At 37.2% G+C, this 144,179-nt stretch overlaps 1 protein-coding gene and 1 non-coding gene across 2 annotated transcripts; one reads left to right on the forward strand and one right to left on the reverse strand.

The window, feature by feature from the left end:
- The first annotated feature begins 14,189 nt into the window (after positions 1-14,189).
- ZPLD1 (zona pellucida like domain containing 1) lies at positions 14,190-51,553 on the forward strand. Its single transcript, XM_016209426.2, has 10 exons — positions 14,190-14,298; positions 28,873-29,093; positions 32,024-32,205; positions 33,650-33,722; positions 37,918-38,015; positions 39,382-39,462; positions 43,843-44,014; positions 45,207-45,315; positions 50,801-50,830; positions 51,378-51,553. Exons 1-10 carry the CDS (start codon positions 14,193-14,195, stop codon positions 51,551-51,553), a joined length of 1,248 nt encoding a protein of 415 aa, XP_016064912.1. The 5' UTR covers positions 14,190-14,192.
- A 76,888-nt stretch (positions 51,554-128,441) lies between these two features.
- Positions 128,442-128,604, reverse strand: LOC148092873 (U1 spliceosomal RNA). Its single transcript, XR_015714734.1, has one exon. It is a non-coding gene; the product is annotated as a U1 spliceosomal RNA (small nuclear RNA).
- Between the last annotated feature and the right edge of the window lie 15,575 nt (positions 128,605-144,179).

The raw sequence follows: 144,179 nt of genomic DNA on the forward strand, positions 1-144,179 counted from the left end.
ATTCTTGTAAAAATTAACTAAAATTGTCAGCCCTAACCCTCTGTTTATTCAACAAATAGTTGTTATCTGTTTTGTGAAAGGGAATAAACTTTTTTTTCATCTATCAGGAAACAGGAAGGAGGTTCAGTCTTCATTCCTATGGGTTGTTTATAACTGTACCTAAAGTGAACAAAAGAGAAAACACTATTGTTATAAATTGTCTTTTCCTCAGCTTCTTGGATATTTTCGTTTGCATTTCTCTTCTCTGCCATCAGTGTTCCCTTTGTGAAAAAAATTCCTTCTTAATTTTCTCCCTCAATTCACAAACTTCTTAAACATGTATCTATTGCTTCTACTTCCTTAATATAAATTTATAACAAACATCCTCCCAAGGCATAAATAAATAATCAATTCGACTGTAATGCAACTTTGAGTCATTGCTCAGAACATTAGAAATATATTTCCCCTCAACATTATTCTTGTAGGCAGTTCAGCGTGAGAATGCTATGTTCCTTTTACTTGCTTCCTCTGTGAGGCCAATCAAAACATGTTTGTGGGGCGAGCCCATGGATATCATGCTGCTCCCATGTTCTAAACCAAGTAGGTTTCACATTTTTCTACTACAACTCACAGTCTGATACTTCACATTGTGTTCCAGTATAGATATACCCATATATACATACACAGCATTTTTACATTTTACAAAAATATTCCATTCCATTCCAACCTATGATATACCACCATCCTATTCTATTTCATGAGAAGTGTTATTCTTGACTTACTAAACTAATATCCTATCACAATAATTATTTAAAAAATTATTTTAAATAATTTTCGTGATTTTCAGCAGGGCCTATGGGGTGTAGCATCTTTCTGAGGGGCTCAGTAAAACTCTCAAGGGTTTGCAGATAGTTTGAAAACAAAACTGTTCTTTATTCCATTGCTTTGATTTGTGTTTAGTAAAGAGAGATCATTTATTTAGATTTTCAAATATCTTATATAGGAGGAAATGAGATTATTTTATGATTTTCAAGTCCCATTTGTATTTTTTTCATGGAGTCATCCAAGGAATGAACCAGACTAAACACCCACTGAAATTCACTTAGCAGTTAATTATGTATTGCTGGGTAACACCTTTTGTGTAAGTCTTTGGGTCAGAGACTTTTTTTTTTTTTTTTTTTTTTGCTCATGATAAGCCTTGGTTTTATACTGTTCTTTCTAGTTTATTATTTTTTTACTTAAAAAATTAATGTTCTAATACTGCAGGTATCCCCTTCCCCTTTGCCTACCTCCATTTACCCTTACTTCCCTTCCCTTGGTCTTCACCAAACTATTGTCTGTGTCCATAAGGTACGCATATGTGTTCTTTAGCTACTCTCTTCACCTTCTTTAACCAGTCACCCCCACACCCTTACCAAAATAAAATAAAATAAAATAAACTCTCCAGAAGAAGTGGGATTCCCCAGTGCCTATAAAGATTAATGTTAAAATTTTCCAAAGGCCCTGGTTGACTAGTTATGATATAGTGTTGTGTGCAATCTCACCCACAATAATATGTTCTACTCACCTCCTTCCCTGCTCACCCCCTTTCCTGTCATTTACCTTTGACTGAGATCCACTGTAAGGCAGCTTACCCTGCCTACTATGGCCCACAGTCATCTCTAGAGCTTGCCTGGTGCTTTGGATCCCAGAGACTATTTGGTTTATGAGACAGGAGCTGAAAAGTTGTGTCTAGAGTTACATTTTATATTCTAAACTCTGGCTATTGCAGGGTTATGACTTTGTTAGAATTATGTTCATCTTACCCAAGCCATAAAAGCTCATAAGCTATCTTCTAAAAAGTGGTAACTTTCCTCCCCTTCATAACTCTCATTCTCCAATGTCTTGAACCATTGACTTTGATCCTATGAATAAGTCAGGCTAATTTCTGCCTCTGTTCCCTAACTTTACTAGACAAAGGATGAAATGTCCTTTAAAAAGTTTCTACAAGCAGGTTAATTTGTTACAGTTATTTAGTCACTTAGATCATTTAGGTTCTTACTTTATAGATAACAAGAGCATCTTAGAGAGGCAAAGTGAGTTATTTAAGATACTAGTTAGAATAAGTTACCTATAAGTCACTTGATTTTGAGATTTTATTATAATAAATTTCAAATATTTTATACAAGAGATTAAAACAATAACATAATCTTTAATATTTTGCCATAGTTTCTACACATACATACATACACATACACACTTTTTTGATGAGTTATTTTAAAACAGAAATATTGCTGCTGTTTGAAAGTCAAGATTAATATTTAATTCTTTTCTTTTAATTACTGATTTTCAGAGTAAGAATTTGATGTAATTGTCACCTCCAGTGATCTACGAATGGTCATTTTAACTCATAAAATAGAAGTAATAATTATAGTGTTTAACTAGAAGTATTTAAATTTTAGATTCCCCCTAATTTGAATATCAGTTTTTAAGTCATGCATTTGTATTTATGCTACTTGACCTGACTGGCTAAAACTTTTGTGGAGCTGATTTCATCATGCCCAAAGTATTGTATTTTATGGATGCAATTTTGTTGTTAAACAACAGCTAAGATGGCAATATTAGAAATTATTATTTTAGGACCTGCTTTTAGTTGTCTTCTTAAGTATTATCTATAATAAGTTTGCACTGACTGGGAACATATTTAGTCACTTGGAATCAATTCCCACATCTAAAAGCAAAGATAGCTTTGTTGGTTTCAGTGTATCTCTCAGAGTGATGCCATGAAGGTTAATATAACATCCCCTAAACAGCTCAACAAATAATAAAAAATAATCATGAACATTAATGAAAACAGGGTTGAAAACGTATTTGAGGCAGAACAAAGTGCTGTTTTAAATTACCAGCAGCCTATTTTATTTTGTGATTATTGTTTCCCGAAGGCCTTTGAGACATTTGAGAAATAAACAAAAATGTAGATGCAAGGGGGGAAATGTATAAAACCAACAGCAACTTGCTTATGTTTCTTTCATGTAATTTTAATTTTGCCTTTCTCGTATGTGCAAGGACAAAGCCATCCGAAAGTGGAAGGATTACAGCTTTCTTTAACACCACTGAGATTAGGCTGTGGGACCGCTTGCTGATTTTATTTCTTATTAAATGACAAGAGACGGATATGCGGGTGTTCCAGATGCACCATTTGCCAGCTCATCGGTTGTCAAGGATAGGGCAAGAAAACGGCAGAAGATCTCTAAAACCTGCTGATATAGTGAAGCTGAAAATCTGATATGGAGGTGATTTTAGAAAGAAGACCTCGGGGAATTTATCACTATTTTCCCCTGCAGTTATTAAAACGTCATGGTTTCATTGGCTCTTTATAGCTGGAAGTCATCTTAGTCATCTCCTAGTCAAACACTTCATTTCACACATGAGGTAACCAAGAGTAAGGCACATTGTGTGATTTCCCCAAGACCACTCAGGTAATTCATGATGGTAGGAGAACCAGAGCCCAAGCCTATGGTTTTATTTATTCAAGGATATACTAGTTTACATTGCATAAATGTCATGTTCTATGATTAATAGACATCATGAAAACAAAAATATCTCAGTGAGTCTCTAGGAAGGTGTTGGGAGGCCCAGCTTAAAGTTTATGATGATAAAGAAATATTTTTTTCCTGAGAAGCCTTTCGATACCCCAAGGTCATAAAGGTACTCCGATACACTAACTTCAAAAAGTTTTAATTTAGATCTAATGTAGTTATTATGAAGCTGTTAATGTAGTTATTATGAAGCTAAAGTGTTTCCCTTTTGATTAAAAACTCTTTAAAGACAGAAACTCATATTCAGAAATGCATATTCTGTGCACTTAGTGGAGTCACACCAAACTGACATTTATCATCAAAAATTCAACTATATAATCTTGGGGGGTAAAGAGAAATGCAATTAATTAAATAATATGTCTGGTGTTCCTGCTATTCCAGTGAATGAATTTATTTATGTTTCTGTGTAAGTGTGAAATAGATCACATCAAACCAACATCCTTCAGTTGATCTTAGTTCCCCTATAACTTGCTGAGTGTGAGCATCTCAACCCATGGTAGGTGATTTTAGTGTTTACAGATGTGAATTTTATGACTAACTTCGCCTCTGAAGCATAACAACCATATATTTTGTGATTAATGTGAGCTTTTCTTGATGCTCTATATTGAATCATTGAAAAATACACTGTAAAGTTTTTAAGGATTAATATTCAATCAAAGCTGTAAACAACCAAAGGTAGCTATTCTTAAAGATCTTAAGTTTAAATTCTGACTTTTTGCCTGTAAGTCTAGTAAACTTCAACAATTATTTTTGGTGGGTCTTTGAATAATATTTGATTTTATATGCAAAAGTAGTTAATGTATTGAAAAGGAAATCAAATATAGTAAATTTTTATTAAAGGAAGTTTAATATGTTCAAACGAATTTAATTATCTGTTATAACAAGCCATCTCAAGTATTTAATGCTTACAAATGAAAAACAGATTTTAAATTAGTTTAATCTATATTTTTGTAAATGTCTCAATATTATATGTAATCTTGGTGGCATGTCAGTTTCTCAGATTCTGAGAATGTAACCCTGATACTATAGATCTCATCTCTGAAGATAGTAATGTATTCAACTGTGAAAAGAAAAACTAGCTATGAAGAGCTCATGGTTCACTGTGTGTCTCTGTGACACATAAAATTCATTTGTATCATGGATACATCCAAATGAAGTTTTTGCTATTTCTCATTAAGTGAATTCAAATTACACAAGAGACTGCTTTTTGCCCATGGCAGGAAACATCTAATCTTGCCATTTCAATATAATTCTGGTTTAGAATTTAGTTACTGCTTGTTTAAAATTTAATTTCTTTGGGGTTAACTATTTAGCCATAGTCAAAATTCACCTTTCCCCCTTCTTCTAAGCGCCTCATGTTTCACTTGCGGAAAGGGAGTGTAGGGAGATAGTACAGTGCAGGTTTAAGAGCACAGACTCTGGAGCCAGGTTACCTGGGTTCAGATGTTATTATCTCTACCACTCAGTCGGTGAGTGGCATAGAGTGAGCTACTTAACCTTTCTGTGTTTCAATCTTCTCACCTGTGAAATAGGGACATTACAGCACCTATCTCATAAGGTTGCAGTGATAATTAAAGGGTAATATTGTTAAATATTATTTAATGGTTATCAATAATACTTCCACGAATAATAAATTATAAAACGTATGCAAATAAAATAAATGGTACTAATTATAGTATACATTAGCTACTTAAAAAAATTGATTGTCCTGGCTTTGGTGTGGATATTTGGTTCATTTATCATATTGTGGTCCTAACTGGGCTTAATGGACAACTCTTGTCTATTTGGTCTTTAGGTATCACCATTGCCCTTGCGCTGTCTCCTATGGCTGGCACAACTTATGATTTCGTTTCTAAAGATGATGAAGGCACAGGGGTTTATTTTCTCTCCTACCAGTGACTATACCTCTTCCTCTATGTAATCTCTCACTGCTGCTGTGGGACTCAGACACATTCCCCAGCTGTCCCTGGCTTTGGGCCATCCATCTTGCTGCTCTCCACAACCAACTGGCTTCCCAGCAAAACACAACACATCTTGATTTTTAATTATCTTCTCTATCTATCTGGAAGGGTTCTGAAAGCTTTTTTGATATCTCCAAGCCAGCCTGGAGACTGTATGGGAAGCTATTTCAAGCCTTCTCTTTGTCTAGATCTGTTCCATCACCATAGCTACTCAATTCTGACTTTCTAATGTTGGCACAGACACTCTGACAGACACTTTCCACCAGATTGCAGACAAAAAGCCAGGCATGTGTTCCTTTTGCTTATAGATTCCATGAATCTGCCTGGATATTTTTATCTAAATTAGGGAGCAGAAAGAACACCCCATATCAGAATCTAAACACTGTTGCTTTCCCACTTCTCTCCAAGTGCCTTCCTGTGGATCCAAGCATTTCATTTATTACATATCCTATCTCACATCTCCTCTGAGGGTTTTAGTGCAAACTCAGTGCTCAGATCTCCAAGCCTGGTTCTTCAAGTGAAAGCCCAGATATTGGAGAGCCAAAAATATCCTTTGTCTCTCACAGGGAAAAACCATGATTTTTTATGGCTATTTTCTCGACTTCAACTTTAAAATAAGGAGATTTGGAAGTCAGACTTAGGCAATATTTTCCTTTTCATATAAGTTCTGTTCCTGTCTTCCTCAAAGGGTGGGGGGGGGGCAGAAATGATCAGGGGGAAACTTACTGAAAACATTTTTCTATTACTCAGGAATCTTACATAAAGATAGGGCAGTTAAGAAATTTGAGGGGTAATTTTGACTACATGAGGTAGCTATAGATCCTAATTACTCAATAAGATGCTATTCCTTGGACTGTGTTAGAAACATTCTTCTGTCAGTACATATTATATTTATATTTACCCTCCATGATAAGCAGCAGAGGCTTGCCCTTGCAACTTAAAACAAGATTGCTATACTGACTCTTGCTATGTGTTTCATCTTTTATAATATTTCACTTTCTGTACAGAAAAATTAAACCCCATTCCATTTGGCCCTAGTCCGCTGATATCTTGGTTTCTTCTCAATCCTGCCCCATACCAGTAGGTACCTCCCCCCAATTTTTCCACCTCAGTATATGTACTGCTGTTTACCTGGCTGACCAAGACAACCTTGAGAGGCACCCTTGACTCCTTTCTCTTGCTCACTCTGGACTCAGAATTCAACACCGAGTCTCGTTATTTTCTGTTAAATTATTAAATTTGTTTCCTTTACCTCACTCAGGACATTATAACCCTAGTCCTCAACTTAAAGTCCTCAATTTACTTCCCATTCCATTTAGGGAACGTGGTGCACATTGGCTTCCTTTCCTCCTTGTTTTGCATCATGGACCTTCTTTCAAACTTCACCAAAAAAATTAACTGTTTTTACATTTTGGGACCCATGGTTATGCAGTGAGCTCTACCTGGAGTGCTAATTTCCAGACTTCATCTGACTCAAATTGATCCTTTAACTCTTGTCAACTGTGGCACTTCTCAGAAAGTCTTTCTTGACACCTCCCATCTAAATTAGGTTGCACGGTTTACTTTCTTGAAGCACTGTTTACTTTTCTTTCATAGCACTTAGCAACTATGTTTTGTAAGTATATTTTTATGTGTGCAATTACTAGTTTAATGACCATTTCCCTCTCTAGTTTGTAAACTCAGTAAGAGTAAGGATCATGTTTGTTTTGCTCACCACTGGATTCCCAGTGCCCTGAGTCTGACACATAGAAACTGCTCAGTAAAAATTATGGAATGAATAAATAATTGAATGAATTAACAAAAGAATATAAAAGAGTGGAGTATTAATAGATAGGTGCTCTTTTATTCTTAAGCAAGAGTCACCAAGACATGAACTTAAGTTTCCATTATCATTATTGGTACCCATACAAATACCCTTTATGTTTTGGAAAAAGGTTGATATCCAGCCAGAACAGATCAGCATGGTATCCCTTCTGATTGCCAATTCCTGTGCTGCGGTGGCTCATAAATATTTTGTATATCATCTCTATTGAGAAAGAAATATTTTCATTCTGAAATAATCATAGTAATAGTTAACTGTTAAATTAATGAAAAGGAAATGGGCATTTAAGATAAACAGTTAAATTATTAATTTGTTATTAATTTTTTATTGTATTTCAGGAAGTCAACATACTAACATCTTCAAAGCTGCTTCAGAAGGATGAAATATACATGTATCTTGAAAATGAACCTGGTGAATTATTATAAAAAAGCTTTCCGAGTGACTTAGTTCAATTTCTTAGTACCCCAAATGCTAAGGTGCTAGAATCAGTGTTCTACACTAAACACTGTCGATCATTTAAATGCTGTAGATTACCCAAGAAAACCCTGAACAGAAAGACAAGTGAGAAAGGCAGGCAAACAGAAATAAATGAACACTCACTTCGTGTCAGAGAAAATTGGAGTAGGCTTTTCTCTCAGGAGCAACCTTTAGCATTCATATTTCCTTTTGGCGTACGTCAGCATCTTTAGAGTTATAAAATTCCTGAATGTCTTCTTGATGTCTAAACAAATTTCCTTCTTTGTTTGAGGCAATATTCTGAAAAGTACAGGTATCTAGCAAGACAAGGACATGCTCTGTTAAAGGATGTATATGTACATAATAATGGATGTTTCTGCTGAAAGTTTTATGTTTTCATTTTCCTTTGAATATATATGTTGCCTCTAATGTTCAAGGGCAACAGGGACATAAAGAACATAGAGCTTCAGTGTAAATACCCCATCAGAAAACATGTTTCTTCATTAAACAGTCAGGGTTTGCAGCTCTTTAAAACTGGTGATTGTGGCCTGGCCAAGAGGGGCTCAGCCACTGAGCGTTGGCCCAGGATCCAGGAGGTTGAGGTTCGATTCCCAGGGCACATGCCTGGGTTGCAGGTTCAATCCCCAGTTGAGGGTGTGCAGGATGCAGCTGATCAATGACTCTCTCATCATTAATGTTTCTCTCTCCCTCTCCCTTCCTCTCTCTGAAATGAATAAAGATATATATTTTAAAAAGTAAATAAATAAATAAATAAGTAAAACTCGTGATTGTGTAGGGTGAGCGAATATGTTTTTTTTTCTAGAGGCAAGACTGTGCAATACCATGAGACTTAACTAAGCAAGACAGTTACCTACCAGTATAACACCGTTTTGCCCCAGATCCTACCTGGGCCCTGTTGGTTGTTTTGAAAGCTTGAGGACAGCTTTATTCCTTTAATGTAAACTTTGATCTCTGTTAAAATACACACATTTTTTCACCTTCCCCTCCCTGGGAACTTTTAAAACTACTTTTAGTCTTTTAAAGCCTAATGGACGTTTCTGATCTTTTCTGAGGACCAGGCTTGGGTGGGTGATACAGAAGCACCAGAAATGAGGTTATGCCCCTTGTAGGGCAAGCAAGGCTGTGTCAAGTAGCTAGCTGGTCAGTAAATGCAGAGAAAGGTTGAGAGTGAGGGGATTGGGGCCATCACCAATGCCAAACAGTCCATTTCATATTTTTGTGAATCTGCATGACAAAACAAGCAGATTTAGTTTAGTGGAAAAATGCATATCTCTTAGACTGATGATCAGACATTTGAAGAAATGCTGTTTGGGTTGAGTGTTCAATTTTTCTTCCCAACTAGAACAGTGTGTACAGTCTGGCCTATATGAAGCCAATAAAATTAAAGGAGTATGAAACTTTGATAAATTGTTGAGCCCATTTGTTTTTGCAAAAGTTATTTCTCAAGAGTAGATAAAGGCACTTTTGAACATGTTCACTTGTTTTTTCCTCAGGTCACAGGGGTGCTATTTAATGAATTACTTTTTTGGGACACTAAGAGCCACCCTTATTCATTTGAAAAGGTTAATGTAGCTGTTCAAAGTGTCCAAGATAGTCCTAGAGAATAATTTATGCACTAAAAGTCTATTTATTTGGGAAATGTCTAAATAGAAAAAAAGTGAAGTACAAATTAAGGACAAGTCAGTATGATAGTTCATAACTTGTTTTTTTCTCTCCTTGAGCTTAATTTATATGGATTGATTTATATCCCTGGCCATCTCATTTAAAATTTCAATATTTCCTCCCCTTTACCCTAGAACTTCCTATCATTCTTTTTAGTTTATTTTTCTCCATAGTTCTTAAATTAAATATACTCTGTATTTTACTTACAGAGTTTGTTTTCTTCTGACTTCCTTCACTAGAAGTCAAGTTCTATGCAGATAAACACTTTCTAATGGCTGTTTCTCAGCTTCCTTGGACAGTACCAGGCACATGTAAACATTTAATAATAATTGATAAATGTGCCTGGCACATAGCAGATCTCAATAAAAGGCAGGTTAAAAAATATCAAATATATAAAATCTAGAGAACCATATTTGTGACAGAACTATATCATTTTATGTACAATTGAGTAAGAATGGAAAGTGAAATTATATTTATCTGGTTCCATGTTCAATCTTAAGCAAATAAATTATAAATTCATATTTTGGAAGAAGATATTTTAAAAAGAAAATTTAATATGAAAAATATTGACATATTTGACAGCAAATTACTTGATATTGCTAAGTATAAAACACAGAGCCTATTAGTACCAGTTTAAGAGATTCACATGCCTTTTTTTAAAACCAACACTTCTGAATTCCTCCACCCCTATCCTCATCAATTTAAATTTATGAAAGTACTAAGTTAAGAAATGTACAAACACTTCATGCACACATATCTTTAAGCTCATTATTATCCAATGATCTATTATCTAATTATGTACTATTAATATTTTGTAATTTGGCTGTGTTAAGCAGTCCTGTACACCATTGTTACAAAGTAAGGGTGTTGGTCCCTGCACTTAGTTACTGTGGAAAAGTAGGAAATGCTTCTGCTCCAGTTCTCTAACCAGAGTTTGCCTGAACCACAAGGGGACAGCAGGCACCTCAGGTCACCCCACAGTGGACCACAGAAATCAGATTCTACCTTGTGATACGAAGCTCAGCTATGTTTTTTGAGCCAGATCAGGGCTGAATGACACATGTTTAAAACTGCACTCACCCAGCAGCTAAGGAGTCCAAGCAAACAAGACATTACGCTTTGATGAATGTAAAGAGTCTCAATATAGTCTCCAAACCCCAAGTGATCTTATTTCAGAAAAGAACTTTAGGAACTGTGGCAAGGTAGCATCCCCAAGTTTGCTACTGTGAGTTGATGCTCAAATTTTCTATGTGCAGACAGGATTGGGAACAGGAAGCCTGCAAGTTAATAGTTCACCATTTTGTTTTAGCTTGTAGATGGACTATAAAGAGCCTCCCAAAGTCTTAGAAATGCCATAAACAATGCCAATGTTATAAGGGACCCAAATGTGGACACTGCCTACACAAGATATGTGGGTGTCCTTTAAAAATGCCCTGTTTGATGTATCCTTTTATTTTTAATACTCACCCAAGGATATGCTTATTGATTTTAGAGAGAAGGGAAGGGAGAAAGAGAGAGAAGGAGGAAGAGAGAGGGAAACATCCATGTGAGAGAGAACAGCAATTGGTTTCCTTCAGTATGTGCCCCAGTTGGGGATCAAACCCGCAAGCTGGGTATGCGCCCTCACTGGGAATCGAACCCCAAACTTTTTTGGTGTATGAGACCACACTCTAACCAACTTAGTCACACTGGCCAGGGCTCAGTGTATTTTAATACTAAAACACAGACCAGTATGGAAAACATTATAAATATAATAATGTGATTAAACTAATGAGAACTGCCCCCAGTCCGTGGGACTCCTTTGTGTGCGGCGGTCTAGCCCCAGAGTGCGTGGCTTTGCCAAAGGAGCCCGGGCTCCGTCAGCATCTCTCTCCACTGGATGCCCTTGGCAGGGTGCAACTCGCACATCAATGTGTGGTGGCCCTGAAACTAATATCCTAATACCTGCTGTATGTCCAGACTATGCTGTGTTCTGATCAGCATCTTGATCTTTAAATGACAAGTCTAGAGATTGACTGAAGGAGGATTTGAAGTCTTATGTGCTGATATAAAAATCATTGTATTTTCTGTTAAAGCAAACTGCCTTCTACTGCTACCTTCTTTTCTTTAAAAATATTTATTAAGGGTTTTAATACCCATGGCAGCGCTGGAGGCCCTGTTCACAGTGTGAGGGGGAGGGCAGAGGCATGCCTCTTTTGGACAGCCTCTGATCGGCTCTAAAGTGGTAAAGCTAAGGCTTGCTATTACCGTCGGTAGGTTCTTTCACATAGCTTGAGTTTCTCATCCATTTTTGGTAAACACAGACGTGTCCAGTTTAGTCTACAGTGATAATTTTCACTCTTTTCACAATAAGGGCTTACTTTCCCTTTTAAAAAACATAATTTTCTCCCCCTTCTGTTCATATTATAAAATATATCTATTAAACATACTAGATTCACTACATAAGAATTTGTTTATTCATTTTAGGTGGAAAAGATCTATTAAAGATTACATCATTAAAATATCTAAAGAAAACAACTGATGATAAATGGCAACCATAGAAAAAGCAACAACCCATTGAATTTATTTACTAAAAGATATATAGGTAATCTGTGTAGCAAACTGTTGTCAGAAAGACCTGAAGTTGAATTCTAGTTTCTCTATTTGTTTTTCATGTCACTTAAACTTCCTAAGACTGATTTTTCTTTCTCTGTACCTGGACTAATAATTCCAATATCATCCAATTATGATAAGGAATATGTATGAGAGACTATAGGTAAATGGTCTGGCACACAGTGCCCTCTGTGCACAGTATGTTATTTTTCTGTTATGAGAGAATATAAAATCTAGAAAGCATTTTGGAATAATAAAATAACTCACCGTTGAAAATTTCTGACTGTATGAATCCCTAGGGGTGGGAGACATCTCTGGAGTGAAGGCAACAGTGTGGGTCTAGAGCCGCAGGGACACCCGCCGTGAGAAGGGAGTGGCAGGGCTGAGACAGGTGTGCGTGAGGTGGAACGTGCCCTTGGGAGACAAGTTGCTCTTTTTCCCAGCAGTCTTCTAAAGGCTCCGAAAGAGCAGGGCTGACTTTACCTGAAGTGTCTTGAGGGGCTAGACAGTGAAGGTGTAGGTGCGGCCCAGGGAGCCCAGGCTGGGGTCAGCCCTTTGTGTGAGCCTTTTGTTTAGGCTCTGTCCTGGGGGAGCAGAACTAACCTGACATGTGGTTTTTCTCACCAAAGTCATAAGGTTTGTGCCTGAGCAGTATGTTATAATGCTGAAGAAAGGAGGCTCCTATTGAGTTAATATTTTTTCATACTATTTTTGAGCATAAAGTCATGCCTTCCTTTCCCACATCCTCACCAAGTGATGTCGTTCACCATGAACTTGTTATACTGAAATGATTCAAAAGCAAGATGTATTTCCTTCCTTTTGCTAAAGACGATTCATCATCCGAGGGCAGATCTTTAAGGACATCTAAAACATCATTTTCTTCCCCAAACCTCAAGCTTTTAAAGTGCACTAAATTATTTGAGCCAATCATTTATAATTGTATTTTATTTTTGCTTTTTATGCATAAACCAAAACCACCAACCCAAAAGATTTTTTTTTTTTTTTTTTTTTTTTAGTGAACAGACTACATTTTAAGAATAAGTTGGACACTCCTAGAAGATACTTTAACTTTATCAGGCCAGTAAAAAGGCATTGAGGGGGGAAAAAATTGAACACCAGACTGACTGGTGTTTAAGTATTCAAGTGAATTTATATTTGTTTATTCAACCCACATTGACAACTTAAAAAATCACCTTCCATTACTTTTTTCTAAGAATTCAAGGTTTTCCTATGTCTATAGCAGTCCTGTTACCCACCAATGAGCAGTCGCTGGAGGGACATGGTGTGTTCCTCACACGGTGCTTTCCTGCTCCCCCTTTCGCTTTAGTCCTGTTCATGACAAAGTGATATGCAAACCACTGGTTTGGAGAAATAGTCTGGAATTTCTTTGTTGGGGGGAAATTTTCCTGACATTATTTGGTAATCAAGAGCATTAGAATTCTCTGAGAATCAAGTCCTGAGTGTTAAATTCCTCCGCCTTGATGTTTATTGGTATTTTTGAGTGCAGAGTTGTCCAAATTGGTCAGTCTGCCTAACTCTGCTTCTCTAATCTGCCAAATACCTGGTTTCAGTTCTTCCTATTTGTAATAAAGAATTTTTCTTTACAAATCTTATAACTCATACCTTAGTTCTTCCGCTACAAAAGCCTGGCTTTGTCACCCTTAGCAAAATAAAGCCAAAGAATGAAAATAATTTTTTAAAATAAATCTCTTTATTGATTTCAGAGAGAGGAAAGGAGAGGGAGAGAGAGAGAGAAACATCAATGATGACAGAGAGTCATTGATCGGCTGCCCCCTGCACGCCTCTTACTGGGGATAGAGCCAGCAACCCGGGCATGTGCCCTGACCAGGAATCGAACCACGATCTTCTGGTTCTTAGGTCAATGCTCAACCGCTGAGCCACGCCTGCCAGGCAGGAGTGAAAATAATTTTGAAGTATTGTAACCAAAATCTCTGCCTCTTTGCTAATAACTTTTTCTGATAATCCTTGGGCCTTTAATGAGTTTTGACTGCATGAACGTAGACTGCTTGCCTATCCAACTGTGAGCCTCAGTCTTCCCAGAGAGTAAGAGTGAAGGCTGGTGATGTTCACATGATAAGTAACTCTTTTCTAGGTTTTGCAATGGAACGGATATGGTTGCTGTTGCTTCTAACAATTAGAGTGCTTCCCGGGGCTGCTCAGTTCAATGGCTACAACTGTGATGCCAACCTCCACAGTAGATTTCCTGGTAAGTCTGAGCCTAATCTTTCTCTAATTATATCTGGAAAGAGTGATTATGTTTGAAAAGTAAGTCATTTAAATACATATGAAAAATGAGGTGAGTACCCCTCTGTATTAAGTGGATATTAACAAATGGCAAATGACAAAAGACAATTTTTTCTGGAGCTGTAAATTATAACCACATTAACATACAAAGTGTTCATCATAGTTAATATCATTATAATGGCTGTTCACAGATGTGAAAAATATTGGGAGAGGCTAACTTCATTCAAAATTTGCCTAATTTATGCCTTTTCCCCCTCATAACTTAACTCAGACTCTCAAAAATGCTCACATATGCTAATTGACTTATTAGGAAAAACACTTAAGAAAATGATTGTGAAATATTATGCAATACTCAAAAAATACTATTTCAATAAAATGTTGGTCACCACTAAAGTACAAGGCCAGCTTCAGAGTACATTTTTTAGCAACCCATCAGTATGGTGACAGATATGATATTTTGACCATAGTAATAGACATGTCTCTCAGGTTCCTAAAATCTGCACTCAAAGACAAGTAAATCCAACAATTCATTTAGGTATTCATCATTTCATGTCTGATAAAGTTATAGAACCACAGTTCAACATTTTCAAAATAAAAGTTAGACAACCTGAAACTGCTTTTTCAAGTCTCCCCTGCAAACTGAAATACCTTCTGTCACATTTTACATTCTCTAAACCTGACAGTACTCTTATGTCTGGAGCAGGCCAAGGCGACACACTTGCACAGAGCAATCAGTAGTTGTTAAGTAGTTGATGAGAGATTTCTAGTTTATCTGCAGAGAGGTAATCTGGCTCGTTCCAGAGTAAAGACCAAAGTGTGTAGGAATGTCTGCATGAGCCCAGACCGAGGATGCAGGTGCTCCGCAGGCCAAGTAAAATATGGAGGTCAGGAGAGGGACTGGCTAAAGGTAATTCCAGAAAGTTATGCAAAGGCAGGTTGTCAAAGGTTTTGAATACCAGGAATGATGGTGTTTTGGGCTAGTGTCTTACATTTTTTTTATTATGGAAAATTTCAAACCTATACAAAAGTAGAGAGTAATAAAAAGAGTACTTATATTGATTATCAGTTTCATCAATTATCAAAATTTATAAATTTTGTTTTATCTTTCTTGTTCTTATTACCACCCCATCTCTGGAATATTTTAAAATAAATTCATATGGAATATTTTACAATAAATTCATAATCATGCATATATATATATATATATATATAATATATAATGAAAAAAATTAAAAATCATTACCTCCATGTGCACATCTAATAAACAATTCCTTAATATCATTTAATATTCAGCCATTTTGCTTCTAAAACACCCACATTTGTTAATATGCGTCTTAAGTCTATTTTAATTTATAACAGTTCCTCTCTGTCCTTTGGTTTTCTAAAACACTATCTATCTCTTTAAGTAATCTGGTCATTTGTTTTGTAGAACTCTGACACTCTGATCTGGTTGACTGCGACTCTGACATATCATTTAACATTCTCCTGTAAACTAATTAGAGCTAGAGGTTTGAGTAAATTTGGGTTCAATTGTTTGGACAAGAATACTTGGTGCTATTTGTGTAATAAAAAGCGTTTTGTCTTTATTTTATAAGCAATAAAGAGCCACTGAGTCTTTTTAAACATACCCTTTTGAGGGTTTGGCCAGGTGATGTTTTGTTTTAGAAAGCAGGCAGCGGGAAAAGTAGAGAATGGCATCTGGAGGGACTAGCTGCAGAGAGAAACATCAGGAGTCGGTGGCGGGGCGAGAGCAGGGGGAGCTGTTCTGAGAAACAACGCGGTGGGCTCTCCAGCGCCTGAGGACTCATGCGATTTGGGAGGTGAGAGAAAGAGAGGACTGGAGGATGTTTTGAACTTGGACAACTGGATGTTGATACTGTTAATGGACAGCAAAAGTATAGGGCACTTGCATATTTTGGAAAGAAAGTTGGGTTTGGAAAAAATGAATCTGAGATGCTTATAGAACCTAGGGTGGCAACCTCTGTCCAGTGGTAGGAAATATGCACTGGGCCTGAGGACAGAGGTTGAAACTGAGAATCGCTGTGTGAGAGCTGAATCCCTGTGCAGTAAGCGAGCAAGAAATGGAGGGACAGGAAAATGAAAGGTATGAAAATAGACTACTAGCCAGATAGCTTTGGTGGGAAAGGAAAGGAAGGAGCAACCTGACTCAGCTATTTAAATGAAAAGGAAGAATTTTAGGATTAGAGGTCTAGAGACAACTGAGTATACAGGAGTAAAGGGGAAGTATTCAGAGATTTGGAATGCTAATAATGAAATAATTGAGGTAATGAGGAAGTAAAATATGGAAGAGATTTAAGGTATACTTGGAGGAGTTAACTTTGAAAAAGAGATAGCTGTTTCTTTGATTTAGGAAAGAACGAAAAATAAAAGACACAGGCAGAGAAGCTGAGAGATGCTAATTGTCTTTATCTCTGCAGTGAGGCGGGAGGCAGAGGCTCTCCTGAGAGTGAGGGGCCCGAGCCTTGAGAAGGGTGGCCCAGTCCTACTCTGTTATGGATGGGAAAGGAAGCCCAAATGTAAACAGACTGCTTAGCAGAGAGGATCTAGTTGCTGCTGCAGTTATATATTTGTAAAGGTAAATAAAATATGTACATGAACCAGGGAGGGATTAGCAAAAGAATTTTTCATAAGGTAAATTTAAAAACTTATGTTAAAATATCTAATTACAGTGGTGCCCACTGACCACTTCCATCAAAACCACCTGGGCTAGTTGTTAAGATGTGAACTCTACTACTTCACCCCAACTATATAGTGGCAGAATCTCAGAGTATGGTTCTGGGAATCTGTTTTAAATCCTCCAGATGAGTCAAATATACACTTATGGTTAAGAACAACTGGCAGAGTATATTCTATTATTCTCTTGAGTCCATTATTCCTGATAAAAGCTCCGTCATGGTTGGGGAAACGATTAAAAACAAAATCTCTCAATCCAGAAATCCTCTCCACAAAGACAGTAGAGATGAAAACACTTTTATCATTCAATAAGCATTAAACCAGAATGCGGTGCTCATCACAGGCAATCCACTAAGAGGTTGCAAAGACAGAAAGAAATCTCCCCCTTTTATATAGCCAAGCAGATGCAAACCATTATGGATATGTTTTCAAGATAAACAATAACTAGTCTTGAAGTAAGAGAACTTGACAGCACCATTTGTCACATAGAGTTTATCCTAAAATTACGTGGTAATTGTGTTAGCCTATTGGCTTTATCCAGAGGAAAAATAAAATTCTCATATCTTTATGAAAGGAGGTACGTTTGCAATCGGCAGCAAGGATCCCGCTGAAGCTGGGCTCCCACCCTCCCAGCCTCCCACTGGGGTGCTTTCTTCCTTGATGTTTACATTTCCAAGAGATGCTTCCCAGGTTGTTGAAAAAGACATTTCTAGGTCATAGAGCTGACAAAAGACCTGTCTAATTGTCTACAAGATAAATACACATTTCAAGGAGAGAAGAAAGGACTTACAATTACAAATTTTCTGATGTAAATGATCTAAAAAAGGGAGGGAGAAGTCATTTCTTTTTTTTCAACAGAGAGCACTAAGCCTCTTATTTTGAATTTGTATTTGTCTTTGTATAACTTAGCACTTTTAGTACTATCCAGCTTAGACAGCAAATGTCCAACTTTTCTAAACTTACACACACACACACACACACATGTTGTAATTTAAAATTTATATTTAAAAAATATGAAATCCAGATAAATCAGAAGTTCCATGAGAGGCTTTTAGTTTACATGGGTATTATTTTTAATTAAATCTACTTTTGTAGGTAGCTTGCAAAAGACCAGAGTGAGCAAACCAAGCCTAGAGGTTAATTGCTCACTCCCCTAGTGACTCACTCTCCTCTTCCATATCAGGGTCACCCTTGATGTCATCAGGAGCTTCACAAGCTGCTCATCTGCTGAGCAGTGGGCTAGAATGAGATCAGTCTGGCAAAGGAGAGGGGCTATCTAAATGCAAAGTAATGTTAATAATGATGAGAGTAATCATCTCACCCTATCTGACCTTTGTGTTTCATGATATTAGAACTATTTTCTTTAATTTCCATGGCATTTATCTTCGAGCCAAGGGAAACACCACGGTCTAATTTATTTCAAATTTTAAGAGATAACATTTAATTTTAAGGTGGTTAACTCTTGACTTTCCAAGCTAATAGCAGGGAATAGACACATGCCGCACTAACATTATGGTTGTGTTCTTCCTAGAATAAAACTCAAACCACAGTTGACTTTGAGGGTACCAAGGAATTATCTGGCCAGAGTGAAACATATAGGTACATGCATTTGACCTCTGTGACTGATGGGTACCTCCTGGAACTAGCACCATTTGGGGGGAAAATGATAGTTTCTAGGGTTAACCTAAACTTTCAGACCTCAAATAAGCCTTTAATGATAAATGCACAATCAAGGCGAGATTAGGTTTATGGCACCAGAACTTTTGTGACACTGTTTTATGGTGACTAACCAGTCATGGGAAACTGAATGTAAGTCAGTGTTATATAACTTATCATTAGCAGGAAGAAAGCAATAGGTTCTACATGCTGAATCAGAGGAAAGCAAAATCATTTTTAATTCTTATTTTATGATGAGAGAATTGAAGAACAGAATTTATCTAATACAACAAAGTTAGCAGTTGACAGATTAAAACAAACAAACAAACAAACAAAAAACCAAAAAATCTAGGACTCTTTCCATCAAACCACAATGCCTAAAAGTGAATTTTGAATGCCAAGTTTAAACAATTATATATATAAACAACCAAATAATCCAATTAAAAATTGGCCAAAAACCTGAATAGATAATTTTTTTTCCCCAAAGAAGACATACAGATGGTGAACAGGTATGTGAAAATATGTTGAACATCATTAATCATCAAGGAAATGCAAATCAAAACCACAGTGAAATATCATTTTACAATTGTTAGTATGGTTATCACCAAAAAGACAAGAGATAGCAAATGCTGACAAGGATGTAGAGGAAAGAGAACCCTTGGGCACTGTTGGTGGGAATGTAAATTGGTGCAGCTGCTATGGAAAACAGCATAGAGTTCCTCAAAAAATTAAAAATAGAACCACCATATTGTGTAGCAATTCTGCTCCTGGGTATATATTTGAAAGAAACAAAATCACTATGTGAAAGAGATATCTGCACCCCCAAGTTCACTGCAGCATTATTTAAAATAACCAAGACGTGGAAACAACCTAAGTGAGCATCAACAGATGATGAATGGACAAAGAAGTCTAGAGATGTATGAAATACTATTCAGCTATAAAAAAGAAGAAAATCCTGCCATTTGTGACAACATGGATGAACCTTGAGGGCATTGTGCTAAGTGAAATAAGTCAGACAGAGAAAGACAAACAGAAAAATACTATATGATTTCACTTATGTCTGGAATCTTAAAACCAAACAAACAAGCAAGCAAAAAAATAAAACAAAAAACCCAATCTCATAGAAAAAGAGACCAGATTTGTGGTTATGAGAGGTGGGAGTGGAGGTTGAGAGAATTAGATGAAAGTGATGAAAAGGTACAAACTTCCAGTTATACAATAAATAAGTAGTGGGGATGTAATGTACAACGTGGTGATGTACGTAAGAACTGTCGAGAGTAAATCCTAAAAGTTCTCATCACAAGGAAAAAAACATTTAAATGAACACTAGTGTTCCACAGGAAATAAAATAGAGAATCACCTATATAATCAATATAATTCATGGGTTGGTCAAGCAAAATGAACGGTCTGATTTTGTGTTAGGCTTTGCTTAACCTTTGCATTGTTCTGTGCCCAAAGACAAAGGGCGGATAATGGAATAATTACCCTAGGGACTATGTTCTGGCCCTCTGTGTAGACAAGGCCAGCTCTCCTGCCTCCCCCCTTCTGGTAGTGTTTTGGTCTCTGGTTGAGGAGAGGATGCCTGCTTCCCGCTTTGCAGCTGTGACTGCAATTACCGCACCTGATGAGGCAGAAGAACTGATCCAGGCAGCGATTGCTGATCACATCCTGATTAATCTACAGTGATAAAGTGCAGTGGAGAGAAGAGCAATTAGTCAGCAAGTTCAGTGACTGAATAATTCAGAGTCCCTACCCTTCTTTACTTCAATAACTAAGTTCTTTACTGAATGAACTTTTCACTTCCTCTGCTCCTAGAAATAAAACCCATGCGCTTTTCCCTTCCTGAAAAAAGATGACCGAACTCCTCTGGTTTGGAGCAGCCAGTGTGAGTATAAGTCTGCAGAGCTTGCCTCAGTGTTGCTACAGCACCGAAAACAACAGCTTGCATTTGCTAACGAGACACAGATGTGGGAAACTAAGGTGGCAAGAAACCTGTTCCACATAGAGAGGAAACTTGAATTTCGAATCCACTTTAAATTCTTCATCTGCGGCTGGCATTTCCTGTAGATGAAATATAAGTACCCCTTCAGGACTTCTCCCTCATTTAGCAACAAAATCTCAATCTGTATACAAACTTAAGAGGAATAGTAACTTTAAAAAATGAGTAAAAGTAGCAGATACAGCAGTTGTTCTCTAAGCAATTCTGTTTCCGTGATGCCAAATATTACTGCTCCCCCTTTACAGAGAGAGAAACGGAAATGGTATATAAATTACTCTTATAATCTGCTTAAATGGTATAAATTAGTTTTGGAATATCTACCAGGAAGTAAATGATTTCCAAGTGAGGTTTCTATGGCAATAGGAAGCAGTGCACTCCTCAGCATACAGAAAAGCTCCCTCCTATTATAGTGAAGGGATTTTGGTTCGTACTGTCCATTTTAAACCATTGCTACCCTGAAGGTATGAACCATGGACACAGGTGCAGCCACAGTCATGGGGACACCTTATGTGAAGGGCCCAGAGCCTCCATTTATTCACAGCAGACTCACCCCTCCTTCCCCCTTGTCTCTTTCCACAGTCGCAGCGAGTGCCCGGGGGCAGCTGCCATCTGAGGCCGGCCGACCGTCTTGTTCCTTCGGCTATTAAACTGCTATGGTTTGTGGAATGGGGTCGGGGTGGGGTAGGAGATGAATCCTATTCCCAATTTAGTTTCACACATTGCCCCCTGAGCACTAGAATAGACTTATTTGGGCTCAGTCTCAGAAAGCTTTCCAAATTCGCTGAGATTTAAACCAGTTCGTTCCTCAGACCGGGGAGGAAGTCAGATGACACACATCCATCTGCTCCGTGATTCTCTCTCTCCCGCCCTGTCCCGTATTCATACAGATTTGTCCTTCTTGTGAGCACGTGAATCATACAAGCAGATATTTGGTGGGAGTGTTTAATCCCACCAGACAGAATCTACCTAAGGCTTAGCTTCTGCCCAGTCAAAATATATAGCTGTGCTTAAGGAACTCAGCTGGTTAAGTGAGAGACTCGCAGCATTGGCATCACTGGGAGCCCACGAGGGATGCACAGTCGAGGGCCCACGCAGAGCTACTGAGTCAGGATCTGCATTTTCACCAGGCTCTCTGGTAACACATGCGCACAGTAACGTATAAACAGTGCTGGTTGGACATAGTACTCCTGATGATTTGCTGGCTCTGTGTTACTGCCCAGCCACAGTGCTTCTGCCAACCTCGGCGGCTGTCACGCACTTGCTTGCTATTAATTAATGACAATAGGGATTAGCAAATCTATCACTATTAAGGATAAATGCTTTTTTTTTTTAAAAAAAAACTCATTAATAATGAGGGAAGATAATTAGTCTCTAAGACGAATGCATTAAAAAAGGTTAAGTACCCAAACAAATAGTGAAAATCCATTATATTCATATTATTTAATGGGTTGAATTTTCTTAATTAGAAGTCAGAAAATACCTGACATTAAGGATTTGAATTTTCATCTAAAACTTTGAAAACAGGAATCATCTCAGGAAGTTGGCAGGGTACAGATAGGAAATACGAGTTCTGGGTGAACAGCGCAGACAAATTCCTATTAATTGTGCACATAATTTTTTTGTCTGTGAATCTTGGGACTTAATATTAAAAAGTTAGAAACCATGCATGCTGTTTGCGAAAGAATTGAATCAAGTATATTTTAATAAACATTTGCTGAGTATTTCTTAGGCACTCTGGGAAAACCTGGAGCTTTCAATGAGTTCATAATTTAGTGGGAAAATAAATATCCATCCCAGATATAATGTAAGCAATATAGTAGACTCACAGCTAAAGTGAGGTGGAGAGTTATTATATTCCATCAGGGAAATGAGGGAGAGCCTCATTAAAGGACAGTGTAGATATTATTTTTTTGTTCTTAGCCTATTTCTTTTCTTATCTGAATGCTCTCAGGGGTAGTTCATCTATTATTATTGCTTATGAATGGCATGTTGAGTATTTGGTGATTCTTAATTTTATATTTTTTACTCTTTTCTATCTTCCAAATATTAATCTCATATTTCCTACTACCTGCTGTATATTTCTGCTTGAATGTCCCATATGTACCCCAGCCTCTCAAAAACTGAGCTTATCTTTTTCCTTTCTTACTTCTTATTTCAGGGAATAATTCATTGGGTCATGAAAGCTAGAAACCTGAGTATCAGTGGGACATCTCTTTCTCTTCATGCCAGTCCTTACTCAATTTCTTATAAAATTTAGCCAGTTAAAACTATTTTTTTCCTCAACAATTCTTTCCAAATGCCTCTGCCCTACCAAGACATGGTTATATATAACATGGTATAGAGACCTCTGTTATAGCATTATGAGGCTGCATTATAATTGTCTGGTTTTCTTCTGTCTCCTCTACTGAACCATAAGTTCCTTGAGCAAAGGAGTCCTGTTCATGTCTATCTCCAGAGTCTAGCACAGAGACTGATTATCACTGTATTGTGATAATATGTACGCAGTACACACTTTGCTTGAATTTGTTGTTGACATGAAGCAGGATATAGTTTAGATTTTGAAATAAATAAATAGCTTCTAGCTTGTATGAAAGTGATGGCATTGATTTTATGTTTTCAACTCCTGTTCCTGTGCACCCCATGTTTTGTTTTTTTGCACTATACACTGACCCCCAGAATTGCTTTTCATACAGATTTTTACTTTTTATATCATTGGTGAAGGGACATTTTGAACACTGCTTTGCAGTGCTAAGTAAAGCTGACAGCCCGGTTTGGGGGTGTCGCCCTGCTTGTTTGTATAGCACAATATGGCTGTGCAAATTATTTGAATAACTGCATTGATCTGGGCCCTTATTATTCCAAGCAACACTAAAAAATGTTAAAATAAGTATTCTGACACTAGTGAAAGGAAATGTTCTTAAACTTAACAGTATTAACATGAAATGAAAATCACTGGGTCACCAGCTAGGAATACTTACCATCATCTAGATGCTGTTAGTTTTATCCAGTTGAATATGCAATTGTTGAGAAAAAGAACAAAGTTAGACATAAATTTGTTGGATATGTTAATAATATGCTGCCAATGTATTGTCAGTAATTATGTCTAAAAGGACAAGTGTAATTAGGTGTCTAGGAATGGAACTTTATTGTGGGTAAAGAAGCAGAGTGATATTTTTAAGAATTAGAAGGCCTGGGGCAGGGTAGAAGGGGTCAAGGGAGAGAAAAGGGGACATCTGTAATGCTTTCAACAATAAAGATAAATTTTAAAAAAGAACTGGATCCACCCCCTCTTGACTCCCAGCATTTACATGGTAACCATATCTTAGGAACCCTAAATCACAACACAATTTTATACATAGATGGTAGACAGTATGACAGGATATTTAAAATTTGATAATTTTAGAAAATCTGAGACAAACTCATTGCTCAAATGATAGGTGAGAGGAGTGCAGAGCATTTCTTTATTTTAACCTGAATTCTATTGAATACTGTAATTTTTAAATTTCTATGAAAGGGTTGGCTTGGTTAAATATCAAGGGAAAAATTGTCATTTTGGCAACCTAATGGCACATCACCTCTAAACAGGACTGAGATCTTAAACATAATATTTTTAAACACAAACACTAAACATGCAACATCTAAAGGCATTTACTTGTTGGTTTTTGTTGTTGTTATTTATTGGGTTGCTTAATATTTGAGTATAGTCCCAAGGGATATTACAATTCAGGCAGGGATTGAAGTCTCAAAACACTTAGTTATTAAGAGCAACTGTTATTCAGTATCTCTAAAAAAAATTAAAAAATTCTACCTTTGTCAGAAATTGCCCATTGGCAACTTGAAGCAACATTTCCCCCCCCTCAGAGCCTCACAAATGGAAAAATTGTGCTGAATGGATGTCTTTAGTATCTACAACCAGGAAAAAAATGTGTTCCTTGAAAGGGACAGTGAGAAGTCTTTAGAAAACTAGGTTAGGATGGATTTGAACAGATCTCTTTTCTTACACTGCAAAAAACCTTTAGTTTGTTGTCATATCTCCAAGGGGGATCAGCCTGTAGCAAATTCAGTTCCATTGCAGGGGTTACAAGTCTTCAGTGATAAAGCAGAAAGGAGAAGGGAGCTCTCCATCTGGACAAAGCAATCAGCGCCGTTTGTAAAGCTGTTGTAAACACCAGCGAGCTCCTCTCAGACAGAACTGAGGAAGCTGGAGTCCCCGGTGGGTCCAGGTTAAGAATGATGTTTCTTTTTTGTAACATATTTAATGGGGTATATTCACTTCGATATATTTATGACATGCCAAAGAGAGTTCTTTTTTTTTTTTTTTTTTAAATATATCTTTATTGATTTCAGAGGGAGGAAGTGAGAGGGAGAGAGAGAGATAGAAACATCAATGATGAGTCATTGATCGAGCCCTCAACCCAGGCATGTGCCCTGACCGGGAATCGAACCCCGATCGCCTGGATCCTAGGTCGACGCTCAACCGCTGAGCCACGCCCGGCCGGGCCCAGAGAGAGTTCTTAGTGAGCTCTCCAGTAGCTGAGAATTGGACGCCTACACGCAGGTAGGCATTTTGTCACTTTACAGAGACCGTTTCATTCATAAAGTTTCCCTGTGACCTTGCCTCTGTCCTTGCCACTTGCTTTCATTCCCTGCCATTTCTTCCTTTGCATTTTAAATCCTAATGAAAACTGAACTGTCCAGCTCCCAGCCAGCCCGAGCATATTTCACACTGGGGTCATTCTTGACGCTGTCCCCTCCATGTTATACATTTTTCGCTGTAGCTAACTCCTGTCGATACGTCAGAATTCAGCTCAAAGCCATCTTCTGTAGGAAGCTGTTCCTAAGCAGCGGGTCTGGGCGAGGCTCACTTCCTACGCCCCCATATCCCTGCCCAATCCTCCTGCTGCTGGGGGCCACCTCTCCCCTCATGGACAGCGATCTGCTTGACAACAAAGACCACTACGTTGGGAATCCTCAGTGTATGTGATTAATTAATTAATTAAGCGCCCACCGGAGTGTATTGATGACTATCAAAACTTCCTGCTTTCCAGGGCTTTCAGTTTAATGAAAAGACGAATATACAAAAACATAGATAATCCTAAGGCAGTATGACAGCTTGTGACAGAATGGCCTAATTTGGATTGGAAATCATGGAAGTCTCTGGGGGAAGGACAATGAAATCTGAGACCTGCAGGAAGATCAGGAGTTTCTCGGACAAAGCCTGGGTGGGAGAGAATCCCGAGCAGAGGGAAGGGCGCTGGCTGAAGACCTGGGTGCGAAACCTGCAGTAGGCTTTTAAAAGGCTCGCTGTAGTGTACGGAGGAATACTTTACCCACTTTGCGATACGACGCAGCAGTGTTCAGGGCACATCTTGAGGTTGTAACACACACATCCACTCATGAAATCGCTACACAGACCTAGATAGAGAACAGTTTTATCACCCCTTAAATTTTTCCTGTTTCTTCTGTTCTGGACAGTTCCACCCCAGGAGGCACCCGCTATTATGGCTTCTATGAGGGTGACGGCTTTTAAAGAACAGAAAGAAGTTCAGTGAAACAAGTGTAGGGAGCAAGGGGGTAGGGCAGAGAGAGGAGATGCAGAGGCAGGCAGGCGGCGGATCACAGAGAGGCCTGGGGAGCAGATTCAAGATTTGGACTTTGGGCCCAAGTGCGTAGCTATTAAAGATCTGAGCAAAGAGGTGACATGATTAGATTCATGTATTAATGGCCCTGCTAATGAGAGAGGTTAAGAGGAGAAATAAAGAAACCCATTAGGGAATTAATGTAATATTCCAGGGGAAAAGGTAATGGTACCACGAGCCAAGGAATAGCACCAGGAGAGAGAAAAATCAATAGATTTCAGAAGCATTTTGAGGTTGGTAGGCACTCAATAAACCTTTGTTAAAATGAACTCCGTTCTTTTAAGAAAGAGCATCATTTAAAAGTCTTGGTTGCATTTAAACAGTTAACGTTGCTGAAGACGGGTAGATGCTCTCTCAGCTGACAGTGGTATTTATTATTTTCTATATTAGTAAAGTGTACTTCATAATGAACTCATTTTATTGTTCTACCTACAAGGGGAATATTGCTTGGACTTTTCCATAATAACTAGCCCAGCCCTGGCCAGTTTGGCTCAGTGGTTAGAGCATCAGCCTGCGAACTGAAGGGTCCCAGGTTCAATTCCATCCAAGGGCACATACCTCAGTTGCAGGCTCTGATCAGGTTGTGTGCGGGAGGTAACCAAATGATGTGTCTCTCTCACATCAGTGTCTCTCTCTGTCTTCCTCTTTTTCCCTTCCACTATGTCTGAAAAGCAATGGAAAAAATATCCTTGGTGAGGATTAAAAAGAAATAAATTTTAAAAAATAGCCTAATATTGCCTTTTGGCCATGAAAAAGTTTTCTTTGTTTTGTAATGAGTTTAAAATCATAATCAAACATAGAAGTTTCCATACTGACTTATTCAGATACTCAAAATATGATTCACTTTGCCAGCAACCCCCCCCCCAAAAAACCCCCAAAAACAAAAACAAAAAACTGTGCAGAGAACAAATAGTCCAAAGAAATATGCTATTGAACACCTCTATCCTTAGAAAATTAATTATATGCCAAAAAGCCCTGAATAACATTTACATTTACTTAGGTGAATATCCTATTATTTACCAAAAATATGTTTTATTTTTCCTCCCTCCCTCCCGCCCTCCCTCCCTCCCTCCTTTCCCTTCCTTCCTTCCCTTCCTTCTTTCTTTCTTACTTTTTAAACAATCAAGTGCATTTTTCCAAATAGCCTATTCAAATTTTGTTTGTGTCCACAGTCCAAAAAGCTCATGCGTGTTTTGGATTCTTTATCAAAGTGGTGAAACAGAGTGTTAAAAAGTGGCAAGGTTACTGCATTAATTTCCTAGGGCTGCCATCATGAAGTGCCACAAGTGAGGTAATTTTAATCATTGGCAATTTATTGTCTCACAATTCTGGAAGTCAGAAGTCCAAAATCAAGGTGTTAGCCAGCTATGCTATGCTCCCTCTGGGTAAATCCCTCCTCGCCTCTCCCAGCTTTGCTGGCAATCTTTGGCGCTCCTTGGGTTATTGATGCCTCACTCCAATTCTCTGTCTTCACTGGGCTTTCTCTCTGTGTTTCTCTCTTCACATGGCATTCCTTAGGGCACCAGTCATTGGATTAGAGACCCACCCTACTCCAGTATGACCTCAGCTAAACTAATTACATCTGAATTGCTGGGTTTCCAAATAAAGTCACAACCTGAGGTCCTGGCACTTTGTACATCATTGCTCCTTATTTTTTTCTTGGAGGGAGGGCACAATTCAACTTTTAACAGGTACCAATAAAAGTAAATGCTTTTGCCTCTGGTGAATTAGCTGGTAGGCAACCTCTCTATTTTCTACACATATTTTCTTCATTACATGTAAAAAAATAACTAACTAGAGATATGAAAACTGTGTGTGTGTGTATGTGTGTGCGCTTACCTCTACAGGCCTAGAATGGACCCCATCACTATTAACTTACAGTCATGGCAAACCATGCTGTGTTTAGCATTTCCATACCTAGCTCCTTTTACTGAGGCATAGTGACTGGCAAACTTTTCTTAGAGTAGGCTATGCAATTTTTTTGCCATATCAGCACACTATTTTTCATTTTCTTTCTCTAGGGTGATTTAATATAGGTAAAAATAAAATAGAATTCTAATGGATGGCTTTTGTTTCTATGTCCTGGATAAGATAAGTTACAAAATAGCAAAGTGCTCAACAATTTTGGCTTAGGGTGGATTTTAACTGTTTCTTCCTTACACTGGGAACAGGCATCATTTGTGGTGAGCCTCACGACTCCAGACAGGAGATCTGAATAATTCAGTTACTTCAGTTCTGAATTTCCTCAGTAACCTGATTTTTTTCTGCTCAATTCTCTAACCGTTTGATAATACTCGACCAACATGTAATGCACATCTACTATATAGGGAAACAGAGATGGACTCTAATTTCTATACCTAAAGATCACTCCCTAAGTAACTAAACTGAAGACTGTTTTTTCTAGCTACTTTTCTTAATACCTTTCACATCGGATCGTGGTGTATTCAAATACGGGAACGAGCTCAACAGATTGAGAGGGCAAATGAATGTATCTTCCACTGTGCTTTTGTGACTTATATTTGTTTGTTTTTATGTATTTTTACTTCAGCTGAAAGAGATATCAGCGTCTACTGTGGGGTGCAGGCCATTACGATGAAGATTAATTTTTGCACAGTACTTTTCTCCGGTTATTCTGAAACAGATCTTGCCCTGAACGGAAGGCATGGGGATTCCCACTGCAGGGGGTTCATCAATAACAACACCTTCCCCGCGGTGGTGATTTTCATCATCAATCTCAGCACCTTGGAGGGCTGCGGCAATAACTTGGTGGTAAGATTCCTGTGAAATAGTGTGCTGGGCTTGAGGTCATAACTAAAAAAAACCTCCCCATTTCATGAAATAATCAGAAGTTCAATCTATCTTTCAAGAAAAAAATTCCAATAAAACTGAACAAATCACTTTCCTTTGCCTGCTAGAGGCTTCTGCTCCCAAACATACAATTTTATTTTTCCAAAAATGGTTTTCTTTATTGTAGCTGGGCAGTTGAGGGGCCTGAGATGGGCCTTGCTACACTAGGCAACATTATTTTGTGTGAGCGACATTGATGAATATTTCTCTACAGTTTGTCATTAGCTACGTTCCTCACGCTTTTTATGGAAGCATCTTATCATACAGAAATTGTTTGTTCCAGTGAGTTTGGCAATGAATCACTTGGCCTATTGCTTCTTAGTGACCTCATTCAGAAAGAAAGATGAAATATAGAAGGGGAAACTTAGAACTGTCTAGGTTTTATGTTTAACATTGAATAATTCACACCAGTGTTTTGTAAAAGAGGGCTGTCAGCATATCTGGTGTGAAATTCTTCATTGTGTGGGACTGTCCTTTGAATTTCAAAATGCTTATCATTCCCAATCTTACCCATGAAATTCCAGCAGCACTCTCTCTAGTCATTGAGAATATCAAAACATCACTTCAAATATCTCCTCTTGAAATGAGAACTACAAATCTACGCCATTCATTTACTTATTCATGCATTGAACACCAAAAGTAGAATTGAATAAGCCATTGACTCTCCTGGGAATTACATTTAATTGAAGTAAAAATGTTATGATCTGGGAGTGTTGCACTGAAATTCATTTATTACTATTTTTCATTTTGCTTGTTTAAATAAAATCTTGTTGATAAATCCTAGCAAAGACAAAACGGAGCTGCAGTGAGCATGACCACTTAGCCTAGTGAAGGAAGAGAAATTGGCTTTTCCTCTTCATAAATTATTGTTTGGATTAAGGGGAAGGCTTGCTTATTCTAAGGGCAGAGATTTTAAGACTTGGTGAGAAAGGGGCAACAGAAAAAAGACATTTCTTTATCTCTTCCTAGGGGTCAGTTAGAATATTGTGCCCGTGACCTTCCCAAGCCTGCAGCTTGAGCATTGCTGACTCTCTATTATAAATGTTTATTCATCTCTCTGAGTTGTGTGCAGAGAGGTTATGAAGTAGCCTCAGGGGTAGTGATGCAGACTGATTATTACATGTTTGTTCCCTGGTGGGGGGAGTCCCTGTGGTAAGTGGCAGCCTTTCCTCTCCTCCCACCATACCCTAAGGACTTTCATTCACTAAGCTTTTGTCTCTGGATTTAATTAAGTTTTGCCCTGCTGCCTACAAAACAATTCAGGTAGAATGCCCAGCAAAGTGTGTGTGTGTGTGTGTGTGTGTGTGTGTGTGTGTGTGTGTGTTTCACAGACAGAACTGGTGTGTTTAGCTAGCAGTCAGGTCAGTGGTGAGAGGAGAGAAAGATCTATTTTCTGTTTTTGTCTTAGATGTCACCAGCGTTGGAATCTGTTCCAAGGACAATCCTACATGGGAAAAATTAAGTAGACTACTAAATTACTTGAATTTGAATCAAAATGTTTTCATTCATAATGATTCTGGCTCTGTTCATGAATTAGCTAGATAATTACCTCAGCTTTGCCCATGTGCTCCTAGATTCATGCATAAAGTGTATTCTGTTTTACAAAATTAAGCATTACAAGTCCCCATAATATATGCTGAAAATATTTATTAGGTGTTCTATGCATATTTGACACAGTGAAAGAGGCTGTATTCCTCTATGGTATTATGAAGTCAAGAACATTATTGATTATTCCTAAAATGGTCGTTCTTAAATTTTAGTGGGATTAGAAAATATAGTGAAAGCTCATCAGTCCCAGGAAAATACACACATGGACAATACTTTTTTTATAACTTCTGAGAGTTCATGATCCCCCTGAAACCCACATATGAACTGTTGCCCTGGAAGAAAATGGGAATCTCCATGTACCACAGAGGCCGACCTGGCTGAGAAGATCGACTCTTAGAAAATGTGTGACCTTAAATCATTTCTCCAGAATTATCTTGGGGGCCCCAAGATGCTGGCCTCACTGTGCTCTGCTGAAGATGCAATGAACAAGGGAAGGGGGTCTGACTATGGCTGAGGGGCCTGCTGAGTCAGGAGGCTGCTCATGCCCTTGGCCACTGCTGTGACGGAGACAGGCACTGCTTGGGGGGTGCGGGGAGTCAGAATTTCCTAGGGAAATGAGACCCAGGGGAGGAGTAGGATATGTCTTGGTGAAGTGGGGAAAGGGGAGGCAGAAGGAGTCTGCACAAAGTCCAGACCAATAAAGGCAATAAAGGCCTTGGGGCTGGAACATCATTAACCAACAGTGGGAGCCTGGAGATATGAAGCTGAAGCGGAAAACAAAAAAGCATTAACAGAGGTTTTTATAAACCGTGGACATAGACAACAGGAAGGCCTGGGGGTGGGGTGGGCAGATTCAGGGTGGAGGGCATCAATGGGGGGAAAAAGGAGGACATCTGTGATACTTGCAACAATAAAGATAAATTTAAAAAATTAAAAACAGGAAAAATAAGTGGATTAGAGTTACAAAAGAAAAAAAAAAAAAAAGAATAGGGGTCTTTTAAACCATGCCACAAAATTTGGAATTGTCATGAACATTTTCAGTTACTTGTTATAGCACTCTGAATATATATTTCTCCTTTTTTATTTATGAACTGTCTTTGGCAAATATAAAGTTTCATTTAGTTGCTTAAAGTAATTACACATATAATTACTTAAATATAGCATTATGTTTGTTTAATCTTGAAATCATGATATGTTATAGCCGAAGCAGACCCTAGAAATGATCTGGTCTAATGTTTTATTTTGCATATGAAACGCAGTGATTTATATAAAGCTATTTAACCACTGATCTACCATTCCGACAGGTATCCACAGTGCCTGGAGTCAGCGCTTATGGAAACGCAACTTCAGTACAAATAGGAAACATTTCAGGATATATTGACACTCCCGATCCACCAACAATCATCAGCTATCTACCTGGGCTTCTTTACAAATTTAGTTGTAGTTATCCTTTGGAATATCTGGTTAATAATACACAGCTTGCTTCGTAAGTTCAACATTTCCTTCCTGCTGTCTTGTATTGTCTTTATGTTTGAGTCATTTTTTATCCTTAGAGGCCTTAAAAAGATGTATAGGGATTTATTTAGGAGCATTTATTGAGAGTAGCCAAACCAATGTAATGGAAACCCGATTAAGTCTTATCTATCTATCATCTACCTAAATTGTTATGACTCATATAAATAGCTCAAAAGATATAATAGGTATTATGTTTTTTATATATTTATTATATATATTTTCCTCCAAAATTAAACCTGACTCAAAGTAATCAAGTGTCTGCCTTGGCTTCTCCTCACAACCCTTCGGAACGGCCCAGGGACCCAAGAACTCTGGGTGCTCGTGCCGTCCAGAAGGGCCCGTCGCGGTTGCAGCGTGTAGAACACGCAGGCGCTGCATTGCTGGGGCCTGCTGGGCTTCCGTCTCTCCCGTAGGCTGCTGCAGAACCTGGGGTCTCTATGCCTCCTGCTGAGGTGTTACCTGCCCAGGTGGCATCACCCAGAGCCAAAGAGCTCCAGACATAGACTGAGGTCATAATCTTTGGTAACAGTTATATTCATTCATTATTCCCAAAGCACATATTCCAAGACAGGGTTGTATCCACATCACAACGTAAACATCGGGGTTTGTCAAATATTTTTTACAAAATGGGCTGATCTAGAGAAAACTTCCCCTTTCCAATTCCAAGGTTTGCTGTCACAAAGGTGTAGTTGTTGTTTAATCTTATTTACAAGGGAATGTGAAGAACACATTTTGCTTTAGATAAAAATATTCATAGCTGATTTAAATGGCACAATGATGATAAACATGTTGGTCAAAAGCACATTTTTAATGTAGAAAACAAGACAAGAAAGGCCTTGAGTCTAAGAGGTACAGGTGTAGAGGAAAGCAGGTCATTAGGCTGTGACAGTCTCTTACTCTGTCCACCCCTTGTCTCCCCACTAAATACATACCTGAGCTCCACTGTGCATGGACATTCATTCAATCATTGAATAAATATTTATTACACACCTATATATATGATGCAATGTTCAAGTAGTGCACAAAGTAAAACAAAATCCCTGATCTCATGAAACTTCTACTCTAATAGAATTGATGAAAACAAATTTATTGAGAGTAGCCAAACTAATGTATCAGATTCAAATTCTTTCAGAATGACGTTTTTCTGCAAAAAGTCTCACATAGGTAACACAAAATGGGGGGGGAAAGATGCTTTTATATGTAAAATCATAAAGCACAGTTTGTCTTTACTTGGCTGCTCTTGTTTTTTCTGTCTGCAGTGATTTAAACCCATGCCCACTCCAGCCAGGCTTACTTAAAAGTATGTCAGGCTTATTTACAAATTTTAGTGCCTTAAATCTAACATTGAGGTAGAGCTGAAACTTTTAGTTTGAAATCTCATCTGTGCTTTTTATTTTTTCCTAACTTTGTTCTAGGTCTTCAGCTGCTATTTCTGTGAGAGAAAACAACGGTACATTTGTCAGCACCTTGAACCTGCTCCTTTACAACGTAAGCTGATGGGTGAAGGATGTTATTTTCTCTCTCACGATTCCGAGGGGCCATTTATGCCAATGGCTTTTATATAAAAACCCACTGAAAGCCACGTTAACCTTGATATACTTCAGTAACATCCATCTTTCCTACCATTTTCATATTTCTTAGTGATAAAGGTGTAATAAAAACTTTATTATTTCCCAAAAGCTGATAAATGACTTAAATTTATTTCATAAATGTGATTCTGCACAGTTATCCCAAGTGTCTATCTACTTTGAAATGTATATGTTTATTTGTGTGTGTGTGTGTGTGTGTGTGTGTGTGTGGCCATAAGGTCAAGATTTGGGGAATAATAATTTTGTGATATAAAAATAGGAAACATCCAAACTGCTTCTCTTGAAGGCATGTTTGGTGATGAATGTGTTAATACCTTTAATATGGCTTCTGATTGATGTCAGTTCTGTCACATTTAAAATAATTTGCGTTGACTACATAGTACTGTCTAAACTTTCATCATGTAAATATCAACAGTGGCAGCAAAATGTGAAAAATACATGGACTTCTATTTATAACTCTAACATTAATCCTCTAAATGATATTTTCATGTTGATTAAAAATTTTTATTCATACATTTTAAATGCCTGATTTAAATATCAATTTTTCAATCTATCAACCAACATTTTTGTAAATTATGAATCTGATTTTTACATTATTATTCATGTCATCATCGCACTGAGTTATAATTCACGCAGCTGATTTAAAAGTCAGTGCTTTATACTTTGAATATAATGAGCTATAAATATTGTAGTGGGACATTTTCCAAAGGCATTTAAAAAAACCATGTTTATAAGTTTGTCGTCTGACACCGCAGAGTTCTAAACAACAAATTAAAATGTGTTGGAATGAAGATTGTTTTTGTTGGTATGATTTTCTGTCATTTCTAAACTTTCTTACGTAAGAAGTTGCCAAGTTACTTGGTTCTACAACCTCAGCAAATATGCGCCAGTATCCACTCCCAATACGACCAGGTGTTTATTATTGTTGTAAACAATATTTTTAAATTGAAAAATTTCTGTTTGTTGATTTACCTATGTAAGCTCCTTCAGTCAAGGTGACTGGTGTGCATTCACTATTATTTACTATAATTGAGTGAAACAAGAATGACAATTCCTGATCTTAAAAAAAGTGAAATATATACCCACATGGCATTTAATGATATAATTATTTTCTGTGAAATTAAACTATTCTCTCACTGGAAAAGCAGAATATCAAAATTTAGAAACGAGAATTTGAGGAGAACTTTGCTGTTAAGGTCTTTCCTTTATTATTAGAAATAATGTAATAGTCTTGTTGCTTACTAGACATAATTCTTCCAAGAGTTTCTGGAATCTTAATGCTAAACAAAAGCCTATAATTTAATGATAATCTTAAGATTTTAATGGTAAAAGGTAACTGGTTGTTGGATATTGAACTATCAATGAAATAAGTAGTGCCAAAATACTTCTACTTTTTAATCAGTTTGCAATAAAAGTATTACTAATGGTTGAATGAAAATTAAATTGAATTTTAAAACTCATTTGCTAACCAGTTATTTCATAGAATTCAACCATTTCCCCACAAACTATTTTTTTTTAAATGAATAGACTTTATTTTTAGAGCAGTTTTAGGTTTACAGAAAAAGCGATCTACAAGTACAGAGACTTCCCAATTTCTGCCTTAACCCAATTTCTTCTATTATTATCATCTGTAAACTTGTTACAGATGATAAACCAATATTGATATATTATTAACTGAAGTCCTTCGTTTACATTTAGGTTCACTCTTAACGTTCTAAATTCTGTGGATTTTGACAAATGTCTATTACAGAAGAGTTTCACTGCCCCAAACTATTTTTTTAAAGTTTTCCTTTAAAAAAAATTTTTTTTTAAAATATGTTTTTATTGATTTCAGAGAGAGGAAGGGAGAGGAAGGGAGAGAAAGAGGGAGAGAGAAGCATCGATGATGAGAGTCATTGATCAGCTGCCTCCTGCACGCCCCCTACTGGGGATTGAGCCCACAACCCTGGCAGGGAATGCGCCCTGACTGGGAATTGAACCGTGACCTCCTGGTTCATAGATCAACACTCAACCACTGAACCGAGCTGGCCAGGGGCCCAAACTATTTTTTTAAACATGCTACAGTCATAGTATTTTGCCATGTTACAAGGCATTACAAAGGTAGTAATTTATAACAGGAAAAAATTGTAGTATACTTTCACTAATTGACCCAAAATCATATTTGTTTGAAACACTAACATTTAGCTACCCAAATGTAATTTTATTGTGGTATTTCAAATTAAATATTATTTTACAACCATAAGGGGCCATGCAGCTTCTGATTTCTAACCTTTAAGAATAATGAAAGTTATATTACATACCTACTACTCCTATTCTCTGGTTAGTCATTTGGAGAGGAAAGTTGTACCTGTGCAATTTGGATTCAATGCAATTGTTTATTTCTATGTCTTATGAGATTTAGTAAATGTACTTAGGAAAATTTATTTATAAGAAGTAATGTCTGTATAGACTATGCTATTTCCATATGTGTGGCTTACTTTGAGTAGGACTCTGGTCTTATTTCTGTGAAATATACATATATCAGTTTTCTGCTCTGCAGAAAAGGAAAGTGAGGATGACCTTGTGAATTTAAATTGTACCTAAATACCAACGTCTTCTGAACAGATACAAAAACGGTAAATCTGAAATAAGGTTATGATAATTATGAATGTTTTTAAAAGTTGAAGAAAAATATAAAATAAGTGTAGTTTATTTTAGAGACAATATTGTACTAAAAAGAGTAAAGGAAACTACTAAAAGTCAGAGAATTACCTTTTAGAAACAATTTTAGGACAAATTTGATGAGTCTTGGTTAAACAACAGCTGAGTCACATCATTTGCAAATGACTCAGCAGTATGATACTTGTAAGGGAGGAAGTTTCTTCTGCACAATATCAATGCAAGTATAAGAGGAAAGTGCTGTATAGTTAATGAAGTGCAGTTTCCTTGAAGAAGTTGGAAAAGGGAGCCAGAAAGATAATTAAATAAGAATACTACCTGTCAGAAATGGCTAGAGGAACTATTATTATTTATCACAGAAATAAAGGAAATAAGTACAGCATATAACCCCTCATTTATCTGGCTTATTGAGAACAAAATATTCCACATGACTGCATCTTTTTCAAAAGTGAAGCATACAAACTATTTTGTTTTAATTTAAAAAATTCAAAATCTGTTGCCTTCTTTCCAGCCTTCTGAAACATATGCTCTGTATTTTGCCTCGCTTGATGACTTTGAGACTTCATAACAAACATTAAAAATGTTCCTTTGCTGAAAAATAGCAATATCTTCAGAGTTACTGAATTTTGGGGAAACAATCTGCCTCCAGACTAAATGATTTGACAGCTTACATTTTTAGGAGATTTTTTTTTTTTTGCATTCCACAATGTTTTTTCCTTTTTTTCCTTTATTAACAAGTTAAAGAGATAACTTCTCAATTGTTAATCTGCTGCTTTAATTTATGGTACATTGGGGAGTGATAGATAAGCTCTCTAGGATTAGTCTCAAATAAGGGTAAAAAAGTAGAATCAAGTCCTGAGGTGTCCATCTGTAAGCAACCACCAAGGAATTTGGTTCAGGAACTCCATGGCATGCATTTTGGCAACTTGGAGAACATGTTGGTCTCTTTTTTGGTTTTCTATTAAATTTGGTAATTTCAAATTGCCAGAGAAGTGATTTGGGGTAAATATTTTCAAGTGTATTAAAGACATTCAACTCCTGAGGCAAAGGGCCTAAACTAAAGCAGATATAATTTAGATAAACTTTCTAAATAAACGGACTATTAATTTAAGTAAACTGAATATTGACAATTTAATATTAAACAAACAAAATATTAACCATTGACTATTCACGGTTGAGTATAATTTAAATGCACTGATCATTTACCATCATATTTGGTAAACTGGGGGAAAAAGATTTATGTGTGGAAATGAATTTGTTTCTTGGATGGTTTAGGGCACTTTCGACAAGAACTGGAAGATTAACTGGTCCTTTTTGGAGTTGGTTTGGTAGGTTTACACTGATTTGTCCCTCTGTTTTATGGCATTGCTGTTTTAAGTGATAAGGATGCTGTTGTTGGGAAGGCAATGATGCATTCTTTCTTTTTTCATTACCAGGATTCAACCTACAGTCAGCAGTTAATCATCCCGAGTATAGGATTACCTTTAAAAACCAAAGTATTTGCAGCTGTCCAAGCCACTAATCTGGATGGCAGGTACTTTCAAACTCTTCTGTTTCGTTAAAACCTTGTGGCTGCCTAGAGCCTCATGAATCAGAAAGTTAGCTCATTCATTTTTAATTTCAAAAATACTGCCATTGCCACAGCATTTAATCATGCTAATAAACAGAAATAACAAATTACAAAGATTAAGGGGTGACACTCATTTCAGGTCATTAATTGGAAAATAATTATATAAATCTTCCGATAAAGACTTACAAGGAAGGAGGAGTAGTGACTGGAAGAGGGCATGGGAAATCTTCTGGGATGCCAGAAAGTTCTGTTTTTTCTTTGGAAAGATGACTAATCAGTCATTTTGTGAACACTTATGATTTGTGAGCTTTTCTATCTGTAGGTTGCTGTTCAATAAAAAGTTTATTTAAAAAACAAAGAACTCTATACATAAAAACCTGGGCAAAATTAATATAAAACAATCCCCAGAAACATCTGCAAAAAACCAAAATCATTCCATTTTTATATGATACTTAGAAAATTCAGAATGATCAGAATAGAAAAGGAATTCAATAGCTAAAGATTCAAGCCAGACCTATAAAAAATTATAACATGTAAATGGCTTATTTTGAGTTTCTCACATATTATTACTTAAACTTTGTATCCTGAAGAGATTATAATACTCTAGAAATTTGGTTCTACTTTAGCTTCTCCCTCTCTGTCTTCTTGGTAGTTCTATTCTTGGATATGTGTGATTTTTAAAAACAGTCTCACTGAATTCAGGGTGTTTTTCCCCCATTTTATTGGCATTCAATTCCCATGCACTAGTAATTTTTATAATACCAGAGTTGGAATGAAGTAATGTATAAATGTAGGCACTATGTGGCCTGTGGAGGAAGCCTGTGTCTCTGCCTCCTGGCTTTCTTCTACCTAACAATGTCTATATGAACTCCCACCTCCACTGATTCTGGCAGAATTTAGAGTGTGTACTTTATACACCAAACTCCTTTGCCGCATGTGTTATTTTAATATCCTTTGTCATCTGTTAGAGGCAGTAACTTCTGGAAACAGAAGGCCATTGTTCACAGTGAACCTAGAAGCATCTATGCAGCTCACTTTTGGGTTTTGTTTCCTCAGGCTTTGACCATTCATTTGCCTTGCACGCAATTTGTGTGTCTGTATAGTATTGTATTAGCCTTAACCCCATTTGATGTAGGATGGCAATTTATTGCAGATTTTAAAACGCCTTTGAGTTTAGGAGAATGTTTTAATCAATAAGAATCCTCTGCAAATAACTAATAAAAATTATATTCCATGGGGTAAGACATTGGTCAATATTTACTTGCCTTAGATTAGTAACTAATACCCAAAAGGAGTTCTGACTCTAGATTATGCCTGCCTCTTCCTGCAGATGGAATGTCTTAATGGATTATTGTTACACGACCCCATCAGGGAACCCAAATGATGATATTCGGTATGATCTCTTCCTTAGGTAGGTGTCTAAATCTTGAATTAAGAGCTAAGATTGAATTGCAGATAATTGAATTGGAAAATATAAGCCAGAGAAACAAATTATAGGGTACTTTTATAGTTTTTATATGTAAAGTTTTACATTTTGAACTTTTCATCCTTTTATAAAGCTGTAAGTATAAGAGCTGAGAACAGTTTTCAACACCAAATGCTGATAAGGCTATTGTTGAGTGAGAGTTGCAAGTAAGTTAGGTTCATCAAAGATGTTTTATTCATGTCTAGGACATATGAGAATATTTCACTGTCTTAGCAAAAGCATGGCTAGTCTATTATTGTCAATAAGAGAAAGGCAGTGGGAGGGTAGTATTTATCCACAGCTCAACGGACTCATCGCAAGTCAAAAGGACAGTAAAATTAAAGTAATGGTCTAGATAATTTAGACCCCAAAATGCTTTTCTTCATTTATCAGTATTTAATATGAAAGTATAAAATAGCCTACCACTCCTTTTTTATTAGAGCCAATAACTTCAACTTCATTCCCCCACAGACAGTGATGGAGTGGATGTAATCTACATTTGAGGAAAGGGGACATTGATCACAAAAACATTCAATCATCTCAGTTCCCTTTCAGCATTTTTATCCGACAGCAGAACAGACTTGAGAGCCAAGCAATGGCTTCTAATCATGCTTATAAAATGCAGTTGGCTCAGATCACCTCTGTTTATTGACACATGATGAGAGTAAAATGATGGGAAACCTAAAGAATATGTTTTATTGGCTAATCAAGGTTAAGATGATGTTCAGAGGGTCTGGTCAAAGCGATATTCATATCATATGGCTGGAAGTGTTAATTTGGGCAACATTTTTGAGAACATCTATCCAAAGCCTTAAAATATTTCATTCTCTTTGATTGTATATTTATAAATTAGGAAGCATATTCTAAAATATTTATAATCTTTTGGCCTGTCAGTGCTATTTCAAATAGTAAAACATGGGAACAAACTGGATATTCAGCAATAAGGAAATGGCTAGGGGAATTATGGAGAACCAGTAAACTGAGACCTCACACAGGCACTGCAATCATGTAATTATTTATAAAATAGGGAAAAAAAAGTTTGGTTCTATTTTATTTTCTCCCTTCCTGTCTTCTCAGTGTTTCTATACTTAAAAATATGTAGTTCTTAAATTTCAAATGTATTAAATGTGAGGTGAAATAATCAGCATATATAATTTCATGTACAATTGAACTCATTTATGTTGTATATGATAGACAAGAATGTAAGGAAATACATAAAAAGGTTCACAGCAGTTATTTATGCATGATGAAATTGTGGATACCTTTGTTTTGACATTTTTTTCTTTTCCCAAAATGCCTATAATAATCACAGATTGATAAGGTGGAATACAATTATCAGACTTCTATCTGGTATGACTGTGGCTTCAGCTTAGTTCTTAATCTTTTCAGTTTTCTTGTTGGAAACTCTAGAAGAGTGAAATGCATAACTAAAAGAAGTCCCTCGAATGCCATTTTCAGTAAAAATAGGAAGAAAGAAAGCCCACAGAAAGTCCAAAATATGTGTAGTGTTGATAAAAGCAGTTAAGATTGAGAGAAAATGGTGGAACAGGCTTGTGAATAAACCTGAGAAGCACAGGGCTGACACCCTCGAGAGTATAAACTTAGAGAGGCGGAGAAGACTCAGCTGAACAATGACATCATTTTCAAAGAAAACGCCTGTCCCTGGAAAACATGAGGGAGCCCAGGAATTGAGGACACCCTTGAGGAAGGTCGTTAACATTCCTCATTGCCCTAGGAGGCCCTGGAAAAACAGGCCTAGGGAGATGCAGCTCTTTCAGATGGTCAATGAATGAGGCCATTTCTGTCCGTGTTCTTATGCACTACAAGAAAACTGTGAAAAACGGTAGGAAAAAATGTTTAAAGATGAATTAAACTCGCTGGAAAAATGTTGCCGTGGAACAGGAACAGATAGATTTGTAATTAAACACTCGGACAATGACTTTGTTTTACAATTTAAAAAGTAATTATAGTTATGAAGATACAATTATAAGAACTCAGGTAGGAAAGGACAGTAAAGGTTAAGGCCCTGAGAATGTGAGAAGGGAATTGGGAGAATTTTAGATGAACTAGAAAACAACAAATTATTACAGAATGGTGGACATAATTGAAGATGTACCAGGGAGAACAGACACAGCAGCAAGCACAGTGTGGGACGGGGGGTGAAGATAAGAAATGCAATTAAAGAGAAACAGATATAATGGGGAAGATAAAAATAATTAGAGTAGAAACAATAGAAATAAAAGGTGACAGAAGGAATCGAATACATGTATAATATGCATAATCAGGGTGTCCCAAAAGAAACCAAAATAGTAGAAAATAACAAATATTTAAAAAACATAATCCAGGAACATTCTCCTAAATTAAAAGAAATTTATACCAGCTTAATGAAAAGATACCTTGGATAATATCGAAGCTTTCATAAAGAGGGGAACTATATAAAGACATAGAAATATAATAAAAATGAAAGACTAATTACCCTCTCTCAGGAAACTTAGGTCTGGTGGCCAACAATTAAGTAAGGATATAGAAGGTTTAAGAGACATAATAAATAAGCTATATATTGATAGCTAGCAATTTAAAACAATACCAGGAAACAGAAAGTCGCCACCACTTGGAAGTTTAAAACTCTTAAATAACACTTGGATCAGAAATTGAAATATGACTCAACATTTTGCAAAAAATAAAGATCAACTAATTCCTTTGAAAAAACATAAAATAGAGAAGTGCAAGCTACTCAAATCAAGAATAAAGGGATAAAGGACAATGCCATAAAAACAACAACAAAACATGGAAATGAGGAAGGGATGGCTGTACCAGTACTATAGTTAATAAAAGCTCTAAAATTATTAAATTAATGTGATATTATGCAAGACTAGACACACAGACAAAAATTTAGATTAGTAAACTGAGAAACAGATCCAAAACATGTGGGAATTTATTTATGTGGTAGACTGTGATATCACAGGTGAGTGGGATAAACAGATATGTTTTTAAATAGTGCCAGATAATGGATTATAAGAAAATATAGCACTGGACCCATACGTCAGTCAATACACCATAATAAACTTTACACAGATTATTATTAAGTGTAAAAACTACAGCTTTAAAAGTGGTAGAAGAAAGCATATTAACATAAGAAATATTTTTAAAACTTTGGAGTAAAGAAAATCTGTCTTCAGTTCAAATACTAGACACCATAAAATAAAATATTGAAAACATAACATAAAAATAAAATTATGTGTATGTGAGCACACGCGCGCACGCACACACACACACACACACTGTGAAGGACGTCCAAATCCAAACAACAAAGTAAAACAATATGCGACTTATATAAAAAGCAAGGTTCCCCTCTTGTAGGAATCAGAAAGGAAAGGCCAACAATAGAAATTTGGGTGAAGGACATAACAGTTTTCAAATTAAGAAACATCAAGTGGCTCAACTGTATATGAAAAATGTAAAATAATTTAGATGGTGATATTTTATTTTTCTGTCAAATAGGGAGCAATCCAGACATTTTCCCATAGGTGTAGTTGATGTAGCTCTGGGGGAAAAACAAAGATTTTTTTCATATATTTGCTGAGGAAGTACAAAAATTAACAATATTTATAGAGGGCAATGTTGGAAACTTTATCAAAAGATCTCACAGATATATATTGTATAGATACCCTGCGCATGTTCAAAATGTGGTATCATAAAGCTATCTATTATTTACTTTATTTGTAAAAAGCAAAATATTCAAGGACACATAATTAGGGAACTAAATAAACTCTGGGCCATGTGCCCAATGGAGTCCTCTACAGCTGTGGATAAAGAATGAAGGGGCTCGCTTGGTATTGATATGGAAAGATCGCTACGATACACTGCTAAATTTGCAAAAGGCAAGGTACAAAAAATCCAGAATGTGCTGTGGTTTGCTTAAGGAGGAGGGAGCAGTAAGAATACGTTGCTTGGGCTTCCGTTTGCACACCCCCTGCGGGTGCTGGGCAGGGAGAGGCCTCTGGCAGGTCTGGGTGTGCGTGTGGGACGGCGTGGACAGGGTCGAAGGCGCGATGAGGCTTCACTATATATACTTACACTTTTTGGATTTTTACCATGTGAAATAGCCTCTAAAATTTGACAGTAATATTGTAATCAGAAACTGATCTACTTATGTTTTATGATCTAGGTTGTTCTTGTCATATCCGTAGAGTTAATTTATTGCCTTATCCAATGTCTGTAACAGGGCATGATTTTGTTAGCTTTTAATGTAGTGGGATTCCCACAGTTCCCAGTGAGCTGGTAATTTTCGGTGTTTACCCTGTCTTCCCATTCCCTCAACTACAGCTGTGACAAGGACCCTCAGACCACCGTCATCGAAAACGGCCGGAGCCAGCAGGGCCGGTTCTCCTTCGAAGTGTTCCGCTTTGTGAAGCACAAGAATCAGAAAATGTCCACGGTCTTCCTGCACTGCGTCACCAAGCTCTGCAGGGCTGATGACTGCCCCTTCCTCATGCCAGTATGTTTCCGAGCCTTTACCCTGAAGGGTCATATCTAAGCTCAAGGCTATCGAGGGCTAGGCTCCAATTTTTATTGCAAGAGTGGATGTGCGTCAGGCCAAACTGCTTGAAGTCGGATTTATTCGTTCACCCAGTAGAGAGCTATGGAAGGCCTGCTTTGTGCCAAGCGTGGCACGGGGAGGGTAGAGATGCACGCGTGGATTCTGACTGCAAGGAACTTACCTTTCGGGCAGGAAACTCATGGAATGAAACCAGACAAAATGTTAGGGCACCAATGCAAACACAGATATGGGCTGTAGTGAGAGGCAGTGCTGATCATTGTGGAGAGATGAAGCTTGAGCTGTGCCTGAAGATGGATATACCCCAAAGGGACAAAATCAGGAGTGTGAGAGACATTCCATGCCAAAGGACGGTCAAAGTCACAGAGGCTCAAACAGAGCAACCAGGGAACCTCCAGTCCTTCAGTAAGGCCATGGAGCAGAGCGGAAGATAGTGGGAAACCCGAGGAGGAGGCAGGGCTGGCACTAGAGAAGGAGGTTGGGGTCAGATGGCCTGGGAATTCTTTGGATAAAAAATTAAAAGCTATAAAAGATGTGACTCTGAAGTGCTTGAAGCCATCATATATAATATAGAACCATTTATTAGTGAGTAAAAAAATTATATCTCCGACAGACCTTCTAGGGTCACATCAATATTAACCTGAGCAAAATGCAGGCACGTTTTATAATTTGAAATGGCTTTAGTATGTTTATATTTATGTTCAAATTCATGCATTTCTTTATAGTTATTGACTAGTTTAGTTCTAACTGGCTATATCAGATGGGGTTAAATGGAGAGTCCACATTACCTTGACTCTGTGCTGACCAACATTTCAGGGTAAGATTTATTAAAGGCTTGAGAGAAATAAAAGGAGAAGTTTGATAAACACAGCTCTTTTTCAGGAGAGCCACTGAGCTATGTAAATTTATGAGGCAATGCACTATTATAACGGGAAGAAATAAGAAATGGGGCCCAAGCCAGGATAAGAAACACTGTAGCGGTTATATGTAAGGTAATTAAATAAATGCACGGAAGTAAATGAATAAAATTAAACATGTGGTATCTCTTCCAAAAGAATCTGCTTTCCAAATGGCCATAAAGAAACAATTTTGTGCTGGTGTGGAATTTCATTTGTTTTCATTAACTCCTCAGATTTGCAGCCATAGAGAAAGGAGAGATGCGGGGAGAAGGACCACGTGGAGCCCCCAGAGCACTTCTGGAAATGCCATCCTCTCTGCGGGGCCCATCATTACGCGGAGTGGTAAGAGTGCCCCTCCTTTGGTGTGTAGTAACAGACAGTTCCAAAACGGCTTGTTACTTGGCTTCTAAGGAGAACACAAAGTAGTTCCTAAAGAGCACTAATTAACTGTGAGACAAGATAAACTGCTGAACAACTTTCATTTCACAGTAGTTTCCTGTTTACTCAACTTACACAAAGGGCAATATTGTCTTTACCACATTTCCCTTTTTACACACACACACACACACACACACACACACACACACACACACAAAGGATACAGCCCTGGACAGTTTCATTTGCCCCTCCCGACCCACTCTACCTTTCTTTCCCTCCCCTGCTCTCCGCCCCTGAAGACTGGCCTTTGTGAACTTGGCCCACAGGCGGCCTGGCCGGCTAGCCTCGGGCTGGGCTTGGCCGGTAGGTGGCGCTGTGAGAGACTGGGAGCGAAGTCCGCACGCTTCTGCCAGGCAGCTCTCCGCAGAGCTGGGCTCTCAGTCCTGCAGACCCTCTCCTTCACCAGGTAACTTTATTTTCTCTTGTGAATTCCCGGCATCTTTCTTTTCTTTTCTTTTTCTTTTTTGTTCTCACTCAAGGAGTGAAGATATTTTTTCCATTGATTTTTAGAGAGAGTGGGAAGGAGTGGGGGGAGAGGGAGAGAGAGAGAGAGACATCAAAGTGGCCCACATGGATTGGTTGCCTCCTGCTCACACCCAGAGTGGGGGTGGGGAATGAATCTGCAACCCAGGTACATACCCTTGACCAGGAATCAAACCTGAGACCCTCAGGTGCACAAGTAGGTGCTCCAACCACTGAGCAACTGAGCCAGAGCCCTACATTTCTATTAATAGTTCTATTAAACTTCCCTTAAATTGTCCAGTTTGAGTACCATTTGTTTCCTCCCAGGATCCTGAATATTACATATTCCCATCTAGTGTACTCATTCATACTCATGAACCTAATGGACACAACGTACACATATATTCTTAAGTATACAAATACAGCATTTGTGCATGCATGTTCTCTCTCTCTTTCTCTCAAGCGATATTGCTTTATATCAGCATGAAACCAGAGGCATTCAGAATAGAACAGACATGCAGTGTAAACAACATAAATTAAATTTTAAAAAACTGGGCAGTTTCAGCTTTTGTCCTAACAAGCTCTGTGACTAGATTTTACTTCACTTCTCTGGGCAAAAGTTTCTTCATTTTTAAAATAAAGGTTTTGATTCTTTCTAACCCTATAATTCTAAATTTGTCTTAAAAAGCAGAATTCTGATTTGAATTATAGTCCAAAATTTTTTTCTCTACTTTATATTAGCCACAAGTCTGTTGTTGTGTTTCAATTAGATTGTCTTTACCTTTTCTTTTATGACTTACATCCCACAGTGAAAAGTTTTGACTGAAATAGGTAATTAAACAAAAAAGTGGTTTAGCCTGAAAAACCCAGACAATTGTTTTAATTATTCACTCCTCTGTGTTTGTATAGACACAGCATTGTATAAAAACAAACTAATTGGCCTTTTAAGTAATACAGAAATTTATTAAATATAAAATTTTAAACTTAGTTCACTCCCTGAGGGTTTGGTATGTGTTTTGAATGGTTAGAAAATGACTGGTTTGTGGTTTGTAAGAGGCCTGGATCTTATCACTATCTAGCTGTCTGAAATAGCTTATCGAGTCACAATGCATGGAAACTCAGCTCCTGTTGCCAGTTATTAGGAATGCTTTGGGGTAGGCACAATAAAAATATTTTGATTTCTATGGAGCATGTCTAGCATCAGTTTGCTGTAAAAAAAAAAAAGCAAAAAAAAAAAAAAGCACCTTGAAAGGGACATCTCTCTATTCATGTTGAGTAGATTGCTTTTCCTCTTTACTAACTTCCTTGCCTCCTTTTTTACCTGGACCAAATTGAATATATTTATTTTTTATTTTTTTATTTTTGAATTTAAATATTACACATTTTAAATAATTTGCTAGTGTAAGATAATTTTTAAAAAGATCAAAATGTCTTAGACCCCACCCCCCAAATCCTAATAAAGACTACCAAGTAGAAGTTTCTAAATAGCTAACCAGCTCTCCAGGTCTGCAGGTTTCACCCACATCATATCTAGTTGCCCAAAATATCTGTTAAAGGCTCAAGGAGCTAATGCATTTATTATTTTATTTTATTTTATTATTTTTTTATTCCTCACCTGAGGATATTTTTTCCAGTGCTTTTCAGAGAGAGTGGAAGGAAGGAATGGGGGGGGGGGAGAAACATTGATGTGAGAGAAACACATTGATTGTTTGCCTCCTGTGTTCTCCTCAGCTGGGGGTGGAAAGCCAATCCACAACCTAGTTATGTGCCCTTGATGGGGAATCGAACCTGTGACCCTTCAGTGTGTGAACCACACTCTTTCCACTGAGCCACACTGACCCGGCACAGTGCTAATACCTTTAATCATGATTCCAATGATGTCATGCTGGATTTCTTCCTTTCCAAAGGTGACATTTATTTCCTAACACACTGAGGTTGTCTCTTAGTCACCTCAGTCTCTCCACTGGCAAAGCTCTCAAAGGATCATATTCAAGGACTGCAGATCCCCTTCCTTCCTCTCTCACTCTCTGTGGATTTATTTTTCATAATTTAGATAAATAGCAGTGGGGTGATTCTCTTTTTTTGCTGATCACTGTGGCCTCACTGTGTAAAGGACCATATATAACAATGTCTACTAAATAATATGATAATTTACTAAATATTTAAAATTCCACATAAACATAGAACTCAGAAATCAAGCCGTATCCATCCACAGGCAAATCCAATATAAACTTAATGTCCTGCTTAATGACCAAGGCTACTTTCTCTCCTTAGTTTCACTCTATTTTTACCTTAGGTCAGCTAGAATTTATCTCTCCAGGTCCTATGGCTATTTTATAGGGAGAAGTCCAATTTCAGGCTTGATTTGCTCTGGTCAAACCTCTCTGCTACTTGGAATTTTTGCTTTGTTTACTCATTGAACCACTCCTTTCCCCTAGACATCTGGTTTAGGTCAAGTTTATTAAGATGTTAAACCTCAGAACTTCTGTTTTGTTTTATGTTTTAACGAGATCAAATCCATCCTGGTTATTTTTACCCAGCATTGTTAAATGATTTTGTTAGTTGATTTAAGAAAACATTCACTTCCTCAAAACCCACAAAATTCCTGAAGTGTTCTTCTTTTAAGCTCCCAAATACTAAAACTATTTGGTAGGGAAATGTTTATCATGGAGTACAGTTCTGGAAATTTAAAGGTATCATCACTGAAAAACAATAGTAACTAATTGTTTGTTTACATATTCCAATGGAGAAGCCCAAGCCAAACTCTTCTGCTACTAACATTGAGTTTTATGTGTAGTTAATTCATGCGAGCATATTTATTTAGCCCCGATGAGGGACAGGCACTCTGGTAGGAACTTGGAATACAATAGAGAACAGGCCACAGTCTTTGCCCTCAGGGCTCTCAGAGTTCAAAGGTAGAGATAGACTATGAACAAACAGCAGGGTGGAAAGCTTGGAGTCTGAACTTGAAATATGTACTACATTTTACAACATAGGTAACTGAAGATTTTTAAAAAATATATAGTTAGTGTGTGCTAAGAAAGAAAAAATATCCATCAAATACAATTCCAAACAATATTCAAGTATTACTATGCTTTGATTTCAGCCATATGTTAGAGGTAGGAAGCTTTCAGTTTCAGAGTCCTGGAAGCTGGAGCTGGTGCGGCTCATTGGCATTTTGTCCCCATAGGAAGATTTGTTCACAGCCAAGTCCCCTTGGGTGACACCTGGTGGTATTGCTCTTACAGCAGTGTTGGAGACCGTGTGGGGGAGGAGGGGATATTCTGGCTTCTCTTACTAACCTCAGGATGCAGAAAATAGTGGGGCACCTTTGCCTAATTTGGGACGCAGAGGAGGTCAGAGCTTTCTCTTCTTTAATAGAAACATGTCTTAGAGTCAATGGGTGTGACATCTAAACAAAGAATAACCGTCAGGAAAGAATTTTAGAGCGTTATATGCTCTCCTCCACGTTGCAGTGAGGCTGCTTGCCTTAGGAAAGGGTCACGCGGATCTTTCGGATGAATTAATCACAGCCCCTTCATTGCATCTCTTTCCATGAGAAGAACGCGTGTGTGAAATGGTGTTGGCCGGAGGTCAGGATTTTCCTAAGGGTGCCTTATAAGGAGAATGGGAGCTGTTTTTCTTTGTGTCCTATAGCCACGCACCGTGCCTCTCTAAAGATCCCCGTGGCTGCGCGCCCCATTAATTCGGGGCATTGCACTGCAGGGACCCAGGGCGGGACCATCATTTCTGCCCAGGCTCCCATGTCTGAAAAGAAATGGCATCGGATGTCTTATAAATATCTCACCGAGGCCTCCCATCAATGGTTTCAAATGCTAATCCTGGTGCTTGGAGCTTGAGATATTTATCTCTATGACTAAGTATTTTTCATACTTGGTTAGTTTATATTATTTTAGAAATAGGGTGCTGAAACTGAGCTTGTGCTTCAACACATGTTTTACTCTATCACAGAGGCTGTCACGGGAGCTTCTTCATCTGTAAAGTGGGGGTAGCAATCGTATCTAAACCATAGGGCTATCGTGAGGATTAAAAGTGATAACATATGAAACAGCACTTGGTAAACTGGATGGCACTACATATGTATTAATTGTCATAATATTTATACTCCGAAAGCAGTCAACTGCACTCATTTCATGGTTCAAATAACAAACACAGATGCATCCACATTCACATATTTAAACAAGCTATGAAGTTCACCCGTTGTATAAGCTCAAGGGTTAATTGCTATATGATTACTAAGTGGGTGACAAAAATCGTGAAGCCAAGCGAATGTGTTCATTGCATCTATTATTATGTTTGCCAGGAAAAATTAAAAAATCAACAGCTTCATTCTTTTACTTCCCAGATGCAAATAAAACTACAAGTGAAGCTCAGACATCATGTTTCCCTTATATTTAGTTATTAAGTGTGAATTTATCTTCTTGGAACTTAAAATGATGTTTGTGCTGATTATGATAGGCAAATTGGCAGCACTTAAAATGGAGCGGCACTAAATAATGAATATTTCTCTCTAACAGAAGAACAAATGGCAGGGTATAGTGCTATAAAAAATGTAATAGCTGTTAACAATTACTGCCCCCACTAACATGACTAAAGAGATAATGATGAAGCAGAGCTGGCAGAAGAAAATACAGCACAGTATATTTTGTGATTATATTTTTATGCCCAGGGCAGTGGCAGGGTCTGGGCTTGGGGAACAGATAGATGATGAAATCTCCCAGACGTGGGATGGAAAATGGGAAAGCAGAATGGTTGAGGAGGATTTTTATTATTGCCTTCCCCATGGAGCTTGTGGGTGAAGGTGAGGAGACATGTTGGTAAAAAGTAATTATAGAGCTATAATAAACATAGATAAATATTTGGAGACACGACATTGCTTTACTTTTTTTCTTTTCCCCCCTTCCAGATGAGACTCCAACCAACAATTCACAGCTGGGTAAGAAAACTGACATATATTGAAACTAATAATATGATTTTTTTAAATTTTAAGGATTTTTTTGGTCATCAGTTGCAAATCTGATACATTGAGCTCTGCTTTTACAATTTTGCTATATTTTAAGTAACAGTTCACTGAGGATTTCTGAACTCATATGTGACCTGTTGGTCAGTTTTCATAGAATTTTATAGATGACTATTTTTTTTTTTTGGCTGCCCAGGGGATACGAGGTCTCTAAACCATATAATCCTTTCTTTGGTTATTGGACTGTAATATAGTCAAATAGATTGTTGCATGATTTAGTGTCATGATGTTATTCTATAAGATACTGGTGACAGATGTTTTGCATGTATACAAGGTGGGGCAAAAGTAGGTTTACAGTTGTTCATATGGAAAATAATACCATAATTAATAAGTAATAATACAAGAATAAACTCTGTTTCGCGTACTCACAACTGTAAGCCTTCTTTTGCCCACCCCTGTATATTAGGATAGATAAGATAAATATGGTATTGGACCTTTCCACTGTTTGTTTTATCACTTGCAGGTTCTCCAAACGAACCTCCTTTCCAGCTGAATGCCGTTACCAGCGCACTGATATCAGGAATTGTCATTCTAGGTGTTCTGAGCTTTTCCCTTCTCCTGTGCTCGCTGGCCCTTCTACATAGGAAGGCCCCCACTAGCCTGGTGTTGAATGGCATAAGGAACCCAGCCTTCGACTGACTGTGACAGGCCCCTGCTCCGGAGAGAAGGCTCCCTGACTGTACCATGTGTGACTGCTGTCAGTGTCCCATCTGAATTGAATGTGAGCCAGCACTTGATATTTGTAGGTTTGGTAGGTGTCACAGTGTAGCCCTTCAGCAGGATGCTAGTGAAAGAATTTTGATAATATTGCTGTTGTCTCTTATGTATGTGGTCAGGCATGTTTGTATGGTACCAAGATTATACTGACAATAAGCAAACAATATTCAGGACTTAGATCTCACAGGATAAGTCATATTTTATTTTATTTAAATTTTCTTTTGATTATTGGTTATAGAAATAAAAGACAGGAATAGAAAAAAATGGAGTTTGTTACATTTCCCCCCATAAGCATTAAAACCCAATCTAATGGCATTTAGATTGGCAGTCCTAAAATGAAAGTTGCTTTCTGTTTTATTCCAGATAATTTCAGCTTGGGGATATGCTTTAATTGGATTGAGCAATTTAGACACCTGAGGTGTAACTACTCTTTCTATTACCTTCTGTATTTTGGGCTGAGTTCCATGTCTGACGACGACATTCATTTTTTAGAAAAACTCTTGGGAAATGTATCTTTTAAAATTTTTTCTATTGCATTTATTGGGGTGACATTGGTTAATAAAATTATATAGGTTTCAGGTGTACAATTCTATAATACATCATCTGTATATTGTATTGTGTTCACCACTCCAAGTCAAGTCTCTTTCCATAAGCATAGTGTTCCTATGTGGGGTTTTAACAATCTAGGTTCCTTTTTTATTTTCTAGAGCAAAGAGGAAACAGATTTAGTGTGTTTTGCACTAAACCTTTGTTGGAGTCTCCATGAAATAAAGTGTTTCTTTCCTACAAATTTCTGATGTCAGCAAAACAAGTAGTGTGGAGGAGGCTTTCTTTTTAAGGTGTCTTCTTGAAGGTGTCATAATTGCCAGAGAATAAACAGTATTTTCCTATAATAATAAGCTGCAAGAAGCATTTGATCCTTTATCAATTTTGTAAATTTTTTTTTTAAAAGCCAAGTTTTAAGCAGACTGCTCTCACAAAAAACAAAAACCAAAACCAACCTTCCCTTTGTTCAAGCTAGCCACACAATTGAGCAAATACAATTCAGTGACAAATACCAAAACCTACAAGTGCTGTATTAACTATAAAAATTGCTGTAGAAACTAATTTCTATTTAACATTTGTGACCCATTATTTAGTACTTAATTTACTGTACTATATGCAAGTCACTATGCAATTTTAGATTTGGTTCTAATGAAGTATCTATATTCTTTTTTATTGTTGGGTTTTTAACTAAAAATTTTTATGTTGACATTGCAGGTGTCCCCCTCCGTTCCCCCTTTGTCCTCTCCTCCTCCTTTAACCTTCATCAAACAACTGTCCTTGTCCTCGGGGTTTGCATATATGCTCTTTAGCTAATCCCTCACCTTCTTTATCCAGTCACCCCCACCCCCTCCCTTTGGGTACCAGCCAGTCTGTAAGTATCTATACTCTTAAGTTAATAATTAAATCAGTCATCAAATCAAAAAGTACCCTTTCTCCAACTTGCCTGAATAGATCAGAAGAAAGCGTTTATGGTACAATATTTAGCTAGCTAATTGCCTCAACTTTCTCTTTCAAGGTGTAGACACAGTCAGAGTGACATGGGATCTGGAAAGTCTCTGGGTAATTTCTTCAGTTTAAAAAGGTCTACCACTTAAAAAGCAAATCTCAAATGATGTGACTATTGTGAACCTTATCTGTGTTAACAAATGTATTTTCTAATTTAAAGGGAAAATGCTACAAAAAGAAGAATATGAATCACGCTACTTATGTGACCTTAAATATATGTAGATTGTATTGAAATATTTTGGAAAATCTATTTCAGATACTTTAAGTGAATTGCCATTGATGGGAGGGTTAAATCCTATGAATAGGACATAATATCACTGAAACCAGTTTGTCAGTTTGATTTTTGTGCCTTTGGGATGGCTCCTGTTTCAGCTATTGACCTTTCAACTTATACCTACCATATAGTAAAACTGAATAACAGGCATATTGTTTTGCAAGCAACTTAAATCTCATATTATTTTTTGCCACCCTTTCAGCATAAGTGGGAGAATCAGAGCTGTAATGAGATAAAGCAGATGTGTTTTACATGCCTTTGTTCTTACAAACCTGCAGTTGTATGTAGTATTTAGCTATGTAGAATATTCTGGTTACTATAGTGTGAAAACCTTACAAAATATGTGCAAATGTTTCTTCAGTTTTAATACCTCAGACTGTTTTTTGCACTTCAGGGGTAAGGTCTGATGACATGTAAAAGATGATTGTTTAAATGATTGTTTAATAAAATAATTGTAAATAAATATTATTAAAGTAGTGACTTTTAAAAAAAAGATATTTCTCCTTTCTGCTCTTTCGCAAATCTTAAGGAAGATTCCATTTAAAATAAGCTGCCTGATGCTACAGGGAAGGGCAGTGACCTCTGAGTGAGCTGGGTGAAGCTCATCTTCTCTACTGAGGTTCTTGGCCACGGCCGTGTGCTGGGAGGTGTATCTGTGAGAGGAGCGGAGGGCAGAGACCATAGTACACTTCACCTTGAGTTTGAGCTCTCACTGAGACTGAGGCTACACGTTTTTGAAACTTCGAGAGGAAACTCAAAGCTGAATAGATAAGGCACTTAACCTCTGCCCAGAGTTGCATAGTCACTCAGGACAGTTTCATCAGGGTTGAGCTGTCACCCTTGGCTCGGGATGTGACACCGAGTTGAGGAGAAATCCTTTTCCTACCTCGGCAGGATGCAACCTTCCAGAAGTCAGTACTACCCTGGGTCCTTAAGGTTTGGCAATTAGCTTTGGGAACATCATAGACACGGTGGTTTGTGAAGGGGCATTGTCAGCTGCGGAAAATGTAAGGCAGTAAACTTCTAGAAGTGAGAAGTGAGCAGGAGAGGAAGGCCAGGGAGACACTCGTTTGTGAGCGGGTGTGAGGCATAGTTTGCGGGATTCCCAGAGCACTTGGCAGCAGAGATTTGGAACGAGATGGAGAGCCTTCTATCAGGACAGTGGGGACTGTTAGGCCGACACACGTTTGCTTTCACTCTATATTTATAAAGAAAAAGGCAAGCTGCTCATCGATCAATTGCTTTTGAAAATGAGCTTCCTCAATTACTTACTAGTGGGGAGACATTTAATATAAAACAATCCAAATTTGTAACTTAGAAAAAAATATACTGTGGTAGAAAACAAAACAAATAGCAGAGTTAGCTGGTGTATTAGGATTTTCCAGAGAAGAAGAACCAACAGGATGTATACGAAGAGATTTATTTTAAGGAATTGGCTTGCATGAGTACAGAGACTGACAAGTCTCCTGTTCTGCAGTCATCAGGACCCAGGAGAGCTGCTGGTGTATTTCCAGATAGAAAGCCAGCAGGTTCAAGACCCAAAAAGAGCCATTGTTTCTATTTGAGTCCAATATAGGAATAAACTTGTATATCAGCCTGAGAGGCAGTCAGGCAAGAGGAATTTCTTCGTGGTCATGGGAGGGCCTGCCTTTTTGTTCTGTTCAGGCTTTCAACTGATTAAATGGGGTCCACCCGCATTAGAGAGGGCAGTCTGCTTTACTCATTAATTCAAATGTTAGTTTCATCCAGAAAAATCCTATAGACACACCCAGGATAATGTTTGACCAAATGTTTGGGCAATCCATGGCCCAAACTGACGCAAAATGAACCATCATAGCTGCTACACTTGTAAACGCGTCATTAAGATGTGTCACACTGCTGAAAACCAAGTCCTAATTAACCTGGTAATAGTAAAGGAAAGAATAAATTAAAATGTTATAAAGTTTGACAGTCTACAATTAAAATGATTTTGAAATATTTAATGTCTGGAGGTAGATAAAGGCTTATGAGCAGAGGGTCCTCTTTTATATTAGCCTACAATACGGATCAAATAGGGAACAGTCAGGGGCATATGTCAGTGTGCAGGGATGAGCTCCAAAGTCACACCAATCGTTACACATCATCAGGAGAAACAGGGCTGGAGACCTGGCGTCCAAGTGCTGATGGCCCTGCATCCTGCAGGGTAGTCATTGGAACAGAGTGAGTGACGACATCAGCAGTAACAGGCCAGAAGCAGTAAAGAACATAAAACAGCAAAGCAGATAATAGGGGACAAATGCAAAAAGGGATGTGCTGGACACTGGGAGGACAGTCACCTTCTCAATGGGAACAAGTTCACTGGTAGGAGACAAAAGTAGACTCTTTGGCAGCTGTTGATATTTCTCATGATGGTGCCCAGTCTCCTCCAGAGGCTCAACAGAATTATAAACTGGATAAACATCAGGTATATTTTCATGTTTGTGAGAATATCTTGCCTGATAGCTTATTGGTAAATAGCACCAGTCTCTGAAAATTTGGATAAAACAGGAGACCTCAAGTAGCTTTGATTAATACCACTTTTTACTGAAATAGCAAGGAGAGAATTGGTTAGGAGGTTTTCTACTCATGGGTACTAGGCATAATATTTGGAAATCTCTGCTCAGGAAACTTCATTTGTAAAATGTTTTGTATTCTTGGGCAAAGTGAAATGAGAGCTCAGATTGTTATCTGCATGGTTCAAACCTCCAATTCCTTTTTGCCTCAGTATCTGGGTACTGTCTGTTTTACTAAAATTGCCAATATAATTACCTCAAATTTTCCTTTCATTTTCAATGTTGAAAAGAGAAGTGCCATCATTATATGGAGGTTTAATCAAGGGCAATGTGGCTGAAATGTTGAGGGTTTTTTTCATCTGGAGCATAGCTGTGTTAGCATTGCCCAGAGAAGAATCCATTCCTGAATAATCCTCTAACACTGGAAAAAAGATCCTGGGAGTGTTGTGGTTTGAGAATTTCACACAATTCTGCCTCAAAGTTATACAGGTCCTGAAGCTATTTCTCCTCTTGTATGTAGTTTGTAACTTTTTTTTTTTACAGTAGTGAACATTGACTAAAATGAAAAATTACCCTAGGGAAAATACAGTACTTTTTAGAGATTATTTACTACTTGGGAATTGCACTGATTTGTTCTTTTTAAAGCTATTGTTTTGCTAACATTTAATTTATTGCTAAAATAAGATGGCAGAGAATGATGCAGAGTGCCCATTAAGAGAGAAATTGAACCCAGGAATCTTTCTTAAATCCTATGAAGATAAATCATATATATTTTTTTTGCATAGGCCTCACTGTCAAAATACAAATGGAACAAAGGTGATTCACTTTCATTAAAAGGTATATTGAAATTTTAATGCTTTCTTTCCAGTTTGTCAATAGATGCATAATGAGAATTTCTATTCCACACTCCACCATCCCTGGACCGTAGCCTTGTCCTATGGTCCAAAATGGAGCAAGTTCCAAAAATAGAGGCAAAGAGCCTATACCATTAATAGTCTAAGGAACTCTCCTGGAAGCGGCCATAGGACACTTTGTCTCATATTCCACTAGCAAAATCTTAGTCACATAGTCACACTACCAGCAAGCGTGTCTGGAAAATACCACTTTTGTTGTGGGTGTTCATGGGGCCAGAGATCACCAGAGGATTTCACTTACACCCCTGTCACTCAAGTAGTGTCATCATTTACTCATAGCCTTAAAATGTTAGATACATTCATGTACAAGGATGTTTGTCATTGTATTATTTTCTGTTTAAAAAGTATTAGATGCCACTTAAATGTTCCCAAATGCAGCCCTGGCCAGTTTGGCTCAATAGTTAGAGCATCAGCCTCGGACTGAAGAGTCTCGGGTTCAATTTCTGGTCAAGGACATGTACCTGGGTTGCAGGTTCGGTACATGTGGGAGGCAACCAATAGATGTGTTTCTCTCACATTGGTGTTTCTCTCTCTTTGTCTTTCCCTTCTTCCTTCCCTTCCACTCTCTAAAAATCAATAGAAAAAAATATCCTTGGAGGATTAACAACAACAACAAAAATGCAGAATTCTTCAATGTATTATGGTATTTTTCTGTGAAATAATAACATGTAGACACTGCAAATCAGTTATTAAAAAATCTTTACCAAATGAGAAAATGGCTATGCTATAATATGAAAAGAAAGAAGCAAGGTATAGAACTGAATATGTAATATGAGTTCACACAGAAAAAAAGATAAGAGGAAAATTGATAGAAATGATAGCTTTGGTCAGTAAGAAAAAATAATTGGTTTTAATATTAGTCTTCTTATGCTACTGCCCAGCATGTTCTCCTTTTTAAAGGAAATATCCAGATAATTTAAATCAGAAAGCAATTTTAGTTGTCTGGTAATGTAGAAGTTGAAGAAAGGGTTATATCTATATTATTGAGATAATTGCATCAATTCTCAACTTTATGTAATTTCATCCACTGAAAAAATTCCTTTGTACCTAATCTAATAAGCATATACACAAAGAAAACAAAAGTCCAAACTTTTCTGAGAAATAGTGAAGATGCAACTGCTTTGTTTATTCCTAAATAATTCTTGCATTTTACTCAACATGCTAATGGCCTGCAGCACACTCAGATTATACAACTGCAGATACTCGGCAGAGTTTTGCAAACTCTGGCTTCTGTTGGCGGCAATGAATGAGCGACCTGACCCATTGTTCTTCATCTGAGCATTTGCTTTTCTCACATCACTAGCATTTGTTAGGTCACACAGCCAGGCTCGCACTGAAAATGAATTTACACTCTGGGAAATGGTTAAAAAGCATCATCATCTTCGTTATGCCAAAAATGAAAATTGTATTTGCCCATGCTCTCTCGAGTTGATGGCTGGAATGTTTGAAAACAATATCCCGGCTTTTTTTTTTTCTCACCCGAGGAAGAAAAATATCCATGCCAGCGTTACTTTTTTATTTTACAAATAATCTGTTTTTCTCTTGCCCTTTAGAGCTCAGAAAAGCTGCATGTAATGAATGCTGTTTGTACATAAAGGCAATTTCCAGAATGAGTATTGTGCCACTGCCTGTCGTGGACTCTTGAGAGAAATGGCATATAAAAAATACAGAAATTGTCCAGATCCCCCCTTTAGTCCAACACTTCCCGTATTTTGAAGTAAACCAGTAACTATTTTCTAAGCATTTTTCCTCACCCCATCTTCCCATCAGAGCAATAATAATGGCTTTGTTGACTTTTGTTCTTGCCATTTCCTATCAAGGGGCACCTTATTAAGTGTCCCTTAGCATGGGTGGCCAGGACTCCATGTAAATGAAACCGTAAGGTGGAAACTCCTGCAGGTCCGAGGGGGAAGGCCCCAGCAGCTTTCTTCCATTAACTCATTGACTTTTTAAGTGGAATTTTTCCTCAAAATTGAATCTTCTCAAAATGGCAACCAGTGAACACAGCTGTATACAAACCCAGAGGTTTGAAATCATGCCTTGGAAGGTGCGTGTTTTTTCCTAAATTGTCAACTGTATGGTTCAAAGGGAATCACACTGGGCCTCAGCTTAAAAATCACCATTTTTTCTTTCTCCACATTGGATCAAGGGAGTAACAAAGCTAAGGAAAGAACATGAGTGTGTACCTTTTGCGCTTCAGTTTACATTCCCCCCCAGTATCTCGACCCTGTGCTAACTCTGAGTGGAAGTGAAGAGGCAAAGAGTAATGTGCTGTTTTAAATGTAGATGGAAGATAGGATATTGAGACTAAATTTTACAAACCACACCAAGATATATTCATTCCACTCTCACATTTAAATAATGCGCACATTAAATAACTGTTCCAAAGGAACTGTCAAAATGAAAGTCTGTCATAACTTTCTTCAGCTGAGCTCTGACAACTGTGAGTCGAAGGCTTGCAGCGAAGCTATGAGAATTATTTTTTTAAATCATTTGCAAAACGAGCAAAACCTTATTTCTATCTGATTATTGCTATTTCTATCTGAGCAGAAAAGTGAACAAGTCCTACATTATTGATTAGGTGAATCTTTCTAGATTACATAGATTATGCAGGGCTACCCTGAGGAATCGAAACCATGCAGGACAAAATTGAGTTTTGAGGACCTGTGCATAAATCGAAAGGTATAGGCAGATTGTTTTTAACTTTTATTTTAGTTTCCATCTATGTCTATGCTTTCTATGCTCAGAGAAAATCTGGAACTCACTATGAAATGTATAAACTCTGCAAATCAGTAACTAGAGCTTCCTGGGGCCTTAGAGTCAAGGAACTGAGCACTTTTCTTAAACAGCAGATGGCTCATTCTTGAGAGCTGGATTCAAACTATAACCAACATTGGTCTGGAGTAAAGAAAAGAAGCTGGAAACTTGCAATAATCTAGAAATTTAGTCCTCAAAGTATTATCGGCGGGGTGCCCTCTGTGTCCACACCTGTTACCTCTGAAAGTGTTCTTGGGGTGCCACTGGGGAAAGAACTTCCTGAGGTCCCCATGGGAGGATTAGGTATCATGGTGAGCTTTATTGATGATGTAACATTAAGGGGGTTCCCTTCCAAGGTCTCGTTGCCTTCTGTCTCACCATGGAAAATGTCCAGCCTTGTCTCCAGCAGAGCTACAGTTAAAGCCACTGCCCAGAGTTTCTGGTCCATCCCAAAGAACAGTCCAGTCCAGCATATGGCTAGCTTAGCTAGTGTTCCCGGCTGCAGTCCATTGCATGTGGGATCTGTGTGGTCACTGGCCATGCAGCTGCTAGGGCAACGTGGTGGGCTAGCTCATGGGCGAGTGCCAGTCACAGAGCAAGAGAGAGAGAATTTTTTGCCTGGGGATTATGTGTTTCCAAATTTTCACGGGCTTGCCATGAAGTCCACCCTCCTAGTCAAAGATCTTTGTTTCCAGGTTGAACTAACAGACATGCACCTTCCCTACATCACCCTGACTTCACTGCACAGGTGCCCATCTTCCCCTTTGTCAAACTTCTTCCCCCAGTGATCTGTAGGGAATAGACCAGTGTTTCCCCAGGGAGTGTAAAGTTGCAGCTTCCTGGGGAAGCTGCCCAGATGACCATGCTTATAATGTCTGGCCTCCCCTTTGCTCTCTTCTTATTGCAATATTTCCTAGCTAATGATGATGATAACAAAAGTATAGGCCCCCTGACCAGCACTCCCAGTCTTACCTGTTAGAAATGAAATTTCTCAGAAGTCAATCCAGACCTATTCAATCAGAAACTCTGGGGGAGGGGGCATATTTTCTATTTAGCAAGACTTATGGTTTATTCTGCTGCATATTAAAGTTTGAGAACCACTTACTTGGAATAAGCTTTAAGACAATTCCAGAAAGCTGAAAAGAGATCCCGATAGATATGTGTCAACATTGCTATATCCCAAAATAGAAAGGAAGAGCCAGACTACCTAGTGTCCAGAACAGGACGTGCGCCTCCATTATGAAATCCATCTGTGCAATGCTTAACCTGATTGATTACACTTTCACTTATTGATCACCAGAGCTGATTCAGCCTACCTGCCTGGGTAGGTGTGTCTTTTCTCTGTCAAGGCTCCTTATTTATTCTCTGGAGCAGTAGCAATAATTTATATACTTAGTTAAAGGGGGTGAACTTTTCAGATGGAGACTGTTATTTGGTCAAGACATACATGTACCAGAATTCCTCTGCTCTTCTGTATTACATTCCTTAGGAACTGAGACTGAGACTGAGCCTGAGCCTGCACATGGGAAATTCCTATCATCCAGATTGTATAGATTTGGTCTCTGGCAATACTGTATAACAGAAAAACCGCATGTGCTGGGAAGTCAGACAGACCTGATTTGAATCATAGTCCTGTCATTTGTTAGCTGTATGATCTGGGGGAAGTCAGTTAGCTTCTTTGAACTTCATTCCCTTATTTTTGAAGTGAAGATTCTCATAACAGCAGTTCAGGTTAATTTGAGGACTAGGGATAACCTGTGTAAAGGCCTGGAAGTCAGTAAATATTAGATCCTCTACCTGCCTATCTCCCCCTTACTAATGCACCTGCTCCTTGCCATTGTTATGGCTTCTGGCTTCTTAATTTGTTTTTATATAGAATGGTGGGAGATTGAGATTATGGGTTCTGGTGTCAGCCTATCTGGGTCTGAATCCCAGCGCTGAAATGCATTCTGTGGTTTCCTCATGTGTACAGTGTGAAAAGTAATTCCACCTACTGTCACAAGTTGTTCCAGGAATAAGAGTATAAGAAACTTATCCAATGACTGACATATACTAAGCATGCAATTAATGTTAGACATTACTATCATCCTCAATCCTCAGCATCCCTGTTGTCACTTTACTTTTCTTCCTTGTGCCTTAAACATAGTATTTTGGTGCAGAAAATCATCTCTTAATTCATTCATTTAGCAAATACTTTTGAGAATCTACTATGTGAAAGAAATTGAGCACAGATCCTGCCTGAAGGTTTTAAAGCATAGATTTGTAATTACCACTTACTACCCCTCCACATTAGTGTCCTAATCTCTAAAACAAGGAAAATAATTCCCTATGTATATATGTTAGAATATTTTAAATAAAATGAAATAATCAATGAAACTCCAGAAACTGAAACGAAAAGCTTTAAGGCCGTATACATATAATCACACTGTAAACACCTCCCCAGATAGCATGGCCTCAAGGCAGAGCAGTACAGCTCCTCCTTTCCAAACACCCCCCCCCCCCCAAGCCCCTTACCTGTATTTTCTCTGGCAGCCTTAGTGCTTTTAGGAGAATGAGATGAGGGAGAAAAGCAAACAATTTAACAAGTAAGAAATTAATAAACACACCAAATGCATAAGCTTTTTGACTTCTGCAGAAGTTTAAACTAAAGCTCTAGATACTGCTTTAAATATGTTTTGTATTATCAAGGTTATTTGTTGGAAGGAATGTTTATCTACCACCACGACTAAACTCTAGGAACAAGGACTTGATTTTTAAGTACTGACTGACATTTGAGTGCCTGGCGTTGGGGGTCACTGAATGACAGTTGAGTACCTGGGCTGGGGAAGTGCAGGTCCCGGCCTGCTCTAGGCTGTAGAACTGCAGGTTACTGAGGATCCAGTTTGGAGCTCGGAATAGAATCCAGCAGCGTTAGGAGCTTCCACCAGGGGTGATGATAGGGTCTTAAGTTTGTCTTGCTACTTCTAAGACCCAAGGCCATTGGGTCTCGGAAATTGTCTAGATATCTATGTGTCCATCAGGTTATACTCTTGCTTGTTGTTTGTCACCTCTCATGACTGGAAGTCAGTTTTAATTACTGACTTGTCCCCTTTCCTGACAGCCTGCATAGCCAGCCCTTTTCTCTGCCTCTATTCTTATCAGTTGCTACCCAGATCCTGTTCTATTATAAACCAGAATCTTGAGTTGCTGCTGGGAGATTCCTCTTTTGGGCCTCCTCTGTCACTTTCCCCCATGGACTTTTATACCACAGCAGATCATGTCTATCTGAGGTTTCCTTTTCAATTTGAGATGGTTGGCCACCCCCAGGGGACCTGGTGCATGTGGTTCTCATCCATGCTTATTCTCAGCTTACTTCTCTTATGTTATATTCTGCTGAGCAGTCCCAGCATCTCACAGTTTGGATCATTAGGTTAAGATGTAATCTCTTGAAGAGAAAAGTCATTTCAAAACTTCCCTAGACAGAAATGTGAGATCCAGGTCATTTATATCACAAAGTTTCTAAGAAGGCAAGCAAATATATTGTTAAATAAATATTTATTGTTATAGCTAACATATTAATTTTAAATAATTTTAATTTATAGTATTGCACAATCTTATTTATGGGTGGCACGTGTACTTTATAGCATAGGGTGCTCTCTTGGATAATCAATGTGTACAGGATATTTATACTCATTTTATTTGATTCAGCATAATTTTACTATTAAATATATGGAAAAATTTTATGCTTGTCTTTGTGGCACCATTGGCCTAATCTAGGTTTACTTTTATATCAAGTCTCTTGTCAAGAACACACCTTTCTATTTCTATGGGAAATATTGCTTCTAGGAGAAAAACAAATAAACTATCTTTCTTGAACATCTGCTTGTCTATGATTTTAATAAAGCTAATAGAAAGAAACTGAATTTTGTGTTTTTTTTTTTTTTTTTTATTGCTATTGGAACTTTTTTCCTATCTGTGTTTCCATTTTGGGATAATTATTTCACTTGAGGTTATGTGGTTGTGTTATGTGGTGGTTGAGTCTTTTATTATAAATGAAGCACAAGGAGCTAAAGTTCTTAAAAAGTGCATGTATGTGTGTGGTGGTGGGAAAGGCTGTATGTATAAATGTATTACAACCAAAACAGTCGTTAATTAGAAAACAATTTCAATTTAAAAGAACACTATTGAAATAGAAAGTAAAAATTGATTTTACCCATATCTGTCTTTTATTAGTAGCACTTTATTCTTTCAGTGTATTACAATACATGGCCTTGTTCAGAAACTTAGATTTTATTTGACCAATGAGGCCTGAAAATCCTCTTCGGTCATGTGGAACCAGATGGAGTTGGACAGATGCAGAGGTGGAGCATCAACAACCCAGGACATCTGCTGGTTGGCAGTAAAAAGTAAGTTGTACCCAGGGCCTTAGGTAACCTCCAAAGTAGTGGGAATTACTGTCCACTGGGAACGTTGAGCAAGAAGGTGGAAGCCTTTGTTCACTTCTGTGAGTCATCATCTCTCTAAACTTCCATTAGATTCCTTATTGTGCTCTATTCATTTCCTGTAAGAAAAGCAAAGAGCACTTCTTCTACTTCATGTGTCAAACTACTTTAACATATTAACATTTTAATAAAAATAGTGTAGTTACATATGAAAACATGCATTGTAACTTTACCTTTTTCAGACTTGGAGAGAGAATACCTGTTGAGCCTAACCATGCAGCCTTGGGTTAAGTCAGCAATAAATGTAATTTGCTCATTCAGAAATCCCATCTTCAGACTTGGTATAATAGACTATACATGCTAGAATAATAAGAGCTCACAAACAGCAGACGCCTAATCATCTTTTGTTTGCTATTGAAAGCTTTTAATTTTATGCCAGTTGTTCTCTGTCGTTACATATTGTAAGATGCGATCCTCACAACCATCTTTTTATACAAATGAAAAGTCATATAAATTTAGAAACTATTTCATGTCATCCATGCAATGTTCATTTCAATTTAGAGTAAGCAAATATTTCACATGCACACAGTGAATCTCTTATAGTCCCATTTTAAGGTTGTCAAGTATTCTGATTTCAATCCTATTTGACCAATTTAAATTGCAATTTAAATGGTTAGATTCTACCATTAGATTTTAATTACCTTCAATTCTATCAGAGTGGGTTCCAACCCTTTGTAGCAAATTCATTTCCTGCTTAACCAAAGAGACAATACTCTTTAAATAGGCTCCCCCCACCCCCACCATTTGCACTTTTTCTGGAAAGAAATTGTTTTAACCCAGACTGTTGTTTATTTCCTCTCTTATTCCACAACACATTTATGAATAAAATGAGTAACACACCAATACAAGGGAAAGGTGAGAGAGAAACATAATAATATTTCCTTTGTGAAAAAAGATACTCAGTATTTCTTTAATATTTGTGACTGAGTGACTTTATCATTTTAACTAGGAACCCTAAATGTTCAGGACAGTATGACTATGCACCTTTAAGCCTTTCTTTGCATAGGTGATTTTAAATAGAACCTTTGTCTAGAGAATATAATTGTGTAATTAAAGAAGTACGTAGAAAAAAAGAGATCCTCACTAGGTGGCTTGTGATTTTAAGCACAGCACCTGTAAACACCATTTTAAAAATCTATCAGAAGTGTACACATTTACACATATAAAATATGTTGTACAAGATTTACCATTAGAAAGCCACAATCTTGTTTTTGATTTAAGCTATTAAGAGGCATTTCTGGACAACTCATTAATTGGTTCATACTACCAAGGGCCCACTTAGTGCATTGAAGCAATAACTTTCCAAGTGGTCCCACTGGACAGAAGGGTTTAAGTTAGGTTGCAGGAGAAACCCACAGTAGTTTATATAAGTGTGCCAAAAATCAGCATGTTGGAAATGACTCTGTGATTGCATGTGAAAACTTTGGGAATATAAATATTGTCACATATGACAAGGGAGTAAAAGGAAAATGATTTTTTTTTTCACTTGAGGCTTGAGGACTTTTTATGTAACCAGTGTCTAGGAGTGAAGGTGACTCTATCATGATGCTACGGTATCTTGGCAGAAAAGTTTCCCATTATTGGTACACCCTTTTAATCAAATTCTAGTGAGGCAAGAGATTGCCAAATTTCTTTAACTGGGATATGTTGCCATTATAATAAAATCTGACAGGCCCCTGGCTCCTACTTTAAAAGCAAGTATTATTTATCCTTGAATCAAATAATGATTAACCTAAAAAAGGCTAATTAAATTTCTTATAAGATTTGCATATCTTACATAAAACATGCAGATATAAACAAAGAACTTGCTTCTATGTCAGTCAGTAACCAATATAAAGGAAGGTACTACATGCTAATGTTGGTTGACAGCTTCAGATTCAAACAAGTCTTGGCTCTGTCACTTTCTAGCTATATGACCTTGGACAAATTCCTTAATATCGCCATAGATTTGGCTTTCTCATCTATAAAATGGAATAACTACATGTAGCTGTAAAAAGAACTAAATAAGATCATCTAGTATGAATTCTCATCAGAGGGCCTAACACTTAGCCCATCCTCAACACGCTGGTGGAGGTGACGTGCAGCTCTCACCTCCACCTGAAGCCCTGACAGTTTCCCATTGTCCACATTCAAGCAGCAGTCAGATCCTTCATCAGCTAAAGGATCCCTAAAATATCTCACATTTGTGCTTTCCCCACCTTTCTGCATTCATATCAGGCAGGATTCAAATGTGAAAATCTCTTAGAGAACTTTGTAAATTCTAACACAGTTTAGAATTATTAATTATTTTTAACATTTTATTAAAACTTACCAGAACTACAGTAATTAACTAGCATCTGCCACTAGGATTTGTCTTTTATTTTTTATTTTTTTATTTTATTTTAAAAAATATATCTTTATTGATTTCAGAGAGAGAAAGGGAGAGGGATAGAAACATCAATGATGAGAGTCATTGATCCGCTGCCTCCTGCACGCTCCCGACTGGGGATCAAACTCGCAACCCGGGCATGTGCCCTGACTGGGAATCGAACCCTGATCGCCTGGATCCTAGGTCGATGCTCAACCACTGAGCCACACCCGGCCAGGCAGGGTTTGTCTTTTAGATTAATCTTTTCCTCAAGTACTTCCCAGAGCTCCTCAGTACGACGGACAACATCTACCAAAGTGAGTTACTGTCTTTCTTTGTAACCTTAACTTCCAATATGTGCCTTCACATTCCACCAGCACCCTGCTCTCCAACACTTCAGAAGGATGCTCTCTTCTAAATTTGTTCTAAGTTTGCCTTACATAAATAATTAACTCTTTAAATGGGCAAATATTGATTAAAATGTTTTTCATATGCCTTCTCTCTCTACGAAATAGTCTATTTCTCTTTCCATTCTTCACGTTCTATTTTTCAAGGTTCCACTTAAATTGTTTTTCTATTTAACCTTCTTGACTCTTTCATGTGAGAATCAACCTCTCCCTCACCTGTTCTCCATGCTTCAGGCCCTATCACCCTTCCACCTAAGGTTATCATTTACAACATAATCTGAGAAGTCTGGCAGGCAAGGACTCGATCCCCATTTTCCCTCCACCCTCCATGATGCCTAATGGAACAAGTTTCACAAGGGAAGTGCTAAATCAGGAGAAGAAACATCAAGTTTTTTCTCTATGGATGTATTTGCTAATACTGAGCTGTAGTAAAGAAATAGAAGAAAAAAAGATAGAGCTGGATAAAAAAAATATTTCCAGGCCTAGAAGGGACAGAGTTTGGCTTCCCTTCTCTTTTTGTGTACTCTCGTTAGTCTGCACATTCTTTTGATATTTATTTTAACCAGAATTTACTAAAATAAAAATGTTAAGTGAAGGTCATAGATAAAAAGATGGAGGGAGAAACAAAAGTTCTGCCCAAACTGAAAGTGTCACTGTGGGCCCGTGTCTTTGATTTCTTTTACTAAGACCTTGAAAAATACCCATTGTCATAGATATGCACAAAAATGCACATCAAGAACACCCTGATTTTTAAAATTTTTAAAAAATTTTTTTTTTTGCATTTGATAACAGCCTTTCTTAGCTTGACCTGGTCAGTTTGTTATTCAGAGTAAGGTGAAGATTCATCACACACACAAAAATAGCATTTTATCAGTAGTCATTCTGCTCATTTTCTGCATCCTAGCTCTATCTCAATACTTTATGGTTCTCTTTAGCCCTAAACTGCCTTTCTGGGTGGGATGTTGAAGATTAAAAGGCAGAGTTAGAAAATACTTTCTTGGCCTTCAACACCACCAAGGTGCAGGATTAGCAGTGTTTGCACATCTATCAACCAGGTAACATAGTGAGTTTGCTTTGAGCTTTTCAACTCTTCTTTCATCCTTCATGTAAATCATAGGCCACTCCTGTGAACTGTGGGGAAAATCTAATAGAAAGGGTCATTTGGGGACACAGTACTGATGGCCATGGACAAGATACTGTTATAAAGTTTTGCCATACCTTTGGTGGAGTAATTAAATGGGTAAATAGCATTGACCCTTTACAGATTTTAAAATCCAGCCAGAGCCATCCATCTTTCCAAATAAATGAATGAAATTAGTCAGCTGCTACAGTTGCATCTTGTCTAGACCTATATAGATAATGAGAATTAGTCATCTTTTACTCTGAGGAATGCACGATCTTACTCCCTCCTGTTTTTAATCCCAATTTAAGCATAAGAATAAATGGACTGAAGGAAAAAGAAAAAATGTTCATCCTCAAATTAGCAATTATACTGAGCAAAACAAACAAATTTGTTGTTGGCCGATTGCCTGACTGACAAACTAAATCAGAGTGGAGACAGCACTGCCTTTTTTTCCATGTGTCAAATACTGTTCTGGGCTCCTTGGTTCCCGAAACGGCCCTTCAGTGATTGCTTCTATCCTCCTGGCATCCCATGAGTCTTACTTTGCGTCAGATCAGGGTGAGGAATGTATTGAATGCTTTTGTTTCTGAGATCAACTCCTCTTCTTTCATTTAAAGGTGCATTGAACATGGTTTACAAGGATATTCAAATCACACAGGTTTTCCTTTTAAAGTTTTCCACTTGATAGAACAGAGCAACCATATCATAGCTGCATTGCTATTTGTTCTGAGTCCACTGTTTCAGAAAGATATTGCCTTCAAAACTGCTGCTAGCTATAAAATGAATGAAATATTAATGCTGATCTGCAAGGTACACACCAGCTGTAACCATGCTTTTCTGGAAACTATGCCCACCAACAGGAGCTATGTGAGAAATTGGCCCTGAGCTCTTTCAGCCTCATAAACAGGACAATAATTAGCATGCTGATAAATACTTCAACAACCAGCAGACAGAGTGAGCATTCTGTGCTCTAATTTATACAATTCTTCTGACATTCTCTGTTATGAAATGATAAACCATACTGCTGATGCCAGGGATTCATGAAAGTAATAATATTAATTCTATTTACAAAATAACCTTATTATACCTAATCTTAAATATCCCTGCAAATGTTGAACAGGGATCTCATGGATAAATGTGATTTGTAGATACTCATCTCAGATAAACTTTTAGTTTTAGATTCCTTGACCTCTTATCCCTTTACTAAAGCTCTACTAAAACCTAGGTATAGATTGATGTGAACTTCACGATCACTTCCTTCTGCCTACCCTTGCTGAAATACACGAGGCTTTTGCATATTCAGGAATAAGCTCATTTTGGACCAGATATAACAAGTCAATTTTATTGAAGCTCACCTATGTCAAGCTCTTTCAGGTTGTAAAAACCGGAAGGGCATGCAGGTTTCTCTACATAATATAAATTTTTGGTAGAGATTCACACAGAATCCACAAGCATTGAACAAAGTCTCAGCAGATACATAATCAGCCTCCTGAAAAACTGGAACTCTGTAAGAATTCAGGCTAGTCTAGTGGTTTAACAATTCTATCAACGAATCATTCCCCCCACTGAGTATCACACTCTCCTTGTAATACTTTCTCTACTTTTTTTTTTTAAAGTAATTAATTTTTTATTGAGGTAACATTGGCTAATACCATTATATAAATTTCAGGTGTAAAATATTATAATTCAATATCTGCATACTCTATTTTGTGTTCACCACAAAAAGTCTAGTTCCTATCTGTCACCATGTATTTAACTTCCTTGACTCATTTTGCCCTCCCCTGCCCCATTTCCCTCTGATAACCACCATTCTGTGTCTGTATCTATGAGTTTGCTTTCTCTACTTCTGTTTCTGCTATTGACTGGGTTCAGGCCACCTTCCAGATTTAAATATTCAAATTTATTTATTCCTCCATTTGCTTTCATTTACTCATGGTTACTCCTGCCTTATGGCTCCTGTTTAATGTAAACTCTCCACGTGTGTTTTCTTCTGTGCCACTGTATCTTCCAAGCCTCTCTATTTTTGTATTCAATTTTCTCAGAAAAAAGGATCTAATCAGGAAAGATAATCATGGTCCTCCATAGAGCACCTACAATGAATAAATGTTTAACTTGAGGACAAACATCACAGGCTGTCATCGTAGGGTTGAGTGCCTTTGGTTCAGGGGTCCTTCAACTGTAACAAAGGTGTTGGGGTGACCTGATCCAAAGCATGGTGAGATAGGCATTGGAACTGAGAACCTTTGGTTATGGAGAAGCCACTTATTTCACTTATGAACATTGAATTCTGAGTAGGCAATTCTAAAAAATTGATTTAAAGTGATATGAAAGAAATGTAATGACTAAGAGGAGGAGGAGGAGAAGAAAATGGCTTGGGAAAAGTACATAAAATTAATGCTTGTCACACTGCTCATGTTTCATTGGAAACTGACAATAAGAAATGCAACTTTCTTCGAAGAGCTCTTTTCCTCTCTTGAAGAAACATGGGTGTCAAAGAAATTGTCTACCAAATTGTCCACCAGAAATACAGCATACAGTTGTTAAGATGAGAACGGTGCTTGCATGACATTGACAATAAACTTCTGTTCACTTGGATGTCCTGCTCTTCTAGAGGTAATCAGGTATAAATACCCCAGAATCCCATGATTTAATTTTGTAAGGGACTATAAGGTCATCTTACCAAAAGCTCTTCTTTTCCAGTTGAAGAGTAAGGCTAAGTGAATGGTCCAAGATCTCACAGCTAATTTGTGTCTAGGTTCTGTACCACATTATGAGGAACACGTTTAATGATGCAGGGAAACAGTTCCCCCTAGATTCTGTGTTCACTCGACCACTGTGAGAAGCACTTCTGCATGCCTCTGAGGGAATCCTACCAGCATCGAGTGATTACTCTGTCACTTAAAACCCCCATTCAACAGACCAAAGAATGACCACAGAACTCATTTGTGTTACTGACCAATGGCTTAAATAGCTATTTTCTTCCAGATTTAAATATTCAAATTTATTTATTCCTCCATGCTGATTATGTAACACTAAAGAAAATTTAAATGTCATTTTACTTTTTTCAAAAGATACGACCTTAGTGTCAGTCACAGCATCAATACATTTCATGATTATTTTTTGTTTCAGGTTTATAATATGGGCCATATTTGAAGCTCTGCAAAGATACATGCCAGGCTTTGGGCCAGGAATGAGCAGACTGGCTGAGCATTTCACATCTTCCGATTACCATCTATTATAGACTGTTGTTTATATAGTCCCAAATACAATCTTGTAGTTCTACCTTCCATGGGTAATATGTCACACTAAGCCAACTATTTAGAGAACAAGAAAATAAATCAAGAGAGAAATCCCAAAGTATATATTATGTCCATTTAGGCACTTTTCAGATGCTCAGCTTAAGTGATTGATGTCTTTACTCAGGTTCACCCTTTTCTCATCCCAGTGGCAGCTCAACTTCCTATTAGATTCCAGGTCCTTGGGAAAACAAAAGTCAGCCTCTCTGCCTCATTTGGGGCACACTGCTAAAGTAAAGATAAAATCATTTTCCGTATTACTTCCTAACACCTAAGGTGGGCAGAGGAGAGTAGAGCTTTAAGGACAGAAAAGCAATAGTTGAATCTTGTTGCCAAAGAAAGAAAAAAATATAAACCTATTGGAAAATAAAGCAAAAAACCCTCACCCATTAAATGACTACTCCAGCTAGCAATAGAGTTTAAAGTGCTTTGTAGAGCTATACTAAGTTGGCAACAGTAAATGACTGGCTTCAAATATACTGTTAGTATTCAGACTCTCAGAACAATCCTCAAGTCTCAGCTTTGTTCCACTTATGCTCATATTTCCAGTAAGTTATGGCCAACAATCACCTAATATGTTTTGACTATCAAACTTTTATGCCATTGGTAATGATCCTTCCAAAATGGTTTCCATGGCCAATGAAGCTTTCACCCATAAACCATAGACTCAGGAAGAAAACAGGAAATGACCAAGGCATTTTGTGTTTGTATTTGTTTCATTTTTATATAGACCCATAATTTCTAACAGTGCATCCTTTCATTCTCTAAATGCCACTCTTAAATGCTCCAGTAATGCAAATAATTTGAAAAACATCAAAGATTTAACGGTACAACCAACTCCTCATCATATACTGGAATATGATTATTATCAATTGTAACCAGTTAAGATCAAAGACATGGGATTAGGAAGCCCTAAACCTAGGGATCCTCCATCCCTATTCTTAACTTTGTGGTAAGAAGATGGTAATATTCAGCAGATGTAGCACTGTTCATCAGTGGATAATTCTCTAAAGCGGTTCTTATCAGTGAAGTAAGAGATGTGATAATGGTCAGGGAAGTCTAATGACAGGGAATCTGGGAGGCAGGAAGAAGGCAAGGATTTAGCATCAGTCATTTGGTCATCGGGTAAGAAGCCATTGCTTATAAACCAGGGTTCGTGAACAGGAGTCCAGCCTCGGGAAGGTGGGGCTTGGCTGGAAGGACGGTTCAAAGCGAATGGGGGCAGGAGCGTGAGTGGGCTGTGGCAGTGGTTGCAACAGGAACACCAGCGACAATGACAGCTGCCATGTTAAAGCCCTTACTATGCAGAGGATGCTTTGTGAAACACTCTTTCAAGAATCAGCTCATTCAATTATAGTAATTCTGTAGCTATTGTTATCTCTATTCTAAAAGAAATAAGGAAATTGAGGTCTAGTAAAGGGACTTGACCACATTACCACTGCTGGTTTGCATTTTTTTCTGTTTCAGACATCCCTATTTGCTCCTATTTCAGATATCCACCTTTCTCTCTGTCCTAGGGGGCTGATGGGAAGAGATTAGAGGGAAGTTAGGGAGAGAAGGAGAATGGTGAGGTCAACATATTTATTCCCCCAGCTCCCTCCCTATAGTGTCATGTCAAGGTGCCTCTGTCCCTTGTCTCACTGAGTATCTGGAGCACTTGATGGGGATGCAGTATCTAGGAAATATGAGATGCCCAGCTGTCATGCCCTTGTAAGAACTCAGAGGGAGAGCTGAAACAACAAGGGGTGCAAAAATGCAGAATGTGAGCCAGGAGCTTAGATCTTATGATCACAAACCCAGGTCTGCGGGATCCGCCAGCAGGTGGAGTCAACTGTCTCATCTGAGAGACCAGGAGAGCACACGGGCTCAGGCAAGGCTCATTAGCAATTACGCTTTTCTTGACAATGTGAGAGTTTGACTTGCTACACAGTAAAGGCCACTCAAAGTCATTTTTTATCTTATTAATTGTTCTTTTATCTAATTGTTTTTATGACATCATGGTACAATGGAACTTCCCTGGGAATTTTGAAATGAGGTAAGCCTAATTGCCTTCACTGCTCCAAGAGTAAAATTTTAATGTCAATAGAGGTGAGAAAGCTCAAAACTGCCAGACGCAGACTAGCTCCCAGCCTTGCAAGACTTGGTAGTAATCCTGTGAAATATATTAATACAGATCTTAAAAAAATGAATGAATCTATCACAGGGGAGTGAGAGAGGTAGTGGGGACCAGACCCTGCTGGCACAATCTGGTGAGTAAAAAAGATGTTTGGCTAGCGAATTTGAATATTCTTGCCTCTTTCGTCAAGACCTTCCTTATGATAAGACAGTGGCTTTATATGAATATCCAATATCCTTTGTACTCTCATTCAAGCAACTTTTGACTACAATTGAACTTCCCATATATTTTGTCTTCAGGGAGATAATGTTCCAGCTAGAATATAGAAACTGAATTAAGTCAATTTTATACTAAAATAAATCAGTTGTCACTCTGGTTGTAGCGGTTTTGTGAGTTAAGTGAATGTGAGTCAGCACCTGAAAGACAAATCGCTCTATGTGTGCTGACAAATAAGGCTTTTCCTTCTTCTAGATGAAGGAGCAGATGCTCTACCATGGGAAAATTATTAAACTAATCTTGTCCTGCAAAGGAATTTGAGAACAAAATAGACTACCACGGGGGGCCCCCTTCTGCTATAGTAATCTGGGTTTTGGTTATTTATCATTTTTTAAAGGTATTAAATATGCCTAAAGTCTCAGGTACTTTGCTTTGTACTGCTGACATAGTAATGGTCAAGACACAGTTCTGACCCTCAAAGACTGTAGTCCAGTTGATCGTGGGGAAAGGCCCGTAATAAGAAGAGAGCCACAGTTGTTTAATAATCATTCACCTTACTAACTGCAGATAAAAGGTTTTCTTACAGACCCTGGGAAACTGGAGGATGAACCAAGGCTGTAAAAAGATAAGATCCTCAGTGGGTCCATTATTCAGAAAAGAAATGCATTTTGAGACCAGACCAAGGACTGATACACTTTGATTTGGTTGCTGTGTGCAGACACTTGCCCCCTCTGGGAGTTTGCCTCAGGAATGCTGACCACTCTCTAGTCCCTGGAACTGGATGAGCTGTTTGTAACATCATAGATTAGCCACCCGGTTATCAGATTTTGAGCTCCTGAAGGCCAGACTGCAGTCCCTCCCCTCCCCTCTCTGTTACATTTGTAGCTCGCAGATGCACAGAGTTGTCTTCTCCCTCCCTGGTATATAATCAGCCAACGGGCAAGGGGAGTCAGAGCTGAATTTGCAGGGTGACCAACTGCTCTCCCATTTTGTTGGCAATAATGAAAGAAACGCTCACATATAATTCAACCCTGTCTCTGCTTAATTTGCCTCAAGTAGTGACAGGCGGCCTGAGACCCCTCCTGTCCGTATCATAGTGAGGTCACAAGAAAGTGATACCCCTTCTGTCCTAACTGCTACCTGGCTGAGGTGGCAGACATTGAGGGCAATTTAGATGCGTGAGGTGTTTGGATAAGTTGCTAAGACAAGAAGAACGAGTCTTTGTTCAAAGGAAAAGCTTGCTTGACAAGCTTCTGTTATGACTAGATTACATACAGTTTTGTAGGATCCAGGATTCACCCCTGCCTGTTCCCTTAGACTTGAATTTTCAGAATTTGCCAGCTTTCTCTGACTACTCTCACTTGAGACTGGAACATAGTTCCCACCTTGCTTTGGCCACAGCTAACCATTAGCCTTGACTTCTTCTGTACTCAGGCCAGAGTAGATCTTCATATATCCTTTTTCCTATAGGGGAGGCCAGATAATATTCTAAATATACTGTCAACTATTATCTTATAACTGTTGTTATGTAAAAATTAAAAAACAATTCCTTCCCTTAGATAATGATTCCATACCTTAATTTATCCATTTATCTATATTCTGAACCAGTGCTATATACAAGGCCAACCAATCCTTTCTCTTCACTGCTTCATTCTACAAAAAGAGATAAGCCACATATTAAATTGTATGCAAGACATTCATACAGGTTCCTTATGGGAATATTAGGACATTGGGGACTTTGTAGAGAGACAGATCTTGAAAAATAAAATATGCTTTTACTGACAGAGACAGCAAGGACTTGGGAAAAGTTAATTGTAGCAATGGAGATGAGGAAAGGATGTTGTTTTTGAAGTCCAATTGACCTCTAATTCCAGCTCTGCCAATTATCATGTATTTGACCTTGGAAAAATCAATTTATCTCTTTCAAGCTTCCATTTTCCTCAGGAACAAAATGGGATAAAAATACCCACCTTCACATGGTTGTGGGGATTATGTATAATAATATATGTTAAAGTTTCCTGTAACCTTTAAGTGCTATGTACTAGGGGAATTTTGTTTACACACAGCTATCAAAAGGACTCAGAGGAGTTATGAGACGTGTTTTAGAAATTGCAGGTGTTTTGGCCATGAGTTCTGCTTAGGTATTTATGCCCTTTCTCATTTGAGTGACCTTGGAAAAGTGACTTACTCTTTTTTTTCTTTTGTTTAGTTACTCAGCTGGAAAGTAGAAATGCAATTTTCTACCTACCAGGGCTACAGAGACATTGTGATTACTAAAATTAGATCATATTATAAAATACAATGAGCATTTGGAAGTGAAGAGTGAAAGTAAATAAGCTCAGTGAGTACAGCTTTCAGCAAAGAACTAACATTGTAAAGAGATGTCCTTTAATGTACTACTGCTCCACTTTTACAGGGAAATGTTTGACAAAGCTCTTAAAATAGTGGCAGACTAAGTAAATACATTGAAATTTGATCTATATAAGGTGACTGTCTCCTCTTAAAAATTGTCAGCTTGGTTTTTTAAAATTTCAATATTCCAGCACTTGATTTTGGTTCATTACCATCAGAGCCATTTGGGGGTTTGGGTATGAATTTCATATTAATAAACAACATGGGCCTAATTGGGAATGACTTTCATTTCAAAACTGCATTCCTAATGTCAGTGCCTAAAAGAAGCCTCTATAAAACCCAACAGCATACACGGGAGTTATGTCTTCATAATGTAAACACAACCTAAAATTGCAATAAAGATATAAGCACAAGGTTTTGGGGTGACTGTGGAATTCCTAATGCTTTATCTCTTTGTTTTCCAAATGCTGGCTTTATCCTCTACTGAATCTGTTCCTCTGACAGATTAAGTCGGCAGGGTGGGCATAGTGTTCTGTGACACCTACAGAAGTATTTTCTTCAATATTGCCATTATGAGCAACATCTTAGTATATAAAAAAAAAAATGCCATGAGCAATGCTAATTCAAATGGATTCTGAGTGAACATCAACATTGCTGACACCATGGCATTCTGTATACCAAGCCTAATCACTCTGGTAATACGATGCCTCAGTAAATCTGTGAGCATTAGCACCCAGTCCCATCAGCTTAGCGCTGCCTCATGCTGCAGTTTATTAACACAGAAACATGCTGGTTTAAGAGCAGAACGGTTTAAGCATAAACACATATAATGTATTTATAATTTCTTTATAATTTTAATGTGGTGATCGGCCATAAACTCTGCTAATATGATGGCCCTCTTTTTCACTCTTCCTATCTCAAAGATTCTGTAAATGCTATTTCAAAACTGGAGGGGTCCATTTTGAAAGAGGTGGTTTGCTTTCTTTACGACATTCAGACATATACACTCAACGCAGAAAATATTATCAACCTAATTTCAAATTTATAAAACAAATAAACTAGGTGAAAATTATTTCCTTTCCAGGATAATTATTTTCGTGGAAAATAAAATACCTGTAGGATTCAAATTTCCTTTGGAGACATATATATAAAATAAGATTTATGCATGAGAGTGCAGAAAAATAAAACTATTTGCACCAGCAATCTTCCAACTCGCCTGGTGTCAGTAAATGGCATACGATAAACCCAACTAGAATTCCTGCATATCTAAAATAATTCCTCTTTCCTGCTTTGCTCAGGCTGTCAGTGGATGGAAAGACACATGTATAGAAATAGATTGTTATAGAAATAGATTATTATAATAAAACACAAGATGACTAAGTCACAACTGTGGTGCTGGCAAAGGATTTGCTGGTAATATTCTGGTTCTTGGATCAAAAGAGCAACCAAATAAAAACCAACCAAGTACATGTTTCTCTAAAATAGTAAACATTTGTTCTAGAAAAATCTAATAAGATAGAGTCCACTAACTGTATTTTTGGGACAAAGTTATCTTTTCAGGGATTTTTCTGCTGTTTTGATAACTGTCAGCAGATAGTAGTAAGTCTGTATTACTTTGATGGCAAATATTCGGAGGGAAAAAGCCACCGTACAATTAGTAATCTAAAATCAGGTAATGTTATATTCAGGTTAGTAAGAAGACTAGGGATGGAGAGGGCTTTTACCTGTGCACAGCAAGCCCACTGCAGTCACAAACCACACGTGGTTCCAGATATAGTAGATGGCAGAACCAGGGACAGATGCCCAGAGAGAAGACACCAATAAAGCTTGGCAATGGAAAGGATCGGCTCCACAGTCCAGGAGAACCCTTCAGCACCTCAGCGGGGTAGTTTTTAGCATCGTGGTAAAGGGTGAATTTCAGATTCTTATAGTTTGTCATTTTAAAAAGCAAGCCATGGGGCAGATATTTCTTCCAAAATGCATGGATAATTTCCACTGCCGCCCTCTTACAATACCCCTTCAGTATAGGAAATTCATGCGAGGTAATGGCCAGTAAATCTAATTGCAGAGAGATCAAAACTACTGTGTGATGTACCCTTTAACATGCCAAATGCATATTTGTATTATTTGAAACTTGGAATTCAATGACACTAAGAGTTGAGTGCTTCTCTCTGAAGGTCCTTACTGCCACTCTTGGTGTTTGAATGGCTACATTAATGATGACTCATCCCCTTTACATGATGATATGTTAAAGGCAGAGGAAGCCAGGAGACACAATTCAAAGATGTCTCTATTTCAAAAGTATGCAAATGATTTTATATACAATGACGTCCCTATATATTGCACTTTTTTCTCTGCTTCGTGATTTTCTGCCTGTTTATGAAAAATATATATAATAATGGAAAGAGTGAATCCAATTTGATCCTTATAAAATTAAGTTGCTCAAAGTGGAGACTAAAGATGAAAATGCTTGCATATTTGGTGAAATAGTGTAAATAGAGCAGGAACTTCCTGTCTGTTGGAAAAGGTATGAGTTATATTGGGGGATTAACAGTTGTCTCTTGAAATTTCGTATAGTCAGTTAACGTAGTTCAGACTGAATCACCCACCGTTATCTCTCATGGACAATAAATGCTAAATAGTCCAAGATCCAAACTGGCTTTTTTTCCCAATCTGAATTCACTGAAATATTCAATTACCAATGTTTAATTTTGAGTTGGCAGGAGAAAGATGAAGCTCTTCAGAATAAAAATCCATCTGTCAGTCAGTGATAATATGACTTTCCTTCTCAGTCCTATTTTTGTATTTTAGCTCTTTGGGAGGAAGGGCATTTAAAAGTTGACACACTATCAAAAAGTGATGCAATGAAAATTAAATTGCATGAACTTTGTGAGGAGATAAAAGGAAAATGTAATAATGTGTGAGGCCTCCAAACTTTGACCACATCCTGTGTGTCAATTAGAAATGAATGGATTTTGTTGGTAGTTAGCTTTGTAATAATAATGACTAGAAATGTTAACATCAATAACTTATTACTTTGTAAGCCATATTTGAAAAAAAAAAAAAAAAATCTCTGAGACAATATTACTTGGGCTGCTATTCAAATGAGCAGGAACAAATGAGGCATTTATGCAGGGTTTTTTTCCCTGCTCAAATCAAGTTAAATCTCGTTAAGAAATGATTCCATCAAAATGAATTACCACAATTAAAAATAACTTATATTGGAGATAATCTATTTGACAAAAAGTATATATTCTATTTGCACTTATTTATTGTATAAAACAAAAGTCAATTTTCTATTAGGGATTTTTCACTCATAACTGAAATATGTTAAAAAGAATGAATGGAAACATTGTTTTTTCTTCCAAGAAGTACTATCATTAAACAAGAAAGTAGATTATTAACCTAAATCTATGAGATTAAAAAAATATGTCCTCCTTTTTTTTATGTTGCTCAACTCATATGTATTTTTAAAAAATATAACTGCAATTTAGCTGTCAATTATCTACAACTCAATTAGAAAAACTAATATGCTACTTTAAACCAAATACAGGGATAGAGTGACTCAGTGGATTAAATCAAGTATAGGAAGCTGAGCAACTGCAGGAATGATAGCTTTGTCCAATTATTTGTGGCCTCTTAGCAGTCACATTGATTCTTATGGAAAAATCTGCATCTGTGAGAGGGGCTTCTCTACCTCCCCTTTCCAGCTACTGCTACTTGGAAAATGGTGAATATTTTTTCCCAGTAATATCTTAATTTTATTTAATTATGTTGGCACCTGTGTTGAAATAGATTTGTATGTGTAGATCTATTGTTGGGCCCTTTATTCTTTTCCATTGATCTATAGGCTGATCTTTATGCTAATACAACAGTCTTGATTACTATAGCTTTAGAGTAAGTCCAGTAAGTCACCCAACTTTGTTGTTTTTCAAAATTGTTTTGCCTATTCTAGGTCTTTGCATTTTCTATATAAATTTTAGAATCAACTTGTCAACATCTGCAAAAATGATGCATTTCTCAGAGCATATCCCCATGGTCAAGTGGTGCATGACTGTATTATATTTTTCCTTAAATGTCTGATAAAATTCACCAGAGAAACCAACCTAGTTCATAATTTTTTAGGGGGGAACATTTATTTTGTTACAAATTCCATTTTTAAAGAAGTTTTAAAAGGGATATGGGATTATTCAGGCACTATTTCTTATTTCAATTGTGCTTATCAAATAATTTTCTATTTAATGTTATCAAATTTATTGTCATAAAATTGTTCATAATATTATCTTATCTGTTTGCTGCCTGTAATACCTAAAGTGGTCATCTGTTTTTATTTTTGATATTGGTAATTCCTGTTTTATTTTTCTTAATTATTGTGAATTTATCTGTAATAAACAGCATGGTAACTATAATTAATAATACTGTATTGCTAAGAGACTAGATGTTAAAAGTTCTCATCATAAGAGAAAAATTTGTAAATATGCATAATGATAGGGAAAAAAGTTTATCAATTTTTAAAATATTTGCCAAGACCCAACTTTTTACTTTTTAAATTTTTTATTTCTTTTTAAATTTAAGTTTTGTTTTTAATCTTTACTCTTTTCCTCTCGTGGAATTTGATTTTAATTTGATTATTTTTACAACTTCTTAATGTAAAATATTACATCATTTTAAATCTTTCTTTTCTAATACAGGCATTTAACACTATACATTTTCTTATTAATGCTTTTTTAGTTAATATGTTGTTTTCATTACCCTTTAACTTGATATTTTCTCTACTTTTCCTTATGATTTCTGTTTGTATATGGGTTATTTAGAAATGTATTGTTTCAAATAATTTGGGGATGGTCTCTTTTTAATATATCTCATTTTTATTAAATATTTCATTTTAATGATCAGAGAACATGCTTTATGACTTAAATGTTTTGAAATTTATTGAGACTAACTTTATTGCCCAGCTTATGGACTATCTTGTAAATGTTCCATGAACACTTGTGTAGTGTCCTATAAATGTTAGTTAGAACAAATGGATAGTGTTTTTTAGACTTGTTTGTATACTTTGTGATTTAATATTGTTTTTTACATTTTCTATCCATTACTGAGAGGATGTGTGAAAATTTCCAACTATGTTATAGATTTGTTTACTTCTTCCTTTAGTTTTGTATGTTTTGCTTCATTGATTTAGGAATTATTTTACTAGATCCATGTGTCTTTTATCATTATCAAATAAGTATCCCTCTTTATTTCTTGTAATGCTCCTTAACTGTTATTAATGTAGCCATTCCAGCTTTCTTAAGCTTAGTGTTTTCATAATATACTTTCCCCCCCACCTTCTTTAACTTTCAATCTGTATGTCTTTTTATATAAAGTGCACCATTTGAAGCCACTATTTATTTGGGTCTTGCTTTTTATTCAGATTGACATTTCTGCCTCTTAATTGGAGGGTTTAGTCAATTTACAATTAGTGTAATAATTATTAATGCAGTTGGGCTTATATCTATGATTTTGCTGTTCCCCATTTTTCCTTTTGCTTTGTAATTTTTCTCTTTATTCCTTTCCTGCTTTCTTTGAGATTAATTCAATATTTTGGCATTAAAATTTCTTATTTCTTATTTCTATTTTTATTTTTTTTAGCTACACATAATTTTTTTAGTTGTTACTGCTCTAAGCCTACCAATATGCAACTTAACTTATCAAAGTCTATATAAAGTTAATAGTATAACTTCCCACTTCCAACTTTCCACTTTACACCTGACACTTTCTACTACCCATATCCTACTTGATAAATGTAATAAACTTATAATAGTACAATTTTATTTACCCATGCCTCCATTTTTGTACTATTATTTTTACATTGTTTTAATAAATATTAAAATCATTACTTTACAATGTTACTGTTTTTGCCTTAGAGTCAGTAAACTTTTAAGAAATTTATGATTAGAAAAAAAAAGTATATTAAATTTACCTCTTTATCTACCATTTCCAGTTCTCTTTGTACCTTCCAATAGACCTATTTTTGCCTGTATTAGTTGTCTTCATTCTGAAGAACATTTGTTTACATTTCTTGTAGTGAAGTCCTTCTGGTAATAACTTCTATCAGAGTTAATTTATTTGAACATGTTTATATTTCATTCTTGTTCTGAAGGAAATTTGCACTGGATATAGAATTCTGGGTTGAAAATTTTTTTTCTTTTATCCCTTTAAAAAATGTTCTTTCATTATCTTCTGGTTTCAATTATTTCTCTTGAAAAAATCAGCTATAATTTGTATCATTGTCAGCTACAGTTCATTGTTTTCCTCTTGTAAACGATGTGCCTCTTTTCTTTATTTTTAAGAGCTTTTATTTATGTTTGCTTTTTGGTAGTTTGGCTATGATGTCCTTAGATATTTTCTTTGCATTTATGTTTTTGGGGGTTTCCTGATCTTATGAGTCCATAAGTCAATGTTTTTCATCACAAATTAAGAAAAAATTGGTCATTATTTCCTCAAACACTTCTTTGCTACATTTACAATCTCTTCTACTTTTAGGACTCCAATTATATAGATATGAAGACCATTTTTTTCTATCATTTAACAGGTCAGTATTGCTCTCTTCAGTTTCCTTTACTATTCTTGCTGTTCTTCATATTGAATGGTTTCTTTTGATCTATCATCAAATTTGCTGAGACCATTTTCAATGATTTTTCCATCTGCTGATATACCCTTTAGGTGATTTTTTTTCTTTCACTTGCTTTTATAGTTCTAGAATTTTTATTTGGTCCTTTTAGTATGTAAATTTCCATTGTTCTCCTCAGTATCCTGTTCAGTTAACTCCTTAATGCCATATTTTCCTTTAATTCTTTGCATCTTTTCTTTGAATTTTCAGAATGTGTTCCTAATAGTTCTTTTTATATCTTTGTTTGCTAATGTCAACATTAAGACTATCACAAGGCTGGTTTCTGTTGACTGCTATCTTGTGTTACTATGGATCACATTTTTCTATTTCTTTACTATCTTATGATTTATTATTCTATAACAGATATTTTGGATAATATACTGTAGAAAATATGGATTCTATTATCTTCTTCTAAGAATCTTGATTTTTGTTCTAGTAAGAAATTTAATTATTCATTAAACACCTTAAACTTGCATAAGCATGGTTTTCACTTGGTTAATGCAGATCTGACAAAGCATGAAGTGTTTCCCAAAACATTCCAACTTGCCAGAATTCAGATTCTCCCAAATTGTACATTCCCAAAGGCGAGGCTTTTGTAAGGATTTGTTTTTTTTGTTTGTTTTATTGGGCAGGCCTAGAATAGTCTGCACTAAACCTTGTGATGTCTCAACTAGATTCCCAGGGTACACCAGGTTTAAAAAATTTATACTCTGTCTGGACTAGACTCCAACTTCTAGCACTGTTAAACCTCTAATGTTGAGCTCTGAACCCTATGCAAGCTGTTTTCTGGTAAGTCTGATAAAGTCTCACCCTGCACATGTGCAGCCCAATTCTTCATGAAGGACTTGCCTTGAACCACCAAACAGGCTTCTGCCCACCACCTGCACAGTTTCCCCCTATGGTTACAGCTGCTTCAGCTTCCATACACCATGATTTCTACCTCCTCAGTTCAGTAGAACCTCCATATTCTCTCTGAACTACAGCTCACTGTGCCAAGGCTGGACAATTGTCTCCAGCTGAAAACTAAAGTGATCATAAGGTTCTTCTCATGGGCTTTCCCTTTCCTCAGTCTTTGTATTATTGCACTGCCTATAACCCAATGCTTAAAAATAGCAGCCTCATACATTTTGTCCATTTTTATAATTATTCATGTCAAAAGGAATTGATTAGTATTAGTTACCTGGAAGCAAAAGTCTCCTCTAGTTAATTATTTAAAACATTGCAGAGTTCTTGCACAAGCCTCCAAGGATATATTTAAAAATCCTGTTTTCCTTGCCCTATTAACTGCTTATCTCAAGTACAAGTTATTCTTTTTTTTTCTTCATTTGTTTTTCTTCTTAATGCAATTGCTATTTCTGAAATGTATGATGATTCTTTTTTTAAAAAATATGTCTTTATTGATTTCAGAGAGAGAAAGGGAGAGGGAGAGGGAGATAGAATCATCAATGATGAAAGAGTCATCGATCGGCTGCCTCCTGCATGCCCCCTACTGGGGATCGAACCCGCAGCCCAGGCATGTGCTCTGACCCTGAATCGAACCTCGATCTCCTGGATTATAGGTCAATGCTCAATTGCTGAGCCATGCCAGCCGGGCTGTATAGTGATTATTGATTACATGCTTACATCAGTAACAATAGGAAACCTACAGTGTAGTCAAAATAGGATAATCAGAAGAGAGTTAATTTACCAAAGTGTGAGCATAGGGAAACCTTAGAAATTTCTATTCCTAAAGAGAATAAGTCAGTTTCTATAATGGTTCTTATGAGATATTTAAACATGGGAAATGTTGGTACCTACATTTTTTGCCACGTGTAGTGGGGAAGAATAATTGAGCCAGCATTCATAGACATGGAAAGAGAGGGAGGGAGAGAGAGAGAGAGAGAGAGAGAGAGAGAGACTATTGTGATCAACAATCTGATTTTAACTGTTCTGGCATCTGTATATTTCTTGTAGATTGTTGGTTTACAGCAATTGCTGGTGTTGACCAATAAATTTTCCCTTGAGTTAGTTTAACCTGGGTCTGTCATTGGCTACAAAAAGAGTCCTAACTAATACTGACAATAAAGGTTGAGGGAAATGAAGACTGATTCAAGAGAATTTATTCAATGTGAATGGGACAATCTGTTTTGCTAGTTAGATTGATTATATCTTTTTTAAAAAAATGTAGGCTTTGTTTTACTTTTCAATTATTTTATTCTCTCCCATACCACTAAAAGAAAAATCATATCTGAGATAGACCCCAGTTTTTCATTTTTGTTTACTTCAACTTTCTCATATTTTATCAACTAAATATGAATAGAATGTATTATTGAGTGTGCTGGTTACCCAATTAAGATTTCATTGGATATTTCATATTTTGTGCATTGTGGTCCAAGACTTTGCTTGATTAAAATCTTTAAACATCCTACATATTTTAAATGATTATTTTAAAAGTAGTTTCATTCATGCCTTAACAGGTGCCTCTCAGCGGGTGAGCATCGACCTAGGATTCAGGCGATCGGGGTTTGATTCCCGGTCAGGACACAGGCCTGGGGCGTGCAGGAGGCAGCCGATCAATGACTCTCTCATCATTGATGTTTCTATCTTTCTCTCTCCCTCTCTTTTCCTCTCTCTGAAATCAATAAAGATATATTTTTTGGGGAAAAAAAATAATAATAAAATAAATAAATAAATAAATAAATAAATAAATAAATAAATAAATTAATTAAAAAAAATAGTTTCATTCATAATGTCATAGGCAAAATGTCCATGTCTCAGCTCTTTAAAGGATACCACTTTTATCACTATTTATGGAACAAGGAGTTAAGGTTGTTAATGGTTGCCAAATGCATCACTGCTAATGGAACAAAGGACTTGTTATTTCCTGTTCAGAAGTTGAAGGTGGTTAATTATTACATTACCTATCTTAAAGAATAATTAAAAGTTGAGATAGAAGCTACCACATTAACTGCTTGCACAGAGTTTTAAAAGGATTATGTTTGTTAACATATTCAAGTTTAATACTCATTAATTAGCTATGTTTAAATAAAAATATGCACAAGTTGAAGTCATAAATGTAAAGCTCCCTTCTTTTAAAATTTTTATTTATACTGTTCATATGAACAGGATATGGTAATGAGATGAGAGGATGCATTAAACAAGACAGAGCCAAATTTTATAGCTTGGTTAGGAGAAGGGAAACACTAGAGCTTTTAAAATAAGACTTACAATGACTGCTTATGGAACTAGATTCAGGCAAGACTGTTAAGTAACTGAATGCCTTTAACTCACCAAAGGGAAATAAATAATTTTATACATCATGGTGAAACTAGCAGATCCAAATATATGTTCAAATCATTTATTACTCATGACTTTAATAAAAGAAATTGTATATATTGTGTATTCTGGCATCTAGTTTATGTCTTAGTTTGGTGGGTATGCACGGAATTGGCAACTATGTCATGTGGAAAACAAGAATGGTTTCTATTGAGGTTTGGGGATTGTGTAAAATGTGCAACTGATCCACCCACATTTCCTAGCACAATGTTCTCGCCCTGTAAGCCACTATTATGTCTTCCTATTTTTCCCTGCATTATTGAACAATGAGAACAAAAACATTTGTCTGAAAAAACATATTTTAGAGAAGTTTACATAAGGCAAGTTCATCCAAGCATAGTGTGTTATTTGCTCCCAAGACATTTTTCCTACTTTGTTTTGATTATCTGTCTTGACTTGCTGTCAGCCTCAGTGCTAGATTTTTGGTTGCCTTATGCAAACCTTGGTTTACATGTGTGTGTGTGTGCTGGAGTATGGGAGAGTGTCAAGTTGAAGAGAAGAGTGAATACAGAATAATAAATAATTTTTTATTGAGGAGCTACATAATTCTGGATCCTAGAGTAGTTCCACAGATGCTGGCACCCAGTCCAATAACATCCTATCTAACCAAAGCCAGAAAACTTTCCTCCTGAGATCATCTGTCGTATACTCACACCTATTATAAAATAGTGTGCAGTGATAGGTTCTAATAAGATCAGGGAAGGTCATTATCTGATAATCAAGGAAGACATATTGAGGCCCATTTTGCAGCATTTTTAAAAAGATTGCATTGCATTTCAAAGAAAGACTGAGAGCAACAATCTTCAGTGGGTAATTCCTGATAGGCAAGATAGAATAATGGGAAATGCAAGTGCTGTGACATCTATTATAAAATAGACGGGAAAATGCACTGAAGGAGCAAAGAAAAATCACTCTCACATAGACCAAAAATGAGCTTTAGGAGAAAATAATATACTAAAACTATTGTTGTCCAATAAGACTAGATCTGAGGAAAATAAAGTCATCATAACTTGAATTCATTTCAGATAATAACCAGCTCTACCCTCATGTTTCTTATTTGCCAAGAAATCTCTTACGCACTGTTGCATCTGGTAGTAAAAGTGAACCATTCAGAATCAACTTGTATAAATTTCTACTTACTCGGTAGAGACCAGTAGGCCTGACACATCATATATCCTGGAGGCATACAAAGAGATGGATACAGAGCTGAGAGTAGGCCATTTAAGAACTGCATTTGCTAGAAATCAACAATTTGAATTTGTTTGCAACTGAAACTGTGCATGACAAATCGAGATTAAGGAAGGAAATAGCTGAGAAAGGAATTAGTATGTATATCTGATAAATACAAATGATGTGAACCTTTTGTTCTTTGGTTGGCTATATCATAATAAAATAAATTATTGTCTATATTATTGTTCACTACCCTCATGTTATAATAAAAAACATCAAGAAAATATGTTAAAAATACATAATTTTGGAATGAAACCAACATTCTGAATCAAGCTCTTTATGGAAAGTGTTAGACCAAGGTGAGCAGAGGCCAACTCAGGTACGGAAACTCACCAGGGTAGAAAGTCCTGGATGCCTAGCAAGGAGCAAAACCGGGAAAACAAGAACCTTGTCCTCAGGGTAACCTATCCTCCCCAGGCATATCCTTGGTCATGCTGTTTAGACTCCCTGATCTGAGTGTTTCCTCCCTAAAGATAATATCTAGGCCTCAGTTGTATTTTAGCTCCAGGTCCAGAAAAGCAGCAAAACCAGACAAGTGGTGCTGTGGCTGCCTTAGGATCAGCTACATGGACTAATGACCCCCTGCCCTGGCACCAATCAATCAGTGGAGACCATGACCCTGAAAGAGCACACTTGGAAAGCTGATGAATATTCTATTGAGACCCTCCCCTCAGACCTCCACCTTGCAAGAAAGAGATAAATATGCTTAGGACAAAGGACCCAGCGCCCCCTCATCCCCAAGAGTGTACCATCTCCTTCCCCCTTCTTCCCTCTAAGGGAACCTCATGAGGCTTGCAACCAGGGGAGCAATGGGCTGCAGCAGCTTGTCCCAGGCTGACCCCCTGAACCTGTCTCCAAGGCCCCCTTTTCTCTGGCTCCTCAGTGAGCCAGAGCAGCCCAGCCAGGGTTCTTCTGTTGCTTCTTCTATGCTCTTCTTTGTTTCATCATCTCAAGTATATTTTTGCTGCCATCATGGACCCAATACCCTTGACTCAGTGCTATGTAGCCTTTCCCTTTGGATATCCCCATCCTCCATCTCCTTTTCCTTAAATAAATTCAATTTTTCTTTGTCTATTGTCTGAAATGTCTATTTAGCCAGCCCGAACACCACCAGCCTTAACCTTTCAGAAAGTGTCCAGTATATATTCTTTATAAGAGTCACCATGCTGACTGTGTGGGGAATCAATGTGCAGCTTGATGATGTCCGAACATGGATGAGTGGCAGGAGCAGTTGGTTTATATTTATCAGAAAATGTCCATTTTCATAAACTGAATTTGGGTTTCCTCTGGACCATTTGCTGCCTGAATTGGTTTCTACTATTTGCTTTACCTTTTACTGGAAGACATTCACTTTGTATGTAAACTTCTAAATAATATTAATCATTAAAAAAAGTCATATATCTTTACATAACTGTTAAATCTAATGCCTTCCTATAGGATTTCAGCCTTTTAAAAAAAAAAAGTAGGTTTTTTGGTAATTCTGTCTTTGTACTATTATATCATGGTTTCCAGAATCATAAAATATAAGGTTTTTAAAGGGATCTTTAAAATTATCAAGTCTAATGGTTCTTAAATTTGTCTTGTTAAAGATCATATATGCCAAATTGAGTGAATTAGGCTCAGGATGGAACAATGCCAGATATCTTTAATCACTCTCAAAGTGATTTTGATGCAAATAGTGATAATGAGTGACCATTCTGCAAAGATACCTCAATTCTAGAGTTCAGCCGAGGTTACACAGTCGTTTGGATGAGTAAAACTCAGAACTTGGGACACTCAGTGAGAGTTCTTTCTAAAACATCAACAAGTTGGACAAGTTGAAGTACAAAGCTGTCTTTATTGTGAATGTACTCAATGCCACTAATTTTGACACTTTAAAGTAGTTAGCTTTATGTTATATGAATTTCACCTAATAAAAACAAAATTAGAATGTACTAGTTTTATTTTATCAACATGTAGGCAAGTTAATTCATTTTCTAAATATCACCTAGAAAGGGAACCATATGTTATGTTTGGCTAGTGTTACAGCTAAGAGGGAAACTGGATATGAATCATTCAAGCTACTAAGTCAGTTTTCTGGTCTGTAAGATGGGGAATAGATAAAATAATGTCTTCGATGTTGGATTAATGTAAAGCTTTGAGAGAGGATACATGTAGTGTGCCTGGCACATAGTAGGTGGTCACTGCTAGATTTGTTTGAAAATGTGCAGCATGTCATTCTTTTTTTCCTCTTCTCATCTTGCTTCCCACAATGTCTTATGTATGGTAGTTGATTAACATAATTTATTTATTGATTAATTTATTGAGTAGTTGATTAATATAATAATTTATTGACTCATTGATTAATAGACACACATAGAAATCACCATGACCTCTTACTAGGTGCAAAGAAATTTCCTTGAAATCTCAGTTTGAGAGAGAGTTTTGCAAATTCCATTTACTCCATATGTGAATGTTCTGCTTTCCTGAGTCTGATTAGGTTACAAGTTGTAAGGGCAGGGCTTGCTTTTGGGTAATTAGAGCATTAAATGCACCCAGAAGGCTATTATACACTGGCCATAACCAATGCATATAATAAATAATTAATTGCAAAAATAAATAAATAAAAATTATGGCTCATAAAAGCTTCTCATTAACTTTCCCAGTACTAGTCTGGCTCTTGCAATTAATTTTAAGCTCTCTTGTTTCTCCTTTATTAAGTAAGCTGAAATGAAATAGAAATGATATAATTGTTTTTGCTTTCTCATTTGGAGAAATACTCATGTAGGCTCAGTTCTCGCAGCACACAGAAAATGAGACTAGATGAGCCCCATCTGACACACAAATAACAGAATTCTGAACAATAATGGAATCACCCTTATTACAAATGGGGGAAAATATATATCTTTCATATATATGTGTGTGTGTGTATATATACACACACACACATATATATATATATTCTTTATTTCAGTGGGAGGCATATATATACAGGTAGAAGATATGATTCCCATGGAGTTAGAAAAATAAAAATACTTATTTTGTTAAAGCTGAATCTTTCCAGGGAAATAATTTGAATTCACCCCTCTTTTGTAACCACTGTTTTGTAATGTTTTCTTGACATTAAATCCATTTTCTCTCTTTTAGTGGGGAAAAGTACCTGTGGGCACACCTGCTGTACATTCATATTCATATCGTAATGAGAACTTGCATCATCCACCCCCAAATTCTTGTTGTTATGTAGTCAGAGATTAGGCTATGAGAACCCAGATTTGATATTTACCAGTATGTTGTCTAGAAAAAATAGTGAGTGAATGATCTTGTCTGTCCTGTGAAGGCCAACTGATGTGATCCTTAGAGAAATGGACATGACATAGTATTGTTGGGGGGCGTTGTACAGACCTTAAGGGTGTGTGGTGGTGGAAGTGAACAGTGCTTGAGAGAGACCACTCTCCTCAGTACTGGTTTTATAAACTCTACTACAGGAAGTTATGGGTGCTGAAACAGCATACTCTAACCCAACCCTGACTCTGTCGATAGATCACTGATTGTCTGGGCAGAAATACCTCTTCCAAGGTGACTCCAACAGAAACAGAACAGATTATCTGTGCAGCGATATGTCTTCCAAGGGTCCCTGAGAGCTTCAAGCACAATTCAATAATTATTACTTTTCTAAGCCAAGTATCAGTAGGGTGAATAATGTCACACATAATTTATCTAAAGGGATCTTGACTTGATTAAAATGAACCACCCAGGCTTATAAAAACATCTTGCTTGTAATTTCATTTTGAATTGTCATTGTGGCATACTATTAAAAGAACTAAACTAGAAGTCAGAAGAGATGATCAAGGTTAGAATCTTCTCCAACCAGCTATGTGCGGTGTTTAATTTTATGTGTCAATGTGCTGGGGCCAGAGGAACCCCAAATTTGGTCAAACATTATTCTGGGTATGTCAGTGGGGGTGTTTCTGGATGAGATCAGCATGGGTAGACTGACTAAAGCAGATTAGATGAGTGGACCCCATATAATCAGTTGAAGGCCTAAATAGAACAAAAAGGCTGACCCTAACTGAGTAGAAGGGAATTACTCCTGCCTGAGCATGAGCTGAGACATTTTTTTCTTCTTCTCATGCCTTTGGATTTGAAAAGAAACATCAGCTCTTCCTAGGTCTCAAGCCCGCCAGCATTCAGACTTGACTTATAGCCTTGGCTCTCCTGGGTTTCCAGCTAATTGACTGCAGATCGTGGGACTTCTCAGTCTCCATAATTGTGTGAGCCAAATCCTTATAATAAACACTCTATCTATTGTCTCTCTGTCTATCCATCATCTATCTATCTATATCTATCTATCTATCTATCTATCTATCTATCTATCTATCTATCTATCTATCTATCTATCATCTATCTATCTATCATCTATCTATCTATCTATCTATCTATCTATCTATCATCTATCTATCTATCTATCTATCTATCTATCTATCTATCTATCTATCTATCATCTATCTATCTATCTATCTATCTATCATCTCTATCTATCTATCATCTATCTATCTATATCTATCTATCTATCTATCTATCTAATCTATCTATCTATCATCTATCATCTATCTATCTATCTATCTATCTATCTATCTATCTATCTATCTATCTATCTATCATCTATCATCATCTATCTATCTATCTATCTATCATCTATCTATCTATCTATCTATCTATCTATCTATCTATCTATCTATCTATCTATCTATCTATCATCTATCTATCTATCTATCATCTATCATCTATCTATCATCTATCTATCTATCTATCACCTATCTATCTATCTATCTATCTATCTATCTATCTATCTATCTATCTATCATCTATCTATCTATCATCTATATCTATCATCTATCTATCTATCTATCTATCTGTCTGTCTGTCTATCTATCTATCTATATCTATCTATCTATCATCTATCATCTATCTATCATTATCTATCTATCTATCTATCTATCATCTATCTATCTATCTATCTATCTATCTATCTATCTATCTATCTATCTATCTATCTATCTATCTATCATCTATCTATCTATCTATCTATCATCTGTCTATCTATCTATCATCTATCTATCTATCTATCTATCTATCTATCTATCTATCTATCTATCTATCATCTATCTATCTATCTATCATCTATCTATCTATCTATCAATCTATCCATCTATCTATCATCTATCTATCATCTATCTATCTATCATCTATCTATCTATATCATCTATCTATCTATCTATCTATATCTATCTATCAATCTATCATCTATCTATCATCTATCTATCATCTATCTATCTATCTATCTATCTATCATCTATCTATCTATCTATCTATCATCTATCTATCTAATTTATCTATCATCTATATCTATCTAATCTATCATCATCATCTGTCATCTATTTTTATCTCTTTTCTATTTCTCTACACATATAGACCTTATTGGTTCTATTTCTCTGGAGAACTCTCACTAATAAAACACTGTGTGACCTTGAGAAACTCAAAACAGCTTTCTGAACTCCCATTTACTTTATTTGTGAAGTGGAAGAATTGGACAAAAAGATGCAATCTGGCCCTTACATGTATAATTTCTGTAACATTTCTGGGCTCCTTCAGAAGAGATATTTTTGTTTCATGATCCCTGGGAAAAAACAGAACACACTTTTTTCTTTCTTTCATTACCCCATTTGTCAGAGGCTTTTAAAAAATTCCTGCCTCTTCCTTCTTAATGTTCTGTACTAATCTAGGCAACCCTGTGAACAGAACAACATTCTTAGTTGAGAAACCATGATTGGCCACACTCACCCTCTCTCTAACCTGGTTTGCTAAGGAGAGACTTTCCAATTGAATGGCTGGCAATATGTTAGGTATGTTAAAAATACAGGACCATCTATACAAATATCATGGTACTTGAATGGCAGCTATAGAGTGTAGTGGGTCAAAGCCTTGGTTATCCCCCAAGGTGGGTGAAGTCAGTTTTAAATAGCTTTGCCATCAGGCAGCCTCATATTTTACTCTTGTCTCCTGACCTCACAAATCTCCAGGCCGGCACTGAAGTCAAGGTGTCCTCTGCAGCCCGATTCTCCACAGTGACTTTTCTCCTCTCACAAACAGCGTCTTGTCCTGGCTCTGCTACCCACACAGGTATTTTAGGAAGCAGCACTGCAATTAGTCAGAAGGGCATAACTCAGCTGGATATGGTATTTGCTTTCACAAAGCACCCTGTTTTGGCAATCCCAAATTAAGCATCCACAAAAGGAAAACTGCCCTTGAAAGTTTGGTCCTTGGTATCAAGTCATAGAGCCCACTCTGAGCTTTGTCAAACGGTTGCCATAGGAGAGGGTGAGATTACACAGTCACTGTTTATTAGCGTTTCATTTAAAACATTACCATATCAAATTGACTTAATTGTCTTCTGGGTATAAATATTTAAATTTTCCAAACTCCCATTATGTTTCTTTGTCCCATTTTATTCTGGGCATGAGAAAAAAAAATGAACATACTCCACAGAAGTGCCTATTCATATTACAGATGGGGAAGCCTGAGGAGGAATGGTTCATGAGATGACAGATAGCCTAAGAAAAAACATCTCCGAAATAAGACTATTTCAGCTCCTATTTTCCTAAGTGACAGGGATGGTCCCAACTAAAATTGCCTAAGGTACCATGCTACCTAAGGACAGGTGACCAAACTTAGGGGCTTAATACCACAAGCCGTCATCATCTCTCACATTTCCCTGTGTTTACTGTGTTTAGCTGGCCAATATTCTGCTGGTTTCATTTGTGGTTTTTCTTTGGTTCCGATTTTTTAAATTTTAATTTTTTTTCATTGATTTTGTTTTTGATTTTTAAGAGAGAGAGAAAAACATCACTTTGTTGTACCACTTAGTTATGCATTGATTGGTTGATTCCTGTATGTGCCCTGGCCAGGGATCAAACTGCAACCTTGGTGTGTTGGGACGAAGCTCCAACCAACTGAGCTTCCCAGCCAGGGCTCTGCTGATCCTCCCTCAGTTTTCTCACGCGCGTGCAGTCAGGTGCTGGCTGTGCCACTGTCTGCAGGCTAGTGGCATCATGTGGTGGCTTGCCTGAGACGCTGGGATGGCTGGCCCTCTCGCTTTCCCAGGGCTTCTCCTCCAAGCATGACCGCTTTTTGTGGTAGATGTACCAGGGGAGCTGGCTCCTTATGTGGCATCTCTGAGCTCCCAAAAGCAAGCAAAAGGAGGCAGAAGCTGCCAGTCCTCTTCAAGTCTAGGTACAGAATGGTCACAGTGTCACTTCTGCTGCATATTATTGATTAATGGAAGTCACAGGACAGCTCAGATTCAGTGTGGGAGGGACTGCACAGGGTCATGGATACCACAAGGCAGGTTCCTCAGGGACATCTTTTAAGACTAGCTAATTAGCTGCCACAGGATACTTGCATTTTAATAAGCAAAAGTGTGTGCGTTTCTTTTAATGATAGGCACTGAGACTGCTGTGTTCCTTTCTTCTAAAATTTCCTTCCCCCCAGCTTCCTGTCCGAATTCTCTCTTAATCGCTGTCACTCAGCGCTCTCTCCATCACTTCTGTTTCATTGCTTCACTTGTCTCCCTCACTTTATTGGTTCTGCTTCCTTTGCTCTCCTTCAAATAACGGGCAAGATCCAACACCCAAGCCTGTCACCCTCATTAATCTGCTGTGTCTCCCCCACGGAGTTCAGCTTGAACTCATGGCAGCTCTTTCATGATTTTTTCTCGATTTCCTTTCCTGGGCCCATCTCACACCACCCCTGCCGTGTGACCTACACTTCAGGCTTTTTGAACCTTAGCGCGTTTCACATTGCATCCTGGAGTTTATGTGCACTGTGGTCGCCTCTAAAGCGGCATTCCTACTATCACTTGTTCTCTGTCCCTCCTAAATTTCCTCATCGCTTTCAGTGAAACCACCATTATCCCAGTTACCAAGACTAACCTTTAACCCGTTCATCCATCCACGTCAGTCGGCCTCAGATACTTTTGATATAGCTCTTTTTATTCCATCTCATTTCATTTTTTTTATGTTCATCCTGTCACCCTCTTTGACATGTGACTCTTGGGAACTCAGTTTTTCCAGGCCTCAGTTTTCCCGTCAGGGAAGAGGGGGATTATAATAACTAGCGTATAAGGTGCGTTTTGTTGTTGTTAATACATTCTTACTGCCACTTTCCTAGTCTAGACCTTCCTCTTCTCCTACCTGAGTGATCACCTTGCTCTTCTATCTGGTTTGCTTGGGTTTATCTGTTTCCTTTTCTCATCCCTCCCGCTCTCATTGCCAGGCTAATTTCCCCCAAACCACTCATTCATAGTGTTGCTCTGACCCTTGCAGAAATGTGACCTGTTTGCTGTCAAATCAAATCGGTGTTTCTGCCTGGCCCTCACTACCTTCCCCAATCCAACCCCACTCTACAGATCTTACTTTGGTCCACATGACGAAACAGCACCCCCCACTCTCATCTCTAGTGATCTCCTTTCCTCATTTATTCCGGCTCAGACGAACACCCGTTCAACCCCTAAATGCAAGGCCCATCTTCTGGAAGCTTCTCCTTGCCCCTTTCCTCTTCTCACATGTCAGTATCGTCCTTATTTTTCCAGGGTGTGTTCAAGTTTTAATCCTCTATTATTTTTCTTCCTACTTATTCCCACCCACTCTACTCTCTCCTTTCTCTGAGCTCTAATTGCTGATATATATATTATGTCAAAATCACTTTTAACTAATCATTCTCATTTGTGCTTTATTAACATATGTGCTTCTTGAGGTTAGAAACTATGGCTTTTGGTCCTTGCTAGTTCTCACAGTGTCGCAGTGTCCAGCACAATGCTGAGCATGGAGCAGGTGCTCTAGCATCAGTGGGTAACTTCCAGGAGTCTGTAGTGATGGCATTTTCTGGTTCATTGTCCATGGGGCAGTGGGTGTTTCCTTAGGGCAACTAAGGGTAGCAAGGATAGAGGAGGCTTCTTAATGTCTCTAATTCCCAGGTGAGATATTCCTACTTTGGTTCTGAATATTAGAAGTAGGTATTAAAAATAACAATAGCTAGCAGTTTTATGCTTTTAAACTGCATATAAAGCACTTGCACTGATATTTACTTATTCATAATTTTATAAGATTTTCCAAAATTTCTATGCACTTTGGGGCTAGAGGTACAAGGTTTGAAGACAGAATAAGTGAACGAGGTAGGAGTGAGGAATTTGGCCATAAGGAATGTTGAGAGAAAAAAAATATATATATATATAATATATATATTTTATATATAATATATATATTTATATATAATATATATATTTTATATATAATATATATATTTTTAATATATAATAATATATATATTAAGAAATATATACATATATGTTTTCTTCTCTAATGTTTCAGCAGAAAACAGAATTCCAGATATACAGATATATAAGGAATAAATATGTTAGCCCTCAGGAACTGGTGATAGCGGAAGACTGAAGAGCCTATATTCAGGTCATACTGCACAGGGACTTTGATCTTGTTCTCCTCAAGCCAACTTGTATGGTTTAATAATTTTTCTGTTAGAAGAATAGATTAGATGATACAAAATTTCAGTGGAAGACAGCAAAAATGAAAGCAAGAGAAAAGTAACATTGGAAATGTAAAAACACATCAGTGAAAAAATGAAGAGCTGAAATGTTTTCACCAGAATGTGAATGCTTATTTTTAAGATTATATCGCCACCTAGTAAATCAGCATAGAAATACATCCACAGCCAAAGGCAGTGCCACCCTGCTGCAGAGAGAGCTCGCTCTTCTGGCTGGCAATTCCCCTGGGCACCCTTCTCTCCAAGCACCTGCACATGCAAGGAGACCGGCTGTGACCTACACCAGCCTCTCGAGTTCTCAGTGCTCACCCAAGGCTCACATTCTCCTGCTCATCGAGGGTTATGTAATGAAGAAGCCAACAGCATGTATTTTAGTTATGAAAATGTGTCAAAAATCGCTTTCAATCTGTGTTACCTACCATTGGAAAATGATTAGTTAAAACTATGATTATCATTTTTCTGTTTGAAATAATTTAACTCTAGGCTGTTCATTAGTGATAATGTTTTGCATTTTCAACTTTCATTTCTGCCTAGTAAAAAAATTGGTCTGGCCATGGTCATTGTGAGGAAGCACTGGAATCAGGCAATTAAAACCACTGAACAGATAGATAATCCTACTTTTTTTTTTTTTTTTTTTTTTGCCACATCTTTAGTTTCCCTGTTATTTTAAACAATCTCTTATTTCTCCTGCAGTCGTTGTGTGTGCTGAATGCTTGATCACTCACTCTGGTTTTGTTTTTATAAAGAGATTATTAGCTTGATGAAATACTGTGCAGGGTTTTAAGGTTTGGTGTCTACAGCCAATTGATTACCAGTGGTAGCATCCTGGCTACCTTGCTAGTCCCAATTTTTTCATAAACAATATAATATTGTTCCCATCTCACCAGAGGGATAAATTAAGCAGAAGTGTTAAAAAATGTTGGCTATTACTATTAACAAAAAAATATACTTGATTAAGAAATGGTGGAAATAAAGAATAGAAACTAATTCCATCTTGCCATTTGCAATAGATCAAAATGCCTTAGCCAAACAAATAGATACAGAGAGAGGAAGCATATATCCTGAGACCAAAAAACCATTCATTTAAAACAAAAATCAAACAGCTACATTTTAAATATTACATTTTGATAATTATAAAATTGATTAAATTCAAGTGCTTACAAAACCTTGGAAGTGCACCTCCATTCTCTTTCTCTATGCTTTCTTCCTTCCTTTTAGAAGCCTATCCTCACTTCAGCCCTCCAAATGGTATCTCCATTTTATTTGAAGGACTGCTTAGAATATTTTCACTGGAGGAATTAACCAAGAGTTTACGACAGGAAGTAGGAGAGAGGAGATTTTTGTTGTGGGAGCCTTTACCATCGGGACTGTCAGTCATAGAGCTATCAACTTTATTTCATCCAGACAGGACAGAGTCTGCCTTTTGTCCACTCCTAACCATTTTCCCCCTTAAGATAATAGAACTTTTGGCTAGCGCATAACCACACAGCTAACCAAGTCCTAGTTTTCTCCTGAACAGTGTGGCCTTTGGGCTTGTGATGTGTGCATAACATCTGTCATGCCTCTCTGGAGAACACGCATGTGCTTCTCCCCTTGCCTTTTTTCTTTCCTGCTGGCTGGAGTGTATTTATGATGGTAGGACTACAGCAGCCATTGTGGGACACGAGGTGGAAGCTAAGTTTTAAAGAGGGGCAGAGCAACAAGATAGAGAAAAGCAGCCTGGCTTTCTAGCACTGCTACCAGCCCCGGAAAGCCTGTGCAGACCTATAGATGAGAGGGAAGTCAATTCCTACCTTACTTTAGCATATATGTATACACACTTTAACAACTAGTAGCTCAGTTTTGAAAATAAAATGTATTTTAATAGACATTGCCTTTATAATTATTCAAAGTGTGTCTATACATTTTTTGGGAATACACACACATACACACACACACATATATATGTTTTTATTGATTTTAGAGAGAGGAAGGGAGGACAGAAACACTGATGGAAAAGAAATATCAACTCTGTATGCATCCTTGATTCGGGATTAAATCTGCAGCTTGAGTATGTGCCCTGAGTGGGAATTGAACCACCAACTTTCAGTACACGGGACAGTGCCCAACCAACTGAGCCACACAGGCCAGGGCTAGCTTATGTTTTTGAGTCTCTTTGTTACAGCAGTCTAAGCTGTATTATAACAAATTCTAAGTCTCAAAGGGTAACGAGTCCTAGAAATGTGAATATAAAATTGCAGATTTTAAGTATGAAGAATACACCCAGCAAGGCACTACTTCCCAAAAGCTGGTCCATTAAGGATGTTGAAAGAAAAAAGACTTTTCATGTATGCCAAGAAAAAGATTATTCTCTTAATAGTTGGTAGGAGAATTCTACTGGGGCTGGGAGTGGGGGGCTCTGCTTTCTTAAAAATCAGCTGTAAAGAAACTAATTCAGAGTAGAAGGGTGGCTTGGCTGGCACCCCTTTTATGCAGAACAAAGAAACAGCCATACTTAAAAAGGAGGGAAAGGAGAAGGGACTGTATCTGAGCTCTGTATGTAGAGAGATTCACAGAAAAGGCCATGGTGCACAGCCCAAAGAAGGCTTTTGGGAGAAGATAAAAAATATTAATGGGGGTTTAGTAAGATATTTTCTATATTGATTACAATGTAATTATCAACTCTAACAATAGCTGACCACTACTGAGCACTTCCTGTGTGCCAAACATTGTTCTAAGGGCTTTTATATCTAAAACATATGAAATCCTTACAGAAACTCTCTGAAGAAGGTGTTTTTATTATTATTTTGGTTTCCAGGTAGATAAACTGAAGTACGGAGAAGAGAAATTACTTAGCAAAATTTGTACTGGATAGTAACATTTAGAATTTCAACTCAAGCATTTTGCTGGAACCAATGTGCTTTACTGTCTTTATAAAATGTTCACTAAATCCGCCATTGCTAACTATTATTTTCAGACAAGTAGAATTTGGTTACATAAAAGCTGGACAAAGAGGACCTAACTGGACACATTGTTATATTTAGTTAATCAATACACATTAGCATATTGAAGGGCTTCCCAGTAAATAAATCTGCTTAACTCTGTTTAATTCAGAATTTCCCAAGTCTATTAACACCTCAAGAAGATAGTGTTTCACTGAACATAATTTGAAATTCTGGGGGTGTCGGGGGGAATATATTGACCCGGGTGTCAGGAGGCCCACAATGTGGTCCTGATTTTGCTACTTATTTGTTTATGTATCTTTGGGCAAGTCACTGCAGGTTTCTGGGCTTAAATTTCTTGATTTAGTAAAATAGTGACCTTAGAATTGATGAAGAAATGGCCAATGACAACTGAGCGTAAGAACCAGGCTTGTATGGTGGCAATAAGTTCTAAATTTTTAGAAATGATGCATAGGCCAAATATGATGCGGCCCATAGGTTGACACCTCTGATTTATCAACAGATGACCATAAACGGGGCTCTACTTTGTGCACTGTTCTATGATCTTCTTTGTTTTCCTGACTCTGTATTGTTAGCAGTAATCTTCCTCTATCAGCTTTCATAGATCATGCCATACATTTCACTGATCAGGTAGTATTCTCCATATGGGTGTACTAGAGTTTGCCTCCTATTTGTCCTTTTGGAGGGCATATAGATGTTGGTACTTTTTCAATATCAGAGATTTCAACGAATCTCTTATACATAAAGTAAGCATGTGTGAGCACTTTAGTGTAATCACTGGTCACATTTTTAAAAATTTGTCTTTATTGTTGAAAGTATTACAGATGTCCCCTTTCCCTCCATTAATGCCCCCCACCCCCACCCGCCACCCCCAGGCCTTCACCACACTATTGCCTGTGTCCCTTTATCCTCACACTTGCCATCTGGTCTCATTTCCCTCAGTGGATGTAGCAATAAGGGACCACATATTCACCTTTTTTTGTACTCCACTCAGCATTTAAACAAGTATACAACCCCTGAAAGAATAACTAAATTAATGGACTAAAAAAAGTTATAGAAATACAACTTATCCAACCTGAAAAAATGAAAGAAAGAAAGGAAAAGAAGAGGAAGGAAGGAAGGAAGGAAGGAAGGAAGGAAGGAAGGAAGGAAGGAAGGAAGGAAGGAAGGAGGGAGGGAGGGAGGGAGGGAGGGAGGGAGGGAGGGAGGGAGGGAGGGAGGGAGGGAGGGTGGAAGGAAGGAAGGAAGGAAGGAAGGAAGGAAGGAAGGAAGGAAGGAAGGAGAACCAGGCTTGTAGATGAAAAAAGCAAAAGCAGAGTTGCAGCTATAAAAAGCCATGTAAAGAAAGTCCAGCTTTAGTAAAAACAGCAGAAGTAGGAGGGAAATTCTGTAATCAGAGACTTCTTTAAGTCTTTGAGCGCAGGTAGCAAAGGATATACATGGTAGGTGTCCCATGCATATTTGGGTTCTGCATTTAAGCTCCATAAATGTGGAAATGTTAGAGATTTCCATGTTACCACAGGCCCCACTATGTTTCCTATCGATATCTCTGCCTGTGCCCAGGCCAGCCAGCCAGTTCTTCTACCTTGGTCTTGTTCATGTCCTGCCTTGACAAAACCCTAAAGGAGCAACACAAACAAAGTCATAATTCCCCTTTAGCCAGGTGTATTGGCAGAGAACGTAGCGCGTGCAAAGGCTTGAAAGAGAGGGGAGGTAGCACAGCGACACCTGAGCCGTGAGTGTGAGCTCCTGGGGGTGCAGACGCGGGGTGAGAGAGGAGCAGGACCACATGTCGAAAGGCTGCGCGGATAAGCTGGACCCGGGTGATGGAGTTTGTTCAGTGTGCTGTATTAGGCTGCATCTGCCTGCCTAACACAAGATTCAAGTTTTGGATCCGTCTCAGTAGGAGTTTCCAACAATTAAACACAAGATAAAACTCCCTTCATTCTGATTGGATTCCACGCCTTTTTATTTCATCTTTATTAAAAAAAATTAAAATAGAAGTTAGGGTACAATTAATTTCCCAGTTTTGTTCTAATAGATTAATCAGTCATCATGGTTCTGTGATGGATATATCATGCGTTTCCAGATGTATATTTATTTACATTGAAATTATTTCCCCTCTTTCTATAATGACTTCTGCAGTAATTTTCCTTATGATATGGTCTGTATTATAGATAAGTCTACTCTATATGATAAGGTTCTTTTGGGACTTTTGGAACTAAATTCATCTCTGAGTGAAGCGAGAGGAAAAGGGAGACTTGTATATTAAATATAATTGATGTTGTTGCCCGGCCAGGCGTGTCTCAGAGGTTGAGCATCAACAGAGGATCCAGGAGATTGGGGTTCGATTCCCGGCCAGGGCACAGGCCCGGGTTGCAGGCTAGGCAGTGGATCAATGACTCTCTCATCATTGATGTTTCTATCTCTCTCTCTCCCCCTCCTTTCCTCTCTTTGAAATCAATAAAGATATGTATAAATAAATAAATAAATAAATAAATAAATAAATAAATAAATAAAGTTGATGTTATTGCTGGAGATCAGGTTAAGGAAGATCTAGTTAATGCAAAAGAAAGCTTGATGTGTAAGACACAAAATACACTCCTGTACCTGGTCTCAGCCTACCAATTCAGTTCATTCATCTATACGCACTCCTTTCTTACCTCACCGTCCCACTCATCTACTCTCTCCCCACTCTGGATCTCTCATTGTTCCCCAAACATTCCTGCCTTTTGATGCTAAGCTTTTGTAAATGCTATTTTCTCTACCTAATCCAAGTAGAGACTTACCTTTGACTGTTGCAGTAATGTTTTGATACACTTTAAGTAATTCTCAACATTATATTCCTTATCATCAATAGGGGCAGCTATTATTAATCTTGAAGTTTGGTGAAGGAAAAGAAATTGTTAAAAAGAAAATGGAATGGGGAAGGGGGGAGGAGAAAGGAGATTCTTCCCCCAACTCTTCTCAGAGATAACTTTTGTAACTCACATTCTTAGCTAGCAATTTAGAAGAGAATAAATCTCTCATTGATATCCACCTGAAGGGAAGGAAGGAAGGAAGGAAGGAAGGAAGGAAGGAAGGAAGGAAGGAAGGAAGGAAGGAAGGAAGGAAGGAAGGAAGGAAGGGAGGAAGAAAGGAAGGTTAGGAACAAAGAGGTAGGAATATACTTTATTCCAGGTATTCTTCTTCCTGAAGAGGCATACATGATCTCATTCTATCCTTGCTACAGTCCTGTGACGCTAAAATCACTATTCCCATTTTAGTTTGAAGCATAAAAGACTCAAAAAGTAAGTAACTTTTCCAAGGTTATTTAGCTAATAAGACAATGAAGCTAGAATTTAAATTCAACTTTTTAAGACTCAAAGTTTACCTTTTCCCAATTCAACAACTACCAACAGCTCTGATTAATATCTTATTAGAGATCAAGTAGAAAGTAAATGGGATCAAGATGTTATTGAGATGGTAATAATTTTGGTCTCCTGATTTATAGCCTAGTGTTCTAGCTCAATTCCAACTGAACTATTGTCTTTTGGATTGGAAGATACTGTCCTACACATTTTGGTTGTGGCCATCAACATTAACCATCTACTGGGTTACTTTGGCATATGACACTACTCATATTTTTTTTCTTGGAAATATATTATTTCTGACTACATGGTACAGACCAAACAGTGTGCACTGAACATCATTGGGTAATTATGGATCTTAAAATTTATTCTTGGTTAAATGCCTTGCTCTTGAGAGTATATTGAACTGAACTAAACAGAATGGGCTAAACTAGATGTTAGGTTAAGAATTTAATAAGCCATATTCTACAAGCCCTTGAGGATCTGGGTTATTTGGTTATAATATCTAGAAATGCTGTGATAATGTGTTATAAGATAAAGGTAACTGAGGGGAAATAAAGGTGAAGGAGGAGACTTCTATAATGTTGAAGGTGGTTGCAAGTACAGTGAATAGCAAGAATAACCTTAGATGTTCTAAAGCATCAGGCAGCAATAGTACAAAAAAGAACACTGTAATGACAATGTTTTTAAATAAAAAAATAGCTTTGCTTCATCTAACCCTGGTTTATATAAGTCGTTCCATCTTTTCAGTTGACTGGGTATGTAAGTTCTTAATAGAATATGCAATAAAAAAATAAGAATAGGATATTCTTTCAAATCCACTTAAATTCAGTAGGTCATGTTATATGTAAGGGTTAAGTTCTTGCCTTTAAATATTCTAATAAACTTGGAAACAGGCTGTTAAAAATGTATTAGCTTGATGTTGGTTAATCATCCTGGTTGTTTCTGTTCTGGACCACAGTAGAGGCAAACATACCAAATTAACCAGCACACGAGTCCCATATAAGAAGTTCTTAAAAATAATTTATTTAGCTAATTCGCTCCCACATTTTTGAGTTCTCTGAATTATAGAATTACCCAGATGAACCAGTACCCCAACTTGTTTGCCAAAATATAAAGATGAAAAGAAAAACGAGCTCTCTTACAATACCCTCTGGGACTAATTACCCTGATCTGAATAGACTGGTTGTTAGATCTGAATTATAGTCATGAATAAGTTAGATCTTAATTAAACTCATGTATGGGGTCCAAGAGGCAATGTCATACAGGCAAAAAAGCTGTTTTATAATAAGTGGAAATTAGTACTATAATGTTTTATGAGAAATTGGGTTCCTAGTTAGAAAGCTATCTACTGAGATGTATAAGAAATTTTAGGCTTAAAAAATTAACCCATCTTCTTTCACTATGTATGGGTCTCTACGCTTTCAGTTTAGAGCCATATTAATTGTAGGGTTTCCAGGAACACAAATGAAATAATATATTTTTGATATTAGATTATTTTTGGGTTTTTTGTTTTTTACTTGCAATTTTTTTGCAGCTTTTGTTTAAGGTTTGAAACTTTCCTAGTAGTTCCCAATATCTTACAAACATGGGAGACATTGAAGCAAGAGAGATTTTGTTTTTAAAACTGGTAAAGTTTGAAATCTGAAATATATTTGGCTTTCAGTCAGGGGAGGGGTTATGGACTTGTGATATTTTGCCATACAGAGTTTTCACATTTTCCTGCTAACTTAAGTCATGAGGCTGCAACCCTCATGAATGGGATTAGTGTCTTACAACAGAGTCTCCAAAGAGCTGTCTAGTCCCTTCTGCAATGTGAAGATACAAGGAGAAGTCTGTGACTGGGAAGAGAGTCCTCAGACAACCAGGCTGGCACTCTGGTGTCAGCCTCTACAACTCTGAGAAATATTTTTCTGTTGTTGATAAGCCACCCAGCTTGTAGTATTTTGTTATAGCAGCCAAACGGACTAAGACAGAAACACCCGAGTTTGGCCTACAGCATGCCTGTGTCTTATCCCAATCTATCCCTAAACAAAGTCATCTCAGTAATTTGGTGAGTTGACTATGACTTCACTAAATGTCACGGTTGATTTAAAAAATATTTTGGCATTCCAGATGTTCATCAGCCTTGTACAAAACATATTTACCCTCATGGTAGGTGGCTCTTTGAATGAAATTAACTCAAGAGTGGTAGGGAAAATTCATAAAAACATGCTTTGTGGATTTAAGCACTTAAAGACTCCTCCCCTGAAGTATATGCACTTACATCAAGGGCTTCAGCTTGAGCCTGGACTGTAGCCGTTGCAGGGATTCAGGCAGGTCTGGGCAGAGCTTACTAGCAAAGAGGGTGGCAAAGCTCTGAGGAGAGCCGTCTGAACAGAGGAAGCAGCCAGATGTGAGAAGTTGAACAATATTCCTTTTTTTTGCATCCCCAGGCCAACAGCTTTGAAAACAGATTTTCCCTGTTTTCTGCAAACACAGTTAGTGGGAAAATCTGAAGTGAATTTATGCACATATTCCTAGCCTTTATTTGACCCTCTTAGAATATTCCTGAGTTTCACTGTTGGAGTGTTGATTACAAGGGTTGGTTGCATCACAACTGGCTGGAGGTTTCACAAAATACATGGGGTGAATGTCATGCTATCGTTTTAAAATTGGTAAAGTCTGAAATCTGAAACATATTTGGCTTTCAGTCAGGGGAGGGGTTATGGACTTGGGATATTCTGCCATACAGAGTTTTCACATTTTTCTGCTAACTTAATTCACTTTAGGCCCTATGTTTGTGCTTTTGAACCTGCCTACTGTGCTATCTCTGATGTGACCTCTTCATTTATGCTAAAACCTATGATTAGTGAAAAGGCTAAATGAAGGTATTTATCCTTCTGATTTCTCCTCTGTATAAAAAACTAAATAGAAAGTTAAAAAGATTAAAGAAAAATGTTGGTTGTTGTTTTGGCCTCCTTTGGTACCTTGAGTTTGAAAAGGCAGTAAATACAACCCAATCAGTCAGAAAGGGAAAAGAATCCGAGCAATGGGTATGTCTGGGAACTCAGGGGCACCTGAGGCGCGGCCTCGCCGCAGAGTGCAGCAAGGCTAACGGGCTCCCAGCACCGAGCCCGTCCGCACAGCTGTAACTCACTGGCAGCCGAGGGCACTCCCTGCTGTCCAGTATTTCAAAGGCCTTTATTGCCTTATTTGTTCAGAGGTGCATCAGGTAAATGGAGTGCTTATAATTGTAGCTGTAGTACCAGCCATTAAAGCAAATATATTTACAGCCCCTGTAATTACATTTTGGTAAAAGTTGTTCTGGATGGCTTGGCAGGACTCCTCCCTGGGCAATATGTTTACTTCAATATTTTCTCCAGTGATGCAGAATGGCTTCTAGTCTAAACATTTTCTCCTGATGATACTTTTATTTCTGGCATGACCTTCTTCTCTTTCAAATCCCAAAGAAATAAAAACAGTTTATAGAAACAGAGAGTGACAGATAAATGTAATGCACTCCAGAAAATTATTGATTTATTGACCAATGGTCACATTTAAAAAAATCTATAATCCAAAGTCTAATGAAAGAAGGAAGGCACAGTAAGTGTGATGTTAAATAAAGTATGTGTTTAGGCATGATGCTTGAATTCCTATCCTGATGTCCTCGTTCTTAGATATACTTGCACAGATTTTTCTATTGCTGAAGCATTTATGTAGGACAGGGCAATAAATGCCTGGTTTTAGGGCTCAGTCTCCAGTGAGGGGCATGTAGGAGGCAGCTGATCAATGACTTTCTCACCATTGGTGTTTCTATCTCTCTCTCCCTCTCCCTTCCTCTCTCTGAAATCAATAAAACATTTAAAAAATAAATTAATTAATGCTACTTAATATAAATATTGTATTACAGTTTTCTATTCAGTAACATAAGCCTTCTCTTGGGAGTGTTTTAAGCTTACTTAATTAGGTCACCTTTGGGCAAATCGAGTTTTGGGCAAATGAGAAGGTATCTAAATTCTTTCAGATTACCTCAGTACCATTTAGTTTCCTGGTGTGTTAATGGAACCCTAGGGAAGAGAAATAATTAAGTCAATAAATAAATTTAAAAAGTAAATGCTTACTTATAAATGAAAATATTTATGTTTGTATAAAATCCTTTACTTGTATTGTGGAATATGATATAGAATATTTTATAAAATAAATTGCATTTCCATATTGTTATCCACAACAGCTTCATAAGTTATAAGGTCATTGGAAGAATTATTTTATCTTTCTTTATAATTGTTTATAATGCTTAATATGCCACTTAGAGTAAATGGTGGCTGCATTATGAATAAGTATCTGCATTGTGTTGGAGCAGTGGACATCTAGTCCTATAGAAAGGATTCCGGAGTCAAGTAAGAAACAGAAGTATAAATTTAATATATCTTATGGAAATTTTGGGTTACTTAAAGCAGTGAAAATTTATGGTTTTGCCCTTTCCAAAACCTTTAATCTAATGGGAAATAGTCCCTTTTTTAAAACATGTAATATATGTCTGTTAATTGTGTCTCCTCCAGTTTCTGATAATAGGAATTATGTTGTAGGCCTCTCTGAATAAGAAAAATTTCTTTCCCATTACCAGCAGAATAGACATCTGCCTATAACAGGGTCAATTAAAACCTTTATTTGATTTTTATATATGGATATTAAGAGAAACTTTTCGTTTCAGATTGTAAACTGTAACAATATAAGCTTGCACAGCTAGCATCCATCTTTCCATACAGAGAGAGTCAGTTTATTGAAGGAGAGAATGAACTCAATATACAAAGAGCAGCAAGAAATGAAGCCAAAATATAGAAAGAGAGCCAGTGTGCCCCTTGATCGAGCCACACCTGAACTTCACCTTTGGGCTTCCTAGTTATATGGCTCAATCCCCCATTTACTGAAGCTAGTTTCAGCTGGGTTTCATTCGCATGTAACCTAAAGTGTTCTCACTAACAAGTGTTCTATGTTTGGAAATGGAAAACGACTCAAAAGAAATTGATTTTTTTCCTAGAAATTTTGTCTGCTTTTTTAGAAGCTGATATTAGGTATAGACTTCGATGTATAGATTACTCAGTATTACTGAGAAATGTGAAGTCAAGTGTTTTAATTCTATTAATTTAAAGCATAACTAGCAAAATAGCAGTAGAAAATTTTTATATTCTCTTATAGTGAAGGACAAAAGGATTCAGTGTAAAGTACATTTTAAAAAACATCTAAATACCATGATGACATTTTCACTCATTCAATCAAATGTTGTCAATAATTGCTTAGCTAAATATTGACTTTCATTCTTACTTATGAGAGTAATTTTAACTTTCCCCACCCACTTAATTTTATGTCTGCACAAAATGCCACTTGAGTCTTCCTTTTGTTTCTCACCCTTTGCAACGATAAGTCTTGCTATAAATGCTGTACTACTTCAGATTTCAGGGTAGAATCGCCACTTTGAAGCTATCTGTTTAGCTTCTGTGGGATGATTTTGATTTGCTTCTGCTGATAATATACCCTGCAAGGCAAAGCCAGGCTGCTTGCTGCAAGATGCTCCACATCTTGGACAGACACAAACAATCCTTCCCCTCCCTCTCTCTTTCTTATTCCCATGGTCAGCAAAATGAAAAATAACCCTTCCTTGTAGGTAGACTGCCTTGGTTTGTGTCAAACCCTGTGACTATTTTCTCTGCTAGACAAAAGACTATTTCTCCAGGCATCCCACAGTCTATTTCCTTCCCTGAAGCTTTTACTTTGACACACATTTTAAATAAACATGCTTGCACAATTTATAAAAATCAGATATACATTGATTTCTAATATATAATAAGCCAGGTAAAGATTTGTAAACCAAATGCTTATAAATTGAAATGTTAGTTTTAGAATCCTGAATTTCTTTCCAATTATCATCAATCACCACATTGTCATAACGATTTTGTAAATTCCTGAAAATAGAATTAGTTTTGATGAACGTGGTATGATTCAGAATACTCTCCATACATAGCTATTTGACAGTTGTTTGTTTCGTGTTTAACACTGGCAAGCCTGCAGCAAATTTTAGGATATATTTAAATGTGTTTATCACACCCAGTATCCAATAGATGTAATCACACAAAGGTTTTCAAGCCAATTCAGAAGATTCATTTTATAGGAATAAGATTATTGTAATTTATCATTAATGTTACCTTCTGGATGTGTAAATATTTGCAGTTTCCCATCTCCCTGTCCATGGTCAGTGTTCATCTAATAGCTAGCATTCTACCTAAAATTAGATTTATGCATTTGTTTTTGGTTCAAGGTTTCTTGCTCCCGCTGGCAAAAGCAGATGCTCCTTAACTCCTCTCCACCTGAATGTGCACAGAATATAATTATGATGGGAACTAACATTATCTGAAATACATTTCTGTTTATGCTTGTAGACCAAGGTCAGAACAATTAATCTGAAAGATGGTAGCACTGCAGATTATGCCAAACAGTATTTCCCCCAGGAATGTAATACCATATATCACAAATAGGCAAAATATTCGTGTATATTCTCTGCTGGCCTCTCTGTCAAGCCAGGTTTACTGTCACTAAATATGAAGTTTACAAAATAGACTGCAGGGGATGCAGATGCTCCTAGTGGTGTGTGTTTCATGCATATGTTGAAATAATATTGTGATGATTAATTTTTCCCGACTTTATTGAGGTATAATTGATTTATAATATTGTGTAAGTTTAAGATGCACAATGTGGTGATTTGATATATGTATGTATTGTGAAATGATTACAAACATAAGGTTAGTTAATACATTGTGATGCTTAATTTTATATGTTGACTTGACTGGGCCATGGGTACCCAGATATTTGGTCAAATATTACTCTGGGTGTATCTGTGAGGTTGTTTTTGAATGAAAGTAATGTAAAAGTCAGTAGACTGAGTAAAGCAGATAGCCCTCCCTGATGTAGGTGGGCCCTATCCAATCAGTTGAAGGCCTGAATAGAACAAAAAGCCTGACTACCTGTTTCCTATCACAGAGTTAATGAGGATTTCTGACATTTGGCTGTCTTCAAACTGAGACATTTTTTCTTGCCTCTGGACTCAAACTGAAACAGCTTTTCCTGGGTCCTGAGCCTACCAGTCTTTGGATTGGAACTACACCATTGGCTCACCAGAATCCCCTATTCTCTCTCTCTTTCTCTCTCTCTCATTTTCTCTCTTGCACCCTGACTAATGCAAATATTATATTGATGATCTATAAAATGGAGGTAGTAATATTTGCTCTTCCTTTCTGACAGTCTGGGGAAATCCCAAGTTTGTTGTAAACATCCAGAGTGGCAGGTATGATGATACTGAATAACAGCCAGTTAAGTGCTTCTCCCAGGTTCCCAGAGCAATTTGCCACACTGGAATAACACAGTTAGACTATGAAGCTTTTCTAGGTGAGTTCTGACCCTTTGGGTTGGTGAAGACATAAAGGTTCAGATCACTGGGGTCCTGACACTAAATTATTCCCAAAGGAAATCTAGTGACTCTAATATCAGATGATGACTAGACTGTTCTTATAAAAACAAAATAATCATGTTCCACTTTACTTATTTTGAAACATTAAAACAAAATTTTTGCAACTAAATCAATAGCTGAATAAGAATTTGCCTTTAACCTTGAGCTTTCTGGGAACAAGGTTGAATGACAACAACAAAAACCACAGCGAAGACGGTAGTTGATGATTAACTGGCACATTTCAAGGGTCCTGTTGCTGAAAAACCATTGTTGCTCTGGTTGGAGAAAGGGCTGGTGTAAGAACCTTTGCCATCCTCCTAACCCAGGCCTCTCTTCCTTACTAAGAAAAATCTCCCCTGATTACCCTACTCTATATATGGGAGGTGCAGGGTTTCCCTTTGTATGAAAGTCCTCCAAAATTCCTCAACTGGCTCTAATTTGGGATTAAAACCAATTGATAAATCAATTTATCAAGGTAATAATTATTTGACAGAATTACAAGCTAGTGCTTTAAACTGTGTTTGATTTGACAAAATCATAGAATCAATTAGTGCTAGGAAAAGGCCAGTCTTGTCACCATACACCTCTTATTATTGCCATTCCCTATCACTCCTGCTGGCATCAATTACTTCATCCTACGGGGCACAGGAGTCAGAGCCGCTGAAAGGTAGACAGCAATGTCTGGTGACCTGGTGACTCTACTGACAGCAGACAGCAACTGCATTTTTTGAAAAAACTAATCAGCTCTATATAAAATTTTCTGTTGCATAGATGTGATCTAAAACACATAAAAATTCTGGGGCTTGAAAATACTTCTATCAGTCTAAAGACCATGTTCTTTGAAATTGATTTTTAAAAGCTATGGCCTTATAGCGGTGGCATTTTGGGATTTGAGTTTTATTTTCAACTTTAAATCTTTATTTTAAAAGCAGGTGTATCATCAGAAAAAAACAGAGTTTGTATCAAATTGCAGAGGAATTTGATCCTGCGAGTGATTGTTGCTAAGGGACTATTTCATGCAAATTAATCTGTAAACATTTAGCAGCTAGATCCTTGATGGGAGGGGGAAGAGTGGAGAAAATTAGTCAGATGGAGAGCAAGAAAATTACTCCCATCTGATTAGAAAAAGATAATCATGGTGTTTTCATGCAGCCCAGCAGCATCATGATGTTTCTCTAATTTCTCTTTCATTTTTGCTTGTCTTGGGTTGATTGAGGGGGAGTCCTGAGGAGTATGGAAGGAATACCTAGTGCTCAAAATGTTGCCTGGACAAGTAAGGCTACTGAATACACTTCAGGTTAAGACGTAAGTAGGTATCTCATTAAAGAAAAAATTAATAGCTGGGAATATACTTGGCAGATTTCTCCCCAAAACCTCATTGAAGTTTTCAGAGTTGCCAACGAATCCTGGTTGAATTGGAAAGATGTGTTTTACCAATATGTGAGAGAAAGCAAGAGCTACTGACGGCCATGTTTGGGATTGGTCAAATATTATCTGCAAAAGATGTTTCTAGAAAACTCATTTGAAAAAACTTCAGTGATAAATATTTACCTTTCTAAAGGTATGGTGCTAGAGATGAGTAATTAGCTATATTTAGTGTGGCTCTTATTTATGCAATTATTTAGTGTTTTAAAAGTTTCTGTAAGTTGAAACTGAACCAATACCTATTTCGCTTAATTGTGCCTGAGTTTGGAACATGGAAACATAATTAAAATGTGGTTAGAGTATACATTTACTCTAGCAAATCTAAAGTTAAAAAGTAATGGCAATTGTGATGGAAATGCTCAATATCTTGCCTAGAGTGGTTGTTACATGAATCTGCACATGTAATAAATTGCACACACACACACACAAGGATGCATTTAGAACTAGTGAAATCAGAATAAGGTTGGCGGATTGTATCAATGCCAATTTCCTGATTGCGGCATTGTACTGTACTTATGGAAGATGTTATTGTTGGGGGAAACTAGGCCAAAGGGCTAAACAGAGCTCCCTGTATCTACAATTACCTCAATTAAAAGTTAAAACAATTCTGAATATCATGAAGTACATTACTTTTTATTTACTTCCTTGAAAACTGACACTTAACCATTGTAAAAGCTAACACATTGAAATTAACTCTGAAAAATTACGGAAGAATTCTGACCATGCCATTTTTCTACAGGGCAAAAAGCAATAAGCCTTCACTTATATACCATCTACTCATGGTTCCAAAAGAAAAATTCTGAATTACTGTTATGCTCATGAATCATGTTCATAAAATTGTGAACATGTTATGAGTATAATTTGCTTTGAATTAATCCAACAGGACAGAGCCACGAAATATAATGTATTCTGTATAAACACCTTCTTGCTATAAGAGCACAAAAAACTATTTCTTTTTATCATATTGCCTGTAGATGATTCAGTTTGAAAAGATACATTAAAAATTTTAGAACACATTAAAATATATTTTTAAATGATTATTAAAAATATGAATTTAAAAATTAAAATTGCATTTATTTACATTGTTTACTATAATAAATGACCCTGTTGGTTATGTGCAATGTTAAATACTGAGACAACTTTTTTTTTTTAATTCTTAAAGATCATTATGAAATATGCATCATTTATTTACTCACCAACTATTGATGAATAGCTGAGCCTTGCTAGATGTCAAAGATATGATAGTGAAGCCCTGGCCAGAGTGGCTCAATGGTTAGAGTGTCTGCCCTCACACCAAAGGGTTGCAGGTTCAATTCACATCAAGGGCATGTACCTGGGTTGCAGGTTTGATCAATGTGGAAGACAACCAACCAATGTTTCTCTCCCTCTCCCCCTCCCTCCCTTCCTCCCACTCTCTAAAACTCAATGGAAAAATATCCATGGGTGAGGGTGAACCAAAAAACAAACAAACAAAAGATATGATAGTGAACAAGAAAAATGAGTTTTAACTTAATGGTGCCTTCTGTCCAGCTGAGAACACATAACAATAATGTTATAATAACACTTATTTTTAAATAGTAGTGCCAGATCCGCTGCTAATCACTCTGTATTCATGTTTTCATTAATATTCACTATAAACTTTCAAGTCGGCTCTGGAAGGCAGGTGTCTGGGATAAAGGGGGCTTTGATGCAAGTGACAGAATGAGTTAGAACTTGGAAGAACTCAATGTTCTAATAAATACCACTGGTAAATTATGAAGAGAAATATCCACTGAAACTTAAAGAAATAGCAATAAAATTCTTATTTGGACTGTACAGGCGCAACCAGGACACCCATAATATTGACCTATACAGAAGGAAATACAATGCTAGTATACTTGATGCTTCACAAAAAAGCAGCTACATAGCCTGCCCTGGCCGGTGTGGCTCAGTTCATTGGGCACCGTCCTGTGCACTGGAGGGGCTCCCCTTTGATTGTCAGTTGGCTCAGGTTTCGGGCTTGATTCCCAGTTGCAGGGGGTGTGTGCAATGTTCCACTCTCACATAGAGGTTTCTCTCTCCCTCCCTTTCCCTTCCTCTCTCTCTCTCTAAAATTAATAAAAACATTTAAAAAAATAGCTACACAGTCATACTAATGAAAACATAATTTTCTGGTACTCAACTTTTAAAGACTATAGATAAGCTATAAAAATTTTTTTAAGTGATTGCAGGAGAAAATGTAAATGTCAGTGTAAAGTTACAGCTGAGCAAGGCTGGTAGGTGGAGGGCAGTGAGGGAAAGCATTAGGCTGCCCAGAGAAAGGCACTTCTGTGGTTGATGGAACAAGACAGGGAATTCAAAGATGCTGTTTGAGGTCCAGAGGTCACCTCCGCGAAGGTGGAGGAACGAAGATGAGCCAGGTGAGAATTATAGCTCCTCCACCTTAGTAAGAAGCTGGGAGACAGTGTTCGAAGTTAAGAACCCCAAATTAATATATTAATAATAGTACAATTTTGAGGGGGAAACACACCCAGAGGTGGCTAAACATGATTGTTTCTGAAATGCAGACATGACTAGGGGTGAATATGAAACAAGAGGGCAGCATAGGTCACAGCCGCACCCGCCGCCTCCCGCAACCACCTCAAAATCACAACTAAACACAGAACCACCGTCACTCAGAGCCTCCTGAGATCCGGCCGCACAGAAGCCCCCCAGCCAGGGAGCTGAAGGAGCACCGAGAGGGGAGGAGGGGCGGGGACGCGGGCGGGTCGGGGCTGGATCCCGGAGGCGGTGCTGAGGTTTAAACCAGGAGGAGGCGGGGGTTTCCCGGAGGAGCGAGGGGTCCCAGCCCCCAGCAGGCCCCCAGCCCAGGGCTCCAAGGCCGGGAAGAGACGTCCCCACAACTCCGGGCTGTGAAACCAGCGGGGACTGTCCCTGAGGGTCTCGGAGGCGGCGGGAGCCCCAGCAGCTCCTCTAAAGGGCCCGGCACGGACTCACTCGGACGCTCCCTCTGAGCCCAGCGCCGGGCAGCAGCCTGAGAGGACCCGGGACACTCGGGGAGGAACTAACCTGCCTGAGATCCGGGCGAGAGGTGGAGGGCGGCTTCCTCCCAGGCAGAAGGGCTGGCGGAGGCCATGGCTCCTGTGGCGAGTCCTCCCCGCACACAGCCGGCAGGCAGGCGCCATATTTGAGTCGCCAGCGCCTGACTCTCACCTTTGGCCCCGCCCCGTGGTTCCCGGGAGCCCCAGGAATGGCAAGAAATTTTCAAAGTGATGAAAAGCAAGGACCCACAACTAAGATTGCTCTACCCAGCAAAGCTATTATTTAGAACTGAAGGTCAGATAAAGAGCTTCTCAGAGAAGAAAAAGCTAAAGGAGTTCATCACCACCAGACCAGCACTACATGAAATGTTGAAGAGTCCTCTTTAAAAAGAAGCTAATACAGAAAAGAATCTGACAAACTAAATAGATCCAGAGACATTGACGCATGCAACAGATGATCATATTTCAGAGGGAAGGGGAAAGAGGGGTGGAGGGTGGGAAGAGGTTAACCAAAGAAGTTATATGCATATATGCATAACCCATGGACACAGTCATTAACGGGGTGAAGGCCTAGGGAGGGGGTGGGAGCGGGGTGGAGGGGGTCAATTGGGGGGAAAATGGGACACCTGTAATACTTTCAACAATAAAGATAAATTTAAAAAAGAAAGAAAAGAAAACATACTTGTCTACTCTGTATGCACATATGGCCCTGACTGAGAGATTATAGTTTCTGAGCATTTTACTTGCTGAAATAAAAAAAACCTACTGAAGCATCTGGTGAGGTAGCAATGCAATATCTGTAAAGAGAATGTTTCCCAATTTAAATCTATTCAAATAATCTTGGGAAATTGTTGAAAATAATTGTTGATCTGAGATCATTTGTTTTAGAAAATTAGACTTGCAACATAAAACACATTATTTCTGCATAGTGTTATTGACATGATATATGTTTAAAAGCATATAGGTAGTAAAAAGTCTTGCTACGTAGAGCAGGTACTGAAAAGGCAAATTTTAGGAGATGGTAATGGCAATAATTTTGTTATAACAGCTGCCTCAGAGAGGAAGTCTTGTCTTCAGAGCCTACTTTCCTGTTTAAGGGAAAGAGCACGGGCTTAGCTGTTAGTTGGCAAAAGTGGAGCAGGAATCCAGGTACATAACTCAAATTGTCTCAGTCTATTTATCTGTAAAATGAAGTACTATTGTCATTCACTGAATCACTAACAGCACTGTTGAACACCCAGTAATAACTGTTAACATGTACTGGGCATTTACTGTCTGGCAGCTTCTGTATTAAGAGCTTGTACGTGAATCTCATTAGATCCTCCCAGCTGTTAGAATTCACACTTGAAACAGGAGGACACTGAGGGTCACAGTGGCCCTAGTTCTCAGTAGGGTTAAGTGGTGGAAAATAAACTAAAACATTTGTGTTTCTGATTTCAAAGCCCTTGTACTTAAAATGCTACCCTGAATTGCCCACTTTATGTGAACTTAAGGGTTGTCACAGTTCAAGCACTCTGTTAGTACCTCTAATTACTGTGCCCTGGGTCCTGGTGGTGGGGCTCACAGCTACTATAGGATATTCACAGTCCACAGGTGTTCAAAGAAAATTTGTAGACTGGGTAACATTATACACGTACATGAACTATGACATTCCAATAGTAAATAGATGCCATATGATTAATTAAAATCAAATGTAGTTAAATAATTATTATGTCTATAATAATATAACAATTTCTAAATGCACAGTTTATATTAATTATGGAAAATTAAAGTTGTATTAATGTTAAACAGGGATCATTAGTCTCAGAGTCACTGTACACTCCAGGAGTGTCATTCACATAGACCCCTATGTGAATATGGTCCCATGGAGTCATGTAATGCACATGTTTTAACCCTGCCTGTGTCCAGATTCAAAGCCTGGAATTCAGCGTTTGATTGAAATGAAAATTGATGAAAAATGAAATAGAATCTTTTATTGTATTGGATTTGTTTATACTACCAAAAAAGTGCCTTTGGAGATACATAGGTAACATTATTTGATTATGAGTAACAGCAAAACAAAATAATTGTGACAAACAGATCGATATGTTGCTTCATGGTGTCAAGGACCACGCTGCTTTCCTGACCCTCCACAGCACTCAGCAGGTGCCGTTCTACAGTAGGACTGCAGAATCTCCAGCAGTCATGTCCACATTCCAGACTGTAGGAAAGAGGGAAGGGTTAAAAGGGTGTACATCTCTCTAAGGACACATTTGGGAACTCTTTTGCCTCTATCTTATTGGTCCAAACTAACCACAGGACATAAGGGAGGCTCTATGTATTAGAGCTAAAACTTACTTAAGTACTTGGGAAGGGGAAAAGGGAGAATGGATATTGAGGAAAAAATATCAGCCTCTGCTAACCATATTGGTGTCTGGTCATAGTCCTTTCCTTTATTTCTAAAACTAAGGCTAAGAAGTACTTCCCAGCACTTCATATTCTACATGTATTTTTAAGATTTGTTCATCCACACTAGTGTGTCCTAAGGATTCAGTAATAAAATTGTTATGGTTTCTTTTAACATTAAACCCAATAATACATGTGGGTACCACTTTGGTATACCTTTCAACTTGGTTTTAAGGGTAATATATTACAGATGCAAGGAAAAGCAGGGAACTTATGAACGCATCTGGTTGGGAGAGTCACATTTTCTTTTCTCATCTCCGGATTTTTTCAGAAAAGAACCACCAGTCTTCATGAGGCCTGTATTAGTTTGGAAGAACTGCCATAACAAAGACTGGGGAGATTAAATAACACAATTTGTTTTCTCACAACTCTAGAGGCTAGAAGTTTGAGATCAGGGTGTTGGCAGGGTCGCTTACTTCTGAGGCCTCCCTCCTTGGCTTGGAGATGGCCATCTTCCCTCTTTTTTCTCACAAGGTCTTCTCTCTGTATGTATATAACCTCCTCTTATAAGAACCCCGTTATATTGGACTAAGGAGCTCCCTAAGGACTTCATTTTAACTTCACATTCTATTTAATGAACCTATCCCAAATATAGTCACATTCTGAGGTACAGGGGCTCAGGGCTTCAACATACAATTGTGGAGGAGACACAATTCAGCCCCCAACACCGTCCCTCCTTTACCCACACAGATGTACATGCACACTCTTGGCTTCTCCAAACGTCAGTCTCCTATTTTGCCTGCTACTTCCCCGACTTTTCTTGTATACGCATTGGCTGGTTCTGCTTTTTGTCTTCCACTTTCCTTTATCTACTCTTATTTTCTGAATGTACCAAGTTAGTTTTTGTCTAGGGCCTTTTCCTTCTGCCTCAAACACTCTTCTTTTTAAAAAAAAGTTATTTATTTTTTAACCTTTCGATTACAGTTTATTTTCAGTATTATTTTGCGTTAGTTTCAGGTGTACAGCATAGTGGTTAGGCAATCACATACTTTACAAAGTGTTCCCCCTGGTAGTTTCAGTACCCTCCTGGCACCTTACATAGTTATTACAATATTATTGACTATATTCCTGTGCTGTACTTTATTTCCCTGTGACTATTCTGTAACTACCAATCTGTGCTTCTCAATCCCTTCACCTCTTCCACCCAGCCCCCCAAGCCCCTCCCCCCTGACCACCAGCAGCCTGGTCTCTGTCTGTCAGTCTGCTTCATTTTCATTTGTTCCTTTATATTATTCTTTAGAATCCACATATAAGTGAAATCATATGCTATTTGTCTTTCTCTTGACTTATTTCGCTGAGCATAATACCCTCTAGGTCCATCCATGCTGTCACAAATAAGATTTCATTTTTATGGCCCTCAACACACATTTTTTTAAATCACAATGTCTTCACTTTTCAAGTGTCATGTCTTTAGCAAAGGCCCTGCCTGGTTGGCACTATCAGCAAACAGCATCCACTCCCCCACCCCCTCATTATTCTGTATCTTCTTTTACTACTTTCATTTCCTTCATCAAAATGCTTATTTCTGGGGATTATATCTTACATTGTTGTTTTTATTTCTGTTTTCCCCAATAATATTTTTTTGACCTGAAACCATGTTTAGTACATTATTAATATTCAATATGAATTTGATCACAATTTTGAATCTATTTCAAATAAAGTTTAGAGTTTAAAATGTTGTCTATTTTGCTCTAGTTCTCCATTTTGCTTTGTATGCAGAGCTCTTTCCATCTTTAATGGAATCTACTTTTATTTCTTTGCAATTGAGACAGTCAAATTTTACCAAATTTGAATAAAAATTTCTCTTGTTATGTACAATCAGGCAAATAAACCTCATATGGCATATCCATGCTTCTTTTCTAAATATTTATAGTTAAGCAGAGTCCCATTACATAAAAGACATTTTTCAATGGAATTATGAAAATATAAGTGTCCTCACTTTATTTAAACAATATGTATTCCAAAATATGGCCTGTAGTCAGTTTTTGGCAATTTTAAGGTATTAGGGGAAGGCTCACTATTTGTAAAAATAACACTCTGAAGGTTTTTTTAAAACAAAGGAGAGTTTTATGATGTGAATAATTTGTCTCTAAGTAGCAGTACTTCAATAATCTTGAGAAAATCGCAGTTTCTTTGACCCTTTTTAGATGTAAAAAATTGTTCTAATAATAATGATAATAACAATGAAATAATCACAGAGTAATTAATCACAGAGCCATTATAAGATGAAATAAAAGTATTACAAGAGAACACTTTGTAAAGTACAATACTTTAAAAATGCTAGAAATTATCCTTTAAATCAAAACATGAACTATTTGAGGGCCTATGATTTGAAGCACAAGGACCAAGCAGGGAAAATGTTATTTTAGCTCTAAAATAAGAAAACTATGTTGGAACTAAGTTACAGAAACTTTTTCAACCAGAAGTGGAATGTCCTGGTAAATATAATTGGTAAACCTTGACAATAAAAATCAATTATATGATCACTTGTGTGTGTTTTTTCTTCTTAGTTTTAATTTTGGTTCAATTGATTATCTAGAATACTTACCTCTGGCATCATATTCTTAAGTTTTCCTTCTCCACTGAGAGACTAAAAATGAGATGCTTATCTTTCTAATTCTTAAGATATATATTTCAAAGTGCTAATGCAGGAAGTAGAAAAACTACCAAGATCCCAAATAGAAATACCTTAATTATTTCCCTATATATTATACCTCTTTTGCTCTCCCCAGCCTATGGATACCAACAAAGTTATACTTTATTTACTCACATGATAATAGCACAAGACCCCATGCACTTTCTTACCAGAAATTACTACTACAGAGACACTCCTTTGTGTATTTCAGAGAATTTTCTCAATGTACTGCTTCACATGATACCAGAAAAAGATGGTCAGCTTTGTTGACTTGGGCCCCTTCCTGGCCACTACTCTGCCATGCCTACTGCTGAAGACACTTGTGAATTATGATTTCTGCTGGGCAAAATTATCTGTACTACTGATGCCACTTCTGCTTCATTCCCATGTCAGATGGGTTCCAAAGTTCAGTCCTGACAACACTTACTTGCTGGCCTAGATGTTGGCTGCTCTGGAAGTTAGTCCCTAACTGCCCTACTGTGACTGCCAAAGGCCACCTCACTGCTGACCTGCTGCTGGCAAAGAGTAAAAGCTCAGTGTCTCTGCTCATTTCCACACTGTGTCCTCATGCCCAAGAGAAGGCTAAGCCACACCAGGAATCATTCCAGGCCTTTCCACCCTGGAGTCTGTGATGGTTAACTTTATATGACAGCTTGACTAGGCCAATAGGTGCTCAGATACCTGGTAAAACTTTATTTCTGGGTGTGTCTGTGAGAATGTTTCTAGAAAAGATTTTTATTAGAATCAGTAGACTGAGTAAAGAAGATCTGCCCTCACCTATGTGGGCAGAGTATCATCCAATAAGTTAAGGGCAGGATAGAACAAAAAGGCAGAGGGAGGGTAAAAGTTTTCAGTCTTGTTGAGCTGAGGCATCCATCATCTGTCCTTGGACATCAGAGCTCTTGTTCTCAGGTCTTAGAACTCTGGGACTTATACCAGTGGTTCCCTCCTCCACTCTCTCTGGACTTCTGCCTCAGACTGGGAGCTACACTATTGGCTCCCCTGGTTCTTGGGCCTTTGGACTCAGACTAAATTATACTACCAGCTTTCCTTGTTCTCCAGCTTGCAGAGGGCAAATCATGGGACTTCTCAGCCTCCATAACTGCATGAGCCAATTCCTGTGGTTAATATCTTCATTTATCTATAGCTATCATCTATCTATCTATCTATCTATCTATCTATCTATCTATCTATCTATCTATCTATCTGTCTGTCTGTCTGTCTGTCTGTCTGTCTGTCTGTCTGTCTGTCTGTCTGTCTGTCTGTCTATCTATCTATCTATCATCTATCTATCATCTATCTATCATCTATCTATCATCTATCTATCTATCTATCTATCTATCTATCTATCTATCTATCTATCATCTATCATCTATCTATCATCTATCATCTATCTATCTATCTATCATCTATCTATCTATCATCTATCTATCTATCTATCTATCTATCTATCTATCTATCATCTATCTATCTATCATCTATCTATATCTATTATCTATCTATCTATCTATCTATCTATCTATCATCTATCATCTATCTATCTATATCTATCTATCTTTCTATCATCTATCTATCATCATCTATCACCTATTTATCTATCTATATCAATCATCTATCTATGTCTATCATCTATCTATCATCTATCTAATCTGTCTATCTTTATCTATCATCTCTATCATTTCTATCATCTATCTATCATCTATCTATCTATCATCTATCTATCTATCTATCTATCATCTATCATCTATCTATCATCTATCTATCATCTATCATCTATCTATCTATAATCTATCTATCTATCTGTCTATCTATCTATCTATCTATCTATCTATCTATCTATCTATCTATATCTATCTATCTATCTAATCAATCATATCTATCTATCTATCATCTATCTATCTATCTATCTATCATCTATCATCTATCTATATCTATCTATCATCTATCTATCTATCTATCTATCTATCTATCTATCTATCTATCATCTATCTATCATCTATCTATCTATCATCTATCTATCTATCTATCTATCTATCTATCTATCTATCTATCTATCTATCTATCTATCTATCTATCATCTATCATCTATCTATCTATCATCTATCTATCATCTATCTATCTATCTATCTATCTATCTATCTATCTATCTATCTATCTATCTATCTATCTCTATCATCTATCATCATCTATCTATCATCTATCATCTATCTATATCTGTCATCTATCTATATCTGTCATCTATCTATATCTATCATCTATCCACCCATCCATCCATCTCCTATTGGTTTAGTTTCTCAGAAAAATCCTGACTACTAGCAAACCCATGTTTCTTTGGATCCAATTCCTAGGAAAAAGTTCCTTCTCTCCATCAATTCAAATTCTTGTCCCATAATCTATCCCAGGATTAACCATACCTCAATGATAAACAGTGGATATATCCTTACACTTCAGAGGATAATTTCATCTTCACTCACCAGGTCATAGACAAGACCCATGGCTCTGATTAGACCATTAAAAATTAACCTGAGTGATAAATCTCCTGAAATCCAACTCTTCAATTCTTCATATGATCACTTTGTTACCTGTATTAAAACTAGACTGGTACTAGATATTTTGAAAGCCTTTAAAGTTTGTGGGGAATGACTACTCAGGCTGAATAGAGTTAATAAATCTTAGCAATAAAACTCATTTTATTAAAGGCTATTGCTAACTAAGTACATGATATTTTATAGTGTAACTAACATTCTTTATAATTTAACTATAGGCAATAATTCATATATCTGTTAATTTCCATATTTTTTTGCTGGTCTTCAGAATAGACTGGTTATAACAGTGAATACCCCAGACATATCTTCAATAGAAGTGTTCTTTAATTTGCAGATTTCTTAAGTAAAAGATACATTATAAGCATTCACATCCATAAATATTGGGATTTATTTGATATATGATTATGTATGTAATGTGTAATCATTGTCTTTACAGGTTAGTACTTTTACAGGAGATAATGGTCTCACCTGGAAAGAAATCTTGCATTCAAGTGCTCTTTGTTCTTATCATGTTGCTTAGCCTAAGTACTAAATGATAATATTATGTAATAAGAATTACTGAACTTGATCCTGTTCTCAGATGTTCAAATTCATATTAACTTTAAATATTTTACTCAGAACATCTATTATTATTATATGTGCCCTTTCAGTACAAATGATGCTAAGTAATTATGCAGAATAATAGCATATTTGTGCACAGTGATGTGAAGTGAATTTTGGATAACTCTTTGAGCTTTTACAAAAAGTTGATACCAAATCAATCACAAAGGATGTTCTTTTATCTCACTGTGCATTTCTTTAAGTTAACTTTAGGATCATAATGCAAATGCAAGGAAATTTACAAATCCCCACACTTCACACTATCCTTTTGTATCTAAGAGTCTGTCTGGTTCAGAGTGCAATCTCAATTACAATTTATAGTTGGAGTTAGGCAACACATCCTGGTATGCAGTTCTAGTTTTATGCATTTATTTGAGAAAGATATTGAGCCTCCTAGCAAATAACTTGTCCAGACAAGGATCATGAAAACATTTGAATATCTGCTGATCTTTGGACAGGGCCCAAATAAATCCAAAGTACAGAGAGTGCCATGAGATCTTGAGAAAACTTGCTAAGGGACAAAGAGTCTCGTTACACCAACCAAATTTGGTGGCATAACCTAAATTGTAGGAGTCAGTGATTCCAAGTACAGTGAAAAGTTGCATTTGAACTCTGTTAATTTTAGTAAGTTAAACTTACCACAGTTTTATCTTACATTTTAGGTAATCTAATGTGCTCCCAAGACTTGTGTAAGTTTTGTGTGGTTATTGTCTACATCAGACTCTGGGTTCTTCTTCTGCTGAACTAGGTCTCATTCACTTTGGCAATGTGAAGACCACTGGTGACATTAATTTTGAGCTGATTCCATGGGGTCATGAAGGTGAGGGAGTCTTGAGATGAAGAGTGAGAAGTGAGGAAATAGAGGTATGATAAAAAGCTATTTCAAAGGGCTCTCTAGAGGAAAGATTGGTGAAATAGGGCTGTAGATGGAAGGTGAAACTAGTAGCTAAAGAGACATTTGTAAATATGGAAAATATTGAAGCATATTTCTATGTGAATAATAAAACAATTATATAGTTTACCTTGTGCCAGAAACAGTGTTCTACAAGTATCAATTTATTTAATTTTCAATTTTCATAAGAACCTTTCATCTTAGAGATCAAATTGATCTACATCAAGGGTTAGTAATGGACTCAATGTCATGCAGCTACTACAGGGTGGGGCCAGCATTCCAATCCCAGCACTCTATTTCTAGAGTTTACACATTCTCTAAAGTATAGGGAGGGCACTGCCTCTCATAAAAATATGAATGATCTTCTAGGGAGAGAGAAAGTAATGGGGAGATGGGGGAATATTGCAGGAAAGATACCTGAAGGATGAGAAGAGAGGGTTGGAATCAGTGTGTAAATGGAAGGGTTCAATCCGTAGAAGTGAGAACAGTCTCTTTGATGGACTGTAGGTGAAGGGAAGCTGTTCGCCTTTGTGGTGGCTCTCTTCTAATTTTGTATTTCTTATCTCCTGAGTGTAATAAGAATTAGGAATGAAGTAGAGAGGGCTACTGTTGAATGTTAACAGAAGAGTAGAATTGTGAAATATATGTAAAATAATGACCTCATTTCCTTCATTTCCAACCTCAGATCTTGAAAAGGATATCACCCAAATCAGGTGGCTCATAAATTTAGGATTTCGGCTACATTTTACCACAGAGCTTGAATGACAACCAGCTGTGCTGTGCTTACTTAGTTAGTTAGTGATCCAGGAATTCTCTCCTTCATGAGGCTTGAGCTCCTTTACATGGCAGAATTTCATGAAAATAAGGGAATGAGTTTTTTCTAAAAATCTTATTAAGGACATATGGGAATTAAAACAAGGTTGTAAGGTGGCAAAGTGGTAACTGGAAGCATTTCATGTGCCTTGTTAAAACAAAATACCACAACGGAAAAAAAATGAACCTTTAAACCCAATAGTCTGAGACTTCACCCCTGGAAGTTTTATTTTCCTGCAGATTAAGCATGTCTTTTTATTTTCTTGGAAAGAGATCTGCTTGTAAAAGTGTTTTATGTACAGTTTAAGTGCCATTACTTTGGTGTCACAGGAAAATGTGCATTACTTTGTGAGTGTTCTCAGTATCTTTCCTTCTTACTCCCTATCAAGACATGTTTTCAGCTCCTGGTCCATTAAAGCCTGAGGTGTACAAATATGTAAATCCATGCACTATGAATTTGTTTAAAATTTGGCAATAATGCAATCATCCCTTCTGTTACTCATATTTTCAGGTGTAGTATCCTTGACCTAGGTAGGCTCTTGCTAGGACAATGCAACCATTTTGAGAAATATAAGGTACCAAAGATTTTGCCTTACTTGTCTAGATGACCAACTATCTTTAACCAGTGGCTAGTTTTCTCAGTTATTCTAAAAGCCATTTGACTCTTTTTGCTTCTATTAGGAGTTTTCAGCAAAACTAGTTAATCAGTGCATGTTTGTGAACCTAGATATAAAAGTGATATATCTGCACTCTTGTGACCTCCTTCCTTTGTTTTTGTTTTTGTTTTTAAATATTTCTATAAGTGATTGATTTTATTTGCCCTTGATAGTACTAAAGCTTTAATAAGATGTCCCTTAACCTAATGAGGTCACTCATTTTTCCAAAACTCAGCACTTCTTGGAGCTACTGGTAGAGGCGTAACATCCTCCAGGCAAACCTGCTAAGGAGCAGTCCTCAACCTTTGTATGCTCTAAGGTAGCATTTTAAATACCTTCTGGTTTTAGCCCCTAGCACAGTCTGACCACAACTCCTTTCATTCCTGTGACAGGGAAGAAAGCTCTCTAGAGCGACATCAGTTCCACTGGGGTAGTGGGCCTGACCTCCCACCTTTGTATCCACTACTACCAGCCTCACCGTATCTTGCTTGATCACTGGGGGCCAATCATTGACTCCAACCTTCTTCTGTCTTGTCTCTTGCTAATTTTCTGTCAGTGGCATTCTCATACCTAAGCATTTGCTCTTTCATCTAACATCTCTGCTTTTTTTTTCTCAACTGAGGTTATGTTTTTATTGATTTTTTAGAGAGAGGAAGGGAGAGAGAGAGAGAAAGAAATATCAGTCAAGTTGCCCCTTGTATGCACCTGGACTGGGGATCGAAGCCACAATCTTTGGATGTATGGAATGATGCTCCAACAACTGAGCTACCAGCCAGGGCTTACATCTCTACTTCTGAGAATAATTTAAAATTTTCACTAAAAAAAAAAAATTATATATATATATATATATATATATATATATATATATATATATTGATTTCAGAGAGAAGAAGGGAGAGGGAGAGAGAAAGATAGAAATATCAATGGTGAGAGAGTCATTGATCGGCTGCCTCCTACACACCCCCAACTGGGGTTCAAGCCTGCAACCCGAGCATGTGCCCTGACCCGTAATTGAACCTTGATCTCCTGGATCCTAGGTCGATGTTCAACTGCTGAGCCATGCCCGGCTGGGCTAAATTTTCACATTTTTATGCTGACCTATTGGAGTGTACACATAGGTGATACTGAAACAATGCATTTAAAAAATTTTATTTTACAACTAAAAAATGATGATGAAAATTTACAGCTATTGCTGTAGAAAGATGTATAGAATGTTAAGAGACAAAAGAGGATTCATACAAAATATACAGAATATGATCCCATTTTGTATAAAAATGTCTTTAAGTAGTTCAGAAAAAATTAGAATGTAAACTGATTATCTCTGGTAGCATGGTGATAATCCAAATCCCTTTGAATTTTATTCATCATTAAAGTATTTTACTTGTTTAATATAAAGCTTGGGGTGGGGCGAGGAATAGTTTCCCTTTCCATATGGCCCTTCATCATATAGAATTTTAAGTCACTTGCGAGTCTGTGCGTGAGATGCCTGTTAGTTCCCATTATTCTGCTTATTCAGTTTAGAATGATGGCTATCCCCCACACCTACTTACTCTCTCTCTAAACTTATGCAAGTCACCTGAACTTGTCTGTGCCTCAGTTTCCTGGCCTATAAAATGGGATAATAATAATACCTATATCAAAGGCTTGATTTGAGAACTTAAGTGTGAAAAGCTTAGAACAATGACCTAAACAACAACTCTTTTTGTTTTTCTTTATTCTCATGTATTTAATCCCAATGACATGTTAAACAATATGGTAGAACCTGAAACTAGGACAGAGAAAAGTATGGAATCAACACCTGTTCACAGTTTAGAAGGACAGATAAATAAATAGATATTTATTTATCATAAATAAATAAATAGATATTTATTTATCATAAATAAATAGATGATTACAATGGATACGCTGATTAGTGTAGAAGGAATATATAGAGTGTTATTGGAATGTTTAAGAAGGACATGTGACCTAAGGTAGAATGCTTCCTCAAACGTGACATCATGAAGAAAGAGGAATCATTTTGGGGAGGAGGAGTTTCAATTAGGTGGGCCAGGATCCGAAGCCAGAGGGTAACAACACTGGTTTCAAACTTTTCTATCTCCAATCCAACATGCTATGAACTTGAACTTCCAATTCTGCTGTAAACATCTCAGTTCTTCTACACACTTCTAGTAGTCTATGTCATGGAGACATTAATTTTTCCATCTTCTAGGAGCTATAAAGAAATTATAATAATTTTTAATAAAAGAAACTGAAAATTCATTTGTAAAATCTCCTTTGGGAATGGAATAATTAAAATAAATAACATTTTAAGCCAAAGGAGGAAAAAGGCAAATCTTAGAAAAAAGTTCATGTGCAATTGCTAGACTCTGGCTTTGATTGCTCACTTATAAGAGTTTTCTTTAAAATGTTTAGATTGAAACCTTTAAATGAAAAGGAGATAGAGAAGGCACAACTAATTTCTGTATGCATTGAGATAACATTTAATGGTTTAATTAAGATGCAGATTAAGTAAGTGGTAGATATAAAACCTTACTATTCTGGGGTATAACCAATGCTTGAAGAGAATGGTGTTTTCATTTTGAACAAACAATGCAAATGAAGGAAATCCTAGTTGCTAAAGAGTAGTGTTGCCAGATTGCCATATTATCTGCAATATGTACAACAATCTTTTATTCTAACTTCACTTTTTTATTTTTGTAGTTCATATTCAGTATAGTTTTGGTGTCATTTATAGTTTCATATATAGTAAAAAAAGTAAATTTTAGGAGCTTTCCTTTGGATCTAATTAGGTATAAATTATTTTAGTCATAGAGGTATGATAAAACAGTTAGCCCCTGACTTTTTCCCCCTCAGGGGACAGCAAGAATGCAGTCCCTCACTACCACAAATTATGCAGTTGAGTTTCTCACATTTGGGGAAATCTCAGGGCCAGCGTACCCAAAATGCAACAAATAAGCCTTGTCCTGGGGGAACCACCTTCGTGATCATGGTATCTCCCCTGCCAGGTAAGTATAGTCCCTGACTTTAAAAAAAAGATTTATTGTGATAAAAACACATAGTATAAAATTTATTATCTAAACCATTTTAAGTGTACAGTTCAGTGAAATTAAGTGTTTTAAAATTGTTATACAACCATCACCAGCATCCATCTCCAAAACTCTTTGCATCTTGCAAAAATTAAGCTCTATACTCATTAAAAAATGATGCTTCATTCCTTCTTCTCCCTAGTCCCTTGACTTTTAAATAAAATGTTTTTTTAAAAATCTGAACTGCAATTTATTGTATGTGCAACATAGTAAATGGCGATTGAATTCAATTCTGAAACTAGTCCACAAAAGCCCATTTATAGGTTAGCTCACAAGACCCATTAAATGGATTAGGTAGACAAGTAGGATTAGAAATCATAACAATCAGTAAGCTGATCTTTGTGGTCAACGAATGGTATTTATACAAAAACATTGCTTTATTGGGTACAAGATGATAGTTAAACAAAATGTGAAAACAGGCAGTTTGTTTTTGGTATCTGTCATGCCTTTTATTGTATTTATCTTCTTAAATTCAGGTGTTTTGCTCTCCAACTCCTAGCTGCACACAGGTCTATATCATTTCCTGAGAGTCCCACATTTTCAAAGTACCTTCTTCTTTTTGCAAATTTGGTTGGAGATTTTGAAAACTGAAGTTGGAGGTGTTTTATATTAAAACAGGCTTGAAGGATACCTGTGAACAACATTCTACAAGTCATTTTTCATATTCTAGAACCCATGAGAGTTCATAGGAAGTATTGCATCACCAGATGAGAGTATGAGGCAGATTCCATCATACCATACAAGATATTAAACGAAGGGCATTTATAAGTACTAGTGATGAGGTTCATTACATCCTGGGCTCATATCAGTCATTTTAATTATGCCAACTTTGTGACTTACAGAGAAGCTGCTCTGTTATTAAACTTAAAACATATTAAATTATGTTTGCTACAGTTGGATCATAATTATTGAACTTTATAAATTCTTCTCTAGTCAGAACCTCAATTCACGTTCTCTATTCATTATGCTTTTCACATTTTATACTTCTTGAGGAACTTGAACCTGACATGGGGTGGGGAGAGGGAAGGGGTGAAAGTTTAAATTGTAAATTTTGGAGTAGGAAAGGTGGCTGCCAATTCCTAGGCAGGAGAGCATTCCTCTAAGCATCTGTGGGTTGTTTGCATACAGGAGCCTACATCTAATGATCCTCATCTTACTGGTGATCATCAGCTTCTCCTATATCTTGTCAGGAAAAGAAGGCAAATTGTTCTGTAGGCCAGTAGTCACCCAAATAATATTTCATTTCCTATCTTAAGTATCATATTCATTATTTCCTGGGACAATTTCAATCATTCTAGTACCAGGCCTCACCCAGCTCTGATTAGACAATCTCTTACCTCTGAGTTTTGATTTGCTGGAAAACTGACAACCATTTACTTTTGTGATATAAACTCTTGCTTTTTGGTCAAGTTTGTATTGTGATAGTTTGCCCTGGGATCTCTGGCAGCATGCAAACTTTTTGGGGAGAAATGAAGGAAAGAAAAGATTTCTTTCGATCTTTAAATGTTGAAGATGTGTGTGATTTCCAGTGTTTCCTCGCAGTTGTGCATGATGATCGTGGCTAGGATCGACTCATAAGAAAGGACGCTTTCTGATTCAGTGATTCCATGCATTCCATTCAGTCCAGTTTGCCTGTTTTGAGCTCTCCTGTGGCAGGAGAACCATTACTTACCTCTGACTGGTGCTTGGAGGTCAGCCCCTGTTTGAAGGTCATCCCTCAAGTGAACATTACCATTTCTTGCTGGCTAAGACATTTCAGCTAATGCCTTTGTTCTAGAAAGAAATCACGCTACTGATTTTACAGCATACTTTGTCTGGTAATTAAAATAACCACAAGTATTGTGGTCACAAACCTGTTCCATTTATCATCGTATACTATTTTAACAATATTTCAATTCTCAAAGGTTATTCCTATACTGCCTATTATGCTGAAGCAAAAAATTTACTCTTCTAGATGGAGAGTAGTAATCATTAAGGGTTAAGTGTTTGAAAGGCATATTTTTCAGTAACACGAACTTTTTTCTTTTTGTTCTTTTATTTTAATCATTGCTGCACTTGGTATAAAACTGTGCTACCTTCACGTGGGTAATTTTTACAGGTATAATGCCAAGTAAAGTTACCCTTTTCAGCTCAACACATTGCCATGGGATAAAACTAAATAGGGGTTAAGGAAACAATATAAAAGTAAATCAGAACAGACATTTATAGGGAGGAAATAATATTTTTATTGAATGGCCTATAGCAGCAGTAATGTTCAGAAATGGGAAAATGCCATCCTAAGGAGAATAGACAAATAACATAAGACAGTTTGAAGGACCAGATGCTCGTAATTCATAAATTTTTCTCAATGTTATAAAGCTTTTTTTAACAAAAAGGCTATTATTTCTTTATACACTAAGCCTGGCCTATATAAACAAAGGAAGTGGAATTATGTAATGCAGCTGATCAGCTTAAGTCTCATATATCTTTACTTTCTAGATATTCGGTTTCTCTATATATTTGATTATAGATAATTCTATACCAAATTATCTGTTATTTATCTCAATTAATCATGAATATGGGTAAAGTCTTTGGTTTTAGATTATGACTGTACCTCCTCAGGCCTAGTAATCAAAGCTGATCTTTTCTGACCATTCAATTATGCTGTTATAATAATAGTCACTCAGTAGATTTATATCTAGGGGAGATGGGTTAGTGGGGAGAATAAAACCATTAAATAACAGTGACCTATTCTATGAATGTTCTGGAATATTCAGGCAAAGCCTGCAGAACCTTTTGCCAAGAACGTTCTACGTTTAAGCCTGAGTCTGGCTCTACATATTTGTTGCATTCACCTGACAACTCAACAATTATTACTTTTATAAACTTTGGTTTATGCTCTGGAATGACTGGAAGGGTTTGTAGGCTCAGTTTATCACCAGAAATAAGCCAAAAATTATTCACAATGAAGTGCAGACACAGTCTTCAGAGTTCAATGCATGGGGAAAAGTGTTTGCTTGTCAAAGGGCACCTGAAAGCTCCGTCTTTCCTTTGAGCCCCTTTTCTCCCTTTAGGTTAGGAGGCCAATGAGCTTCATTTATGCTTTGAGACCAAGGCTCCAAACCTCTATTTGGTTCACAAATTCACAATCTTTTTTACTGCAATACAAATAAACCTCTCTCTCGATACTATATATATCTAAATATATCTAAATATCTATATCAATCATCTATCATCTATCATCATCTATCTATTGCCTTTCAAATAAATATGCTTTATAATGTCAATATACTATTTCCTCATTAAAGGTTAGGGAGGGCAGGGCCGAGTAAGTGAAGGGTCCAGAGATCTCTGGCCCACAATATCATCCATGATTGGTATAGAGGTGGCCTTAGAAATCAGCCTGTAATTTTCAAATTGTTTTATTAATTAAACAAGCCAGAAAAAAGAGGACACTATGGCTATAGTCTAGATGATAGTGGCAATTTATTTGTAGTTTTCCTATGTTACACTTTACTTATAAGGTACATTTTAAAGGATAGCTCTGTTAATAGGCATCATTTTACCCTAACTTTGTTATACACTCTTACATGCTATATTGCATACAAAACTGAATTTACCCAATATCGACTTTACTGAGAGTAGTGCCTTACTTTTCTATACTTTAGGAATGGAAAAACAATCTTCTTTTCACTTCTGATTTTTCAATTTAAATGTGTATGGGCAAGAATATCCTCTTATAAACATCTCACCAACAGGATTTTCTACTTGCAAATGGAATTTTAAAAGTTTGCTAATGTGATATACAGTTGGAACACTAGTTTTTGACAAATGGCCCATTTCCTCCTGTTCTGAGATTACATCAGTAACCTTTGCTGATGGGAGCCACAAAGACGTACTGGAAGAAATAAGTTTAAAGCACTCAGAAGAATGCGGAAAGGTTTGAAGTTGAGTTTGGGAGGGCATATAATTAGCTGGACTGCGGGTTTCGGTTACTCTTGAGGTATGAGTGGAAGATTGCATTATCTAAAAGAGCATTTCACTGACTTTCAAAGAGAAAAAATATCTAAGATAGGAGAAATAAACCGTATGCATCACAACCTCACCTGATGGAGAAATGTGCGATTATAGAAGGAATGCTGCAGAGAAGTAACTCGGTGCTGCTGTGGCAGTTCTAAGATCTTGGTTATTAGCAAATCAGTTACTGAATGCAAATCTGTATTTACAATTAGAGAATCACTGGCTCTTGAAAATGTCCTCCAGGTATTTCTTAAACCACAGAGGAAGCATCCCTGATACCATATAGGAGGCATCAAGGGTTAGACTGGACCAAGGCATTAAAATTTGCCATATGCATCTGGAAAACTAAAAATAAGATATCTTGTTGTAATTCACATAAAATTATTTTATTTTATTTTACTTTTTCGGTCACCATTTATCCCCTCCATGCTCTCTTCCACCTTCACCTACCTTTTCTCCACCCCCATAAAATTGTTTTGAAAATACTATTATACCTCCTGGTATATTCAGTATTTTAAAAATTGTTTACATATTGTCTAGATAAAGAAAAGTGTGTGAATGTGTTGCTTCCAGATTCTTTATGACTCCACAGCTATTTTTAGTTGAAATGATCAGAGTAAAAAAAGCTACCATTTTTTTTTTTTTAGTTTTTATTGTCATATTATACTAAAAGCCATGTTATAAGCCTTTTTATTTTTATCCTGGAAATAACCCTTTTAATAAAAAAGATACTGTTATTATCTCTATTTAACAGAGGGGGAAACAAAAATAATTAACTTAAGCATGTTAAGTAAGTTAAATAACTAGCATAGATTACGGTCAGGACCAAAGTTCTGGTCCTTTTTAACTTTTAAAGTCTCTCAAAAATTGTACCTCCCTCTGGTGCTAAATTTTATCCTAAACTAAATATGTATATCATGTCTGTCTTATAGAAAAATTCTAGATAAAATACCCAAAACTTATTAGCTGTCTGTATAGGGCAAGGAAAAACAGACTTCAAGACTTCGGGCTGCAAGAGTGCAGACCAAACATAAATGTAAAATTTTTATTTTCACACATTTACATTTCTGTTAGAACATTCATTTGATCCACAGACATTGAGCATCTATTTTATGTCAGTTACTCTGCTAGATCCTGGTGATATAAAAATTTCTGACCTCAATGAGTTTACTCTCTATAAAAGGAAATAGAAATAAAGAAGCCAACAAAAAATTACAGATTGTGATGGGAACTATAAAGAAAACAAATGTTTGTGATAGAGAGTAACAGGTGAAAGAACTAATTTAGATAGTGTGACCAGAGAAATCCACCCCTAAGAGTACATCTAGGTGGACCTGAAGTTTAAGAAGAAACTATTCAAGTGAAAAAAACAAACACACACACAAAAAAACAAATTCTAATAAATCTGGTGCAAGAGGATGCTTGAAGTCCTGGAAGAATCTGAAGAAAATCGCTGGGACTGGGACGTGTAAGTTGATTTTCACAATTGCAGATTAAAATGTAGTTAAGTATTTCCACCTATATTAGTGGATAGCAGGAAATAAGGCTTAATGAATTTGGTTATCATAGGAGGTGGAATTTTATAGGTTCACATTTCTGGATGGACAAAGATAATTTCTATAGGCCTAGAATCAGAGCTTGAAAGAGAAGAAACTTATAGCTCTTTTCTTTTTTCTCATGGAAAAGTGAAGTTTATTTATCTTTATAACAGATAATTGCTTATTGATTGATGGGTTCCTCTAATGGCTCCATCTGGGTCACAGCTTAGAGGCCTCTCTAAAACAAACGAATAGATAATTTATACTTGGGGTACTCAGGCATTCCAATGGTCATGAAATTTGCTAATTCTAGGATTTCTGAGAATTTGAAATCCTATGCTTTTTTTTTTTCAACTTGGGATTTTTGCTCTGAATTTGAGACTCTTATTCTATTATACTTTCTCCAATATACACACTTAAGATATGTGATTTTGTTTCCAAATCTTTGTATTCAGCAACATGCCAGCACTACCAAGAATCTTTACTTCACCTCCAGACTTAATAACTTATACTATTTCCCTTTTAACTTTATTTTGGATTTTTATTAATTTATTAAATCATTTTTTATTTTTAAATTACAGCTGACATACAATATTACATTAATTTCAGGTGTACACACCAGTGATTAGAAAATCCTTTTAATTTTTAGAAAATTTCTCGCCCCAAAAATTATTTTTCCCAGTTAAAACTTCTAACAATAGTTCCTAACTTGGGGATTTAAAAACCTAGAGTTATTAGTGTCATTGTTTTTTAGGATCACTGGCTGGGGAACATTCATAATTTTGAGGTCTTCCTAGGTTCTTTGGTGAAGTTGTACATGTTCTATGCAAACAATGCACATACTAGGGAGGTTTATGTAAGATTTTTTAAACTCAAATAACTTATTAATTGAATGGGTTAAGAGAGGATTTTTATGTTTATATGTTTGTTGTTTTTAATCAAGGGAAGACTGAAATCATCAATGATGTGCTTTTGTTGGGGACTGCATTATCCTGGGTAGGGGTGGTTTGGATGGATAGGAGGAAGAGATCAGCAACTAACTTTGCCCCACTCTCTCACAGAGATCAAATGCGGTATTTGGTGAGTTGGTGCAGGGATATTTTGATGGTGCAATGGACCTAGGAAGCTACAGCTGCCAGGAGCAGAAACATGAAATCTATGATAGCCTCACCTAATAGTCAAGAGAGCCGGCTTTTGGTAGTGACTATGCCACTGACTTGCTGTGCGTTATGGAACAAGCACTTAGCCTCTCTTGGCCTTTGTTCCGTATCTGTTAAGTACGTGATTTGCATCCGATTCTCTTTAGAGCATTGGTATTACTTCATTCACCAAGTAATGAATGAGCATCTGCAACGTACTAAGTACCGTGGCGCGGGCTGGGTAGTCAACATAAAACTAAAGACACTTTGGGCAATTACTTCTCCAAGGTCCAGTTTGTATGTGTGTGTAAAACAAGTGTTATAAATAACTCCTATCTTTCAGGGTTTTGAGAATAACTTACATACATGTAATACTATATAAAGAGCCATGGTACACAGGATGTACTCAAGATATAGTAATTATTACTATGACTGTTATGAGTGGAGATTGCAGTCCTTGCCCTCTTGGATTCCTTAAGAGAATACAGTCAAGTGCCCCAAGGAAGAAAGCGGGCCTTTGGTTCTGAAGGCAGTTCACATAGCTGCAGCCCAGCAGTTGGCTGAAAGCAGCCTGTGATTTTGAACCCTGAGCCTCAGGTTCTCACTCTTCTTTACCTTTTACAGTCATAGTCATAGCCTGTCCTGCTTCAGAGGTGAGGACATTTAGTCTCCAAACTTAGCAGTTGTCTTACACTTTCCAAATTTTCTCAGTATAGAAACCCTTGATTAATGTAAAAAAATTTACAGATCTCATTAGGTGTTAGTTTTATTTTAGTATTTTTTGATCAATTGTAAAAATATACAATGGCACATATTATTACATAGGGATATATTTACAATCAATTTGTGTATTTAAATCCCAGTAGTATCTACAAACATTGACAAATAGTATTGTATCATTTTGAGCTCTCCAGAGAAACTGAACTAGTATTTATGCTACATATGGCTTACATGACAGTGGGGCTGGCAAGTCTAACGTTTGTGGAGTAGGCTGGCAGGCTAGAAACTCTTGACGAAGAGCTGATGTTGCAGTCTTGCAGAATTTCTTTTTCATAGGAATTTACTATTGCTCTTAAAGCCTTTCATCTGATTGGACGAGGCTCACCCGCATTATGGAGGGTAATCGCCTTTACTTAAAGTCAGCTTCTTGTAGATGTTAACCATAGGTGCAAAATAGCTTGATAAAAACATCTAGATTAGTGTTTGATGAAATAACTGGATACTATAGCTTAGCCAAGATGACACATAAAACTATCCCCAAGTACACATTTCTAAAATATGTTTTATTTGTTTATTTATTATTTATTTATTTATTTATTTTGCAAAAAGCATTTTGGCATGCATATGAATTGAAGAGGCTCTTTGGCATTCTAGGGGTTTAAGAATGTTGATTGTATTCCATAGACTTCGATCAGTGAAGATGGTATGATTCTTTAGGACCTATGACCTTTCTATACTAGGGACACAACAAGGACATTAGGCAAGTGGCCAATTTCTTTTTCCAGAGAAGACTCTGATTTTTCCTGTCAAAGCTGTCTGATAGGCCTGGTTCGCACTGTGACAATACCCAGCAGAACAGGCTGGCTTTTGAGAACTCTGCACTTGTGATTTGTGATTCCTGTTTTGTTGCTGAGTACTTTTCCTGAAAACCCAGCTAGCAAGATATGACTGCTCCAACTGGCTAACAAAGGCAACATAGAGAGGATTATGAATTATTACTGAAGCATATTGCTTTTTTGAAATGCTGGCTGAGATTTAAAAGGGAGTAGAAAAGCCAAATCTTTGATTGGGGAAGGCTGGCTCTTATACAGGTAGAGGAAAATCTTTATAAAAATATCTAGAAAAGATACATCCTTTTATAAAAATGTCTTTTCATTCAAAATGTAATTTCTTATCTCTTCTCTTTGTTTTCTCTCTCTCTCCTTTTCCAATTCTTCTGGCCAAAGATTTTAGAAAACAGTGTGAATTTTATAAGCTTTGTTACAAACAGATTGAAAGCAGCTAAGGAGAATTATTGCTGGACAGATATTTACCTAATCTGAGAAATTCCATATAACATATTACAGTTGTCAAAGTTGCATGGTTTTGTGACTATAAAAGATTTGTGAATGAGAAATATTTTTTACAATTCTAGCCTAACTTTAGCACGGACCAAGTATATTGCCATTTATTTAATCATTTAAAAAAGAATCCTAATAAAGGAAATAAAAATAACTATATAAATCAAAAAGTCATTTGAGGAAAAGCTAAATTCTGGTGAGAAGGACTCTATGGGAAAAGTTGATTACTGTCTGAGAACTTGTAAACATTTACTACGGGGATATCAACCCATTATACTCTATGTCCACAAGGAAATGGTCAAGGGAGAATCATCTTAAATCAATAGCAAGAGAGAGCTCTGTACGACATGGGAGGTATTCTTGACCACATGGATGACAAGGCGTTGAAATTGCCTGCTGAGGAAAGTGATGCTGTCTTTATCCCTCAACATGTGAAATACTTGATAACAAATAGTCTCACTTGCATGAGAAATTTTCCTGCCTTAAATTGGGAGGCTGTATCATAATTTGCTTTCAAACTCTCGTGCAACTCACCAGATTGAGTTGAAACTTTTAAGCACAGAAGCAGATATTTATTGAATATCTGCTATATTAGTTTTTCTATGTTGTCATAACAAGTTACCATAAATGTGATAGCTTAAAATAACAGATTTTTCATTTCAAAGTTCTGTTGGTCAGAAATTTAGGAAGAGTCTCACCTATTGGCAGGTCATGTTCCTTTCTGGAGGCTCTAGGAAAGAATTTGTTTCCTTTCTCAGTTGGGGTTTCTGTAGATTTCGATTCTTTGTGGCTGTCAGCTCAGGGCTGTTTCCACCTTTCAGAGGCCATCTGCTTCCTATAGCTGTATTTCTTCCAAGACTAATGCTATCATGTTAAATTTGGGTGAAGACCAATGTTCTTACTACAGAAGGTACTATTCTAAGTACCGAAGATTCAGAGGCATAGAGCAGACTTCCTGTAATCTAAGAGTTTCTAGACATACCTGGGGTAAACAAGACATACATATGAAAAGTTACCTAACAATAACTAGGAATATATGATAAACCACAGAGGAGCAGCATACTCAACGAGTGTTTGGAGAATTATCATGGTGCGGTTACAGATTAGGAACACAGACTTTTACTTTAGCAGATCTGGGTTTGAGCCTTGACTCTGCCTAGCTATGTAACCTTGGCCAAACTATTGAATTTCTCTGTGACTTAAATTTATGATATGTAAATTAAGATAATTAGAATACTATGTACTTCATAGAGTGGCTGTAGAGATTAAATAAAATTATATGCATATTTGATCTAAGGTTATTAACTATAAAACACAGTGTTTGGCATATGCTAAAATGTTACAATGTTGTATAAACTTTTATTTTACTATTATTTGTGTATAAATAAGATTGGGAAGGCTTTCTGGAGAAGACAAGATTTGAGTTGAACTATGGAGGCGAAGGGAGACTTTTGTGGGAGGGGAAAGGCACAGATGGAGAGGAGCGTTAAAAAGACTAAATTAGAAAAGTGGAAATTCAGCCTTTAGTGGTCTTTTTCTTTCTTTCTGATACACCTCCAAGAAGTAAAGTGCTTTTGGTTCAGGAAGGTTAAGGAAATGTAAGAGAATGCCTGAAATTATTCTTCTAATATGACTGGTAATGTACTTAAAGATGGCTTTAGCTGTGACATAGGACTTTTAACAAGAGCAATAGCCATCAGAAAATGGCTATCAATAGAATTAGAAGGTCTTTTTTTAGAAAAAATCCATAGTGTATAAAGAGCACTCAGATGTTGTAGATTGACCTGATCTGAAATAAAGTGCTGAGGTTGAGTCACAGTGTCATAGACCAGGTGACTTAGCTAACCTGCCATCTCTGTCTCTTCACTCAGAGACTTTAGTGTGTCCTAAGTCATTTCAGGACAGAAGCCCATGGGGAACATAACTTTTCCCTTATTCCCTGGAACCTCTGGACAAATGAAGACCTGCTTTGAGAGGTGGTTATGACAATGAGGTGTGTGGGGAAGGTTAGAGGCCATGAGTCCTGCTGCCACATTCCTTAGGCGGCAAAAAAAAATAAAAGGCAGCTTCCATTCTTTGGATGTAAGGGTAAGTTTCTGCCAGACGCCTGGGCTGTGGGGTCAGAGATGTGCTGTGCTACAAGAAAACAAGGCATGGGCTTTGGATCAGTCACGGGTGATTCAGATCATGTTATGCCTCGCTACCCAAATGTCAGTCATTGAAATGGATGCAAGGGCTGGAGTGGTTAAGAACACCATATGTACATCAGGCTGCCTGGGTGCAAATCTCTGTATAGGGTCATCGACCATCCACATTTCTTGGGGATGGAAAGATTTCCTGATATGGAGGAATTTCAGTGCTAAAACTGGGATAATTTTGAGCAAACTGGTATAGTTGGTAACCCTGGGGCAGGGTAGCTAGACTGAGGTACCAGGACCCCCCCCCCCCATATGGAAACAAGCTTGCAAGGAAAATGGAAGAGACAAACAAAGTCTAGTTCTATCCAGCTGGGCCAGGAACCCTGACCAAAAGATAGCCTGTAGTCAATTATAATATAATATAATGCCATTATAATATCATTAGTATTGCAGATAGACCCATACCCATTGTGCACAAATGCCATGATAGTTATGGAAAGAATTCAATAAGGACAACCCCTTCCCCCCATTGGAAAGGTAGTGCCTCACCCACTCTACCTCCACTCTGCCCAGATCCACCCCTTCATGCATTCTCCCCCACTAGCCCAAAATATAATCCTAGCTCCTGAGACCCTTTGGGGGACTCACTTCTTGATCCTGCTCACATTCCCTACCTGATTATGTACTTTTGCTTCAATAAAATCTTTGTGCTTTGCTGACTCTCTCTGTTTTACTCTTGAACTCATTCTTTTAGGTTATAAGAACCTGGATGTTGACACTGGGTTTAGGCCTCTCCTGGCCTCCGGTGACATCAATCTTAACTCACTAGCTGTGTGACCTGAACAAGATAATCTTTTGTGCTTCAGTATCCCATTCTATAAAATTTGAAATTATAACACTACCCACTTCTTAGGTTTGTTGCATAATATTTTTTAACAGAGCTTGCCACATAGCAAACACTAATAATTATTGGCTAGCTGTATGGGCTAGTTTCCTATGGCTTCTGTAACAAATTACCATGAACTTCGTGTCTGAAACAATAGAAATGTATTGATTCACAGTTCTGGAAGCAAATAGCTTGATTTTCTTTTGAGAAACCATCAGGCTCTCAATTCTTAAGCATAAGTTTTGAATAGGATTGAATCGACCCACTCTCAATTTCAAGAAGGGATTATGATTGGTTTAGTCAGAGAATCTTGCTCCATCTCCCCGACTCTTCTGCTTGGTTCTGGGTTTGTGTGTATTTCAGTCAAAACTGCTGAGAAAGTAGGAGGCATTTGCTAGAGTTCTTGGGGGAAAAACAAGGCTTTTTCTCTCCTTCCTTCCTTCCTTCCTTCCTTCCTTCCTTCCTTCCTTCCTTCCTTCCTTCCTTCCTTCCTTCCTTCCTTCCTTCCTCTTTTCTTTCTCTTGGAGATGAGGTATGATCTAAGGATTTGAAGTTTGTGTCTACTAAAGTCTTCTAACTACTATTAGGTGCATCAGAAAATGTATGAAGACGACATACAGAAGAAAGAATACCCAGAGATATAGAGAGCTCTACCCTGATGACATTGTGCCTGAGCCAGTCAGTATCTGAAACCATCCCCACTTACTACACTATTCTATTACCTGAGACAAAAAGAAAAAAAATCATCTAAGCTAGTGTGTTGGAGTTTCTATCCCTGTAACACAAGTATCCTAACAGCTAAAATTTATTAAATGGTTACTATGCACCCAGCTTGGCACTTTGTATGGATTAGGTCATTTAATAGCTACAAAGACCCTAGGAACTATTGCTATCTCTATTTTATAAATGAGAAAGCTGAGGCACAAAGAAGCTAATTTCCTTCAGACAGTGATCAAGTGGCAGAATGGGAATTCAGACTCTGCAATGATATTCTGAGGTCCATTCTCTTAGCCTCTAGGCATTACTGCCTCCTTCTGTACTAATAGGGCCTGTGCCAAGGCAGTTTTGAGAAACTCCAAATAATTTGTATATGTACCACAAGGGAGTCATTAACACTATTCAGTATCCCAACCATCCCCATCCCGCACTCTCTGTATCAGTTTTGTATTGCTTTGTAGCAAATTAAAACAAACCAAGTAGCTAAAAACAACATCCATTTACTATCTCCAGTGAATCAGGAGTCCCACTTGAGTCCTCTGCTCAGGGTCTCACAAGTTAAAATCAAGGTGTCATCTGGGCTTGAGATTCTCTTTTTGGAGCTTGAGATTCTCTACCAAAGTCATGTGATTGTTGTCAGAATTCAGTTCCTTGCAGTTGTAGGACTGAAGTTCTCAGCTCTTAGAAGCCCCCTACTGTTCCCTGCCATTCGACCCTCTTCACAACATGCCAACTTGCTTCTTCAAGTCCATCACTTTTTCTGTATAGCACAACTTATTCAAAGGAGAAACAATCCCATCATATTCCGTATTCACAGGTCTCATTCACTCTCGAGTGGAAAGAGTTCACAGGGCATGTGCACAGTAAGGTGGACATCTTGGGTTCCAGCTTAGATTTCTGGCTTCCATGACCCCTCCCCCCACCCTTTATGGGAATGGGTTTTGGGGGGAAGCGCACCATAGGAGGCATTACCTTTGTTTCCTGCCTCAGACTTGTCAACGGCCTTCCTAAGAAAACAGGACACAAATCTGCTATTCCTATTGAGATGTTGTGGGAAGACATGGCCACGGATATAGAGTATTATGAGATTAAAATACCTGGAAGATTATTAAGAGTTTCTAAATTGAAAGCAGATTTGAAGGTCACCCCTTCCTAAAAGTATTTCCTCCAGGGCTGTGATTAAATTGGGCAGAAACCACCTTGCAAAATGGTTGTTGCAGTTAGTTGCAGTTCATTAAGACTGTTTTGTGAGTAACTCTATCAGTGTTCCAGTGTCTCCATTATTCATGGGGTCAGTTCCACTAAATCCAGCCTGCTGTAGTAACACATCTTTTGCTAAAAATCTGTTTGGACTATAAGTACTTAGGATCTACCTAAATTTATTAGCCTGAATTCAAAGAGAATTCTTAATTCTAAATCTGTTTAAATGAGCATTAGTTAAAATAGGTATATTTTTTGTTGGAAGAGCACTTCCATGAAAGACTAACCTCAAATTACCTTTTTTTATTTAGCTAGACTCTACTGAAGAGAATGGGAGGTAAATAAACACATTGTGCTATTGAGCAATTTTTATCTTTTGTTTATATTAAGTAGGCATAGCAAGACTATCATCATTGCAAAGAAAATTGCATTGTTCTATTGCTAACTTTCAAACACAGAAACAGAAACTAATGTAAGCTTTTAAGCTATGATATTTAAACATATATTTCCACAGAAAATTGACCGGCCATTTAGGGATTTTTCAATCACTAACTATGGTCATCTTTTTTCTCTGTTTTGATTTTATTTCACACTGTTCTATGTAGAAAGAAGCCTCTAAGAATTGTGTGAGGTTAACTTTGTAAAGAAGCCTTAAATTACTATTGATCATCTTCAGTAGACTTAACTCATTTAAATGTAATTTCAGATATCTAGTTATCTTATATGCATATTATGCTGACATTCCTTCTTGTGCTAATGACATTGCTATAGATTTAAAGGCTCTGTGCATACCTCCCTCATTCTGCTTCTTCCTTTCCCATTCTACTGCTGCCAAGGCTCTGGTCTCACCCATTCTAACTGACTGCAGTAGCTTGCACTCAGGACCCTCATGTTTGCAGCTTCTCTGAGCATCCCTGGCTCCTCATAGAAAGCAATCATCAGCATATTAATGATTCTTGCCCCAGGAATCATTGGGAGAAGAGGGATTATGAGGATTAGAAATAATCTTTTCATTTTTCTGCCTTATTCACCCTGATCTGCACACTTGGAGACGAGTCTCTAAAGTCCAAGACTTTTGGTGCAGGTGCTGAGAATTCTCTTCATTTGTTGCTGACCTACTTTTGCCCCAACCCATCCCTATCACTATTCTTACTTCTGCACTTCAAACTTGAAACCTGTTTCTAGACTTTTTTGACTCAGTGATTGCTTTGCTGTTTGTTTTGTTGTTGTTTTGTCCTTACTTGAGGATAAATTTTTATTGAATTTTAGAGAGAGGAAGGGAGAGAGAGAGAGAGAGATGTGAGAGAGAAACATCCATCAGTTGCCTCCAGAATGTGCCCTGACAGCAGATTGAACCAACAACCTAGGTATGTGCCCTGACCAGGAACTGAACCTGCAACCTTTTGGTGCAGGGGACGATGCTCTATTTAGCTGAACCACACTGGCCAGGGCAGTGAATGATTTCTATCAGTTCTCTTTGAAGACTGACTTTCTTCACTCTTTAGAGTCATAACAAGCTGACTGCCTCAGGTAGAAACCCATGTTCTCATGTGGTTTCATGGAGCCAACCCATTAAAAGAAGCTGTGACAGCCACATTCTTGACTTAAGGGAGAATAAGTCCAGAAAGCAGGAGAGATAGTTTGGGAGAGCATTGATTGGAGCAATTCAAATGTCCATCCACCTCGTCCCTGATGGAACACAGAACAATTTTTTCAAGACTGAAGTCATTACCTAGGGGTGTCTAGTCAAAAGAGCTCTAACACTGGAAAGGAGAAAGTGTATTTTCTATTCTCAGTAATAGACACACTAGTGGCTACAGCAGAT

Source organism: Miniopterus natalensis, chromosome 6 (assembly GCF_054644295.1).
Source record: "Miniopterus natalensis isolate mMinNat1 chromosome 6, mMinNat1.hap1, whole genome shotgun sequence".
Classification (NCBI taxonomy): Eukaryota; Metazoa; Chordata; class Mammalia; order Chiroptera; family Miniopteridae; genus Miniopterus; species Miniopterus natalensis.

What these genes read in the sequence shown, in the direction of transcription:
- ZPLD1 (XM_016209426.2), top strand. Translation starts at nt 14,193, where the DNA reads ATGGAACGGATATGGTTGCTGTTGCTTCTAACAATTAGAGTGCTTCCC. An exon ending in AATAATACACAGCTTGCTTC is followed by an intron (nt 32,206 to 33,649) that starts GTAAGTTCAACA and finishes ACTTTGTTCTAG; the next exon opens with GTCTTCAGCTGCTATTTCTG. An exon ending in GCCACTAATCTGGATGGCAG is followed by an intron (nt 38,016 to 39,381) that starts GTACTTTCAAAC and finishes CTCTTCCTGCAG; the next exon opens with ATGGAATGTCTTAATGGATT.